At 40.8% G+C, this 141,243-nt stretch overlaps 1 protein-coding gene across 3 annotated transcripts; it reads right to left on the reverse strand.

Moving 5' to 3' along the window:
- Positions 1–7,816: 7,816 nt before the first annotated feature.
- Positions 7,817–102,275, reverse strand: znf385d (zinc finger protein 385D). 3 transcript variants are annotated; one of them, XM_074652858.1, is made up of 9 exons: positions 101,937–102,274; positions 89,362–89,504; positions 55,941–56,048; positions 39,547–39,715; positions 21,703–22,047; positions 18,417–18,601; positions 14,928–15,029; positions 13,905–13,967; positions 7,817–9,984 (listed from the first exon to the last, which is right to left on the reverse strand). In XM_074652858.1, exons 1-9 carry the CDS (start codon positions 102,061–102,063, stop codon positions 9,733–9,735), a joined length of 1,494 nt encoding a protein of 497 aa, XP_074508959.1. In that variant the 5' UTR covers positions 102,064–102,274; the 3' UTR covers positions 7,817–9,732. The 3 variants fall into 3 exon arrangements, with proteins under 3 accessions (XP_074508959.1, XP_074508960.1, XP_074508961.1); XM_074652859.1 differs by lacking the exon at positions 13,905–13,967 and having other exon boundaries at positions 101,937–102,275; XM_074652860.1 differs by lacking the exons at positions 89,362–89,504; positions 101,937–102,274 and adding an exon at positions 79,429–79,645.
- Positions 102,276–141,243: the final 38,968 nt, after the last annotated feature.

Below are 141,243 nucleotides of genomic sequence, written 5' to 3' on the forward strand. Positions count from 1 at the left end.
TACCCGACCCAGACAGACAATTATTTACAAATGATGTTCGTGTGCGGATTGGGTTCGGTCTACTTGACATATGGTGGTTTTTAGTAGGAATGCATCGATCCGACTTTTTCAGTCCCGATATCGATAGTATCTGCTCTGATTGGTTGTTTTCTTTCTGTCTGTGAAATCTTGCAGATGCCATTAGGAGCACTGGAGGACACCGGAGGACACAGAGGCACATCATTTCTTTTCAGATTACCTGTCTCATGCACTCCTGTCAGGATATAGTGACCGTTTTCTTAAAATAACTTTTTTTAATTATATTTGCTCCCAACCCACTGCAGCTTTAACAGTTTTGTTTTTGTGATTTTGAAGTTTCAACAATGATGCAGAGTTTGTAAAACCCCTGGAGCGAGGGTGGACTGTGTCCAAATGCATTTTTTTAATACATGAAAGGGGCGTGTTAAATTGCTCTTTAAAGGAAACTAGGAAAAGAAACACATTATGCTTCTTTCTCTCCATCTCCCCTCCCAAGAACAGATCAATCTCATGGTCAAAAGGCGGCAAAGATAACAAAAATGGGGATTTATTAATATTGTATCTGTAATAAATTAATCTGCAGATGCTCCGGTTCAAATCAGACCAAACCTTTCTGCGGATGTAAAAAATACCCGGATGTCGTACTGATTTGGAAAAAATCTCCAGTATGCATCAGACCAGTCTACCTCGCCTACTGTATCCCACAATGCAAAGTGATAACAGTCATAGCAAACGTTGACGCACAGCTCTGTGACGTCAGCAACGCTTCCGTTTAAGTGTAAGTATAAGATTTGACTTTGCTATACGTAATATACATTTTAAATTAGTTCAGACTTTGATTCTAACAAACTGTTGTATGGTGTCTCATTAGGTTACCATGGTTACACGTCTCCAACCGGCAAAGAAGCTCTCAGGAAGTGACAACGTAAATTACAGCTCAGTGCGTCCAAAAAGATACATACTACTGTTTATTCACACAAAGGTATGTTGAGTGATAGTCCACATAATCGGGTATGTAGGATTTCGGATGAAGCCTATGCATTAGCCGTACGCGTGTGTGTGTGTGTGTGTGTGTGTGTGTGTGTGATTGTGTATACTATGTGCATGCATGTGTGTGTGTGTGTGTGTGTGTGTGTGTGTATGTTTGTGTCCTTTAAGTAAGTCTTCAACGTTTTTTTTTCTAAACCTATTTTGGGCTTCAGTGAGTCACTAGAAAAAATTGCCAAGGTGCTCAGAGGGCAGCCGGTGAGCGAACCTTTCAGTGCCTCCCCTCTCGTTAAATCTTTATCTTTTGTTACTGGAGCCTAAAAGCTCTCTGTAAAAACACACAGGACACTAAAACCAGGGCGCTTTTAATGCAGGTGTGCTGTCAAATTCACAAGCGGGGCCATGTTTCCAAAAGATCGCTGCCCGCAAGCGAGGCTTTTTTTGTAAACGTCCGGATAAAGTAAAAATGTCAAAGCCTTAATGGACTGGAATGTTAATTGAGGCATTTATCACGACGTCGAATCGAAGCTTTTACACGGACATGGAAACGGGCTGCCCGGACCTGCACGGCCCCGCCGGGAGTCCCGAGGGCGTTGTCAGTGCAGCTCATGTCGAGTATCTGTTACAAAACGTCCCGCCTGAGTGCTGCGGCCTTTAGGGGCTCCTCTTCTCCACCGTCTGTAAATGAAAAATGAAAAACAACTCAATGTAACTAATGAAAAGCAATGAACTTCTGTCTTGTTACAGTGACAGAAGCACGAAATGATGAATCTGACTGGAAGTTGGCCAACACAAGCAGGTAGCCTGCATATAAATCACCTCGCTGTACAGTGGAATGAACAAGAGGGGGTTACAGAAATGAGGACCACATGGCACCTCCATGTATAGGAAGATGTAATCGTCTCTTAATTGATTCCAATAACGCTGTATTTAAAGCTACCATTGCTGTAATTTGGTTTAAACAATCGCTCACTTTCTACTGCGTTGTATGTGTAAATATCCCATTGGGAATTTAAAAGGTTATCTGTTGGCCAGAATTTCAAAAACAGATGTCGACACGCTCTTTAATGTTATTGTGGACTCCTCAGTTCAGTACAGGCCTCCAGTAACAGTCATAAATAACTTTGTCAGACTGTGTTAGTACTTTGTTTTTTACAGGTTTTTAACAGTGTTTGTTGTAATACCAAGCAGATAATAACTTGACAATGTGATGCTTTTATTCTGGCACTGTTTTGGATCACAGGAGCTGCAAATGTCACATAATTATGACTCAAGATCCGTGACAAAAGACTCGCTGGAAAAGAATTTCTTCTTTTTATATTTTAGTATCATAACGAGCTGTGCAGCTTCATCAGGCCTGATGATGATGACACACAGGTTTTGCCCATTAAAAACAAATTAAATGAAAAAGATTCTTTTACTCCAGTTTTAGTTTTCCCAGGTTCTTAAAGAGGAAGTATTATGCTTTTGTTTTTTTTCCCTTTTGTACACATGCCGCATCTTTTGCATGCTAAAATCCATTGTTGTCAATGAAAACGCGCAGCAGGCCATCACGTTCCCAAGCACCTACAGTATTTTTCGGGCGCTTATTTTTCGAGTTCAACTTTTCATGTCATCAGATGTTATTTTCAGTCTGCACTTTTGCTGCAGCAGCGGTTGCAAGGAACAGTTAACATTTTTTCAAGTTGATCGAAGAAATATGACGGATTAACAGTCTTTATTTCTGTTAGTCGTCTTACCGCAGCCTCTACAGCTGTGTTGACCTCATCTTTGCTTGTTGCCATTTTTGTAGCATTTTCTTTTTTAGCTGTCATTTTTCTGGCTCTGTCACAGAAAAACAGGAAGTCCCCATTCTTACTCCCACACAAAGCCTCAGTTGTTTTTACTGGGAAAGCAGCCATCAATGAGCACAACAACAGAACTATAATTTGTGGGTTTTCAGCAACATGAGTGGAGTTTACATTCTTACATATGTTGGTTATTTTATTAACTGATGTTATTAACAGTATTTTTAGAGTCAATATGTATTAAATGGACTATTTTTAGGCCAAATAAATGTTCCTGCACTTCTCCTCCAGCATTCAATTCCTGGCAATGTATTTAGACCTTCATGTTAGGAAATACAAATTACAAAATTATGATTTTATGTTTGGGTTACGTTACGCTCGGTACTTTTTGTTTTAAATGCAACACAGTTGCCAGAAAAACTGTTGGCATTGTACGTTTCTGCAAACCACAGATACATGAATGTTGACGTTTCTGTTCCAAAAATACGTTTCATAAATAGGTTTTAATATAAGCCTTGTATTATGCTTGCAGAAACGCACAATGCCACATGGGTAACGTTATGAAATGATTGGTTAGGTTTAGGCAACAAAACAACTTGGTTAAGGTTAGAAAAAAATAATAACTTAACATAGCCTAACAACTAGCATAACAACATAGCATAACAACCATAACAACGTAACTTACAAAAATAACAACCACCCTTAGATGGACTTGCTTATGTAACGTTATGTGACGTAAAGTCAACGGGGCACGAACAGGGGTGAAAGTGTTCATTTAACCCATCCACTACCACTCCAACCTGCACTTAGTGGACTTTCTCGCTCTTTTTATTCATTATTATACAACGTAACTTTCAATTATGGCACTCCATATACTACATCACTAGCTCTGCGCGCCGCTCGTTAATACTACGTCACTTTTAATGTTATTGTGTGGGTCCATACATTATTTTTTAAAAGTATTATTGAACAAACAAACTGAATAAATCAATTATAAAGAATGTCTGCAACCAGGCTACTATTATTTGCTGTACCATTTCGGTAAATGTTTTAGGGGGTAAAACTGTAAATCTACTGTGAACAAAAAAAATAAATAAATGGATACAAATGACCCAAGAAAGCTAATGTTTGTGGCCAAGGTGTTTTTAACTTGCAAAGGTTTATGTTTCTCTGTAAATGTGTTTCGTTGAGATTATTAGTTTTTCATTCTTGTGATTCTTCTGACTAAAACCTTGTTAGGCCTACTAAGAATCTATTAATTGGACCAATAGATATTCCAATAAAACAACACACTTTTCTTCTTTATTATTATTTGTATCTCATTTTAGTTTTGTGGCATTTATGATGTATTTACTATTACATTGCTTGACATTCAATAGAAAATAAATACATGCAAAAAATATTGACTGTATTTGTTAATTATATCAACTGTTGTACCAGCGTGATGATCGTGAATTTGGATAAATAGTATTTTTATATAACATATTTTTTCTGTTTCAAGGTACTCATTCTATTCACTCAGTATTGAGTTTTTTACGAACACTTTACGCCAGTTTTTATTCGTCGTTATTGTCAATATCTTGAAACAGGCTTCAGTTTCAGGTTCACTCGATTCCAGTATCAGTCTGGTCATCATCTGGAGCCAAGAACTAAGATTTTCTCTCTTTTCTGAGTCACACTCAGACCTCATCTACATTCCAGTGCTCGCTTGGTTGGACATCCAGCTGTTCACAGCATTTTCCCCGCTGACGGCGAAGCAGTCAGGCAGTGTTTTTGTGCTGATAGCTCTCCTGAACAGCAGATAGAGAGACGCCGCATCCCACTTACAGATGTTTGCTATCATTGCTCCATTGAGATTAAATGGAGGCGAGATGGGGGCCAAAGACTCTGTATTGGTTTTGGAGAGCGAGCAGGGGCTTCGGTGGAAAGATGCTCCCTCATCTGCCTGGATGGCCATCTTTCATGCGTCAGGGAGTTCAGGGGATAGACGCTACAAATGAGGGATGGATGAATAAGCTTCAGGGTTCATGGAAAAAGTTCACAGACCGAACAACTGAGTTTAATATGTACCGTATGAGTTATGGTGTTGTGGTGAATTGGGGTCTCTCCAAAAATATCAGTGTTAAGGCGCGCAGATCTGCTCTTGTCAGTGATGTTATTTCCTGAATGGAAGAAAGCCATCTGGGGCTTTAAGATGTCAGACATCATGGATGTATTTATGGTGTGTGCATGCGAGCATCAGTGATGTATGAGCTGACATTTGTCTGCCACGTGTACATCTTTCATTAAAACCTCTGCATGTAGTTACGACAACATACTGCATCTTTGTCAAATTAATATGATAGAAACAGGTTAATGGCTGCAGAAAAATGTATCCGTCATGGTTATGTCAATCAGTTGTTGCATGTGCTGTTAACTGTGTTTATTCTGTTTGTGCCCGATGTATGAATGTGGTGCACAATGTTTCAGACTGACTTAAGTCTTGTCCAAATGACTTTTGTTCAACATATTTTACAGAAGCAAATAGCTGACACGGGGGATGTTATTATGTAGTTGTGCTGAAAGCAAATTCCACATAGCCGTATCATTGAAGGATAAGGTTTAGGGTTATTGTTAACAAATCCCATGAGAAGTCCAAAACCAACAATGAAATTCTCTTACTAACAAGTATTCTCTGTGTAGCCAAAGTATGATATATCTTATTCCTCTGTGCCGTATAACTGCATTGTCCAAAAACAAAATTAAAAACAAATACACGGTTGCACTGGGTGACATGTTCCTTCATCACCATGAATAATAAATAGAATATGAATAGAACACACACACTGTAGTTTATTTTCCCTCAAACCTACATACACCGTCCTGCTGCTGTAAATACGCATTATAGCACCAAATGTGTATCAATCCACAGCTGAAAGTAGTTCCCACCAAATGCACTATTTACATCTGTTTGAGTAATGTTTTTAACAACTACAGTGCCCAGCTGTTTAAGAAAATTACTTAAAACAACGTTTAAATGAAAATATGTATATTTGTGACTTTGAATGTAGGGAAGAAGATTTGGGGCCAAAGACAAAGAAGGGAAATGTGATGGACTTCCTCCACAAACACATCCTTCTTCACGACACCAATCTGAATATGTTCAATAAGTTACTCAAAACTCACCTTCTTAGAACCGTTTGATTTAATGTATTGTGCTACCGTGTGTTTTTCAGTTATCTGGAATACTTTATTTAACGTTAACGGTTTTTAACTTGTAAAACGTCTTTGAGTATCTTGAAATATACTCTCTATAAATAAAATGTAGTTTTGAAAGATGTACTAACACATTGATTTTTTTGTCTTTTCATGGGATTTCTTGACCAACCCTGTCTCCTACAAAAATTACGTTGTCATACAACTCAATTACGTTTCGAGGGAAACATATTTTTCCCCGGATTATGGTCGCAGTTTTAAACACGTGGTTAACACTGCAAATTTAAACAAAACACGACAAAAAAGGCTACAAAACTACTTGTTTAGGTTTAGTAAAAAAAACATCATGGTTTTGCCAGCCCGTTCTCATTCCCAGGGCGTCAAATACCGAGGCTTTGTCACTCACGGCCGTCGGCGTATCGAATGGCATGAGACGCACCTGGCGGTCCATTATCTATAATGTAAACCCATCTGCAGCAACAGTAAACGCTCAGGGGAAGTGAGCCGGTAGTGTGGTGACGTAGACTAAAGAGCGAAAAGACACACTACAGGTGGGCAGAAGTGGAGGTGGCTGCGTCCAACAAACACAAGGCTTTCATCCAGAAGACCGCTGTTCGTGTCCCGTGCGTTAAGTTTCACTTTCACGTTACAATCAGCTGTTCGATCGTGTCAAATGTTCACAACGTTTCATTTTCACTGTACAAACGTATCAGTTTGTACAGTGAAAATGAAACGTTGTGAACATTTGACATGATCGACAGTTTGTTTAAGCCCAATCATGTTGTTGTTTCCTAAACCTAACTAAAGTGGTTTTAATGTCAAAAATAAACTGATGCCAAGGGGCGTGACAAAACGGCGGTATGTGACGAGTTGGGATGAGAACATGTTGGTTTGGCTTAAAATGACTACGTTTGTTACGTTATTAAGATACGGACGTAAATTAAAATAAGTCAACGTTGACTTTTGGTTTCACACGGGACACAAACAGCGGCTTCCTGGGTTATAGTCCTGTGTTTGTTTGACCCGTCCATCGTATGCGGGCTATCATTACAAACGTATTTGTGAAACGTCAAAAACGAACGTAATCCCCGACAAAATAAGGTTCCCTCTAAACATAATTCAGATTTCAGTTTCCTTGTATGGGAATGTAATTTTTAGGAGACAGTGCTGTGTTGACAGAAAGAAAAATACAATTATCCTTTGACGTAAAGTGAAGTGAATGTAGTACAGATGCTGTATATAGTCGTATGCCTAAATGTCACGGTGTTCAGCATCAGCCGCTGCTGGAGTATAAATGACTGGTAACAATCTGCTGCATTATTACTCCAATAGGTCATCTGTCATTCAGTAACATAGCGTGTTTTGTTGAATTTACCCGAATGTAATACATTTAACATCACTTGGACGGGGAGACGTCTGCTCTGCTTGCTACTTAAATACAATATGATACTGTGAATAATTTAATAGAATCCAGCAGGAACATTTACATCAGGGTTATAGATTTGCCTCTGTATTACAAGCACACATTGTGATACAAACAAGGAGAGTGCACATCCTTCAGAAACATATTTTGTTAGTAGTGGAAATGGAGTTGTGCGAGGAATTTTAATGATGCATCCTGAATATGAATTTAGTACTGAATGTGAGTCAGTGAAACACAATGTTGTGATAAGTGTTGCTATGAATGCACATCTTCATACAAACACTCTGGGAGAGTGAACATCCTTCAGATACATATTTTATGTACTGTATTTTTGGAATTTCCATATTCTCTTTTTTACCCCAGATTCATTTCAAGTACAGTACTGAACTACACAGGATGACCAGCATTAACAAATTAGGACTCTTTTTATTTGAAATTGTTCACCTTTTACACACTGACAGTTAATATACACAAGCTTTTGTGGTCCCTCTGGCCCGAGACATGGTCAGTGACAATGTGTGCTGGATATCAACTAGGATGGCTTATGGTGGATGGGAAGCTCTCACACACACACACCAGCCCGATCGCACAGCAATTTGTGAAATAGTCACGAAATTTAATGTATTGATTCGTGTACATAGACACAAATTTCTATTTTTTTTCGTGATGGTCAGCATGAAATCAATTCGTATGTAATCCGCGCAACAGTGAACCGGGAAGTATAAAGAGCGGCGAACGCCACGTAGGGATGAGGTTGGGGTTGATGGGTGTGTCAAAAAACACAGGAGCTTTCGTACTTAAGTTACAGTCCTTCTGGAGTTTTTTTTTTTTAAAGTTATTTTTTTTTTGGGGGACATTTTCCATTTTTTTTATTGAGAGGACAGTGGATAGAGTCTTGGAAAGGGGGGAGAGAGAGAGAGTGGATGCGGAAAGGGCCACAGGCCGGATTCGAACCCGGGCCGCCGCGGTCAGGACCAAGCCTTGATACATGGACGCCCGCTCTACCAACTGAGCTAACCCAGGCGCCCCTTCTGGAGTTATTTTAACCCAAACCACGATCTTTTCCTAAACCTAACCAAGTTGTTTCCTGCGTAGACGGAAGTTTATTTTGAAAAGACTCTATGCATGTAATGAGAGAACGCACGAAAATGAGGAATAACTTTTCGTAAGATATCATACAAACTGTTGTATGAGGATACGTTGCGTAAAGACATGTGTTGTCGAACATTTGCTGATGAAACAATTCTGTCTCCCAAAAAATTTGAGCGCTTTTTTTGCTTACAACGGAGCCTCTTTTGCTAAACGTATCTAAGTAGTTTTTGTCACGTAACTTCCGTACTACTGCCGGTGTTAATTAAACCCAAACCGCACTCTTTTCCTAAACCTAACTTAGTAGTATTGTTGCCTAAACCTAACCAAGTCGATCTATTCCTAAACGTAACTAAGTAGTTTTATTTTGAAAAGACTGGAGCGGAAATTGTGTTTCACATGTTGCTGGACATACAAAAAATACATTGTTGAAAGTCGCCAAAGAAAAGGGAAATTCGTGTCTATGTACACAAATCAAATAGATTGAATTTTGTGACTATTTCACGGATTGCTGTGACACACGCACACACATACACATCCAAATACACACACTCAAACACACACGGACTAGCACACATGCAGGAGCACACACTTGCACACATACACACAGATATGCAAGGACGGATACAAAAACACACGTCACGACACGTACTCGAACAATTCTAACACAGTCTAGCCATCTAATGTAGACATCAACAGAGGAGGGGCTTAAAGTGCATACAGGAACAGAGGAGGGCCTTGCTCGCTCTATGATCAGTAACATCCTCTTAAATTATGAGCGACAGTAATCCTCCACTAAAGCAATGATCTTAGTGCCACGCTGTATCTTTACAAAAAGCACATCCCTACCGTATGTTTAGCTCAAACTGTGCCTTGCATCATGAAATAATGACACTGCATAGTTCACGGGGTCAGTCTTATACATTATTGCGGTACAATGTAGGTCCAGGTCCGGGGTCCGGGTATGAGACTGCAGGATGGCACAGAAAGCATGTTTACTGTAGTTTTCAGTGGGATTAGAGAAATAAATCCATCACGAGAAAGCACCCGATGATTCGCTGCTGTCCGGTTTAGCTTTAAATGTGGGATAATCCGTACAAGGAGAGGTGAGAAGATGTCCCCGGATGCATAGAAGGAGCGCAGATGCTGACACGACTCCTCGGCCTGGTCTTGGTGACGCACAGGGTTTGGTCCTTGACAGGAGGCGGTGTAGAAGCGCCCGGGTCAGACAGGTCAATAAGGGGCAAATAGGACTTGTGGATGGGAGGTCCTGACAGGCCCGGGGTCCGGGCGGAGCAGTGCAGCGGGGAGGGTCTGTGTCTGGAAGAGGGCAGGGGTCGGGGCGTGGTTGGTGGTGTGGTTCGTGCGGTGCGCGAATGAGTTGCCGAGGGCGGCGGCGGCGGCTGCTGCCACTGCCGCCAGGTGTGCAGGTATGATGGTGGGAAGAGGCGAACACTGGCGCTCCTTGGCCAGGGACAACTTTATCTGGTAGGGGAAGACAAAAGTCAGTCAGTACAGTAGACAAAATAATGGAAACACCAGGGACCAGATTCTGATACAAAGAACAATTACATTTTTACCTGGGCAAGAAATCCCCTTTTTAAATTTGCAACACTACAGATACCAAAAACAATACTTTCTCAATATCTTACAGTGAGAAATATAAACAGAGCCCTTTTTTTCATTTAACAAAAGAAGCCAAAGTCTGTTCATTTTAAATGTCTTCTAAACACAAGCTGCTATAAAGTAACTTTGCCTAAATAAAAACCAGATCAGGAACTATTTGATAAAAAAACAAGGAAATAAGAATGCAAGTCTGGCAGGACATTCGATGCCAACCTTTAGTGCTTTTTCGATATTTTGGCGGTATACACACATTTTGGTGGGTGACAAAAGTACTAAGGCTCGATACCAAGCCCCAATTTTTAGTACTAAATGATTTGCCATTATATTAACAGAAAGTTAATAAACAACTATCTTGATAATCGAGTAACCACTGGAGTCGTTTATCCAGGGACATCGCAAAACATTTCTGTTTCCAGCATCTCAAATGTCTACCCGATCTCATGGGAAGGTGTATAAATAGCATTACATTACAAGGACATTCTGCGTGTCATGAGGATGCATTTGTGTCATTTGTACGTTGCTTTTTGATTGTCATTTGAACGCCACACAACAAAACTACTGTAACGTCCGCAGTTAGGTTGAGGCAACAAAACCACTCAGTTAGGTTTAGGAAAAACGTCATGGTTGGGCTGAAAATAAGCACGTAAACTAAGTAATGTGACTTACAAAACAAAACAACGATGTGGTTGAAGGTCCTGTGATTGTTGGACACATCCATCTCCTCTCTCGCCCACCATAAATGGTCTTTCTCGCTTTTTATTCTACGTCACTCACTCATATTTACACCGATGAATTTACATTGCTGTCAGTAAGAAAGGTGTTTTTATTGTACGCTAAAATGTCTTGGCATTCATACACCCTTTCGTAAGAACAAGCTGCAAGTGTGAGGATTTTCTGCTTTTATTGTACATTATATATCCTTAGGGGTTGGACTGTTGCTCGGACAAATCATGCAATGTGAAGACGTTGCATTGAGCTCTGGGTGGCCCTTTTTTTACAGCTACATTTTACAGTCTGCTCTTCATAGTGCAGTTTATCTGTTTTGTTGTCGTGATTTTCCAGACTGCTCACTGTTACAATCATGGATCAACAGAGACAACATGGTGGTATCACAAACCATAGACTTATCATAAGAAACATGAATAAACAGAAAACAGAGTGGCTGAGGACACCGCTGCTGTGCTGCAGTCTGCCGGCACAGAGAGAGTTGGGGGATGGGGACCAAACAGGTGCCAGAAATCTAAGCTGCTAATTACTGAAAGTGTTCCAGGTGATCTGTGAGACACCAGAGCTCACGCAGGAAACTGCAATAGACATGTTTCATTCTATATAAGTGTTCAACTGCTTAACCAATGTACCTGCAATTTAGACAAGAGACATCTTTTATGCGTGTTTGCAGTGGTGATTAAATTACTCCAAAGTCCTTTTTCCCATTAAAAATTGCTATAAGCGTGAGTTTTTATTGAGAAAGAATAAGAAAGAAGGAATAAAAGAAACAACAGATGGACAAAAAGAAAAAAGCGCCCAACCTCCAAAAACAACGTAATAGGGTGAAAAGGTCACCAAAGTTATCTGGCTTAATCTTCTGTATCAGTAATGGAAAATCTACGGTCTCACAGCACCGCGATGGCAGCCGTTGTCATGGGTTATCAATCACTGACTCAGGCATCGTAACCCTATGGGAGGCATTCTTTACTCTCCGCTCATCAAAGAAGCTCCTCTCCGTTAACTCAGTCAATGATGGGTTTCAGAAAAAGTCATTTCCCCCACACTGGTAACCCCCGTGCTTTGTCTCGGCAAACAGTGGGTGTGATTAATGCCGTCCTCTGAGAGCTTCTGTAAGACGGAAAGTCAGGCTCTCCTTTATCTTCCCCACATTGAATCCACATGGCTCCTTCATGCATCCGATCAATCCCGCGTCACGCGGCACTCAAAAACAACTTTTAACACGCGCCTGGAGTGCAAGAAGCCCGGGGGGTTCTCCACAAAGGGGACGGCGAGTACCAGAAAGTTAAACAATCACCTCAGGAAAGTATTCGAAAGTTATTTTCAGTTCGCTTCTCTTATTCCGCGGTTTGTAAACTTGCCTGACACTAATTGTGTCTTGATGCAGGAGACCGCACGCCGAGCTACTCCAAATAAGTTAAAACCGACATTTACGATTACTTATAAATAGTATTCAACCCCAGTCTGCTTTCCGCCTCCAGCGGGCTGGCTCAGAGGAGTCTTGATACATGCCATTTTTGTCAATAAAATATCAAGTTTTCGAATTGCATCCTGCTGTTCCCTGCCAGGGCTCTTTAATAAAAGCCAGGTAACAGGTGAGCTGGTTATGAAGGTTGACATTTTATTGAATTAGGAGCAGTCAAGCGGATTGAATGTGCCTTATCAAAGAACAGACACTTTGGAAGAGGTGTGGAGGATTTTTTGCAGACAAAAAAGAAACATAAAACTGCCATAAACCTGCATGCAGTTGGGTCCAACGTTCTCTCCCATAAAAACAGAGCAAGACAGAGTGGTGCTATTGGGGTTGGGCACACAGGAAAAGGCCACTTCAAATATAAGTAAAAAACAATGAGTACAAGGTCTTTTTTTATTTGTAATAAGTTAAAATATGGAAAATATAGAAAAAGTGAAAATGTGTTTGTTAAGATTTCTTGAAATAAAATTGAATAATTAGGCCTTTCAAGATAAAAAGAGATCATGAAATTAGCGGGGAAAACTCATTTTGTGCTATATTTCACTGGTATTATGAAGTCATAATGTCATAATAAGTCTGTAATGCTCAAAAGTAGTAGTTATTTTTCTCACTTAAAGGACCAGTGTGTAACAATTAAGTGGATCTATTGGCAAAAATGAAATATAATATTAATAAGTATGTTTTCTTTAGTGTATAATCACCTGAAGATAAGAATTTTGTTTTCGTTAGCTTAGAATGAGCCGTTTATATCTACATACGGAGCAGGTCCTCTCTGCTATGCTGCTGAGTCCGCCATGTTTCTACAGTAGCCCAGAACGGACAAACCAAACTCAGTTCAATTTTCCTGCTCGGGCCGGGGTCAATAATGTTACTCGTTCCCGTCGCCGCCGCTTTCTCTCTCTTGCTTCACCACTCACTTCCCATGTACACACACACTCAACGCACTGGCTCTGCTCCAGATGACCTACGCTACTCTAACAACAACTGGCTCTATAGAGGGGGCCATTCACGTTTTCGCGTCGGCCACTGTAGCTCTCCAACATGCTTTACATACGAGAGAGGTTGGTTGCAATCTCCTCACCTTACCGGTAACTACCGCCAGATCCTACACACTGGACCTTTAAGAAGATATTCAAGATGCATTGTTTAAAAGCAAGTCCCTGTATCTCACTTATTAGGTTATTGTGTCTTATAATAAGTGTTATGAGATATATTGACTAGTACTTAGAAAAATATACTTGGTAAGATTTTGCTTTTTTGCAGCGACATAGGTTGCGTCTGAAATCCCATACTAACACTCTATTCTACGCTAAAACAGTTTGTGGGATTTTTTAGTAGACTGTGTCCGAAACCTTAGTATGAAAACAATAGTACGCAAATTGCATACTGCGGCATAAATATCCCACAATGCAATGCGGTAGTGACGACAACATTCATAGCAGACGTTGACGGACAGCTCTGTAACGTCAGTAACACTTCAATATGAGTGTAAGTATAAGATTTCACTTTGCTAGCCGTAATATATTTTTTTTAATTCTCACAAATCATCATTTGGTCACATGAGGTTGGCATAGGTTACCGTGTTTACGTGTTTCCAACCGGCAAGGAGGCTCTCAGGAAGTGATGTGGTAATTAAGTGCGTCTGAAAAGATACATACTACTGTTTATTCACACAAAAGAGGTTGCATCTGAAATTACATACTAACATGCTATTTAGTACGCTAAAACAATATTTGAGATTTTTGATTATGTCCGAAACCTTAGTATGAAAACCAATAGTACGCAAATTACATACTATTTCCAGTAATATATTACAGTATGCCGTGGACACTACGGCGATGTTAATATCCCACAATGTAATGCGGTAATAATGACAACATTAATAACAGACAATGGCGGACAGCTCTGTAACGCCAATAACACTTCAATTTAAGTGTAAGTGTAAGATTTCACTTTGCTACATATGATATAGTTTTTAAATTTAAATTTGAAATTTCAAAGTTCTTGATTCTGACAAATAATTGTTTGGTCACATGAGGTTGTCATGGGTTACCATGCTTACGTGTCTCCAACCAGCAAGGAGGCTCTCAGGAAGTGACGTGGTAATTACAGTTTAGTGCGTCCGAAAAGATACATACTACTGTTTATTCACACAAAAGTATGTTGAATGATGTACACATATTGAGTATGTAGTACATAGTATGCATAGTACACATACCATGCATACTATGTAGTGCATAGTATGCATAGTACGCATACCATGCATACTATGTAGTGCATAGTATGCATAGTACACATACCATGCATACTATGTAGTGCATAGTATGCATAGTACGCATACCATGCATACTATGTAGTGCATAGTATGCATAGTACGCATACCATGCATACTATGTAGTGCATAGTAAGCGATTTCGGACGCAGCACTATGAATTTCATGTGACTGCAAACAGAAACAGGAAGTGACTGGAACTGAAGGATGACAATGAACACATTCTCAGATATCATACGATATGTCTATTAGAACCGTGTCTGTGTGATTGTTGCGTCGACACCAGGACATTTGTCGCTGATAAGATGTCTGAGGCGTGCGGTGACTCACCGGCGGCTTGGTCTGGCCTTTCAGCGGTTTGCTGTAGGGGCTGTATTTAGGTTTGGCTGGTTTACCTGCTGCTCGGTCTTTATGACGCCGGCTGCTGATGTGCTGAAAAGGAAACAGAAGACAAGTTTCAAATGAGGCAGACCAGATACTTTTGGTTTGTTTTCTATTGAGTCTGGTTCGGTTTCACAGTGCACAAATTAACGTGGACCAAATTAAAAAAAGATATATGCTGAGGGGCGTGTACGAAGGAACGAAATTATCTTTTTTGTTTCGAGAGCTGCCACTTCTATGCAGGAAATCACGGACTTTGATATATTGCTGTCAACCTTTTTTTCACTTTCACTGATCTATGCACACAAATCCCTTCTCCTCCAGTTGATCTTGAATGACTTGATAAAGGTCACTATTTCTGCAGGCTTTATTTAGCATATTCTGTATGTTCTCTTCGGCCCAGATGTCAAGCAAACATGGGACTTCTGCAGAAGTCCACTTCAGTCCTCTCCTACTCATGTTTACCTGTTGTTTACCTGTGTCCATCTATACAAATGCCCACACAGGCAGCCTGCGTTTTGGTTCGCTTGGAAACCAAAACAACCGGTCAGACACTGTTTGTGTCAGACCGGTTGTTTTGGTATTCACAACCGCCCAAACAAACCGCACCAGACCAAACAAACAGACTAAATGTTGGCTTGTGAAAGCGCCCTTAATGTTTATTCATTTTATCTGATAAACATTATTAATGTTTGGTTTATTAACCCGCCCCTGGCCTCCTGTCATTCTGACAAAGTGGCCCCAGGCAAAGTTGAGTATCCCTGCGCTAGAGGAAAGGCCTTGGGGTCATTAAAATCAAAACAGATCTGTTGGCAATTTTGATATTTCTTGTGTGCAAGTGGCCTGATAGTGGGGCCAAAAACATAGGATCCCTCTTAGATCATGAATATCCACAGCAATATTACATTTCAAGATAGCTTGTCAGACAAATTAGCTGGTCAAGGGGAAGGTTTGACCAGTTTCATGATAAGAAATACTACTGGTTTAGATACTGCAACCTTCTCTGGATATTCCATAGAAAAAATTGTCATAATCTTTTTATTACAGTGTTGCTGTGAGGCTCTATAGATGCCTCAGGCTGGATGCCATTTCAGATAGCTTATCATGCGTTGAGGTGGGAACCTGACCAACAGAGACGGAGGGGGCTGGACTAAAAATATACCTCGTATCTCACGGCGGAGAGTATTACAGCTTTAAAGGTTTCGTTGCGACTGGAGCCACCCATGGTGAAAATGACTGCAGTTATGGCACTGCAAAGTACAGTGCAGAGAGCATGTGTTAAATGACACATTATGCTCTTATGTTAAATACAATATGTTATTAAAGCGATATTAAAGCTTGTGTGATTTTGAAAGACCAGAGACAACCAGTGGATCCGAATAAACAAGAAAAATACAAAATTCCTCAGTAACCTCAAGCCAATAAATAATTCAGCGTCGGTACACGTTGACAACAAAAAGGCAGATTTCTGGCTGTCTAAATTTCACAAGTCCTTGCAGTGGATTTAACAATCACACTTTTCCTCTGATTTCAAGCTGTAACTGGAATTTGTCATGCTGGTTTTCTTTTCACAGAGAACCGCTGCTGTTTTAGAAGTTCTCGGTAAAAGCCCCTGCATGAAAAATTCATACAAAGCCTGTCTATTTTCAGTGAGAAATCTCAAGGTTAGCTCAGACAAAACAGAGTGGTTTTCAAGTATTGTAGATGAAATCCCCCCTCTCGTGACAGAATGATCAGCAGCTACAAGAAAAGAAGATTTGTGGGGTGCCCCAAAGCAACAACCAAGAGACACATTCCAAGGAGGAGTTTTCAAGCCAAACCACAATAAGGGAAATATCACAGAGAGATCAGATTATTGTCAGCTTTCTAACCTGATTTCCTTTAACATCATGTAAACTAGAAACCCCTTTTCCTTATTTGAGGAGAGGGATTAGGAGAAACTTGGGAGAAACCTCATTTCTTGGCCATGTACAATTTATGCTTAACCAGGTTTCTTGCAAGTTTTTGCAAGAGATTTGTGTCAGGGAAAGCTTTGCTGTGACAGCAGCGCAGCAGGAGGAAAGGAAAGATCATTACTAGTAGTGGTGCATTTTTGTATCCAAAATATTTCCACCTTGAATCCAACGAAACTGAAATCTGACACTGAAGTAAATGAGTCTAAATAAGTATAATAATAATAATCACAACGTAGCCACGCCCTTAAGCATCCCCTGCTTTATGGACTATTTGACTCTAAATGGGACCATAATTTACTGAATGAACATCATGCTGTATTGAAGAAGACTTGAAACTAGGGATTGAGACCATAAACTCATGTTTACAATGTTTACTGAGGTAATAAATCAAGAGAGAAGTAGGCTCATTTTCTCATAAACTTCTATACAACCAGAGTTCTTTTTGCAACCAGAGGAGTCGCCCCCTGCTGGCTATTAGAGAGAATGCAAGTTTAAGGCACTCAATTTTCAGACCCGGAGATAGCCCACTGGTTCATACTTGTATTTGGGGTTCCTACTAGAACATGTTTACGTGCTTTAATGTTCAAAAGCACATTATTTTTCTCATACTGTCTGTCTGAATATACCTGTATTCACCCTCTCTCTGAAACGCTCCATTTGAGCGCCTATGTTTTTAAGCCCCCCTCCTGAAAAAGCCCAGTCTGCTCTGATTGGCTTGCGAGAAAAATATGGTACACCTTTGCAAAGGTAGTTATCAAGCTGTGGGTGATATATTCTAATGAGCCTGCATGTGACATAGGCAGGGGAACCAAATCTGAATGTCTTGAATCACTGTTTTTTGATCCTGAAACTGACTGGGTTGTCTTATTTCACAGTTTGTGGTTGGTAGGAACTCCAGATACCCAAATGTATGTGCACAAGTACTTCATTATATGTCCTCTTTAAATTAGTCTGTACTTGCTAAGCCACGCAACAGTTTGAGGGATTTAAATCCGCCCGTAAATTCAGTTTCTCTCTGGAATCTGTCTGTTTCTGTTGTGACTTCAAAAGAATAGTTTGAACTTTTACGAGGGGGTTATGTGCTGCACTATTTCTTGGCCAGACAGTGAATTTAGAGGTGACAGATGAGAGAGTGGTATTAATCTTCTCAAGTAACTCGATGGCAATAAGGTCAATAAGCTAATTTTGCAAAATGACGACTATTTCTTCGAAGGCAAAATGATAAATAGACAGATTTATGTGGGATATTGATGAAATGTAGTTTGTCCATAACGCAGTAATATCCAGTATAATGACCTTGACCTTGTGATTAGTCGTTTGATTATATTCCAGTCCAATCTGTATCTATGTCTTTCCTTCACTGACTCTCTCTTTTGCTTGAATTTATTTTTTAAAGCTTCAGTTAAACATGCTTTGTGTTCGGGAAAGTTGAATATCATTAAAGTATTTCAGAGTTTTCAGAGATTTCCTCTGTACCTCTCACCTGCTTTAGCTGAGTCTCTGAGTTGACATGCACATCACACGTCTCACAGTAAAACGTTTTGTTCTGCAGGCCTGTTGTCGATTTGGTGGCGGTGACAGGCAGTTTGCTTTTGACTCCCGGCCGGGGGAAAGACTTGATGGAGCCCACGCCGGTCCTGGCCTCGAGCATTGTCTTGTGCTTCGTACCTGCAGGTTCAAACAGGAAGTGGCGCGGTCAGTACATTAACTTAATAGATGCTGCCTGAAGGAAAGGTGAGGTCAGAGGTTCACGTCTGTTATCCCTTCTCTGGTTTGGAAAATATAAGAGTCAGTGTGAAAGGGTCGACTTGTAAATTACCCTAAAACGTCCCTGATCAAAGTAGAGAACCCTGTTAAACCCATCCATGCAAAATGTCATGGTTCGCACAAATCTCTCATTTTTCGATGTCGCCGCAGGGCACTGTTAGCACAGAGGTTTAGCTCAGCCTTTAAGTGACTGAGCTTTCATGTGCAAATACCATTTTTATGTCCAGTTCGATTCCCTGCCTCTTAAAACAGCAGCAGCAGCTGCCTGCAGTGACACACATTTTCTTCAGGAAATGCAGTTCTAGGTATGATGATAAAAGGAACAGGGCATTACAACAGCGGCAGCGCTAAAAATAATGACAAGAAAGGTTCTTACTTCACTGCATAAAAAACATTTTCTCTGTTTGTTTTCAGTTTGGATTGAACATATTCTGTTTCATAATTGAAACCTGTTATTACGTAACATAACAACGTAACTACTTTAAATAAATAACAACCGCCCTTCACCTTTCTTACGTAACATTATGTAACAACGTAACGTATCAACTGTAACAATATACTGTAACTACTGTAATAAATAACAACCACCCTTCACCTTTCTTACGTAACGTTATGTACGTAACGTATCAATCGTAACAACGTAACTACTATAAATAAATAACAACCTCCCTTCACCTTTCTTCTGTAACGTTACGTAACAAAGTAACGTATCAACCGTAACAACCTAACTACTGTAAATAAATAACAGCCGCCCTTCACTTTTCTTACGTAACGTTATGTAACAATGTAACGTAACAATCTTAACAACGTAACCACTGTAAATAAATAATAATCACCCTTCACTTTTCTGACGAAACATTATGTAACAACGTTAACGTAAAACAACGCTACATAAAACAGTGTAATGTAAAACAACGTTACGTAAAAAGCACAGTCAATTGGTTACTATACCACATAACTTTCAATAACGGTCGCTTGATATACTACATCACTCTGACCGAATGCAAAAACGTAGATTTAAATATTAAAATATTATTCATTGTGATATCATGATAATTTAAATGAATGAATCTGAAAACATTTCAGGGACCGCTTGGCAGAATGTCACAGACCCCCGGGGGTCCCCGGACCCCACTTTGAGAATCACTACTGTATATTATATGCTAAAGAAGCTGTTCCAGATCTCTGCAAAACATCATCTTTGGCCTGAACCACTGAACCCAAAGGCTTTTCCTGTATTCCTTCCTTCGCTGTTAGAACAGCTAAAAGGACACTGCTGAGACTCTGGAGGAAACCCACTTATCAAGAATGGCTTACGACAATGGCTCAGCTGGCTGGTTATGAAAGGGTCACATGCTCTCCGTTGAACAAGGTTGATGAATATGAATTCGCACGGGACCCTTTCACCGCCTGGCTATCTGTGGCTTTGAGGTCACTTGTGTAATCTAGCGTGGACTGCTGTGCTTAAATGTGGAGAAGATAGTGTTAGTGTTGTAGGCTTACTGTATTGTAATTGTGGCAGTATTTTTTGTTGTTGTGTGTGCTATGTCATTCTATGTTTTGTTGTTGAGCGCACAAAACAAATTCCTAATCAACTGCGGTTGTTTGTGTCTACCATGCCCCTGTTGATGGAATAGTTGATTTGTTCTCTTGTTCAAACCCTCAATAAAATGTTCATTATAAAAGAATTATGTAATGAGGCAAAAGCAGCAGGACATTCCTGTGCATGAAGCGCCGACTGAAGTAATAGATGACTCAGAGTACTGTCATATCTCCACTCTGTGTGTGTGTGTGTGTGTGTATGAATGGGGTATTAGAAATTAGTTTGGAGCGCCTTGGTAGCCGAGTTATTACTGCGCATACCATATAACCACAACGTCCTGGTTTCGGTTCCGGCCTTGGGACCTTTGTTACATGTCATACCTCCCCTCTCTCTCTCCCAACCCCATTTCTATACCGCCCTCTGTCAAATAAAGGCGAATCTTAAAAAAAAAAAAAAAATGTTGTTTTGTAAAGCAAGGCCGTCTCATAATACCTGATCAAAGTTGGATACACGGTTTCTATGGAAACTGATGACAACCCCCCCCCAAAAGGGGGTCTGACAGTTATTGTTGAAGACAGCCAATATAACTCAATAATGATGAAAAGAACATTTCAACATTGGTGCTGTGTAATTGTGTAGAAATCCAGCACATAACCGTCTTGACAAAAAAGCATCAACTGAAAAACAAAACTATTTCAACACTGATGCTAGTGTGTGTTTTTCATGGAAATTGCACGACATGGAAATGAATAATCCACCCACATTGAATGTTATCATGGGTGTTATCAGCGGTTGTAAGCCCCATAGCTATGGGTTAGAGGGGGCCTGCTACACCTATTAGTAGGTTCAGAAGGTCGTTATCTTGCATTGACATGGTTGATCACCGATACGAATACAAGAAGACGACACTGACCTCTAGTGGCCATAATAATTATGACGATAAGGAGGAAGTCAGGTGTCGTATTATGAGCAAGTCCGCATGTGGTGGTGGTCAAAAAGTCTACACTGACTTATTTTACTGTACTTTTGTTACATACTTCACTAACACCAAGTTACGTAGATTACGAAACAAACATACTTATTTTAACCCAAACCGTGATCTTTTCCTAAACCTAACCAAGTAGTTTTGTTTCCTCAGCCAGTTGTTTTGTTTCAATTCACAACGTTAAGTTTCACTTTCACAATGTGGGAGGTGCAGTTTGACCCTTCTGGAGCGTTAGAATGGTAGTGATAACCACTGATAACACCCATTCAATCGGCTAATAACATTCAAAATGGGTGCATAATCATGCTAAAGTCATGATATTTGATGAGAAAACCACTTTTGTCTTTTTACAATCAGAATTTGGTTTATTGCAAAGTAGGTTTCACGTACGAGGAATTTGCAAATACCTCATAGTTATTACAATGCTCAAGTGATGTTTACTTTTGCAGCAAATGTCTCTCGCACGTCTCTTACCGCTATTATGAGCCTCCAGCTGCGACGCCGAATTCACCGCCACTTTGCACAGCGAGCAGTACAGAAGACGTCGCGCTTTCTCCTCCTCTGTTTCCCCGTCTGTCTCCGCCTCGGGCTCGGCCTCGGGCTCCAGGTCTGGTTCTGAGGGAGAGTCGAGAGTTGAGTCCCCTCCAGCAGCTGAGGTAGTCTCTGGGGCGGCGGCTGCCGTGGTGCTCGGGACTATCGGCGAGGCCACAGTTGCCGGCATTGGCGTTGTGAGGGTCGTCAAGGATGCCAAGGATGCCAAGGTTAGCGCCGGTCTGAGCACAGGGGACAGCGGCAGAGGCACTGCTCCAGGAACGCCATCTGCAAAGAGGAAATAGATTATTTGTTTTGAATCATATGGCTGCATTTATCATTTAGGGCCTAAGATGTTTTATTCATGTAATGTTCAACCAACAGGTGGCTGAAAATGTTTTTTCAGACTTGAGATGTGGACATGGAAGAGAAAGCGTACTATCAACACAGATATGCAAGACTATTACCATAGTTGAATCTGAATACAGTTGGGTCCAGATAAAGACAGACATTCTGTTGACGTGCACATGTTGGTGTGTTTAAGACACTGCAAAAAACATGTTCAAAGAGTTTGAGAAGAAGACCAGAACATAAGGAGGGGGCGATACAAACAAAACACTAAAGCAAATGAAGAAAACATCTTCCAATTTGACAACACCTGTGCTGCATTTAGGAAATACACGACAGAGTGAGAAAACATGACCAAATATAGACATGCTGCACAGAAGACGACGGAAATGAGTTACAAAACCTCAACAGTTTCCAGGGAACAGAATGTAAGCGCTAACAGTCTCAAACACCAGAAAATTACATCCGTCCGGCTCTCAGAGTAAAAAGCCCCCACAACAAAAGGTATTGGCTTTTTCCAGCACTAATAGACTTAATAAATACCTGCTGCTGCCCTTTTCATGGTAAAACACATGGTGACGATATGTAGGGTCGGAAATGTGGAATTTGATCTGGTGAACTGATTATAACCCGTGGCTGCAAACTCTTCACAATGTGGGATTTTTAAAGATTTAGACTGACAAAATTCAATATTTTTGAGTAATTTATTTATCTAAATAGCAAATTTTCTGTTTGCAGCTCACACAATTTTTGGTAATTTTTCAGGTTTAGAATCTCCTACTAGGACATTTTAATCTTTAGGAAATATTTACACTGTCAATTGATTAAAATATTCAATCGCGATTAATCACAAATTAATCACACCTTTTTTATCTGTTCAAAATGTACCTTAAAGGGAGATTTGTCAAGTATTTATCACTCTTATCAACATTGCTTTATGCAAATGTATGAATACATTTATTAATGGAAATCAATTAACAACCCAAAACTATGACACATATTGTCCAGAAACCCTCACAGGTACTGCATTCATCATAAAGAAATATGCTCAAATCATAACATGGCAAACTGCAGCCCAACAGGCAACAACAGCTGTCAGTGTGTCAGTGTGCTGACTTGACTATGACTTGCCCCAAACTGCATGTGATTATCATAAAGTGGGCATGTCTGTAAAGGGGAGACTCGTGGGTACCCATAGAACCCATTTTCATTCACATATCTGGAGGTCAGAGATCATGGGACCCCTTTGAAAATGCCCACATCAGTTTTTCCTCGCCAAAATTGAATTCGTAATTGTGGAGCGTTATTTAGTCTCCCTCTAGTACGACCTGGTTGGTACCAATGGATTCCTTAGGTTTTTCTAGTATCATATGATGCCAATATCTTCACTTTAGCTTTAAAACATAAAAATGGTAAACTGTATTAATACGTTAAAGAAATTAGTGGCGTTAAAGCGAATTTGTGTTAACGCATTAGTGATAGCGTTATCTTTGACAGCCCTAATCATAATTGCAACTTTTTGCAATATCACCCTGCCCTAAACATACCATACCATACCAAAACATATACAATTCTGAAGACTGAAGTTGGAGATAAACAAACTGTATGTCTTTCTAAAATCACAAAATTACCTATTTTTATTTCTAGATAGGCAGGAATATTGAGTCGAGACTAACACAAGCAAAACAAACTGGAAACCAACTCGATTTTCAGAGACAAGTAGCCCTGATTTCTATTTATGCTGGTAAAGTATATAAGTGCTGAGTTATTCAGGAGATAATGGATTATATGTCATAGTATGTATGTACATATCCAACAAATGCAATCTATATTATTGAGAAAGACTGCTCAGCAGAATAATCCGACCTCTGATCCACTGTCGGTGCGTGAGATCACATTAACATGTTACACAAATAGCTGCTGTGTTCTGAAAGAAATGTCTGATATTTTTTTAGGGCACGAAGACAGCAGCGGATCGATATATTTGACTCATAACACAACACCACATGTCAGTGTACGGAATACAGAGGACTTGCTGCCACATGTACGGAAATTTAATTTTGCCTCGGGAGCACCACCTGATCGATGCCAACGCCTCTGAGTTCTCCGCACTCCGGCGTCACGAAGTGAAGATCAGCCAGCCAGGAGAGAAGATCAATAGTGAATTATGTCATGCTATTTTTGTGAGCCATTATATATGGTTCTTATTTATCCCAGCAGAGGTGTTGGAGTTCGGCGCCGCATAAACTGATCCATGTTACATCGTCAACGGGTTCACTTCTGGCAAAGGTTAGAAAAAATAAATGAGAGGTTGTGAGCAGCAGGTATGTTTCTGTTGTGAAAGACGTACATCCTTTATGTAGGAAGACTCAGAAAGAGCTTCTGGTGAATGTTTATTCAAGCCGAGGTATTGAATGGCATTAAAGGATTGCAGCTTATTGCACCGACACTCTTGGCAAAAGCTCCAGCTAAATGCTTTAAATGTATGTAAATGTATGCGTTGTGGGGTTTTTGTCTTTTCATCCATTAATCTTTGAAATGGGTTTATTCGTGTTGTAATGCTCTCCTCTTACAGCTGAATGACTCCAACTGTGAAATTTGCTGCACTTTCATGAAATCTTTAAAGTAATGAACAGGAGCAGGCGGTAAGTAATCTGCGCTGAAATGAAGGGGAGAGCTACAAGAGGGTTTGCTCTGACAATATGTAACAACATCATAAAACATGTGATAACAAATGCCTTGTTTTTTTGTAGGGTTGCTGAGCAACAAAGTATAGAGGCTAAATGATGATGATGATGGTATCTGAGTGGCTTCCCTAAAGCAGTGTGACAATGTATTGGTCAGGCTCCGCTCTCATTTTACTGGGGTGTTGGCTATATTTACGCAGCAGGCCTACCTGCTCTGAATCAGCAACAAAAATACACAGAGAGGCATCCAGGAAGTATCCTAACCAGATGGCAGAACCATCTCATCTGACCCCTTTGAATGCGAGGGAGCAGCAGTTCTACTCTGAGCTCCTTCTGGATGTCTGAGCTCTTCTACTTATTTATAACAGGGCTTTCACAACAAAAGTGCAAGAGCAAGGACATTATTTCCAATGGGTTCTCTCTCCAGCAGCTATATATATATACTCTGATATACTCCACAGAATGTGTCCAGTGGGATTTAGGCATTGTCAGGAGGAGAAAGTTGGCTTAGCGACAATTTTATTGAAGAGACTGAAGTTCTGTAACTCTACTCTCTGATCTTACTGGGACTTCAGCAAAAAATCTAGTGACGGCAGAAAATATTAGAGTAGAAGGGGATGCCAAGTTATCAAAGTGCTGCTATGATGCTCTTCATTCCGTGCCCTACCTCACGCAAACTATTTGTTCTTTTGCATTCGGTCTGAAGGCATCGTTAAGACGAGCCCAACTACCCTTTGAAGAAAACTCATTTTGGTCGCTTGTATCCGTGATCAGTGGGCAATCTCCAGGTCTGAGAAGTGCCTTAAACTTGCATTCGTTCTAAAAGCCAGCAGGGGGCGACTCCTCTGGTTGCAAAAAGAAGTCTGATTATATAGAAGTCTATGAGAAAATGAGCTTACTTCTCACTTGATTTATTACCTCAGTAAACATCGTATACATGAGTTTATGGTTTCAATCGCTAGTTTCAAGTCTTCTTCAATACAGCATGATGTTCATTTAGTAAATTATGGTCCTATTTAGAGTAAAATGGACCATAAAGAAGGGGATCCTTTAGGGCGGGGCTAGCTTGTGATTGACAGGTTGCTACCACGGCGTTGTCCGGTCTGGGAGTTGTCCGTGTTTTACAACTTTAACCCTTTCACAGTGTGTTTTCAGTTCATGAAAGTTAATTGTAACATTTTGATTGCCTAAAAATGTTGTATTCAGCGTTCAGTTGTACTTAACTCCACCCTCTCATGTCACTACTGGATGCAAAAACAACAACATGTCAATGGCCAAATACTAAGATTGCAAAGGCCAAAATGCAGAACTCGAGGCTTCAAAACAGCAGTCCAAAAACAAATAGGTGATATCACGGTGGCTGCGTCCACTTCTTATTTACATTCTATGTCCGTTTCTGTCATTACCCAAAGCTCATGACCATATCTGAAGGAGGAAACATCAACAGTAAATCAAGAGCTTTGCAACAAACTCAGCTCCCTCTTCACCACAACACTACAGTGTCCACATTACTGCTGCAGACACAGCACCAATCCAACTGTCGATCGCCATTTCACCCTCGCTCGTGAATAAGGTACTTGAACTTCTTCACTCGATACTCATAACATACTTTATATTTTTAATGATAAACTGGATTACACAGTGTGGTCATTGAGGCTGCATTCAGCAGCTTTTCTTTTCACTCCGTCAGTGTTGCTGCAGCAGTTCTTTCATGCTATTCAGACTGCCCCTGACAGGATCTGCCCATCAAGTGACCTTAAGCAAGGACGTCTATAGATTACTGTGGGCCAGCAGAGGATTGAGCGTTGGTGATGCAATGTGCTGCAGCTATGACTAATTGACCTCTACCTGTATGTCTGAGTGTGTTTTCAGTCGACGCTGCCTGTGGACTGATCCAAAGAAGAACATCTGGCATGAAAAGGCCATTATTCCAGGCTGTTACACTCAATATGGAACATTTATTTAAAGTCTGTGGACTCTGAAAAGGGGACCAGTGACTTCAATTATAAGTTGTGCCTCGTAATTTATGTTCTGTTTAATTTAAGTTGAGGCTGAATATGTTACAGGCAAGAGCCAGAAAGGTTCTTCCATCCACATAATATATAAACGTCCATGCTTAGATTCAACAAGATCAATCTGAATGCAAAAAATCAGCACTCTTACATTTGAACTTCAGCTAAAGCAATACACCTTTTCGGGTATGTTGACAACCATCAGTTTTGATCAAACCCTAATGGTTTAAAAGCCATCAGCGACCCGAGTGTAACTTTACATTACCATGTCCCATCAAGCCCGAGCCATTACCACAAGAACAATAATTAATCTGTGAACTATTTATGATGTGGCTGACCTTGTCACTCCTGATGAATAATGTTTATGCCACGAGCAGAGCGGCAGCGACCTCTTTGCCCCCCGTAATTAGCAACCGCCTACTCCCAGTCGGCTCCGGTGTGCCAGGCATCAAAACAACCTGAAATCACGGCGATTAACTCACTCGATCTCACCAGCAAGCAAAAAGCTGCCATCACACCTGCTTCTCTGGGCAGCTTTTCAATGGCACGGTCACCGGGCTGAGTGTGGGCCCAGAAAAGTGCAAGTGAAGGTTTGGTGTTCATGTGAGCCGGCAGGCTTTTCCCTGTGAGTGACTCATCGCTGAACTGCTTTTGGCAGATATTTTCACCAAGCTAAAAGTAATGCGTCATCAGAATCATTTTAACTCTCTGAGACCTACAATAGACCCGTGTTTGTCTTTTTTAGGGGGGTGCAGGGGGAGATAGCAGGTCAGCAGTAGATGTCACATAGAAGTGGTATACATCATCTGAAAGCTGGGGACCTGAAGATTAATTTGAGATGCAGCTTAGCACTGTGTGTCAAGTTTTTCTAGTCATTAATCAGAAATAAACATTAATTAATTAATTAATTAATTAAAAAAATTGTAAAATTGTATAAGGGTTTAGAACATTATGATAGAAGTATATGATGGTCATTCCCATGCTCTATTATGTCTCTTAAATTGTTGCAGCAATTTTGGGGTTGATACCATTTGTTACACAGATTTGGTGCTAAATTTAACCATTTTTTACCGTTTGAGAATTGATAAAAAATAATCAATAATCCCTCCAAAATACCACATTAAGATACCAAGTCCTTGAGGAACACCATAGAAAAAGCCATGCTGGGATTTGGTATTAAAAACGTTTGACATTCGGAGATTTCTGCAAGAATTGCATTTTTCGGTGATTGGATGATGAGCGCTTCTGCTCTGGAAACTGCTCAGAAACCCCCTTATTGTCAATCTACCTAGGAAAGCCATCCATCCTCTGAATGCTCTAGGTCTCTGGTTTGTGGCTGTAAAGTTTCATGAGGCTGTGATAATCCTAGCGGTCACCACAGGTCATTTTATACAGTGAGGTCAAGTTTGAAAAGAAATGGTCTCCATACTACATCATCACACATGAATACAGTTGGGTTCATTGGATCCACAAGAGTCTCAGCTTTACAGTGATACACAATTTATGTTATTCCAAGACTGTTTAGGGACCCCAGTATGCAGAAATATTCAAACATAAAATAACAGATTTATACTGCATTCAAAAAACTGTTTTTTTGCCCCAAACTGCATGTGATTATCATAAAGTGGGCATGTCTGTAAAGGAGAGACTCGTAGGTACCCATAGAACCCATCTTCATTCACATATCTTGAGGTCAGAGGTCAAGGGACCCCTTTGAAAATGGCCATTATTTAGCCTTCTTCCCGACAGGCTAGTATGACTTGGTTGTTACCAATGGATTCCTTTCTAGTTTCATACATCTGCAGCTTCACTCTAGCTCTAAAACTGAACCTACAGCCTCTGAAAGACAGTAAAGTTGGTCGGGGAGAACCATTTAGGTTCTCTTCTCATTATAATTTTTTGGATCCACGTTGTCTTTGCTGTGGCGTTTTTTTCTGCTGAACGTCACAGATTGCTTTTGTTTCTTTATGTAGATGGCCCTCATTTCATTTATCAACAGCTGGGAAATATAATCTGCATCTTTTTCAGCGAATATTTCTCTGGCAGACTCTACAGTGACTCAGTGTTTTGAACAGCAAACACCAGTTGGGCAGAGTAAATTGTTTGGGTGCCGTTATCAAGAAATACTCCGACATTTTGGCAATCTGCTTGTGTTCTCTGATACGTGGAGCGTGACGATCAATATCAATTCAATTTTTATGAATTCAGAAGGAAGATGCATGGCTCCATGATTTGTTTAGCGCAATGTAGCACAAACACTGGAAGGAGGGGGAAATAGCCTCCAAAGGTTCTCACTTCTAATATTGAGCGTGAACATTCATTCTTCAACCTAGAAACAATATCTGACACCTTATCGTAATCTCAATGGCCACCTGCTGGCTTGTTACTGAGCTTTTTAAAAGCATCTCACAGTCCTCATCGGGGGAAGGAATCTGCTCAGTTTGTTTAGTGTGAGTTTGCTAAAACCAGTCAACAATACACCAAACAATCACGTAGGTGTTGATCTAAAAATATGCAAAGCCAGCACCAATGAGGTCATGACAATGTCACAAGAAAATAGCCATCGTTGCTGTGTCTAAAGCTTTGCCAAATCCATGTTTACACATCATTTAAAATAAACAAAATTTTGGGGAATACAACTATTCAGTTTCTTGCTGAAACTAAGTAGGGCAGATTGATACCATTCTCATGCCCGTGTGTGTATGATGCTGGAACCCTGAGGAGATCAGCTTAGTTTAGCTCGTAAAACCACAATACAGTGGTGCAAGGATAACGTATTTTGTAGGCCAACCCGGAAGTTAGAATCGCACAGGTTCCCTCGACAAATCAGCCAATGGGATTTGGGGATTTTTGGATTTATCAAACACAGCTTTAGAGTTGTGTCGCCAAATTCATACCAGGCAGTGGCGAAATGCGGCTCGCCACAATAGTTAAATCTCTTTGTGGCCAGGAGGTGTGTTCATGCGTTTCAGGCGGCAAGAAATTCTGTGTAACATAGGTCAACATGTCAATTTTACTGATTGGCTGCGGGTCCTCTCTGGCAGAACTTTGCCGCTAAAAGTTAAACTTTTCCCAATTTTTGTTTGGCCGCTCTTTGCCGCAGTATCAAGCGGCCGCAACTCGCTGACCTCGTGAGCGGCCACCACAGCTTTTCATAGTCATTGCATGGCAGCTGGCCACTGGCCGCACTTCGCCTCTGCTCTGGTGTGAATTTGGCATTAGAAGACATTTTTGACACAGCAAAGACGGACATTTTCTTGTTAAACATGTCAAGAACCTACCACTGTCATGAATGTAATGAGAAAAGCTTCTTGTCTAAAAGCGCCTTCATGTGCAAGCATATTGTCCAACATGGCAGAGTATTCCTTTGATTCTAGTGACAGAAGTCAAAGCTGTTTAATCTACGATAGAGTGAAGAAAATTAGTATTAATCAACAAGAACGAGAAAGGCTGTCTTCATCTGCCTTAATTAGTATATACATTGTCTTGTGGTTGGTGAGGCCTCCCATGTTAAGCCATGCATGTCTTTGCCCTTGTGTTGGGGGTGAACCCATCTACCATGGTGTCATTAAAGAGCCATTTTCTGTTGGAGGGGCAGGTGATTAAAGTGTACTTTGGCTGCCCTAGGACGCCGTGCACTCTGGGAAGCCTCCAGTAATCCATATCCCCAGCCGGTGTGACCTAACTGGCTCTGCGAGGCCCAGTTAAGAACTCAATCCCCTCTCATTAATGGAGGTAATGACTGTGATCAATCTAAAGTTGGTATGGGCGAGTGGGGCCCGACAGCAAAGTAGGAGGAGAATGAAAGAGATAGAGAGGCCAGGTAAAAGAAAGGAGAGGATGAGAGACAAGAACAAAAGAGGATAGATTTGGAAGACAGAGAAAAGTGGAGCTACAAAACGAGAAAAGTTAAATGAAAGTGAAACTGGAAAAGTAAGCAAACTTTTACAAAGTGGAAAATCCAAGTGTGTGAAATAAGGAAGAAGAAAAAAGAGGGAGGCAGGTAAGGGACGTGAGAAGGTGAGAGGAAAGAGATAACATTGAGAGAGAGTAATCGAGTATGGGACACAATTAAAGAGAGAGAAATTGAGAGGGTGGGAGTGTTGGAGGTAACAAAGATAGAGAGAATCAAGAGAAAGGCAGACCAGGACAGGTGCTGCGACCCTTCGAGACAGGACACCGCCACTTTTCTTTCCTCTATTTGTCCGTCAGCCTCTCCCGACGCTCCCCCGAGATTTGCTTTGGCGATAGACGAGAAACGTCGCTCTGAAACCCTTCCACTCTACTTAGGCTTTCAGGCAATCACAGGACTCCCCAGAGATCTGATTACCTTTCTCAATGAAGCTGGATTAAGCTCTTTAATTAAAATGATTGGGCCTTATTATATGCTGTCACAACTTAAAGGACAGAAATCCCTCATGGCTCTTGAGTTCTGTCAAATTTCATTTGACGTCTATGATTTTTTTCCCCCTCCTCTTGTCAGTTTTCAAAGAGAGTAAATGAGAAAAGAGTCACGGTTGAATATTCCTAGAATAAAAGATTGATAAGGTGAAAAATTTGCATTCACAAATAAGCGCGCATCGACGCTTGCAATCGTTTTATTTTTGTTGAAGGGAAAAAAAAGGGGACATTATCTCAGATATTTAACAGCGGCGGGAGTCACTGAATTGAATTCACTCTGATTTATCTCTTTCCAATTTCATCTGAAAGCAAATGATCCGTACCTAATTTGTGTTGGGAAGTTTTCTGCGGTTACACATCGCCTTCCAGAATCCTCACAAATGAGAACATTTGCAGCGCGGCGCAGGTATGGAGCCAATCTAATCACACACTCATCAGGTTTGCTGCTGTCTCTGACGTCTGTCTGTAAGCACTTTTTCCAACCCAGCGCGCATCTACGGAGACTTAGACACAAAGGCAGTCTTTTTTGGGAGGGGGGGTGGAGGAGGGGGAGGTGTGGGGAGGGCGCCGGCAGCCGACGGGGACGTGAGGAAGAAGGCTGTGGAAGGAAAAAGCCTGAGCTAGCCTCCTGCCTCCCTGCAGCTTGCTCCATTGTACAGCTGCTGTCAGTGCTGGCATGGCTCCCCTGACAATCTGCTCTTTAATAGCTAATATCAGGGTACATTTCCTCAGGCACTGGACTGGAACTGAGAGATGGCGGGCCGTGCTGTGGGCATACCTCTCTCTCCCTTTCTCGCTCTATCTCTACTCTCTCTGGCGCTGGTGTGAGGACACACAAACACACACACACAAAGTTGACAGGCGACCGCTGAGTCACCCGGCTAATCTATACTATCTCGCTGTGTCCAACTGTCCATCCATCTCAGCACAGACACAAGTTCAACGATGGAAGTAAAGGAAGCGGACGCTCGGTGCGTTTTATGAAATCTACCCCGTGATTACACGCTTTCACGCGGACTCATTATTCCTCGCCGATGCACTTATGTTCTTCGCACATCAACTTAAACCGCCCTGAGCAGACGGACTAAATGAATGGTTTCATTCCACAATGAATTTCTTCCATTATGTTGTGTGAGAACTTGTCTGTGTGTGTGATTACACTTAATATCTGAGTCGGTTTTCAAACCTCACGAGACGACTTTGAATGAATTAGTTCAGTTGACTCACATTTTTAAGTTGAACCAGCTTTAAAGCTGCAGTGGGTAGAAATGGAGCAAATGATTAAAAATAAGTTATTCTTATAGAACTGTCGCTATATCCTGACAGTTGTGCATGAGACAGGTAATCTGAAAAACAATCATGTGTCTCTGTGTCCTCTGGTGCTCCTAATGGCATCTGCAAGACTTCACAGACCGGAAGAAAACAACCAATCAGTGCTGATCTGGAGCCTTGCCGTCTCTGAGCAGCTGTCAATCACTTGTGAACTCCGACCAAACGGTCAAACTAGACAGAGCTGACCAACTGGTCAGGTGGTCAGCTGGCCCACTCTGTTGTGATTGGTCAACCGAACCAAACTCTTTGGACTTTGCTCCAGCTCCGCTCAAACTAGCTCTGTTTGAGGGCGTGCCAAACGAGCCAATAAGCAAATGAGTTACTTGGTGACATCACTACGTTACACAAAAAAAGACGGGACTTCAATCAAGGTGTTTCAGACAGTTCAGGAGCAGTGTTTCTGTGAGGGAGAGTAACTCCCTTTGGCGTGGACTTTGTAACTTTGCAGACCTTTTACATGCACAGAAATAACACACTAAAGGAAAGGGAAAAAGCACAAAAGCATAATAGGTCCCCTTTAAATGTTTTACAGTGTATTCCTAAAAAAATAACAGCTGCCACAATGAAAAACACTCACAATTAATCATGTAATTAGACCTCTTGTTACATAATAGCTCTTGAATGATACAATCAGGTGTATTTTTGTAACAAAAAATAAGCAATAAACTTACATTGTTCCCGGCATGGATATGTTGTGCTTTGGAATAAAATTATTACAGACCAAATATGTTTTTTGCTGGTAATTTGAGAGCAAAACAAACCCATTGAAAGCCCACTCTGCAAGAGCAAATCGAGCTCCCTGTTGTTTTTGCCTACTCTCACTACGGCCATTACTCTTCCCTGAACTCTGCTTTTCATTAGAGCCAGTTTGGTGCCACTGATATTCCGTCAAATACTTCAGCCTTACAGATAATGCAGCAGTTACCCGCCTCGACAATTAATTCTTCTGACATCTGAGCACATTAATATTCATTACTATGCCACTTGTGACAAACCGCCGCCTCCGTGCACTGTAGATACGATAGTGAGATGGTGCAGAAATGTGCTGGTGTTTTTTTTTTTTTTTAAGGCCACTGAAATGATTAATAGCTATTTGCCTGTTTGGTTATGAAGGCGTGTTGTTTAATGTCTCTTGAGTTCTCTACCAATGTGTTTACAATGTTGTATGTTTTTTAAGTGTATGTTTCATGTCAGGGCTGTGTAGAGTCCATTATAGATGGACATCTCAGTGCAGGAGACGAGGTCTATGTCTTAATCCAGCTTTACTGTTTAGCGCTCATAGAGGGATTATGTATGAAGAAGGCTACAAATGTAAATGTTCACCCCATGTGGATGCAAGCACCAAAAATGAACAAATTAAACAACATTTTCCCTTCAAGTAGCTTTAAAAATCATATTATTCCTCACTTTCTCACATATATTATTCTCTATCAGCATCTTCCAGCAAGGCTTTATGATGTTTATAATCAAATAGTTAAACCAAAGTCTCTAAGATCTCAAAGATCCTCTAGAATTAAAATTTAAAACGCCCGGCAGCAGCGGCTCCTCCTCCAGCCGGCTCAGCCTCGCTGCTCCGCCGGTCCCCGCTGGGAGCCGACACCGACACCACGCTGCTGGTGGACGAGGCCGTATTGGTTGGCATGCTGGAGGGAAGGGAGATATGGGTGAAACAGAACCAGGACACTGCGGGCACAGGCGCAGTTTGTGTTGGATCGGGGGGCTCACTGAACCAACTAGAAAGGCTTTTATATTTCTTTGTAAACACGTAGAACTAATAATTTATTGTATGCTGAATGATATCGACTGTGATGTGTCTTCATATTGACAGAATAAGACACCAACTACATAAGAAGATAGATTTGTGGTATTTTTATTTACTTATAACATCAGACAGTCTCTGTCCACACACTGTTAAATATGCACTTCTGTTACGCCATGTACACAAACCAGGTATCTATCAGCTGTTCGGTCAAGATCAGACTGGAAACGTAACCACTTAAAAGATGGGTGAGTAGTAGGCTACTTGCTCCCTTTCGACGTTTGTGTTTTTTAAACAGAAAACAGGTTTTATACTGCGATATTTACTGGAAATGACACAATACAGCCAACAGTAGCCTATGTAAACTTTCAGGCTCCTGGTTATCTCCCTCCAGCCAGCTGTCACCTTATTTAGGTGAATGTAGTTAAACGAGAAGGTATCAGATAACTCCACATTTCAATTTCACCAATCAGCCGTTCCTCATCCGTTGGAATAAGGAATAAATAGAAACAGGGCGTCTGACAAAAGTTCAGCTCAAACACGCAAGCTGCAGTGTAATCAAACTGATTTTATCACTGACTCTTGCTCGTGTCACATTCTGTTTGGAGGTTTGTAATATGTAAGCTACACACATCGCAATATACATTAGACCTCTCTGCATTGTACACATTACAACCCCCCGACCTTAAAGTTCAAACTGTGCCTATGACTAAGGGGCAGACTGTCAGACCCTGCTACAATAAAATGAGGGAGTGTGGTGCGCGGAAACACTACCGCTTTTGTCCACAGGGACCGCCAAAATCAACACAATGATAGTTCTTTGTAGAAGCTTTAAAAAAAATCAACGCTGTTGGTTTGTTGTTTAGTTTGTACACAGATGCAAAAAAAATATATATACTATACTACTTTCTGGCTGCTCTTTTGTGCACTCTTTAAAAAATAACAAACTTGCTTTCACATACCTTTTTTTTCCTTTATAATCAACGCTATCTTTCTCTATATGCTCACCAGGGAAAATAAATACAGATGTTGCTTTTGTCTGAATAAACAGACAACACACATACCTGGCTCTGCCCTGTTTGTCTTGGTTGACTGACAGAGACAAGTGGGATTATAAAATAAACCATATGCATGGAGTTGTGAAATAAAAACAGACAGGCCGACAATAAACTGAAAAGAAGCAACATGAAATAACATTTCATAATAATGACCGTAATTTTAAACATTTATTTGATTATTTCTCAATTTGATAGTTATATATTTAGGAGTCTAGTTATCTCTCAGAACACTTGAATTACAATATGCTGAAAGGTTATTATGGATTTTTTGCCCAATGATGCCAAAAATATCCTGCCTACCCTCGCATTAACTCCCAGTAGATATATTAATTATTCAATGGGCAATTCAGATGTTGGCTAAAAGCTGACATTTAAAAATAAATTGTAAGGAAAACAAAAATAAATGTTGTCAGTCAGTGTAAGTTGTGTATGAACGTTTTGCAGATATGTTCATCACATTTCTTTATTAGACTGATAAAAAACATATTCCTGGGCAGCATTATAGGCCTCTTTCTTTATAAACAGTTTTTGGTGCACATCGATTAGTACTGTATGCTTCTTTCATTGAAGCTTCTTTCATTGAAAATCTGTTAATTGTTGAGTCTTGGATCCTCAAGGTTCCTGCAGCACATGAACGCCCCACAGTTCACGTCCTTTATGTGCTTTTAAAAAGACGAGTGAAGACGAGTAAACAGCAAAAATACAGTTTTAACAAAAACTGCACAAAATGTGATGCTGTTGAGAGGACACAGGTTATACTTTTAGAAAAAGCATCTAAGATTTTACAACACTGTTGAGCCCTTGAGACCTTAAAAATGGCAGCCAAAGCTCTCTTACGGTAAATGTCGACAAACTGCAACGTGGATTAGCTCAACGGTTGCTTAAGTGCAAATTGCCCCACTTAACGGTGTGACGTTTGTGTAGCAGCTTAGTAACTCTGTGGGATGCGAGACAGAATACTGCCAGGTGTAAAGCTCTTAAAATTACATAAACGTTAGCGTGTGACCTATGTGAGGTTAAATATGTAGAATTAAGTACTTGGTAATACTGTTTTTCTCACCTATTTTGGAACTCAACGGAGGAACGTCATTAACATTTGTAGCATTTATGAGCCAAAACCACCTGAACACCCCCTCCGAGACGTGATATGAATACCTGGCTGGGCACCTCAACCGTTTAATGGTTCAGTTTTCACCTCAAGCAACCTTTAAGCTTCAAGCATGAATAGGTCAGACTTGACAAATAGGTCATGGTACACAATGAGCTCAAGAAATGTGCTCCTGATTTAAATACTTGTGGAACATTGGAAGGAGGCATGGGCAGAGGTAAAATTAATCCCAGAGCATGACGGCTCAATGTGTTTCCAATTCCTTTAAAAAACGTCTATTGTTACAGTTAAAGGGAAGACTTTTATTGGGCCAAATTCATGACATAATAACAGTCATCTTAAAGAATATTACAGAGAGAGAGAGAGAGAGAGAGAGAGAGCTGGGCTGCCTAGGCGTTATCCTCCACAGAATCAATATGAAACACAGCATGTAAAATAATTTCAGATAATTTGCATCTGGTTCCCGTCAGGTGTTGGAAGTTGCATCTAGTGTTTGTTTACTTTCCCAACATGTTTTAAAGCAGGAGTTCCACCGAGAATAGGAATGTTTATTGGCAGACACCTGGGCGAGATAACCGGATTTAAACAGCCACCTGGCTGCGACGTGATGAATATTAAGGTACACACAGTCAGCACAAAACAATGCGCACCAGCAAAAATGTAATTAAAAATGGGATAATAGGCAAACATAAAGTACAAATCCAATATAGGAGGCATGAGTTCTGGAGCACATGGTTATATAAGTTGCAAAGTTTTTTGCAAAATGCCAGCAAATTGGAGAATTCAGTGTGCTTCAAACAAACTAGTTCGTACAACAACTACATCTAAAAGCGTACCTGTTCTGAATGGCCAAACTCAAAGCCTGCCGTCAGAGTCCCCCTGGCTGACACCCTGATCTCTCTCCAACAAATTTGTGTTGAGCTTTTGTGTGTCTCTGCATTGTCAAAGGTGATAATGGCACTCCCTTTCAGACAGTCTCTCCTCAGAGGCATTCAGGGTGTTGCACTTTTCGAACAAAAAAGTGACAAAAGTAGTTGTGCGATGAATGAAAAAGAGAGTTTGAGAGAGATTTCAATTTAAAAAATCCAGTAACACTTGTCCTAAAAATAACACTGTGAGACCAACACGTTTCAGCTTGTTTTCATCACGGTTATCCAACACGTTCTCATCCCAACGCTTTGTCAGATCCCTCGTCATCACTTTTCGGTTGCAGTGAACACAAGCTTAACGCTGTGAATTAAACAAAAACACTTGCTTGGTTTTGGCCGGTGGTTCTTGAGGGAGTTCCCAGAAACATGGGGAATAGTTTATTTTCACTATACACTCTACGGTTATCTTCTCCATTGTAGTTGACAACTACAGAATTCTGGTCTTAATCATATCTAACAACCAAAATCTTTTCAGATGGAGGTCCCTGAAGTAAAATCTTCTCAAATGGGGGACCGTGACCTAATCAATTTAGGGGGTCCTTGACATGACAAAACAACATGGTTGGACCTTACTTCGTCACGGATTACATTTGTTTTTGACGTTTCACAAATACGTTTGTAATGATAGTCCGCATACGAAGGACGGGTCAAACAAACACAGGACTTTCACCCAGGAGACTGTGTGTGTCCCGTGTGAAACCAAAAGTCAACATTGACTTATTTTAATTTACGTCCATAGCTTAATAACGTAAGAAACGTAGTCATTTTAAGCCAAACCAACATGTTCTCAACCCCTTGGCGTCACTTTATTTTTGTCATTAAAACCACTATAGTTAGGTTAGAACTACTTGGTTGGCCTTAAAACTACTACATTTGTACAGTGAAAATGACACTGAATGTTGTGAACATGGGACACGAACAAACAGCTGTTTGTAACGTGAACGTGACATGGACAGCCGCCTCCTGGATGAAAGCCTTGTGTTTGTTGGACCCATCCACTTCCCCTCCTACAAACCCTGTGTGTGTCTTTGTCGCTCCAGCAGCACTTTCTTGAAGCGTTTAATATTGACACAAATGGGTTTACTATGTAGCTAATTGAAAGCCCAGTGCGTTTCATACCGCCACTAAAGGGTGCCTTGTGCGTTGTTATCACACGCAAATGGGCGTGACAAAGCATCGGTAATGTACTCCCTGGGAAAGAGAATGGGCTGGGTTATAATCATGCATTGTATGATGACCTTGATGAAGGCCACAAGCTAATATTGGCCGCACACAAAAGTTATTCTTTATATTATAAGTGTTGCTGGAGTTTTTACCATGAAAGTTAAACCCTCCTTAATTTTGTTGTCAGAGAGCAGCCCTGTCTCTGACAACATTACTCTCCCATACAACTAAACTGCATTCTCAATTAGGCTTGGTTTTGAGGGAAACATATTTTCTTTTCAGATTACGGCTGCAGTTTTAAAGTTGCGGTTAATGTTGTAAATTTAAATTGTTGCGTTATTAAGCTACGGACGTAAATTAAAATAAGTGAATATTGACTTTTGGTTTCACACGGGACACGAACAGCGGTCTCCTGGGTGAAAAGTCCAACACGTCTTCCGAGATAATGTATTCGAGAGACGTCAAAAACAAATTTAATCTGCAAAAAAAAAAGTTTCCCTCGAAACATAATTCACAATGCAGTTTCACTGCAATGGAACATATTTTTTAGGAGAGATGGCTGCAGAGAGGGGGATTAAGAAATGAATGATGGAGTTGATGATGTTTTTTCCATACAGTGCTGTTGTCTGTCTGAACTCGGCTTCAGATGATCAGACAGGCATTTAGTTTGAAGCATACTGAGGCCCTTCCTCATTTTTCTGATGTCTGACTGCCCGGTGTGTCCTGCAGAGATCTCTGAACTCTAAAAATTCAATATATGAGCTCAGAGTGAGTAGCTAGCCATCGGCAGAGCAGCCAGCACAGGGCTGATATAATCAACAGTGAGTCATTCCAACTCCTAAAGTGATTGCATGTTGTGTGCAGCAAATGGAAAATGCCAAAAAGGTGTTTTTGTTTTTTTTGGGTCCATCATTCGTTCTCAACAGAAGGGCAGCAGCTACAAAAAGAAACCGTGTAGGGGAATGTGCAGCAAGCAGGAAAACACAAACCTTTCCTGTCAGTGCCGTTGGGGACCTGCGAGGTGTTGATGCCCTTGGCGGTCTCCTGGTTGGCGGTTTCCTTGGTGACCACTGAGCCTTTGAGCTTACTCTTCGGAGCGTCCAGGGCTTTTAGCTTCTTGGCATGTTTGGTCCCCTTGTAGTGGGCCAAGGCCTGGCTCTGTGAGGAGAACAAATAACAGGCTCCATTTAACGCTGGGGAAGCAGCTGAACACAGAGCCAGGATGAAATGGAAGATGAAAACTAGAGGAACACAGTCAGAGTCAATGAAGCAGGCTAAACATGATTAGCAGAGGACAGTTGACATGTCATGCAGTCCTGCAAAAATGGTTAACATTTGAAGAAAAATCTTACAAAATGATTAATACACCTAGGTAATTGGTTTTCTAAGTAATTAAGGTGTTATTCTTTTTTGGATGTACTGGGGGAATAACTTCAAGAGCGTTTATTTTTATTTTACCCAAAAGGCTCTATATTAGTAAATGCAATTAGTTGTTCTACAGCAGTGAGTTGCTTTAGAATGCCTTGATGTCATTTTTTTAACATATTGTTTTTGCAAAATGTGTCAGCCATTTCAAACTATAAAGGGGTGGTAATAAAATGACGATTCAGTGTGAATATGAATTTCTTTAATAATAACAAATATCTGGACGTCAGTAATTTCTGTATTTGCTTTAAAGTCTGAACACGTAGCAAATATTCACCTTCCCAAAACATTCAGCAGGCACACAGAAGTGGGACATATGCAAAGACTTTGAGCTGTCCTTGTTTACCTCTGCACACGTTCCTGCATACTTTGCCTGTGGCAGGAAGGAAGGTATCAGGAGAGATGCAATTGCCTCTTGGAATATATAAGTGCCGCCAACCACGCATCCCCTGAAGACATTTGTAAGCATCTTTATTTATGGGCCACAGTGGGGATATTCACTAAAGACTGCCGGGACAAAGAGACCATTCCAGGTAGTCCCTCTTTGCATTACCATATAAGCAAAACGTTGTTCCTGTTTCCTTTTGTTCCTCCTCAGCAAGTAGTGTCAACTGTTTTAGCCGGTGGTGGAAGAAGTAGTCAGATTTTTTAGCTGCAACTCAGTCGCTAGAATAAAATGTTGGCATTTTACGTCTCTGCAAACCTCAGGATACATTGAATCTTGACGTTTCTGGACCAAATATATGTTTCATGTCAACATCTCGATACTAGGGATGTACCCAAATCCAAATATGTTATTCGGGAAAGCACAAATAATGCGATTGAAACAGATATTCCTTCTACACAAAGTTGCTCGTTATTATTTGTTGTTGTGATACGTCAAATACAAACATGATCTTGGAGAAAAAGACTTTTCTTTGAAACATAATTGACAAAGCAGTTTTGTTATATGGGAACATCATTTTTAAGAGACCAGGCTGTTACTTAAGTAAAAATAGAAATGTTATAGTCTAAAAATACTCCATTACAAGTAAAAGCCCTGAATTCAAAATGTTACTAAAGGAAAAGTACAGAAGTATTATCGGCTAAATGTATTTAAAGTATCAAAACTAAAAGTACTCATGGTGCATAAAGGCTAATTTTACAGTGTAATACTATTATTGTGAAGAGCCCTCAGGTGTCATTTAGTTTGATTCACCTGTCTGTGTGATCGTTAGAGCAACCGGGAACACCTGAGGCTGTTTGCATGATCAGAAACGTACAAGTGTGTGTGACAGGTTAATAGAACGAGACAAGTAAAGAGATCTCATTATATTAGAGGGGAATAAAGTTGCCATAGTTCAATCATTTTATTGGCAGAGGTTGTGAAATAGCTTAAGTATTTTCCCCTCGTCCTGGAAAACCATTTTTGGGATGAGGCGTCACTTTTTCAAACTGAGTGAACATCTTGTTCTGGCATGAAATGATTCATTTTGACCCACATTCATCACTGTCCAGGTACCCAAGACATATCTTATTTTTTTTTGTCATGAGACTCAGGTGTTGTGGATGGGTGTTTAATGCGACTACGCCAATAATTCATCTTTCATTAGAGCAATGAAGTGGAAGAATTGCCTGAATTCCAAGTCTGACACACGCATGATTAAAACTGGGAGGGAAATCATTTGTTTTCCTTGGAGGGGCTCTATGACGAAGGGGGGGGAAAGACATGAAACAAATCATAGTCAGAGGGTTGTAGGATTTAGAGAGGCTGTCTGGAAACCAAAAGGTCACAGTTTAAACCCCCATGTATCAATCAACAGACATGAGCCCATGAGCAAGATGACCGGTTTTGGCAATACAAAGTAAACCTGAAGTGAACCTGTGAGTGACGGCTAAAATGTGGATTTAGCTCTGCTCCTATTAAAGGCCCTGAAAACATATTTGCTAAATCAACCAACCCAGTCACCAGAAAAAAATGTTGGCATTGTATGTTTCTGTGAACCACGGGATTAGTTGAATGTTGACATTTCAGAACCAAAAAGACGTTTCATAAATACGTGTCATATCAGCCTCGTGTCACACTTGCAGGACCGCACAATGACACATGGTTAATGTTGTGAAACGATTGGTTAGGTTTAGGCAACAAAACTACTTGGTTAAGGTTATAAAACAGATCATAGTTTGTGTTAAAATAATCACATAAAAACTTAACCATATAACATAAATAACATAAAATAAACAACAGCCAGCCTCAGCAGAGGCGTAACATTATGTAACAAGTGTAAAGTCAACGTTTACTTTTGGTTTCACACGAGACGCAAACAGCGTTTGACCCATCCACCAGCCTGACCACCTGCCCTTACAGTAATACTCATTAATATACTACGTAACTTTTCAGTCGCTTGTTGTACTATATCATTTGTTCTGACCGAATGCAAAAAAACGTCCGCATTCAACGTATCCGTGGTTTGTGTACGTACAACAGCAACATTTTTTCCTGGCAACTGGGCTGCCTGAACACAAAATGTTCTGCCAAAGATAGAACAGTTTTGATCATTTTAGATGAGAGATTTCTGCATTTGTGTTTTTCCGTGTGCTTCTGTGTGCCCAGTTTTTTTTAGCAACATTTGAGCTCTGGAGTGTTTAATTGATGATAAATTGGCTATAGAACCTTAACTTTATTGTTTCTTATTTAGTCCTAAATATTGAGGTGTATTATGGTTGCCGACACGGAAACGCGAATGGCTCTCTCTAGAGCCAGTGTTTAGTTTGTCCGTTCTGGGCTACTGTAGAAACCAACCCGATCTCATGGGAAGGCGTATAAAAAGAACGACATTACAAGGACATTCCGCGTGTCATGTGAATGCATGCCCGCATTTTAGCCTTTTCACGTCTCATTTGTACGCCATGCAACAAAACTACGGTAATAGCTGCACTTAGAACCACTCACTTAGGTTTAGGAAAAATATCATGGTTGGGCTTAAAATAAGTACGTAAAATAAGTAAAATATGTATAGAAACAACGTAACAGAAGTACAGAAAACACTTCACAAATATCACAAAAAAATGACATAATTTTTGGACATGAACACTGGTCTCGAACAACAGTCTCCTGGTTGAAAGTCCTGTGTTTGTTGGACCCATCCACCTCCCCACATCACTATGTCACTGTATCACTGCGTTTACATTGCAGTCAATACAGACTACATGGCGTAGAAATGACATGTCAAAAGCAAGCACGTTATTATTGCATGCAAAATTACTTGCAATTAATGTGTCATTCATACGCCATTTAGTGCGACCAGGCTGGTAGAAACATGGTGGTGCAACATGGTGGGCTCCGTGAAGAGGACCCGCTCTGATGTAGATATAAACGGCTCATTCTGTTAACAAAATTATGATTAAACACTAAAGAAAACATACTTATTAATATTATATTCCATTTGTGCTAATAGATCCCCCTAATTGCTACACACTGGTCCTTTAAATATGATATATAGTCTGTGGTTTGATGCAATCATCCAAGGATCTGAGTAAGAGTGTTGAGGACGTGGCAGAAAACAAGATCAACTTGAAATGTTCCGTTCAAATGAATCAAAGCTTTGTTCAGAAATCTGGAAATGCTGAGGATAAAACCTCCCTGAAAAATCACAAGTTTAACAATTTAATTGCAACATCAAACTGGTCATTGTTTTGCTGTAAAAAAAGAGGGGAAACTGTAGGTATCAAGACAACGGGGGTTTCCGTAACATGTTGTTCTGGTTTCATGATTCAATTATCTCGATGTGATTTAAACAAGATCATGACCAATTTCTTCCATAAACAACAGACGGTTTCTGGTGGTCAGAGTTATTCAGAACAGTCCAACCGTGCTCCACACGGAGGAAAGTTTACAAATGTACACAGCCGTGTGTGTTTTCAGTTGCTCAGATTCATTGAATCCTGCTCTCATAAGGCATCCAACAAATGCTCATCAATTTAATGTTCTAATAGAAGTATCTCCAAAGCCCAAAATTTATGTAATTGACGGTAAACCAGCATAAATAATTTTTATTTGTGGAATAGTTTACTCAGTTTTTTTTTCATCTGTGGATTTTATCCGTTTTTTTATTTATGGAGTTGGAGTCGTCTCCCACTTTTATTTTTTGTACTGAGTTTATGCGCCATTTTTAGTCAGTCATAAATCTTTATGACCTAGATTCATATGCCAAGGCGTGTAGCCAGTAGTATTATAAGGATGGAGGGACGGTGTCTTTAAGGGCAACAGAGAATGTAAATTAAAGCCTATAGTGTTGCAGATTTTTTGGGGGGGTTTTATCTTGGGGGTTGTTACCAAAGAATCAACAAACCCACCCACCCAGCCACATTCCTGTGGATAAGTTGAGACCCCAGTAAACGATACCAATTCACAACAAACATCTGGAGGTCATTGTTTTAACTCATAATAGCCGGTGTGGGAGCCTCAGGGTCTGTGGCGGAGAGAGATCAGGTATCATGGGAGTAGGCCTTTCTCTTAGCAGACAGTTTGACTTGTCATAGTAGGAAAAGCACAGGTGTTACTAATAACACTAAGGATGGATCCGTTGTATTCACGTGCTCCAGTGAGAGTAACAGTGAGCCAGCATGCACAACACCAAGGCCAATTGAAGGAGGCTGGGATACAGACGGACACGGGTCTTGGGTATAGGGTATAACACGTGCGCATGTGTTGTACCCCAAAGATGTGACGCCTTGATGAAGCATGACTCAGCCTCTTTCAATTGGCCTTTCACAATACCAGGAACTAGGGCTGAACGATTTTGAAAAATATCTAATTTATTTTTGACTAGTATTGCAATTGCGATATGATTTGCATTATTTGAGAGAATGAAAATTATTATGATGTAATTTTTGCAGGGATCTGTACCAAACAAATATGTTATTTAAAGTGTTATAAGATATGATGTGCAGTCTAGACATCTTTTCTATGGACAACAGAACCTGCCAAAATAAAAAAAATAAATGAATAAATAAATAAATGTCATTAAAATAGCAAAAATAATATAACAAATAAATGTAGCTATTAATTAATTGATCAAATGTGACATAAATTGATATTTATATATTAATTGGCTTCTTTAATTGTTTATCTTTGTATTAATTACCATAATTATTTACTCTTCTGTTTAATTTTCCCTTTTAATATTTATATATTTATTTTTTTATTATTGTTTAAATTAATTTATTTGATTTTGCAGTTATTATTTATATATGTTTGCATTTTTTTTAATTTATTTATCTTTAAATGTATGTATTTATTCATCCATTCTCTGCAGCATGACAATATTTATTTAAAATAGTACTTTGACACATTTCGCCAGTGTCAAAATATTGCGCATTCTGTGATTTGAAAATTGCAGTGGACCACATTGCAATTTCATCAAATTAATAAACGATTCATTGTGCAGCCCTGCAGGAACCTGAAATCAAAGCAGCTAAATTGATTCAGCCATCATTCATTTCATTATTTTACACCTGTGGTCTTCCTACTGTGCAAGTTAAAATGTCTTCTGTGAAAAGGCCTGTCTGATTCGTTGTGTGAGTCTGTGAGTCAAACGTGGTGTGTCTGATGTCTGAACCAAACAGAAATAAACACATTCTTAAAATATATATTCCTCTGGCACAAGGCTGCCACCAGCACCTGCTTGTTGCTGAGTATATTTATATTTCCTCTCAATAACGTTACATCCTGATCAAGACCGTCATCAGTGTGTACTAATGCAGGGATACAATCAAGGAGGCCAGGTGAGTTAACAGGTGAATGCAATCACTAATCACCTTCATCCAGCATGGAACGAGCCCATGTATGCCATTCAATCAATCTAAAAATAATACTTTACAAGTAAAAGCCCCGTGTTTGAAATCCTACTTAAGTAAAAGTACAGAGGTATTATCAGCAAAATGTACTTAAAGTAAGAAAAGAATGAAAAATGGCCACTGTGAGTGATATTTTGGATCTTATCAAGAATAACCGGAAGCTGAATAACATAGTTAATATTGCTCTCCATCCAATAGAACACAAAATATAACATTACATCAAATACATTAATTTGTACGTTAGTACCCATTTTCCAATTTATAGTTTTGCATATCTGTCCAAACTAAATTTGAATGTTCACAGTGAAAGAACAAATGGAATATTGTCTCTCTCATACGTGAAGTCTATATTTAGCTTAAATCTTTCCAGCACTTCTTGAGTGATATATTATTATGTACTACAATTATTAGTGTTAGTTCTGATGCACTTTACTGTTGTAGCTGCTCGAGGTGGAGCTAGTTTTAATTACTTTATATTAGCGCTGGGCAATATATTGATATAATAACAATATCATGATATGAGACCAGATATCGTCTTTGATTTTGGATATTGTAATATGGCATAAGTGTTGTCATTTCCTGGTTTTACAGGCTGCATTGCAGTAAAGTGATGTAATTTTCTGAACTCACCTGACTGTTCTAGCTCTTCTATTATTTGCAATTTTACCCACTTAGTCATTAAATCCACATTACTGATCATTATTTATCAAAAATCTTATTGTGTCAACCTTACAATATCATCGCAATATTGATATTGAGGTATTTGATCAAAAACATTGTGATATGAGTTTCTCCATATCGCCCAGCCCTACGTTATATACAGTTTCGTGCAGTGGTTCCCAAGCTTTATGCACCTCACGTTTTTGTTGAACACAAGTTGAAAAAAATTAAACTCAGAGCGGAAAGGCGCCCAACTTTATTAGCGTTTTTTACTCATTGCAGTGACTTTTGCTGGATACCTGGAGCTACATGACTTTGACCATAGTTACCATGATCTGAACAGAGAACAACAGGCCTGGAGGCAAATTAGTGCGTTACTTGAGATTTTGAGTAAATTGTTTTCATTCCTTTAATCTGTACTACTAACTATTTGGTAGCGTACAGTTCATGATTTGTGTTAAGCCAACTCATTCGGTGGAACTAGCAACAATAATATTAAAAAAAGATTTGGCAAACTGCAAATCGCGCTCTGACTGATCAGGGCCTACTGGGAAAGTAGAAAAGAAAAAAAAGTTCTGCTACACAAATTTATATCCATTTTTTTGGACTACTAATTATCAGTTTCTTTTCCACAAAAACAACAACAGATGGAGATTTTTCATTGTAAAAAATGTTTACTATGCAATTCATATACGCAATCTACAAACGCAGGTACAAAAAAATAGAAACCGTTAAAAAATGTACAACGCGGCAACGCCCAGTAAAGATGCAATTAACACTAACATGATGATGTGTCCTTCAGTCGACACCTGTGAACCTTTTAAACAATGCCTTTCTTCCAACTCCTAATCTGACAGATCAGGACTAGTGAGAAAATCATGCCCAGAATCATCAAGATGCCGAATGCAAGCGCAGTCCCGATGAGTGAGTCTGACATCCTGTCCAACCACGTCATGATGTGCGGCATACACGGCGTCGCGTATATATCCCGTCCATCTAAATCCGTGCAATTTCTGGAGGTGTCTGTGCAGTTACAAGAGTCGGGCACCACCGTCGAGTTGCCCCAATCGAGATGTCCAACAAAGAAACCACAACAGAAACCGGTCCTCTCCACGTTGTGAAACGTCTCCTGAACTTCCTTCGGCTGTTCGCTCAGCGGAAGCAGCTGCTTCAAGTGTTTCCTCACCAGCTCCTGGGCAGCTGCAGTTCTTGATACGGCTCCCAGCACTCCCACGGCCAACAGCATGAGGAACATTACGAGCAGGCCCTTGAAGAACAGGGCCAGCAGGCAGCGGTTCTCTCGGATCGCTCCGCAGAAACCCAGGAAGCCAAAAACCAAAGTCATGGCACCGATAAATATGAGGAGGTGTATGGCTGGGAGAAGTTCATCAGTGATCTGGTAGTGTCCTTTGTTGCTCCTGACATGTGTGGAGTAAGTGAGAATAATGGCTCCACCCGCAAAAAACAAAAAGTTGAAGGTGAAGAGAAGGTATTTGATGACCTTGCTGACCGTCATTGTTCAACTCCAACATCAAGCCAGAAGCCAAAGGAGAATATCTCTGCCACTTCTGCTGCTTAAATATGGGTGGGAACTTTTAGCTCTGTGTCGGGGGGCGTGTTCAGCGGGTGAGGATCACCTTGATGAAAGCAGAGCACAATGAAAACTGACTTGAGGGGTTTAAAACAAGTTGTTCTCCCAATTGTTTCAAGTTACCCAATCACAGCACAGGATGCTGTCTCACAGCCCCCCAATGCAACAGTTGTTACTCAAACAATGGGATGGCATGGAGGGAAACAAAAGACTGGGAACCAAATTCATTGGAATACAACACATTACGCCTCTTTTTGACCAAATAATCCAAATTTAGTCCCATAACATATTACAAAACGTGTCTTTAGATGACTTTGGTTTGGGGTCCCACAGACCCTACAGCTGTGTGTGTATAAGTAATACTAATATTAATAGTTATTTTCCTTCAAAACTTCTTTTCTTTTCTTGTGGCCTTATTAAAATAAGTATTGAAGTTGTAATATATACAGAAATGACCATGTTTCATTGTTATTACACAACATTTGGATAATATTAAATGTTTAAATTAATATGTTATACGAGCTATGCATGGATAAGTTTGCCAAAAAGTCATTCTACCAAGTATTGTTTGTTTTGGGATCAATTAGACCCCAGAGAGGTCTAACTATCTGGTAGACATTTATTAACAAACTGCCATAAAACTCCAATAACATAAATCCAAAGTTTTATAGAGCAGATAAAAATCCATTGTATTTCACCACGTTTAACAGCTGAAACAGAAGTAACGCATCATTTTCTCCAGCAGACTTCTAAAACATGTCATCAGTTCAAAATCATATTTGTGACCAATTCTGTAAAATATGTTTTTTGAGTTGTTAAAGAGAACTCCAGGATCCCAAACAGAACAGAACCGTTTTTGAGAGGCAATTTCCACTCACAAGGAAACAAGACAGTCATTGTGTTCTGTGTGTTTATTTCTGCTTTCACTACAAAGAAACAATGTGATCTCCAGTGTTATCTGTTTTGTGATTCATTTATTGTGCGCATTTATTTAAAAGACATTTAATCTCTTTCTCTATCCCTTATTGTAGATTTGTTGCTGTTATTCTGTTGCTTTTAAATGATCCTTCTGCTGATGTCTTGTTTTCATTTCATTCCAGTGAGGACCTTTCCTGGACCTTTTTCTCTTTCCTGGTTAGATAAAAGATTTAAATTAAGTTTGGTCTCATCTCATTCGCACACTCAATTTCTTTTTTATCTCACTTTCTTCAGACTTCTGGGGAAGTCAAACTACACATTACTTTGTTTCCAACGTCAATAAACATTACGAGAAATGCTGGTTTAAACTGCTTCAGAGCTGCTTATCTGATGGTTGAATAGCTTTGGGAACATCCTCCCCCCACACCTTACCAATGTCAGATTAGGGGGAGTGGGGTCGTGTCTATTCATTTTATTAACTTTACGAAACCAACAATCCAACATTCACACCCAAATCATGCCATGATCGGAGCCAGGGTTTGAACTTCTCCCTTCAGCTCTTGTCTTTCTTTCTTGAAACAATATTTATGTCACTTTTTGTGTTCAACACTGAATGCATTGTGCATTTTTCCATGTCTGTGACATATTCTACAAATATTTAGACATTGGAACTGTAGTAAAAAAATAAGCGAGACCTCAAATCTCTAGAAGAGAGCTGAGCCACAGCCGGCACACACTGCTGACGTTCCCTTTGTGGCCCGGGCCTTTGGGATTTTTTAGCCATGTTTCTAGTGCATGGTACGGCTCTGCTCAACTCAACTCACTTTTTGGTACAAGGTCCTTTTCTCTATTTGTTTTCCACTGCAGATACATCTTCAACGGTACACTCCCTGAATAATTTCGTCAGCACCCAAACAGAGGAACGTCTACTCTTCGTCAGTTGTATGGCGTAGTTTTGGTAGGTGTACTTTTGACATTTTTAAAAAATCTGGGTCGAGGGAATAAAAAAAAAGGTGTGGCCGTTATTGACGGTAGCTTGGCAATTTACAAATGCCGTATTTATACAGGATGTCCCGTGTCGCGCAAGTAACGTCTCTCTATGACCAATCAGTGGTGTGCATTATTTTCTAGTATCATCTCAGCTCGCTTGGAACCTCGACTGAGGTGGTACCAAAAAAAGTACCAGGTATCATCCACAACTTTGCAAATAGAGACGTGAAAATAACCGTTCTGTGTAACGAACTGAACTGGTCTGCTTGGTAGAAGCGCGGCTTTTTTGGGGGCCTGGAAATATGAAAGAGTTGAACTCTGGTTCTCTCTGTTCTAAAAGGCTTCCTGTCCTCCCGGAATAATCCCTACAGTGGAAAATAACTAAAATGAGAGGTGATGTGTACATTTCTTCACGTCTATATCAAGGAAGTTTACAGAAAGAAATCCTCTTTAGATTATCAGCTTGTAAAAACTGCAGGTGGTCTGCAAAGTAAACAAGTTTGATGTACAAAAACATGAGTCAAGGTAAAGAGATAAAGGAAGTGCTGTGAATGCATCAAATGTAAACGGGTAATAAAGTATTTTCGCTTAAGGGAGTAAATCAGACTCTCTGGTGACTTACTCGCTGTCAACAAATTACAGACTTGAGTCCAGTTTATGACCTTGACTCACAAGCATGACTGCAAAGCAAAGCAGAAACATCTTCAAATCTTTTAAAACAGAGAAGCTCTTTTCTCTTTATGATCTCTTATGATAACGGGTTCACAAACAGACTTTCTGCTCTCCAACGGAGCAGCTTGGATCCGTATTTAGCAGAAAACCACAGGCTTTCCTGCTCTGCATCATCTCTCACTCCACCTCATGATAACTGTCACTGCTGTAACTGTGGTTTAAATACAAAGAAAAACCTCCCTCAGGGTATTTGAGACCTCCCAGCTCACCGCACATTGATTGACAGGTAAGCACAGAGTCTGTCTCTCTAATGAAGCCTTAAAATGAACAGCTGATAGACAGCGAATATATACCGAGATAGATTTCCCCATGTACAACATAATAACCTCATCCGGAGTAATCACCGACACATTCAGCGGGAGAAATAGATTGATTACTCTTTTAATGAAAGAGCGATGACATTGCTATTTAGGGATGCTACTGATTTAACAACATGCAGCAGCGGCAGTGATTTTCCTTTCAAATGTTTTGATTACTTTCGAAATGGTATGGAAATTAGGTGCGAGGGAAATCGAAACCCATCTGCTGGTCCATCGGTTAGATTTAGCAAGCTTGTATTAATGCAATGCATTTCATTATTGTACTGTAGAGTGCACATATGAGCTAATGACTGCAGAAATACTGTGTGGTGAACTCAGAGCTTGTAATACGATCTCCTTCCTGTAATCTGTTTTGCTCATATGCATTATATTGAAACCAAAGACAAAGACAAGGGACTTAGTCATAATCGAGCTGTCCTGAGCTTGGGTTAGGATCAGTGCTATGCAATGCTAAGAAGATGCTTTCACAGTAATGCCACAGACACACCAACCCGACAAATACTAGCGACGACGAAGGCCATCAGTTGCATCGCCTCACGTCGCCTTTGTCTTGACCAAAAAGTTGCACTCGAACACACCACAAAGACTACACCAACGGGCCAAACTACCACGTACGTTCTGCGCCTGCATGAGATGAAATAACTCCAAACAAGCAGGTCGCGGTAGTCTGTATTTGTCACTCAAAAAGAGAAACCGGAAGACCGAGGAAGTCGTTGTTATGATACGTACATGACACAAAGCTGCGTTTTCACAATTATTTTCACACCCTTGTCATTCACCACTTAGCTTCCTTCCAGATGGCCATGTCGTTGTGAAAATATCCGAGTATTGGAATGATCAGATGAGATGAAGATGAAAAATGAGAAGATTCAACATGCTGACTAGAAAACTAGAACCGAAGGTGCGGGACACACCGAAAAAACTAGACCGACAGACGATCACCGATGGCCCCAAACAGTCTGACGGCCGTCCGTCGGCTTGGTGTGTCAGGGGTTAACAGCTCCCCTTTCAGACATGAAACTGTTCCAACAGCTCAGGACAAAACATTTACTTGACTCAATCACTTCTGTCGTTTTATCATCGTAAAGCTAACGGTGCATTATTTCAATATGAATGGGTTTCTACAGGAATCTCACTGATGGGTTCCATCGACATCATAAAATGTTTTGTTATGTAAATGGTGCAATTTGTCGTTTAACACATCAGTACGATCACAGTTGGGTTTAACCACTAGAAGCTACCGGGAACGTTTTGGCCCTGTTCAGTCCTGGGTGATCGGATCACAAGTGGACAACTCTAAGTACTAGGGATGTGCATTCCAAGCAAAACTACTATTTGTTAGTCACTGGGGACTAGTCGCCGCAGGACGCATGTTGATGCCAGGTCTGAAAGGGGCCTTTGAGATACTCAGGAATTGATTGCGGGAACCTTAACACCAGTTTTGGGTCCAGGCCAATAGGTTTCAAGGGAAAAGTATTTTCTCCCGGATTACGGTCGCAGTTTAAACAGTGTTAAAAAAACATAATGGTTTGGCTTAAAATGACTATGTAAATTAAAATAAGTCAACATTGACTTTTGATTTCACACGGGACACAGACAGCGGCCCCCTGTTTGAGAGCCCTGCGTTTGTTTGACCTATCCTCCACCCTGACTACTTCATTAGAAATTAGGGCAGTCAATCAATGAAAATTATTAATCACGATTAATCGCATGATGTCCATAGTTAATCGCGATTAATCGCAAATGATTCACACATTTTTGTATCTGTTCAAAATGTATCTCAAAGGGAGATTTGTCAAATATTTAATACTATCATCAACATGGGAGTGGCCAAATATGCTGCTTTATGCAAATGTATGTATATTTGTATTATTGAAAATCAATTAACAACACAAAACAATGACAGATATTGTCCAGAAACCCTCACAGGTACTGCATTTAGCATTAAAAAAAATGCTCAAATCATAACATGGCAAACTGCAGCCCAACAGACAACAACAGCTGTCAGTGTGTCAGTGTGCTGACTTGACTATGACTCGCCCCAAACTGCATGTGATTATCATAAAGTGGGCATGTCTGTAAAGGGGAGACTCGTGGGTACCCATAGAACCCATTTTCATTCACATATCTTGAGGTCAGAGGTCAAGAGACCCCTTTGAAAAGGGCCATGCAAGTTTTTCCTCGCCACAATTTAGCCTAATTCTGGAGCGATATTTAGACTCCTTTACGACAAGCTACTATGACATGGTTTCAATTGATCAAATAGTGTCCGGGCCTGATGGCGGCCTGTCGCATTTTTAAGAGATTAATTGCCTTAATGCGTTAAAGAAATTAGTGGCAAAGATTTGTGTTTACAAATTATTATCTCGTTAATCTTGACAGCCGTAGTAAGTACATATCTTGGTCCCATTTTCACATATTGTGGTTGACACTAAAACAACAGTTATGTAGCCACCTTACGGAACAGTGTTTAAATAAAGAGAGGCGGTGAGTGAGAGGCCAAACATGAGAAAATTAATCTGTTAGAAGACGAAAGCAGAAAAATAACCAGAATACAGAAAAAAACAATTCACATACTTTGCTGAAAAAATCCAAATCAATCAATTCTCTTCTTCCAACTCTACAGCTTTGGTCTTAAACAAAACCATCTTCTAATTTTCCTGGCTCTTGGGGTGGAAACTTCAACCAAAATCACACCAAAGGACCATTTAGCCCATGATTTATTTAGATGCTGTCTCATATCACTGAATGTCTTGTATAAGATGTATTTTCAGAAATGGATGAGCCTCCTCTGGACCTCCACATTATTTCTCCGTGATGGATCCGGCTTTATAAAGCTAATCAAACCCTCACACTTTTCCATCACCGGCTGTACTGTGACACAAACTCAGAGACGTTATGATTTTTGTTTTCTCACATCTCTTGGTCCATCTGACAAATCAAAGCCTCACAGTAATGACAAAATAGCAGCTAACAATGTGTGATTTTCTATCAACCTTCTGTCTGATTCACTCTCAACACCAACACTTACAGAAGACTGAATACATGGACTGTGTTACTGGAGTCAAATCATTCAGTGACTCACTTATTTTTCTGTCCCCTTTCAGCTGCTGAACAAATCTGTTGTCTCTTGTCATCAACCTCTTATTCCTTCCTCATACATTGTGCTTTCATTATGGCAGTATGAACTGTGTTCATTTGAGTTCTCTGCAACGTTTATTTTATTGTTTTATCGCCCACTCACTATTTTTACTATGCATGTTGATGATAGTTGGTCTGTAACAAAAGTGTTGGAATTGCTGGTTTGGCATCATGCTCAAGTCATTCACTACTTGTTAACATGTTTGCTGCTGCCGACACATCAGTGTCAATACTATGATTCATCTGACCTCATTTAGAATGGTATAGGTCAGACTAAAAGGTTATTCAAATGCTGTTCAACGCTATTCACATTCAAATTCTCCATTGACTAAAGCTTCAGACACAACTGAAGACGAGCTGAAACCCACAAAAGACTGGACAAACGACACAAAGGTTGTTTCCACCAGCTTACGACTGACTGAATACACCAGACAACACACTGAACGACTGGAGCTCTGGTGGCAGACGACCACGCAAATCCCACGGATTAGCACTAAACACAAAATGAAGCTGAGGCTGATTGGAATTTGTCATTAGTTTTACAGCTATTTAGTCATAGACCAACATAACATTTTTGACCTGATGATGGAGCTGTAGATGAAAAGACAGAGGATCACCAGTTATTACAATTCATCCTGTGGTGGAATAAATTGTATCTGTAAAACTTGGATAAAAAGTCATTTGAATTTATCCTCTAGGGACCTTGAATATCATGTGGTGGCACTAGAGGGAAAAGTCAGAGAACCACCAAAGTTTGAATGATTCATCCTCTGGGGGGCACAAATTTATCTACCAAATTTCATGGCAATCCATCAGAAAGTTTTTGAGGTATTTTCGTTTGGACCAAAGTGTCTGTATGGACAAACAGACAAAAAGCCACAGTGCTGGCATGGCTGAAAAGATATGAAAGTATTCTTTATTACTCTATTAATACAAAATGTGCCCTGCCCTATCAGAATGATAACTATGTCACCAGAGCAGGTGAGGTTAAAAACAATAATTTGTTGATGTTTGTAATGGGACTGGGTGGTATTTCCTGTTTATTTCCTGTGTGTATGTCTGGCCGTTTACATGTGTTTAAACACATGTAAACGTTGGTTAGGTTTAGTAAAAACACCCTTAAAATAAGTATGTTTGTTACGTCATTTAAGTTCCGGACGTAAATTAAAATAAGTCAACGTCCAGGAGCCCCGGGGAAGAGCGACGGTCTTTGAAGCAAATTTTTGTTGTGGTCAAATGGCGGAATTACAACATCACATGTTCGTCAAGTGATGCCATTGGGCCCAAGAAGGTTTTTTCCATAGACTTACATTGGGAAAGAGACGTCTGTAACTCAGTGGATCATTTTTTTTTTAGGTAAATCAACTTCCCAGTATGAACAATTGAATAGCCCTTATTCATATCATTAGGTCCTAAAAGTTGTAAAATGCACTAATAGCTGTATCCAGAGTTATTTTCTTTCCTCCGTTCCTCTGTGAATGAGCCCCAGACCGAGGCTGGAGCGAGGGCTGGGAGGCAGAATTAAAGGAAACGCTATTGCGCCTGCTCTATGGGTCCAATGGATGCAGAAGATCAGTGGAAGATCTGAGTATTTCCAGTATTTTCTGTATCCAGTTGTCTTTATACATCCATGGAGAATATACATTTCCCTCTAAACGTAATTGACAATGCAGTTACGTTGTATGGGAATGTAACTTTTAGGAGACCAGGTTGCTCTGGCAGGAGCGCTTTTGAACTTTCCCTCCTCTTCAGAGGAAAACTTGCTCACCTGTGAGTTGAACCTCAGCTGGCAAACGCTGCAGGAGACGTGCCTCCTCTTGGCGGTGGGAGGGAGGCCGAGGGTGTGATGGAGGACGGCTTTCTGCACGGGGTCCATCTGGAGGACGGAGGGGGAGACAGACAGAGGCTAATTAAAACAGTTGCTAAAACTGACCTGTAAATCACCTTCACTCCTCCATCACTCACTGGGCTGTGAAGAGAAAACAGGCTGCCGGGAGCCTTTTAGAGAACGGGACGTTCATCTTTCGCTTCAACAGGTGCTTTCTGGCTCAGACATTAACACTCGAGGCACACGCTATATCAGTGTTTGACTGCAGGGACCGCACTGTAATGGCTGTAGGCAAAATCCCCCAAGTGAGCACTTTGAGGACACCACTGGCATTATTGCATCTCTTTATTATCATCAACAATTCCCCAGAAGAGACTAAAACCAACAATGAATTTCACCTACTAACAAGTATTATCTGTGTAGCTACAGCCCACTTACAGTATTTGACTGCTGTCCAAAAATATGAAAAACACATGAGAGTTCTTGCATTTAGTTAAATATTCCTTCATTTTTATTAGATGAGTTTATCGCTTCCAGCTCATTAAACTAGCAAAGCAGTGTAAAAACAGAACCACACAAAAAAGGCTGACGTCTTTGGCAGAAGCTTTTGTCCAAAGCGACGTACAAATGAGGTACAATTCATGCCACAGTAGATCCAAGAAGAAGCTGTCGTCAAGAATAAGTGCCTGAATACTCCACATTGTTCCCCTTTCCTCCTGACACAAGTGCCACAAGGTTTGCAAGGTTTGCCAATCTGAGAAACAGCTAGGCCTCGGGAAGGATCAAGAGAGAAAGAGTGGCGGCAAAGTCGCCACAGACGCCAGACACTACAACTCCGCTATACTGCGAAATACAGAGAGCTTTCCCTGGCGGCAGCGAGCTTAATCAACATTGTTTGAACTCGTTTGGCAAGGGCTTGAAGCAAACAAATGTTCATTTTCATGTAAAAGTCTTGCTGTGTGCTGCTGCTATCGGTGTGTCAGTTTGAGTTTGACCGAGAGCAGCACTGAGCCACAGCAGACAGGATGAAGGATGCCCTTTGCTGCATTCATTAAAATCCGGCAACGCTGCAACTTCCCGCAGGGTTGTGTGGAGGTGTGCAGAGTTAGTAGTGTGTTTATTTGTACTTTAGAACAAAACCGCTGGGAAACAATCAGAAAATAATGTTTTATTTCTCTGATTCGCTGCTTTGTTTTCACTAACGTCGCTCCCTCTCTTCATTCACTCTATAGCTCGCTCCACCATCGCTACTCTCTCTCTCACTCACTTGCTCGTTGAGCCAAAGAGAAGTCGCCAAATTTGAAGGCTGTGTGTTTACAAACAGCAACAGACAAATGTAACATATTATACCTTTCATTTTAAGAAACTTGCCCACAAATGAGAAGCGAGCAATTTACTACGGTGCAGTTAGGAGAGTTTGTTGAATCCGTACGACTGAAGCACATTGATTGTTTGAGAAAAGATATTAAAAATGGCATAATTATTGTCAATTTACCTGGATCGATTCACAAATTACATGCACACAAAAACAAAAATGCCTCTGCTGCAACAAGCAAATACATTTTCACATACAAATTTTTTTACAATGCTTTTATGGAGATTTCAATCATAATGCCGAAAGAAACACATCACTATACAAACATACAAAACGTTCTCCTCCATACACAATCACTTATTCACACAAACGTTTCAAATCAAACAAATAGGAAAATGTGAAAAATGTAGTAAATAAAATAAGTATTAGATCATAATATATATCAAATAATGAAAGGCAGAATATTTTCTCCCATATGTTATCTATATATGCATTTTCTTTTCGGTCGGTAATACATGTTTCATTTTCCAAGAAGGACATAAATGAGTTCCAGATATAAACAAACTCTTTTCGCTTTCTTTCAACGATATACGTCATCCTCTCCAGCCGAAGGCATGCCAACAACTTCCCTTTCCATACTCAAAGTGATGGTGCTTCTACATACATTTTCATCCTGCTAGGAGTGGGCATCTTACTGCATTGCTGCACGCAGCTTGTCTGGTTGGTATGTGCCTTCCTCTGTGTGGTGAAGGCGCTTTGAGGAGTGAACAAACACATCTGCCTCGCTGAGAAAGGGTCTCAATAGGCACCACTTGGCTGCAGAAGGAGGAAGGGTGCCGGCAGTGTGTGGGAGGATTAATCCACCTTGACAATTGTGCTGCAGAAGGTAGGCACAATGATGTTATGCTGTTGCCTTCTGTGGACGCTGTTTGGCTGAACTGTGCCTGTTTTCATTATTTGAGCTTTAAAAGGTATTTGTATGCAAAGGTGGAAAATGTTTCTTGAGATATTCACCTCTGGAACAAAGATGGAAAACTACTGGTACTTACTGAGCAGCAGTAATCACCTGTGACAGTTTCATACACATCAGTGTCTTTTCATAATCTCTATTGATACATCAGTCTTGTTGACTGAAATGATAACATTAGCTGTGTTTCCATTCAATTGTCAAGCGAATTTTAAGCAAACTTTTGAAATGTCGCAAAGAAAAGGAAAAGTGAATTAGGCCCTTTTTCATCAACTGGTTTGGAGCGAATAAACTCGGCTACAGCGTAGTTTGGTCAGAAGCTGGCGCTCCGGGCTACGCAAGGCTGTAATCCGCCAGTAAACAGAGCAGAAGAAGTAGAGGTTGTGAACCGGAAATGATTTATCAAGTATTTCATAATCTTATCAACATGGGAGTGGACACATATTCTGCTTCATGCAAATGTATGTACTGTATATACAGTATGTATTATTGGAAATCAATTAACAACACAAATATTGTTCAGAAACCCTCACAGGTACTGCATTTAGCATAAAATGCTCAACATCATAACATGGCAAACTGCAGCCCAGCAGGCAACAACAGCTGTCAGTGTGCTGACTTGACTATGACTTGCCCCAAACTGCATGTGATTATCATAAAGTGTGCATGTCTGTAAAGGGGAGACTCGTGGGTACCCATAGAACCCATTTACATCACATATCTTGAGGTCAGAGGTCAAGGGACCCCTTTGAAAATGGCCATGCCAGTTTTTCCTCGCCAAAATTTTGCACAAGTTTGGAGCATTATTTTGCCTACAACCTAATATCACCAGTTTTGTTTGCATGAAATAATCACTGAGTTATACGTTTATTATATACACCTGTATAGTCTAATGCAATGCAGTGGCACAACAACAAATCCCATTGTTATTAAGCTTATAATGTTTAGTTTTTGTTGTTTCAGAGAGACGTTGATTCAACTCTTTGGTCATTCTTGAGCTTGTAGTTAGTGTTAGTGGTGGCATTGCTATTTTAATTGTCAACCACATTGGCAGTAAAACCAGCTAAACAATTCTTAAAGGACGGAGGCAGGAAGTGGATTAATCCAGTGCAGGCGACAGCAATGGCTGGAACGCTACAGCAGCTTGGAAACACATACAATCTGGCAAAGACTGGCTGAAAACGGGTCTGTGTATTTACACTGTCACAGACTGAATGAGGAGCAGCTGGGTAGGCAGGTGACGGGGTCAGGTGATCTCTAGAGGAGGTAAACTCACCGAGGGCGACTAGAGGGCATGTGACGCAAAACATGGAATGGAAAATTCCAGACAAAAACACAGCTGGAGAAGGAGAAGAAAGAGGCTGACGAGAGGGAAGAGGGAGGCAGTGCAGACTCTACAGACAAACTTCCAACATCCCTCCAGGCCGGTCCAAGAACTTGGACACAGGATGACCTGGCTCAGAGAGACTGGATGGTGGAGGACTGGGCCCATAGGAGAGAAAGAGACTGAGGCAGAGAGCAGGGGGAAACAGATATGGGCCTGATGGAGACAAACTGGACCTGAAGCTCAGAAAAGGCTGAACAGATACAGACTCTTACGGAGAAACAGAAGCAGGTTCTGGTAAAGAAAAGCATTTTGCGTCACGTTACAATCAGCTGTTCGTTTGTCTCACATGTTCACAACCTTCAGTGTCATTTTCTCTGTATAAACGTAGTAAGTAGTACTAAGTAAGAAGTAGTTTAAGCCCAACCATATATTTCTTTCCTAAAACTAACTATAGTGGTTTTGATGCCGAAAATAAAGTGACGCCAAGGGGGTGTGAAAAAAGCTGCGGTATGTGACGATTTGAGATGAGAACGTGTTGTAAATTTTGGACGTGTCAGTTTCCGCTTACATGCAGTGTCCTTTCAAAATAAACTTCCAACGGAGGTTTACTTCATTTATAGGTTTACTTTCGCAACAAAACCACTGAAAGTAAGTACGTTTGTTACATATCTGTCGTTGGTTAAGTACGCAAGTTACGTAACAAAACTACGGTAAAATAAGTTAATGTTGAATTGGTTTCACACGTGACACAAAGTCCTATGTTTGTTTGACCCCTCCCCAACGCCCATGCGGACATCCTTGCTATACTACATCAATTGCTCTGAATGTCTAATAATGGCGCAAATGGGTTTACATTGGAGTTAGTTGAAAGCTTGGTGCGTCTCATACAGGCGCTAAAGGTGAGGCAATACAAGACGCTGAGGGGCACTGACCAAGCGTCGGTATTTGACGCGTTGGGACTGAGAGGAAGGGGGTGCAGAATCAGAAAAGAGGGACAGATGCAGGCTTGAACTAAATATTTGCACACACACAGGCTGAGAAGCAGCTATAGGCTCACCCAGAGGAAAGATCTTGCTTAGAATAGTCTTTCACTGAGAAGAAGAAAGAGGCACTGAATGAAAAGTAAAAGTAAAGTGGTTCTAAACGAGGAGACACATTCAGGTTCAGACAGAAACAGTCTGTCAGAGACCAAGTGAGATGCAGAAACTGATTCAGGCTCAGGCAGAAGAGACACGTTCAGGCTTAAAACAGACTGAGACTCAAATACAGGGGTGAAAAGCCAGCCGTCACAGAGAGGGACATGGTGTAATGATTGTTTAAATATGGGGATACCAACACATTCTGAGGAAGTCTCTCAAGGACGGCACTCATAGTGTTGCAATTCAGTCTTCCAGAAAAACTTCCAGCATTGGGTGATATAGAGTATCCCTTCACTGCTATCCAAACAATGAATTAATTTTTATACAGAAGCTACTCTGCAGCTACATTTTCGTTTTCCCAGTGAGTAGTTACATATCAGCTACTTCATGGACCTGCAAACCTTGTGGCACTTGTGTCAGGTGGGAAGTGGAAAGTGGAACAAGTGGAGTGTTGAGGCACTTATTGTTGAAAGCTTCTCCTTGATCTACTGTGGCTTGAATTGTAGCTCATTTGTACGTTGTTTTGGACAAAAGCATCTGCCAAATGAATAGATGTTAATGTCATCAGGAGGAAGTTAGTCTTGTGCATGTGGTTCTGTTTTTACACTGCTTTGATTAAGTTTAATGAGCTGTAAGCAAAAAGAGCTTGAAAGGAAAAGAAAGTTCAAATGCTGCGTACAGCTGGACAATTGCTGCGTGAAGTTGGTCGGTTTCGGAAAGTTACAGAAATGTTCGGATGCAGCCAATTCTGACGTCGGAAGGTGTGGGGGGAGGGGGTTTCCAAAGCTGTTCAACCATCTAACAGGCTGTTGTGATAAAGTATACCAGTGCCTTTAGACACAGAAACAAGTTCTGGCTCAGAAAGGGGGACAGCAGGGACATATTGTGGATTTATTGCAGGGTTGTAATGGGCTGCTGGAGTTATGAGCTCCCAATATGGTTCAGACTTTGACTTTGGATTTAATGTCAAAAAAATGTAATAAAATAGTTGCTCATTACTGATGATTTGAGTGCGCAGTGAAGTCAAAATCTGTAAGTAGGCGATCTATACTGTACACTAAATACTGTATATTTTGTTATTTTTAATCACTTGTATCTTTTTCTTCCACGTCTCAAATAAAGTGAGCTGTAACTGAAATATTTTTTTAATAGTTCCACTTTCACAGTTTGGATCCAGTCAATAATTTTAGCAAAAAATGAATGCACTTGGTTTTATACATGTAATCAAATTCATGCTACAACAATAAAATGTTCCTCTCACAGCAAAACAATTACAGCAATTGAGTTGTCAGCGAAGTGAGGGAGTCTCACATGAATCACTCTCAGCGCTTATGTTCACAGACAATACTCAGTGTCGCAAAGTAGTCCTTGGTGGGTGTTTCCAGACGCCGATGATCCACTGTGGCACTCAACATAAAAGGTTTTCTGAGGAATGGCATTGTGCTTCAGCACTGCAGCAAATTTATATTTCTGATAAGAAATATCTCCACAGAGTGTGTTGACTCCGAATATGTGTAACCCAAAACAAAGTGCTGGGATTATATATGTGGTTTTCAAATCAAACCATAGTGTATAAAAGAAGCGGATGTAGTCACCGTGATGTCACCCATTGGTTTGTGGACTACTTTTAAAGCGTTGAGTTTGGCATTTTGACCGTCGCCATCTTTTGAGCCAGAATAGACCATATTTGGACGAGAGGGTGGAGCTAAAGAGGAACGTGGCCGCGCGGGGCGCTAAATTACAAATCCTGCTATGGCGAAGGCATGACCCGCCCTACTCTTCCTCTAATTGGTTAGTACTCATTGCCTTCGTTGGTTTGATTGGTTAGGCTTAAGCATGAGGAGAGAGATTGGTTAGAGTTAGGGTAAGCCGATCAGAGGCAGAGAAGGGCAGCTCGTGGCGTTGCCACAGTAGGGAAAAAAATATTGCAAGTGGGGCCAGGTACCGTTAGCATAGCAAACGCTTAGTTACCAGCTAATGCTAGCACTGGGCTAGCTGTATCTGTAATTCAATTGGGATACTCATTTTGGCGAGCGAAAAATACTTAGCCTACCAGAAAAAAATGGACAGCCAACTCCTTAGAGTGTATTTTAAGACAACCGAACGCTGAAAAAGACAGTTTTCTATCCTGATTGACCGGTCACTGTGGTAGCAACCTGTCAATCACAAGGTAGCCACACCCTAAAGCATACATCATACTGTATTGAAGAAGAGTTGAAACTAGCGATTGTGACCATAAACTCATGTTTACGATGTTTACTGAGGTAATAAATCAAGTGAGAAGTAGGCTCATTTTCTCATAGACTTCTGTACAATCAGACTTCTTTTTGCAACCAGAGGAGTCGCCCCCTGCTGGCTGTTAGAGAGAATGCAAGTTTAAGGCTCTTCAGCATTGGCTTCACTTTTCAGACCCGGATGTTGCCCCTTGGATCAAACTCACAAACTGACAGAGCCATGACAGATCCTACATACTCATGCTTTTGGCTCATCAGCAAAATACATACATGTCATATTAGAGATTTAACACATGACTCTGCAGTTCATCTCAGGTCTACAGAGCTTTTTGGCATCTTTTAGCTCATTGTTTTTGTCTTACTGCCCGTAACTTTACTGTTTCGATTTTACTTGACTGTCACCGCTCTCGTCAACAGAATTTCCAGCGCAGGCGGCCTGTTATGTCTTCATTGAAAAAGTTGTTGACAAAGACTGTACGTTAATAAACACTTAAAATATTCTTATATCTGCTTGTAAATGCTTAATGGTTGGGCTAAAGCAAAGTGTTACCCAAAAGCTTAGATAAACCCACTGTACACTACCTGCTCATCACCAAACTGCAAACAGAAACAGTGAGCGACTAGCTGGTGAACATAGTCGAGCATTTAGCAGTTAAAGTGCCAGATATTTCCCTCAGGAGCTGGTGGAGACCAAAACAGAGCTACACATAGAATATTGGGCTTGACATTCATCAAGTCACTAAACACAAATCTAAATGAATGTTGCACAATGTCTGCTGGATGGCTAATGTTTACCAACACATTCATCATCTCAGCTTTATAAGGTGATAATATGTAGAGTTTACAGCATGTTCCGCCTGGAAGTGGCCAATAAAACCTCAGCTTCAAGGCAGAAACAAGTCCTTAGTTTTGCTCAGAATGTACATTCAGATATAACGGAAAATGAAATTCAGAGACAGCACAAATGCATTCCAGGTCTACTGAAAGACGCAGGTGGAGCAAACTGTGGCAAGGTCAATGTCGTCTTATGTTAAAAATGGTTACACTGAAGTGAAAATGTGCCGTTATTCTGAATAGTATGGCTCAGGAATGTCCAGAGACAATAAAAGCTTTTACAGCTTTAGCAGTACTCAAAAGGTAGAATGATCTAACACACCTACTTAACAGTTGGAAAAAAAAAAATGGGATACATTATCGGCTTTTAATGGAGAATACATTTACTGAAAATGTCTCGGGAAAAGTGAAACGTTTAAAATATACAGCAGAGCATTTTAAAGTAGCTCATGTCATGACGGAACGGAGGTGACGGGCTTCTATTAGACACCGGAGTTCATATCAACGACATCTCTTCTTTTGTTCCATTGATTGCTATGCTACGCACATGAAACACGGTGCACTAAATGCGTAGGCAAAGTCAACGAGGTAGAAGCAAATCACGCCCACTTCCTCAATTGAAATGCATGTGATGATATGCAGTGAAATGTGCCACTTTTCACCCCTGCAAACACTAAAAGGTCTGCATTACGTTAGCAGAGCGGGGGACTCTCTCCAGGCTCTGCCTTTGCCCTGACACACTTTGTTGCTAAATTAGAGAGAAAGAAAAGTGTTACGCAACAGTCTACCTTTGTACTGTAAATCTCACCCAAGCTTTTTGGGAAGGGAGAAGAGGATGACACATGGAGTTGGCGAGGCTCACTGGCAAAAACACTAGAGCAGAGAACCAGACGCACTGCAGCCTGCTGGGAAACTGGGGCCTGAGCTCTGGAAAGCTAACGCCAGTTAAAAACATCTGGGTTACCCGAGAGAATGGATGACCTCTTACTAGAAACACGCGCTGGGCTAGAAACATGTTATTTCTCCTTCACTCTGGTGCAGATGCTGTGAAATGAATCTGTGGCGATGAGACCGCAAGACATGGCACAGTCCTGCAAAATGATCAGGGGAGATTTAAGTGCGTGGCAATATCATTAATCACCGGGCTAAAAGTGGATTGAAAGTACTCTGTTTGAATTTATTCCACTGTGCTATTCTTGGCGGCTAATTTATCCACAATTCAGCGCCGAAATTCCACCACCTCCCGTGCATCTTTTCCGTGCATCTTTTTTAAGAAATCCCCGTCATGTAGCATTTTCTTTCCCTCCCTGCGCTGAAACATGATGTGTTCAGACCTCGTCTGCCGAGAGCAGCTGCAGAGCCAGGGACATGTTATTCCCCAAGCCCCTGCTCCCCATCAGCCACCCACTGAGCCACACACTCCACATGGGCCACGCCTGCCAGGGACGGAAATGTCGCCGGAGCAAATGTACCGCGACGCACATATAATGCACGCGCAAACACACAGTACAAACACCCACGCATGGCAAAGCGTATCACACACACGCCCGCTTTTAAGCCTGCGGCGGCGCACGGTGCACGGCGAATTCGGTGTCATCTTTCAAATCACTTCCTTAAGCTGTAATATGCAATTTTTCCTCAGTTGGGTGAGTTCCAGCCGCACTAACACATGTCAATCATCCTGATGAGCTGTCTGCCTTGAAACAGCCTCTCGCCTGAGGCTGAGAGGTAACCGTAAAGCCGCCGCAGACGATCACAGAGCAGATGGCCGACAGAGCCAATCTGCAATTAAAGAAAAAGAAATGATTGCGGTGTCTTCGAACAGGTCTTGTTCTAACATAAACATCCTTAACATTGTAGAAAGAGAAATTCCAGGTAAACATGTAGGGTTTAGGATCTTACAAGCAGAGTCAACGTGTGGTTTAGTTTATTTATTATATTTTGTAAAAAAGCTGCATAATGCATATTTATATTGCTTTTTTTTGTAATACTTGTTGCTGTCTTAATGTGTTCTTCTTACAGTAGGTCTGGTTAAAAAAATGATAATTATAATAATTAAATAAATAATTATTCCTAATTTTTGTTTGTCTCACTTCATCTCACACATTTTTAAATCTACAATTTCCTTTCTCTAACCTCCTTTTATGTTTTCTCTTTCTTTGATTTGATGACGTCATTTTAATGTTCATCAACTCTGCAATCTCTTGGCTACTTTGATTACATTTAGGGCTGTCAAAGTAAACGCTACGATAATAAAATAACACGATAATAATGCGTTTACGCAAATTCGTATTTATGTCACTAATTTCTTTAACGTGTTAACGCAACTTGCAATTTTTAGGTTCTTACAGGCACAATTTTAGAGCCAGAGTGAGGATACTGGCATCATGAAACTACAAAAACCTAAGGAATACATTGGTATCAACCATGTCATACTAGCTTGTTGCAAAGGAAATTAAATAACGCTCCAAACTTACGCTACATTTTGGTGAGGAAAAACTGTCATGGCCATTTTCAAGGGGGTTCCTTGACCTTTGACGTCTAGATATGTGAATGAAAATGGGTTCTCTGGGTACCCATGAGTCTCCCCTTTACAGACATGCCCACTTTATGATAATCACATGCAGTTTGGGGCAAGTCATAGTCAAGTCAGCACACTGACACACTGACAGCTGTTGTTGCCTGTTGGGCTGCAGTTTGCCATGTTATGATTGGAGCATATTTATTTATGCTAAATGCAGTACCTGTGAGGGTTTCTGGACAATATCTGTCATTGTTTTGTGTTGTTAATTGATTTCCAATAATAAATATATACACACATTTGCATAAAACAAGCATATTTGACCACTCCCATGTTGATAAGAGTATTAAATACTTGATAAATCTCCCTTTATGGTACATTTAGAATGATAAAAAAATGTGCCATTCATATGCGATTAATCGTGATTAAATATTTGAATCGATTGACAGCCATAATAACATTATTATTACTAAGTTTTTTCTTTTTGACTGTTATGCTCATTGCTAAACTGACATTGTTTTCTCTTTTCATGCATCAAACAAAAAAATATGCAAATATATTTCATTTTTTAATTTGACCATAATGTCAAATCTAAAAACAGATTTCAAAGCTTGCAGATAAATAAAATGTTACATTTTAATCATCAATTTGATCTGTTGGGCATCTGAGAAAATGTATTTCAGATTCAGATACCGTAACAATATGAGTAAATCAATTTTTTCTTTCACCCAAATCTCTGTCTGCGGGTGTCTCCTTTCATCCGTCTGTCTGTCTTTGATTCACACTGATGTGTCTCTGTCAGAGAAGACGGCAGCGGCGTGTCGACAGCGAGAGAGAATAAGCAGGTCATTTGCCGGATACTATCTGACAGCTCACAGAAGGCCTGTCCGTCTCAAAGTTCAGCACAGCAGCCGCCGCCGCCGCTCCCCCACTCAGCGCTGCCAGATAATGTGACAGGACAAGACAGTGATGAGCTGAGATGGCGGTCGAGACGGGCTGACTTTTACAACTGACGACTGATAAAAGGGACGAAAACACACACTGAGTGCTATCTGTTTTGGTTGCGCAAAGCTTCGTATGCCAACCGCCTCTGATATCGGTTTGTGGGTGACAGAAGGAGTTAGTGTCACACAAACAAGCTGGCATTAAAATACACAACAAAGGATCAAATAATCAATTACGTGACATTTTGGTTTAATTCGGCTGTCTTTCTGGGGAGATTACAATCACTTTGAAGGAGCAGTAACTGCCCTACATGAACGTGTCTTCATTATCCTGCATCATGTATGAGGTTTGTTTGTAAAAGCATGATATTTGCTCTTTACACAAAGTCCCAATCCACAGTCCAAATATAAATAAAAGCTTTTCTTTACTACCAAAAAAACGACACATGACACAACCTGCTTTTCACGAGGCAATAATGATCTCCAAGTTATTAATTATTGATGTTATTATGGTTTGTTTACACCAGTAAAGCAGTAAAACCGGCGTGTATTTGGTTAATCATCGAGGAACACACAAAATGGTGGTTTCCATCAACAGTAGCATATAACTCAAACTTCTTCATTATGCATGTGAATGTATATACATAATTGATGTGGTCAAACAAATTACAGATTAGAAGATCTTGGGGGTGTAAATGCTTGCTGGGAAAGGACGGTCTCGGTCCGCATCCGAGGCGATTCTGGTAGCAGGAAGCAAATGGACCAACCACAGGATTTTTCTAATGCTGTATTAGATTTGTGATTTTAGCCTGATTTCAAAAACTAAAACTCCCACACTGCTGATCGTGAACTGTTCAAGAAGCAATCTTCGATCTGTATAACCCATGTCTATATTTCAGCCCGGTCTCACCGAATGGTGTATGAATGACATGCGATGAGTCTAAAATGCGTGATCATGACACGCAGAATGTCCTTTAAAATATTGTGCTATTTATACGCCTTCCCATTTGATCGGGTTGATATATTTACAGTATGTAAACCATTTGGTAACCATGGTAATGGTGCAGGAATTTTCCTAATCATCCAGTCAAAAGCATGTTAAAACTGTGGTCTGCTGTGCTTTTATCCTTCTCTGTGTGGTGTGTCCTCCCACCCAGTTCATTAAAAGGGACTGACATAGCGATCAGTGGATTTGCAGTGCCGATAATACTAATAATACTCAATAGGGTTATTTCTATGTGAAAGTCCCGTGTCCACTACGCCGACTTTGATTAAAATGTACTTCTGCTGAACCTGGGAATTTGTGTGTCCACCATGAAAACGATCCTAATTGACTTTCCGTTGGCATTGTTTCAGCGTTCCCGGCATGTCATTTTAACACATTACGTACCACCACCACGTTAATGCGCTGTTAACAATTCGTGGTCATTTCACGTATTTCTGTGAGATCATAACCACGGCTTTGGATGTGCTTCAAGTAATCGAAAGAGGAGAGCTGATGTAGCGTTAATCTTTTTTTTTTTCTTCACATTATAAAAAATATTTATAATAAGCACTTAATCCAAACAAAACCCAACTAAACGTACGTATACATTTAAAACAAATAGGGAATTTATTTGAAGCACTGGCAGTTTTGGAGGCCTTCTAATGATGTCTTGCAAAGACGTATGTCATGGTGTGTAGAGGCGCTGGATAGCACATACCTGTCCAACAGACGCCTGTGTTTTGATCTATTATATACAATGTAGGCTATATTTGAAATATGTGTATGACTGAGGCATGTAGTGTTTATACTGGCTGTTCTCTTCACATGCTCCGGAGGTACCGAGGAATCCATTGTGTAACTGCAACATATACATTCTTATCCATTAAAATACATATAGAGAGAGAGAATGAGTCAATGGTCAATGAGGGCTCCACTGGTGAGGTCTAAATGCTCTATTCACGGCCACCAGCCTCGCTTACTATTAACTAAAGTGGGATGAATGACCTGTCAAATGTAATCCTCCCCCCTATGTATCTCCCAATTACCTCCGCTGCCTGGCCCAGTCCGTTAGTTCATCATCCGTCGATGTCGTAGATTGTTGCCACGCGGGAAGGACTTCAGGAATTAGCAAGTCAAATCCGAGAGGGGAATTTCATTGGCTTATAATGAGCGGGAACAGGCTTACAGGTGTTCGTACGAAAACACAGAACTTTATGACACAGGAGGAAAGTGAGCGGAGTGGGACCGACAAAATATTAAGCCAATTCATTTATCAGGTAGAATATGCAGCGGTGACTCCGGTTGTGAGGTTTCAAACGTAAAAACGCAGCGTTAAAGCACTAAAGCCATGAAATATTTGCAGGTACTAGACTGTGGAGCCCCAAAACTGAGGAAATAAGATTAGACTTAGAGCTGCAATGATTAATCAATTAGTTGTAAACTAATAAATTAATCGGCAACTATTCAGTTTGAGTAATCTTTCAAGAAAAAAATAAGTCAAAATTCTCTGATTCCAGCTTCGTAAATGTGAATATTTTCTGCTTGCTTTATTCCTCTATGACAGTAAACTGAATATCTTTGAGTTGTGGACAAAACAAGACATTTGAGGACATCATCTTGGACTTTGGGAAACACTTATTAACATTTTATGATATTTTATAGACCAAACAACTAATCGATTAATCGTGAAAATAATCGACAGATTAATCAATGGAAATAATTATTAGTTGCAGCCCTAATTATATATTAGTTTGCCTTTTTTTTATACCTCAGTGTAAATTTGTCTTTGGCTTCTCCCAAGTATAGCAAAGGTATGTGTTCAATGCTTGTATGGCATAGGGAGCAAAATGTAGGCTTATCAGACAAGTCAAAAATATAACTGACAACACAGATACATAATATTGATTGTTAAATAATTAAAATGGAGTGTACAAAGTAACTTTACACTTTTCCTCTCACCTCCAAACACTGCTCTGGCAACACGTTCTCATTGCAACACGTCACATACCGCCGCTTTTTCACGCCCCTTGGCCTCACGTTATTTTCGTCATCAAAACCCCTACAGTTACCATTGGCGTCACTTTAGGATTAGGCAACAAAACCACTATAGTTAGGTTTAGGAAAAAACTACATGGTTGGGCTTAAAACTACTACGTTTGTAAAGTGAACAGTGGTCTCCTGGATGAAAGTCTTGTGTTTGACGCCCTGGGAAAGAGAACGGGCTGGCTGTGAACATGCGTGGACACGCCCATCTCATTATATATGCATTAGAAACACTGGAAACGTGGGGAGGAAAAGGATATGTTGCATGGATAAACTATATGAATGATTAAATCTGTGCCAAGGCCAGAAAATTGGAAAATGAAGGAGTTTAAGTTTTTATCTTATCAAATGATTGGTGGTAAAATAAAACCAAACTATAAAAAGCTTATTTTTTTTTACTAACTGACCAAACTTTCACTACATTTCGTCAGTTTTGGGGCTCCATATATGAGTAGGGGTAGGTGGGCTAAAGTGCCACCCATTTGAAAGACGGATAAATTGATCAAATGTAATGAGATAAAGAACTAGCTCAGAGCATAGACGCTATATTTATTCGGAAATCGTATGCTAAAGTGTGCAGTATAATGGGTGTAATGACTCTAACAGACACACATACACATAAGGAAGGAAAGACTGATAGGAAGGCAAAGAGAGACATTTCACTGTTGAGCGCTTCACTGAATAGGAAAATTCACACCGTCTGTGCTCTGAATGAAATTCATAAAATCTGCTTTCTGTCTTCAAACCCTCGGTTTTAACTGAGTTACTAAAGATCTATTTCCCTCCAACTTTGGGGAAAAGTCTGTTTCCACTTGATAACTTGAGAAAGCTCTCTTGTGCGGAACAAGTCAAACAGGTAAGTGTGTTTAACTTTTTTGCTAAAATGTAGAGCTTCAGCTCATTATTTAAGTCCAATTATTTAACCCAGAATAATGAGGAGCCAGGGACAATAGTAAAACAGATCATATGAACACATCTCATTATTTTTTTAAGAAGCCAGGTTGCTAAGGGATGGCAATTAAGGAATAGAATTGCCAAATGAAGGTGAAGAGACAAATAAATGAAAAGAAAGGTGCTGCACAGGCCAAACGGATGTGTTTTATAGTGAGGAAGGTCGAACAGTGCACTCTATTTGCTTTCTTTCGTTCTTTGTTTTTATATCTCTATGAATATGTTCTCCACCTTCTTCCCGCTCGAGACACCACTTTTTGTTTGTCTCCTCCTTTCGATTTCTTTCTCCATTTTTCTGTAACCCTGACCCCGTTTGTCTGCGCTCCCTTCCTCTACTCTCCTCCTCTCTCACAGACACAGTGTTTTTCACCAGGTATGAATGTTCCCTCCGGATTTTACCATTGCTCTTCGCCGCTGACCCCTCTCACACCACCGGGCCCTATCAGGATGAAATATTGAACTGGGAGAGCTCCCTCAAGGCATTTGGCAGCCTCACAGTCTGTCCCCCGTCCAGCTGAGATGAAAGATAACAATGTAAGAACGCAACTCCCACAAGCACCAGGTCCTCCCTTAAAGCATCACACTCCATCCAGCACCAGCATAGTGTTCCAGCTGGCTGCAAAGTTTCCACGTAGACTCTTTAAAGTAAATATATTAGTAATATTATATTTTGATCTAATTAAAGGTCTATTAGGCTTCTCTTTGTGGCCAATCAGTCTTGGATGTCCAGTGAATCAAAGCTTTTCCATCCAGCGTCAGATAAAATACTCCATACAAACATACTTTTTGGGGTACAATGTTAGAAGTTCAAGGAGGTTCTTCTTTGACCAAAAGTACATTTTTGTTTGTTTTTGTTTTGTATTATTTTGTCGCACAGTGACCTTCATGAACAACAATTTTGTAGCCAAACCGGCCGTATTTTATGCTAAATACAGCCTGCACGGAATCAGAGCTCATTGGACTAAAGGTCTTTAATTCACACGTCAATATATATGTTTTAGAACTGCTGTTTTTGTCATGAATACTTTCGCACAGAACGCAAATATTACACGGTAAAAATGCGATATAATTATTTTTAAAAATGAGGTCTATTCTCTGAGATTTCGCACCACAAATAAAGGCATCAACCAATCAAGTTGAACGGAACAGGTTGAGTTATGCCTATATTTATAAAATAACACCCCTCTTGATAGTCCGAAACAAGAAGGCAAACTTTATTACTCCTTTCATTCTTGACGGAGGCAGCGCAGAGCAGATCCACTCTTACCTTTCACAATAAAAGCCCTAGATATGTAATATTCGCAGGCAGATATTTAGCATTTTTGTGCCGTTTATTCGTCACGCCCCCTGTGGGTAAAGTCCTTAAGACCAAAGCACCACGAAAAGTTTGCAAGTCAGTCTCCAAATCCGAAATACATAAAAATGCTTGACTTCATAGAAGATGGGCTTTTGATTAAATTTTTTCACTGCGACCGCTAGCTTCTGACTACCGACAGCCTGTTTTAAACAAATACAACGGTGTCATCTGTAAATGTGTGGATTTAGTAGTGATGACATTGAAGGAAAAAAACTCAAACTAGAAAAGCTGCTTATGTTAAGTATACATCATCGAGACTGTACAGAAGGAGCGCCACCTGTAGAAACCCAAACCTGGGGCCGCCCACATTTTTAGATTGACAGGTGATCTCTCGGACATAAAACAGTCACAGCGTAGCGTTAAAGTTGGCAGTAAAACAAAGAACATTGAAAAAACATCTTCACAGGGACAAAAAATCGTCATTATGAAAGTGGAAAATTTGTTTTTTCATAAGGTGCATGTGCTATAAGAAATAATGTATTCGGCTTTTAGCATATACCGTAATAAGCTCTGAAATAGTGCAATGTCAGGACATTAAAAGTCTTTTTGCATATAAATCACCATCCGTGCAGTGAAACTCAAGCGGATGGAGTTCGATCGTGTTTTTGCTAAATTCCCTCACAGGCTAATTTCTAATCCATCATTCTATCAAAGTGCTTCAGCTACACCCACAGGATGGAGGAGAGTGTCTCACTCATGACAGGGTTCAATAAAAACTAAGATTAAACGATTTATCTTCTCATAATATTCCACCATGAATGTCAAACAAGGCTGATGGTAATGAGAGAGGAGCCCGAGGAGTGTGGCCATCTATTGGATTTCCAAAATCAATGCCCTTGGATAGAAAAATGCATGAGCCACCTGCAAACACTGGATCTTAACAATGCAACGTTCACGCCAAATTCCCACTAACTTTCCTCACAGGCCCTGCGGGGCATCAAGTTTCTAATCCTGCCTTCATTGATGTTGGTGTTCTTCAGCTTCACTTAATGCAGGAAAAGTTTGCTGAGCAAGCTTGCTCTTTATCAACACTCCCTGCTTCTCATTTATTCAGTTATACATATTTACGCACATTATCTGCTATAGTAAAGCTCGTACTGTTAAATACCGAGGACTTGCACTTACTGGCTGCATTTTAGGGTCTTTCTTTATGGTTTTGTGCGTTCCTCAAACTGCAACACAATGACAGTTATTGCATTTTTTCCGCATGAATTTTCCCAGGCAATGCAAGGAATTCAAACTGCTGACATTCAGCCCAGTTTCTTCATCTCCGAGGTGGCTGCCACCTTCTTATGGGGGCTTTGCGGCAGAAATGATTTACGGTTGACCCTCTTTTGAGTTCTCTGGGCACACAGGGGACACATTTATGTAAGCTCGTGAAGAGAAAAACACTGCTCAAGAGAAAAATACATATGAGAAAGCTTTAGAGAGGGGAAGTATTACTGAAGACAAACAGGGTGTGCCTGAAGACCTCATACGAGTGTGTCAGCCCCAGGCTGCCTCATCAAAACGATGATTTAGTCCTGGGAGTCTGTCACTCTCGTAAATCCCCTTGTCTCCTTGCAAAAAAAGACACCGTTGAATTCTCTCTCTGGGACTGGTGTGCTTTTCATTGTGGGAACAACGGTGTTGCAGGTGCAAACTGCTCCCACTCGCGCTCCAGCTGGTTCTGTTTTGACAGTGAAACACGGTACAGCGTGAAGCCAACCGAACGCACGCACAGTGGAGGAGATTATTGAGAAACGGATGTCAGAGATGTTGGGAAACTCACACACAGCTGTCTTTAAGGGTAATAGTATCCGGTTTTTCATATTTTTGCAATGTGCAGATTGTTATACTGTAGTTTCATTGATATAAACAATTCTTGGAGGCAGACCTCCGGTTGAGTGAATCCTCAACGGACAAACACAAACCACAAAATGTTCTGGCTAAGTAGCATCAGGCTCCAGACCTCCAGTGAGATGGGCTGTTAACGTGAGAGAGAAGAAGATAATACTATGAAGCCACTGCTCTTCTTGTAAACATATGGAATTGAATCTGGCTGCATAAATCTAATAAACGCCCAAATTCAACACAGCCATACTTTCCCATAGTCATCTATGACAGCAGCTCCCAACCTATGTACTTGTGATCAAGCAATTACATGCACAAACTATTATTTTTTTTGCCCTTATTCCGAAAAAGACAATATTCCTACTAAGCTGTTTACATGGCTAATGAAAATGAATATTCCCTTTAATGCAGTCGCGCATATTACGATTAACACATAACCAAGCCCGTTATCCTTCCCAGAGTGTCAAATATGAATGCTTTGTCACGGCGGTCTGCATTTGATACGACCGCACAAGGCACCCTTGAGCGTCGGTATGAGACGCACCGAGCTTTCCATTAACTACAATGTAAATCGCTCGGTAGGTGTGCCGGGAGTGTGGTGACATAGCTTTAAGAGTGAAAAGACAAACCGGACAGGTGGAAGGGGAGGTGGATGGGTCCAACAAACACAAGGCTTTCATCCGCTTCAGCCGCTGTTTGTGTCCCGTGCTTCACGTTACAATCAGGTGTTCGTTCATGCCACAACGTTCAGTGTCATTTTGTAAATGTAGTAGTTTTAAGTTCAACCATGTTGTTTTTTCCGAAACTTAACTATCGTGGTTTTATTGCCTGAACCTAAGAAAGTGGTTTTGTTTACTTCACAACATTAAGCACATGTTTACTGCAACCGAAATGAGTGACGCCGAGGGGTCTGACAAAACATATCAGCGTAATAGTCTCTGATTGTTTCATTTGAAAACTTTTCAGAGGCCTGAAGACGTAAAAATATCCAGTATTTCATGCATGAAAAAACAAAGGTTGGAGAAAGTGGGAAAGAATAAACAATTTGTGGCAGAAATATGTTTTCCTTTCTTATTTCCAATCTTGTCAATCAATTGGTGAGCCTCTGATGGTTTTTTTGTGTGACTTAAAGGGCCAAATGGATGTGAACAATCCCAAACTTTCTGCAAAGAAAGTATATTATTTTGTATTATATATTTAATGTTTTGTTACTTATTGGGTTGATTTTGTATTCTGGTCTGTTTCAGTATGATTTTTTTGGTGTTGTTTGTGTTTTTCTTTTTCTTTTAGTGTCATGTTTTTGAACACTTGTGGAGCTCTTTTGAAGAGTTCTCCTTTCCTTTCTTCCTTTCTGGCTCTTGTGCTTGTAAGTGTTTGGTATGACACTTTGTGCCAAGCTTGTTTGGGTTTGTTTCCTTTAATGCAAAACATAGCGCATTTGTAACAAAAAACACATTTCAGACATTTCATCTGATAATAATGAGTAATCCACTGTGGACTAGACTAGACTGCGTAATCTAATTTGGTGTACTGTAATCTAATATAACTTCTATTTTAATTGCATCCTCACAACGGGGGGTGGGGGACCCCAAACTGTGACCATCCCCGGCTCAACCAAGCTTTGTCATCATGATAATGTGTTCAACATTTCTGGTTGAGAACGCAACAACTGGAAAAGCAGCATTTTTAACTATCTGTAAAACTTGTTTGCCAGCAGATCCGTTTTAAATGAACTAGAGGTGCCAGTTTTGGATTAACATCAAACTTTGTACATGTTGTCCAGGAAAGAAAAATGCTGTTTTATAACTGTTACATACCTTCTTGAATTCTCAAATTGAGTAGTATTCCCTGTTTTAAGATGACCAGATGGGCATTTAAAGCTGATATATTTTTGTTATCGCCTCAAAGAACCCCGAGCACATGGCAACGCCATCAAATAAGCAGAAACAGATTGCTTCTGTCTTCCATTCCTCTCCTACATCCAAGCCTCTGATGTGCAGAGAGTGAAACACAGGAACATCACTGTCTTTCGATTCAAACCCCCGTGTTCATCAGTTATCACACTGCGGTTGACATTTCACAGTATTCAAACACCCGGAGGAGCTTTGAGAGTCGCCAGCCTGACGGCGGCGTACAGTACCAGTAGGTCACTCCGACAAGGAGGAGACACTGGACTACAGCACCGGCTCGTCTTCGCCTGGGAAGTTGGCACTAAGCACCTCCGTAAAAAATCATCTTGAGCTCCCCACTATTATCTCTGCATTCCACCGGAGAGAGAGCGGTGAGCTGGCAGCTATCCAGAGAGAGTGAAATATTATCGTGGGAGAACACATCAAGACGAGCTGCGCCAACATAAAGCTTCCACTCAGTTCAGGGGGTTAAAAAGCCCCAGAGCACGAGCTAATGATAAGGACTGCTGCGCCGCACATTAGACAGATATGCACTCCACTCCACTCCAGCAGGTGTGACTCGCCGGAGGGAAGGCGGCTGGCACCGTGGAGGTCCCGCTCGCTCTCTAGCTTTGATCATTCCCCGCCGTTCTGCGGACTCGCACACTTCCCCCAGGAATACAATTTATAGAGTCCATTAGATGTTTATGGGACATGTGTAAATCAAATGAGAGTCTGCAAAACAGCGCTGACTCACCCTTTGTTCTTTTCATTTTATCTTCATACAGAGCATGATCTGAGTGATCATTTGTCATTTGAAAGTCAACAATAAAGAAAACAAAGAGGATGAAGCTGAAGAGAGAGAGGAGCTGCTCGTTCTGGAAGTACTTTTACCATCGTAAATCCCTTTTTGAAGATTTTCTTTTAATGTTATCCAACAAAATAGAATAGGAGTCTCCTTGGAGATGTAAGAATACGTAGGTTTAGATTAGATTAGATCATACATTATTGTCAGAAATGAGTCTAACTTTAGTGTAACACTAATTTCAATGTCTCTGAGATGACGTGATTGCCACCAGTTATAATTAATTCAACCCTAGGTGTTATGGCTAACGTGGTAGCAACAGCCTATTTACACATCCAGCAGCAAAATGGTAACATTTGGCCTCATGCAGCACTATCCTCTTAAATTTCTCTTATATTTATATTTCATATCTTAATTTTCTGTTGAGAGAAAAAATAAGAGAAGTCAACTCCAGATTCACCAAACGTTCTTACCCGTTGTGCTGATTGATGAATCCCACCTGATCACAAATTGCCTCTTGTGGCCCATTGAATGCAATTAACATAGGTAACGCCCCCTAACACCAAATAAGGGCAGGTATTAGCATAGGTGTCGCCCCCTAAACACTATAAGGGAAGGTATTAGTTTAGGTAACGTCCCCTAACAATAAGGGAAAGTATTATTGTAGGTAACGCCCCCTAAACATTATATAAGGGCAGGTATTAGCATAGGTAACGCCCTCACCCATAAGGGAAAGTATTAACGCCCCTTAATTACTATATAAGGGCAGCTTTTGCATAGATAACGCCCCCCTAAACAATAAGAGAAAGTATTAGCATAGGTAACGCCCCCTAACACCATACAAGGGCAGGTATTAGCATAGGTGACGCCCTCACACAATAAGGGAAAGTATTGGCATACTTAAACGCCCCCTAAACACTATAAGGGCAGGTATAAGTTTAAGTAAAGCCCCCTAAATACTAAATAAGGGCAGGTATTAACATAAGTAACACCCCCTAAACATAAGGGCAGGTATTAGGATAGATAACGCCCCCTAAACACTATAAGGGTTGGTATTAGTTTGGGCAATGCCCCCTAAACAATAAGGGAAAGTATAAGCATACTTAACGCCCCCTAAACACTATAAGGACAGGTATTATTTTAGGTAACACCCCCTAAATACTAAATAAGGGCAGGTATTAACATAAGTTACACCCCCTAAACATAAGGGCAGGTATTATGATAGGTAACGCTCCCTAAACACTATATAAGGGCAGGTATTGTGCCCAAGAACTGTAGAGATGCCACCACAAAAAGGCTGTGAGAAGAAGAAGAACATAGCAGTGAAGTTGAGGTAATGTGAACAACATAAACGTCATTTTTGTGTTACAGGAAAATCAAAAAGCATCTAAGAGCAGTATGTAATTAATATAATCCGTTCTACTTAGAGCGTCACAGTTATTCCAGTGAACCAGCATGCACCATACCAAGGCCATAATTAATGTAATTAATTACACCCGTGTTTACCCTGCTATGATATGTCAAAATGGCTGCTGTGAAAAGGGCCAATAGGCTAAAGATGAGCCTCAGCTTCTGTTGCTATGGAGAGCTGCGGACACGAATCAGATGTCATGCTGACATTTTTTTATTTATGTTTTGTTTTTCTGCCATTAAACTCCCCAACAGGAAATGTTTGACCCGTTAGACAACAGGAGGGTTAATCCATCTCACCTACAAAGCACAACTGTTTCTATTAAACAGCCATCAATGAGCGCAGCACCAGACCTACAGTATATAGATTAGAAACAAATACGATATGTGATTCTTGGGAGCGCTCCAACTGTCACCTAACAAAAACAAATGGGATTTCTTACTTCCACAACACTGAACGCACAAAAGAATCCCTCTCACTTCACCGTGCTTTGTCAAAGAGCACATTTCCATTACAGCCATTGATGCTAACATTGACTTAGCGAGGGTGGGTACACATTGAAATGGACTGTGATGCTGTCGCGGGTGCAGACGGAGGCCTGTGTGTCACCGCTGCTGCAGGACTACAAAGCAATCTCCCAGCGTGCAGATCTGTGCGCAGAATCGATAAATCACAATCCTGATTACTCTGCGGGGGGAAATGGAGTTTGTATTGTTTCTCCAAGACAAATGTAGGCTCCCGGCAAGATAGATCTTATTTTCAGGGCCAAAGAAAGACAACCCAAACACACACACACACCTCCTCCACTCTGTTAAACCGAAAACTACTTTTACCCCCTTTCACTTTTCTCTTTCATTACACTCCAGAACTCACCCGTTCCTGTTGAGCTCTCCCTCCTTTCTCCCCGTTTTCTTCTCTGGTTTGCTCCATTTCTTTCAAGGTGGCAATTTCAATAACTCTTCCACGATTGAATCAATTGAATGTTGCAGAGCAATCCCAAAAGTTCTTCAAAGCTCACTCTCCGTTTCTTTTAGTCTGAACCGGCCTCTTCGCTGCCAAGTAACTATGTGCCTTCCTCAAGTTTCAACAGCAACACATCCTGACACATGCAGTGTGTTTGGGTTAACAGGTGTGTCAATCAGTTAAAGGACTAATGGTGCCTTCAAATGAAACTCGTGAACTCGAGTTTACAACATGGGAAGTCGTGTACGTGATGTGCTTGGCGTTCAAGTGGTTAAGTCGTGAGAACACCACTGCTACGCAACGGTGATATTAACGTTACTGTCAGCGTCTAGAAGCCACAGAGGCTAACAATTTAAGCTAGCAAGTGGGTAACATAATGTAGTAAATGCAAAAGGTAATGACAGAGGAGAAAGATGAAGCCTAAAATTACAATATTACATATTATGCACCGAAAAATAAATTTCCATCGCCATTTCTGACAACATCAACAAACACGTCACAACACGTGAACTCGGAGCTTTCAGAAACGTAACACTTCTGAGGTTGTGAATACCACAAGAAGGGGGCGTTCATATGGGCTCATCTCGTAAACACGGTAAAACACGACCCCATTTGAAGGCACCATATATCGCTCCTTTAGTATTTGTGAACATTTTTTAATTCTTTCACCCAACAGCGATGAGAGGGATGTAATAAAATGTGACACGTTGTTTTTCGCCTTCATTTTAGCCTCTCTGAATCCAAATTCTGGCCCCAAGGGTGAAACAAACCAAACACTGAATCTCTTCCTTGTTGATATGAAAACAGATGAGGAATGTTATGTTTCACTAATTCTGTTTGCACCAGAAATGTTTTAATTAATTTCCTAGATGTTTCACTGAGAGGTGCTGCTGAGAATTAGAATAAGGCCCCTGACTCTGATGGGACTAACTAGGTTGGAGATATAGATTTAATTCTCCACAATGGAATTTGATATGGCAATTTTGATTTACATCACAATATAGTAAATTGTACAGAAATAGATTAAATAAGAAGATGGGGATATCTGCTTGTTCCAGAGCCTTCGAGACAACTAATTTGTGCTTACAAATAAAAAAGAATTTCTAATTTAATTCATGCACATAAAATTATCAATCTGTGCACACAATAAGAGTTAGAGAATAAGAGTACAATCAATTATTTATGTGCATGATTTATTATTGTGTGCAAAAATGGTGTTGTTTTTTTAAACCCACTTCACTTACACATGCACGGCGAAAACAGGATTTTAGAAATGTTTGCAAATTATTAAAAAGAAAGAAAAAAAACAACTAAATATCACATTGACATACGTATTCAGACCCTTTCCTGTGACACTTGAAATTGAGCTCAGGTGCCTCTTGATCACCTTGATTGGAGTCCACCTGTAGTAAATGCAACTGATTGGACATGATTGTGAAAGGCACACACACTCCAGGTCTCACAGCTGACAATTCACATCAGAGCAGAAACCAAGTCATGAACTGGCTGCAGAGCTCATAGACAGGATTGTGTCGAGACACATACTGTATCTGGGGAAGGCTATCAAAAAATCAGATGCATTGAAGGTTCCCAAGAGCACTGTGGCCTCTATAATTTAAAAAATGGAAGAGGTTTGGAACAACCAGGACTCCAATCTGTCCCGTGTGAAATCAAAAGTCAATCTTCACTTGTATTATTTACGTCCGTAGCTTAATTAACATAACAGTCATATAAGCCAAACCATGATTTCTTTTTTTTTTTACTAAACCTAACAAAGTTGTTTGTTGTTTAGTTTAATTTACAACATTAACAATGTGTTTAAACCTGTCCGTAATCAGGGAGAAAATACGTTGAATTGAGAATGCAGTTTAGCTGTGTGGGAACAGGACAGAGTTGGAAAAAGAAGACTTGAGGCTGTAAGCGCTGCTTCAGCTAAGTACTGAGTTAAGGGTCTGAATACTTACATGTATCTCAATGTGATATTTCACTTTTCTTTTGCAAAAATAACTTAAATCCTGATTTTGCTTTGTCATTACGAGGTATTGAGTGAAGATTTATGAGGGGGGGAAATGAGGCTGCAACGTAACAAAGTGAAGGGGTCTGAATACGTTTTTAATGCACTGTAGATGCATAGATACTTGATTCCTGTTTAAATCAAAAAGCATGAGACTATATTAAAACAACACCCATATCAAAATATGACATATTGGAATAACACCTCGATAAAAACTGTCTGACCAAATCAGTCAGCACCCTTGTGGTGTTGGGGGTGAAGAAACAGAAGTAGCACATAAACTGCTCCACACCTGCTCATAAAAACACCACTAAAACAACCTGCCCCTATCTGCTTCTCTACTGGCCCAGTCAGTTTGTGAAGTAGTCACAAAATTTAATGTATTGATTCATGTACATAGACAAGAATTTTAAATTTTTTTCGTGATGGTCTTTCGCCCAGGAGACTGGTGTTTGTGTCCCGTGTGAAACCAGATGTCAACGTTGATTTATTTGTAACGTGTGTTATTTTAACCTAAATCGCGATGTTTTCATAAAACCAACTTAAGTAGTTTTGTTGCTTAATGCCGGGTACACACTACACAAAAATCAAGCCGATTCCCCCCTCCCGGCAATCGTCAGCAAAGACCAGATTTTTCAATGGTTATAAAGATTATTTTACCGGATGTTATTGTGGTGTGAGGTATGTTAAGAGTGTTTTTTTTACATCCCCCAATCTTCTTGGAAATCCATCCTGGCTGCACCGATTTCAAATCGTAGCTATTAAAGATGTTCAATATTTACGATCTGATAACCTGTTATGTGTGGGGAACCCCCGAGGACAGCCGATGACGCAGTCACGTGGGAAAGAACGACAGCCAATTGTGAACCAAGCTGACTGAAGAAGGAGGGACAACCACTGCTAATGCATGAGTTAATGTAAAATACAAAGCATAACATAGTAGTAAGATGGAGCTCAGAAATGGAGGACCAACTTGTTGATTTGTGGCAACAAGGCCGAGTGTTTATTTAACGTGTCTCCATGACTTCATCCATTATTTGTGAAATTTCACAAGTAGTGCAAAAACTAACTTCGCAAATTTTTCCTGCATGTAGTCCGCCTTGTTTGTTTACACTAAAGACACGTTTGATCGCGAGAGATTTTGGAAGATTTCCATTTTTTTTAGTTGAGACTTTCCTAGATTTTCTCCTAAACCTAAGTAGTTTTATTTTGAAAAAGACTGCAGTGGAAATTGACACGTGTCACTTGTTGCTGCACATTCGTAGGAAAACGCACGGAAAAAAAGGGAAATTCGTGTCGATGTACACGAATCAAATAGATTACATTTGTGACTATTTCATGAACTGCTGTGAGACTGTGTTGTCTCTACTCTACTCTAAGCTACATCATGTTTGTCTGAAAGCTCTGTTCGAACTTGAGCCCCCTGAAAGACCTTTTTTACCCCTTTACCCCTGTGTGTCTCTGAGCACATGTAGTTACATGCATGAAGTCTTTTTTATGTCTTGAAGCCACATTTTTCTGTTTCATTTCCTTGAATTAGGAGGCCCACCGGGGACAAAAGAGAGAGGGAGGAAATGCAGTGGGATAACAAATATCCTTTTCTTTCCCTCCGGCTAAACACTTGATTGTGTCAGTCACTCAGCCCAGAACAAGATTGCTCAACAAGACACTTTGGTATTAGTCCCATTTCATGCAGGTGTGGACACGCACACACTTTCACTATCCTCTATTTTCTTTTGTACCACATTTGAAAAATACATCCAATAATGTGGGTGCTTCTAGGATGAAGCGTTAATGGGAGAACTGTCATCATCTATGGGATTATTTGGTGTGTTTTTTTAAAATAAGGAAGTGTAAATGTTTATTGAGCCCCAGAGGCGCATAAGCAAATCTGACCTCATCTCAGGCGGATATGAAGAGAGCGCTGTCAGGGGGAGTTCAGATGGAAACTAGTTTCAGCTTCATCTGCAAATCACAAAAATCTGCTGCACTCAATCGAACAGCTGTTTGGTTTTTGTGCACGATTAGAATCAGAGATCCACATCTTCTAATAAACTGCTTGACTGAAGCCATATTGCCCACATGTGCAGGCGGAAATCAACTTTTTAGTTAAAGTTATTTGTGTACTTCACTTAAGAACATATTTTATCAATTCCATTTGTACAGCTTTGTACTTAAAGTCTGCTACATTTCAGAAGGAAATCTAACCCTAACCCCCTTTTTACTCCATATTTAACATGAGATAAATCCATAAAATATCTTTATTTTTCTGTTTCCTTCAATACTTTTCATGCCTCCAGGCCTGTGACAGCCGTGGCTGGAGGCATTATGTTTTCAGGTTGTCTGTCCATACGTCCCTCCGTCCGGTCCATTTTCGTGAATATCTCAGAAACGTCTGCAGGAAATTTCTTCAATTCCAATTTGGCACAAATGTCCACTTGACACCAAGGATGAACTGATTAGATTTTGGTGGTCAAAGGTCAAGGTCACTGTGACCTCACAAAACAAAGTTTTGGCCATGGCTCAAGAATTCATCTGATAATTATTACGTTTTTGTAATTGTACACAAATGTCTAAAAGGATAAAATGATGAAGTGATCTGTTCTTCCAACACAGTCTCACGGCAGTTCGTGTAAATAGACACAAATTTCCCCTTTTATTTTCGTGACGCTCAGCATGATTTTCAACAACGTATTTTTTGTGTGTTATCCTACGAATGACCAGCAACACGTGACGAACATGTCAATTTCCACTACAGTCTTTTCAAAATAAAACTACTTTGTTAGGTTTAGAAAAAGATAGACTTGGTTAGGCTTAGGCAACAAAAATAATTAGTTGAGAGAAGATCACGGTTCGTTTTAAAATAACTCCGGAAGTACGGAAGTTACGTGACAAATTAATCAACCTTGACTCCTGGTTTCACACGGGACACAAACACCAGTCTCCTCGGTGAATGTCCTGTGTTTTTTGACCCTCACATAAACTCTACCCTAAGCAGCGTTCGCATATGAACATTACATACGAGCTGATTTCGTGCTAACAATCACGGAAAAAAATTTAAATTTGTGTCTGTACACGAATCAATACATACATTTTCGTGACTATTTCACGAACTGCTGTGCAACTGGGCTGGTCCTTTTTCCTTTCCTTTCCTATTTCCTTCAACATGTCCTTCATTTTTCCCTTATCGCCTTCTTCTCTTATGTCTGTCTTCTTATTTTTCTATTCGTCCTCTTTCTTACCTTCTTCAGATAATCTGAAAGAAAAACAAAATCCCTGGAGATTCAAGGATTTCCCTCTCCTCATGGAGAATACTTTAACTTCAGATGATTTAACTAACTAATAATTTGAATACAGGACTTTGACTCTCTGGCACTGATTTGACATTTCAGCTCTTCCAGTTTATAAGATTTGTGAAACATCTTTTCCCAGCCAGGAAGCCGAGGACTGCGTGACACATAAAGAAACCCGATCAGACCTCCAAGCTGGCAAACAGGCTTCTTTGTTGCACCCTTGAAACCAAACTTACACTGGTGTTGAAAGCGCCGAAAAAGGGGGCAGCACAACAGAATGTAGAACAGTAACTTGTGTGTGAACTCCTTTTTATAAAGCTTCTCCTGCTTTTACAACTGTGCTGGTGATTATAGGAACTCAGGAGCTCGGAGGAAAGTCTGAGAGAATGAGCGACAAAAAGGGAAACAGAGAGAGAAAGGCGAAGGGTTGAAAGAGCAGGAATGGTGTGTGTGTGTGTGTCTGTGCTTCAGAGAGCGAGAGGTGATTACTTTGTGTTAATCTAGTATCAGCTTTCCACCACTTGGAGGCTTCCCAGTGTATTACTCATTATCTGCAGACAAGTCTGTTAAATACAGATTAGACAGGGCGAGAAAAGGGACGCAGTATTCTTGAACTTTCTCATGAATCAATCTTCCCATGGGTTATCTCCGCAATGTCCTAACTTTTCTGTTTTGTTCCTTCATATGTTCTTTTCTCACTCTTATCCATCTGTGCTCCATATTTCAACCTCTCATTCCAGCAGATTTTAGATTGAGCTATCTTTGTAATCCAAAAGAAAAAAAAACCTTTTAGACTTTTATCTGTCAGGGTTTTTTCTTTTTCTAGGAGTCATCGTATTTTTTGATGACCTCGCTGATTCGAGCCACGCGAGGCCACATACTTCCTCATAATTACTTTCTACTTTTAAAAGGAGAATCAATAGATCCATACGAGTGTACACATGAGTCCTGGTACAGTAAGTGCACATCGGAGTGCTCCATTTAAATGGTAGCGCCTCACCGACTGCAAATCCAATAAGGTCTGTGTAGCCCCATGCATTTCAGAAAGCTGTTTAAACCCCTGTTTAAAAAACAAAACACAATGAACTGGAATTATTTCAAAATGTTTCCACATCAAAATCATAACAGATAAATAGCATAACTACGATATAATAACATGAACAGCAAACCTCACCGCATGACACAGGGAGGGATCATTATTGTGTTCATGGCTGCAACTAATGACTATTTTCATTATTGATTAAGCAATCACCAGGCTAGTAAAATGTCAAAGAGCACTGGAAAAATGGGTGATCCCAAATACTCGTCTTCAAATGGCTTGTTTTTTCCAAAACCTTAAGATCATTAGTTTAAAACCACATGATACAAAGAAACGTAGGAAATCTTCACATTCCAGTTGCTAGCACGAGGAAACGTTTGGCTTTTTTGCTTGAAAAACAACAATGAATCTCGCCCGTTCTCAAACACAGAGCGGGAGGGAGGGGAGGTGGATGGGTCCAATAAACACAGGGCTTTCATCCAGGAAACCACTGTTTGTGTCCCGTTTATCAAGTTTCACGTTCACGTCTAAACTAGCTGTTCGTTCGTGTCCCGTGTTCACGTTTCAAGTTTCATTTTCACTTAACAAACATAGTAGTTTTAAGCCCTCAGGTATGTGGCGAGTTGGTATGAGAAAATAATAATCAATTAATTTCCGGCATTTCAGCTCTAATTGTATTGCAAGAGCAGATATTGTAAAAATTTTCCGCGTTCATTTTATTTATACTTTGAGCATGAACATTTTGAGAATTGACAGATACGTTAATTAACAACATTTCCTCATTATGTAATTAAGTAATTATCTGTATATAAATGTAATTTGGTTGATGCCAGAGATCATCCTTGAACAGAGACAGAGGGCTACGATCCCCCCCAGAAATATAACCACCTGTTATCACCACATTTTTATAAAAGCTAGCAGGTGGACCTTGAGGTAGAGGCGGACGATACAACATTTGCTTTTGATCCGATACCAAGTAGTACCAGCGCCAGCATCACGGTATTTATAACTCTATAAGAGAGTTGTTGCCAGGATGTCCATCACTGACAACAAAGAAGACACAAGAAGATTGGTGTTTCTTTCCAACAACAGACCCGAGCAGAAACACACATAGCTGAGGTCGATTCAATGTAAATCCCCGATCCCCGGCTCCTCCAGGCCGCATGTCGAAGTGTCCTTGGACGAGACACTGAGCACCAAATTGCTCCCGATGTCTGTGGCATCGGTGTGTGAATAATTAGATTAGATCCTGATGAGCAGGTGGCACCTTGTATGCAGCCTCTGCCATCAGTGTGTAAATGTGTGTGAATGCTATATAGCACTTTGAAAGAATAGAAAGACACTATATAAATCATAAAAGTCCATTTACCATAATAACATTCAAGGATGTTTACGTCAAATAACTATGTAAGTTACTAACTGTGAAGACAATAGGAATGTCACTGAAACAAAAGCTGACTTTAAACTCAAGTAAATATTCATGTTGGAAACCGTATAGTTCATATATGTTGAATTGTCTGCTTTGCTGTAGACAAAGTCCACATTTTGCACGTTCAGCTGACCTGCTGTTTAAGTGTTAGTGTTCTGTCTCCATTTTCCCAGTTTCCAACATTTACTGCACGACATATTGCAATCTCAGGAGGAGGAGGAGACACCCATCAACACTATCATATTCCAGACTGACATTAGTGCAACGTGGAGCATGTTTTGCAAACTTTCATTGCTCTCAGAATTTCTCACATACGATGCACTGAAAGGCATTCGTACCGTAGCTGTTGCTGTGAGAAATTGAGGTTTTCAAAGAGACGTTCAAAACACCGGCACTTACTGCACATTTCAAATAAATGTCTATAATGTTTTGGACAAGTAGAGTGCCAACTAGCAACAATTTCTACGGTAAAATATGTTTCTGTGTCGGAGTTAAAAATCAAAACAGATGTGAATGTTAACAAGGAGGTGAGTTGGACTCGGCAGCCAAATTCCTCAAAGAGAAATAACCTGCTCTCGGTTAATGAGTTTTGATCTCAGAGCCTAAAGACAGAGCTGTCAATAAATCTCCAAGATAGAGTAAGAAATATGCAAACTGTCTGGAGAGTAAGTGCCCTATCAGAATAATCACACAGTTTCCATGAATGCCTCTCTGCTTTTTTTGCAGGACTAAAAGAGAAATGATGATATGGTTTCAATAATAGAAATACACCGAAACGGTCAGAGACTTCTACACAATGAATAAGTGTTTGCATAACAAAACGTACATTTCTCCCACAGAAACTCCTCCTAAGTGGAGTGTCAAAACCATTAAACATCAAGTTTTCAAAGTCTTGCATTAAAGCTTTTCAAAGCGCCATTTCAATGAGATGTATAATATAAGAGAGAGAGAGAGCATTTTATAAAGAAAAAGACAGCTGCATGGACTTGACCAAAATGAGGTTGAGAGAGGTCAGATCTCACTGGCTCAAAGCTGCTAACAGTCTTAAATAAAGATGTCTCCAAATATGAATATTTTAGAGATATGTAAAGGTCATATATATGTGGAATCCTCATATCTCCTATAGACCCTTTTACAGCTGACGTCATGTTTACGTCACAGTATTAGCTGGAGGCAAAACAAAAGAAAGACTGGAGGCAAACCGAAGCACCTCAGAGTAGTAAGCTACTCAAGTTACACATCTAAAACGTCATCTTACTGTGTTGTTGGGTGCCAGAATCAATATCACTTTCATTTGGGATGACAAACTGTGATTCAAAGCTCTAGCAAGCTACAATAGAGTGCTCCAGGGATGACATATTTTGTAGGTTTAGCATCGCCCTGGGTTCCCTCGACAAAAAGCCAACGGGATTTTTCCACTGGGTTTTGGATTATTGCAGAAAATAAGCTCTGTGGAAAACACACATTTATGAAACTCACGTTTTGTTCAGCAAGATAATCTTTACAAATGAACACCACTTTTATGATTTTTAACGTGTAAGTTCATTTGCCAGAAGTAAACAGCTAAGCTATGGACGAACTACACCATGCTCGCATGAGCGCAAGTAAACACAACGAGGCTGTAAAGGCGGACGAGTCGGCGTGATGACATGTAGTAGTTTCATTTAGCCACTTGTTTGTAACCGCCTTTTTTTAGGATACATTAAGGCTTCAAAATTCATGAGGGGTATTTATTGATGTATTTTATGTCGTAGAACAAAACCTTTAAAATTTCTTAAGCTTGTGTTAACCACAGATCTTATTTCAGGCATCTAACTAAAAACATATTCAGAAAACATTGACTTGAGTGACTGAGAGTGAGTGACTGAACATATGCAGATAAACTCGTATTTTCTTTAGAGAAATTATTCTGCCTCCACTTAACGCTTCCCACAAAAAACATCATCATGTTTCCTAACAGAAAAGGGGGTTTACAGTCAAAACATCCTCAGCGAGGGTCAAAGAGCGTCTGAAAGCCTGTGAGCAGATCACGGAAACACAAGAGATTAAAGACGGTCATGAGACTCACCGTGTTGAATCCCGGGAAGAGGCTCACCGCTGAGGCCGTATCCAATGGAAACGGGAGAAACTGCTTCATGCCCAGCGAGGTCTGGACGGCAGGCAGGGTGGGACGGACCAGGGTGGGCATGAGGCCATTTTGACATGTGTTACCTGCAGGAGGGAGAGCAAAGGCAACATGTTGAACTGCAGACGGGAACGGGGACAGAAGCCTCGGCCAAAATCAGTCAGTTTATATCCAAGTGAACCGTCGGTGTGTTTGTTTAGTCTGTGTGACAATGTTTCTTTCCACTGTGTAACATCGTATCTGTGTTAGTCATCTATTTAAGTATTTAACACCTGTGCCAACAAGGCCGCCAAAGCAGTCATCCATTACATTAGTTCCAGTGCTTATAAAGCGGGAGTTGATTTAAAGAGTAAAAACAATGTTTCCAATTTTCTACAGTGGGTTGTAACTCATCTAATAGCACGGAAATCCCCAAAATCTCCAGTTTGGATGGTTTTAATGCTTCAACCCAGGAAAAAAAACTTGAACCTTGTATCTCTCAGGGGATTTCAATCATTTAAAAGTAACATTTTTCATTATTTTATCACAAACTCATCATATCTTAATTTTCAAACTCAATTTTGGGGATTTCCAGGCTTTTAACACCCAATTTATAATGTTTGTGAAAAAAAAAACTCAACTAAAGGTCTACTTATAAGCTTTTTCTTAGCTTTCAAAAGCTCCAAAGAGCTGGTTGAAAGCTCCAGAATAAGTAGTTAATGGACCTTGAGTTGAGACCAGTTTGTCACAAATACTGGTCCCAAGGTCAAGAATAAATTGCTCAAATAAATAAGTAAGAATTTAATTCTTTCATTACCATTTTTTTTTTCATTTGATTAAAAATAATTTTTCATTACATCCATTTTCCTGTTTTATTACAAACTTAAGTCTCTATCTCCAATTTTGGGGATTTCCATGCTTTCCCACTGACGGTCAAATTCACAAAGAATGGATTGCATCACTTGCAACCGCTATCTATCCCGTCTCAAGGTCAGATTCACAAAACATATTGCGCTAATGACATTACACGCCCATAACGTTTTGCAGCTGAGTGCAATTTTCCCCTTTTCTTGGGTCTGATGCAATTATCCATGTTGCAAAGTATAAATGTTGCTTTTGCGCCAAGAACAGAACAACGGCCAAGAGAAAAACAAAAATGAAATTTCAGACCGCGAGCTTCAGGTCCTGACCGCCGAGGTGCAGAAACCTTCCACAAAACTTCAGGCAGGGAATTTAAAGAGAGAGAAACGGTATAAACTTGCTTCAGTTACCACCAGCTCTCTGAAAACTATAATAATTTCACTGTAACTGCGTGTGGCTATTAGCACCAATCTTTGTAAATTTGACTGTTTTTGTGTTTTTGCGTGTAATGAAATGTGTTGTATAAATAGAATTGCCATTGCAGTGAGGCTCATTTGCATAGAAAGGGGCCAATTTTGTGCGAAATGTATCCATATCATTACCTACAGTATATACATGCAAATAGGAGATGCTATTTGCAGTTATGGGTGCATTTCATCCTTTGTGGGTGGTATATTTTTGTCTCATTTGTGCAGGTTTAGTGATGCAAAAGCTGCACAACCCTTTTGTGAATTCGCCCCTGAATGTCCAATGTTTGTGACAAAGTATCAACTCAAGGTCCAATTGTAAGCTCTCTCAGAGCTTTTCAAGCTCATCTCAGCTGAAGAAGGCCGTGAGATATTGATCCTGAGGTCAGGAATGAACTTCAACGCTCTCAGTGTTCAAGGCAAAATACCTTGAATCTCACACCTTTCAGAGATTTTCATTATGGCATTACACAATTACTTCATTATTGAATTACATGCTCATCAAATTTGCTGTAATATACAGTGATAATGGCAGGGTCCATTCTTCACAATGAGTATTTTTACGCTTGATGTTTAAGTACAAACTAATGCATGTTTATTTACCCTATTTACTAATACATTTTGATTACTGGACTTTTACTTGCAATGGAGTACTTGTACATTCTGAGGTTTCTACTTGTACTTGACAAGTATTTCAACACTTCAACCACCACAGTTATTAAGAGAATAATCTCCATTAGCTCAAAGTTCGTGTCTGTGATAAATTGGCTGCAGGCTCATGAATTCTTTGAATTTGGTTACTCCTTGTAATCACAAACAGACATAAATTAGAGACTGTCTTCCAGCAGTGACGCCAAATCATGACACCGTTGCTTGGACCACACCCATCTTCAAACTCGCCCTTCATCTCGATCACAACAACACACAATTAAAGTTTTGTGACTGCATCTCGCACGGCCCCGAATCAGATGTTCTCATTCTGAAATTGTCCCCACGAATAGCCGATGACTGCAACAGACGCAGTGTGTCTTATGAGTCAATGGCAAGAGAGGCCTGGCCCTCACATCTCTAGGAAAAACAAAAGTAAATACTTCAATTTTATTGTCATGTGAGAGCGCCACGCCAGCAGACCGCTTTATAAACCACCAATTGGAAACAGCACAGGGCTGATTTCATCACTACGGGATAAAAAAAAAAAAAGAGGCAGAGAAAACCGTCACAGCCCTCCAATACACTCAGAATTAAAGAAGCCATTTCACAAAGCTGTAATGAGAACCAGAGGATCGCTGCACATTTAACAACAGTGGAACTCTGGGCCAGCATGGCGCTAAAGCTCTGCCAGATACAGTATCAAACCGCCAGCATGAGACAAATAAAAACAAGGGTTGCCACGTGTGGATCCCCAGGCAGTGGTAAGGGGTAAATGAAAAGCAAAAGTCATAAAGACTAGAGGAGAAAAAGGGAAAAAACACACTGTCCCCCCTTCTTTCATTCTGTCTTCTCCCTCCAGTCGCCGGAGCGCTGCCATCTGTTGGAAAAAGATCACATGCCGTCTCTCATGTGGAGGCACGTCTTGGTCCCAACTTTAGCAAAGCATGTCCTTCTGTAGAGATCATCCAACCGTGCCATCTCCCGACATGCCGGCCTGACGTCAGCCCGCAGGCACGCCTCACCCGGCCAAATCCACCACTGACAGTCAAAACAGGCCGTTCGAACACAGCAGCAGGCCTGATGTGTGGGATTAGTCCGCAGCGAGATGAAGAGTGACAAAATGAAACGTGAATTTGTTTGATACGGTCGTGTTTGGTTTGCTGAGTGATAGGAGATGAAATCGGATGTGTCACCACGGCTAAAGTCTGAGTTTATACTCTATAACATCACACAGAAGTGATTAGCTTCACAGTAAAGTCTTAAATTTGTCTATTGACACAGTCACTGATGGAAGAAGTATTCAGATCCTTTACGTGAGTAAAAACAGCAATACAATAATCTAAAAAACACTGCATTACAATTACAAGTCCTACATTCAAAATCTGACTTATGTAAGTACATATACATGCAGAATGTATGCTCTATTATATCATACTATTGTGTTACTATTACTTTTTAATGTTGCAGTGGGGCAAAGAAGAGCTACTTTTAACTACGTTTCATATCAGTTTAAACTATAACAATGTCTCAAATGTTATACGCTGATCATATGTTTTTAACAGACAAGAGGCAGCCAGGCTAGAAACAGATGCTGTCTATTTCCATTTTACGTGTGTAACTACAGTGATTGTGTCACTCAAAACTGTGGCTGAACGCTTCATGTAAAGACACAGATGGGACACTGAAGCTGCTTTACACTAACATTTGCTAATTAGCACTAAACACGAAGAATCGTAAAGCTGAAGCTGATGGGATTGTCATCAGTTTTGCAGGTAACTGGTCATAAACCAAAGTGCTGGACAAATTCAAATCTGATGATGGTGATAGATGGAAAGTAAGTGTTGTTATAATTCATCCTGAGGGGGGCATCATGTCTGAACCAAATTTCATGACAATCTATCCATCTAGTTGTTGAGATATTTCAGTCTGGACCAAAGAAATGGGCCGAACAGCAGATATTGTCATCCCAACAAACAGGGTTGAAAAAGTTTTTTAAAAAGGTAGAATTTTTGGTCGAAGGAGAATCAGCTTTAATGGCTAAATAAGTGTAAACACATAAAAGGAATTTGACTCCAGTATTTTGTTGCTCTCAATGTAAATGCTCAGAAATAGACATACAGATAAAAGCAATGACAACAAAGCTGAACAAGGTTAACATAACATTTGACTATTAATATGTAACTAGTATGTACAGATATAAATAAATACATCTATCTATCTATCTATCTATCTATCTAATATACAGTATATGTGTATGTAATAATAATGTATATATCCCAACATAGCCCATGAAATAAGGAATACTCCCACAACATTATTCATATTCAACATAAATTATTATTCTCAGACAGATATCGCTGTTTGTTGTGTGTAGAGGTGCGTGTCAGTACAGTAATGCAGCAGCGGCGCTGTCTAAGGCACTGAAATGGAGATGGAGACAGACAGATAGAAGAATATGTCAGCCTGCCGCGCCTCGCAGCTTCGAAAACCTTTGAATACCTTTGAATATTTCTCATCGAAACGCTTCGAAGCCCAAAAAATGGTATTCGGGACAGCATTAGCTGAAACAAAGCCCCCAGGATAAACGCCGGGCTTTGAAACACATTTTTGTAGTGACCAAACAGCGGTACTACAACCTCCGTGTCCTTCACGTGATGCCATTGGGCCCAAAAATACTTTTTCCCATACACTTACATTGGGAAAGAGACGCCTGTAAATCAGCGGATAATTTTTTTTAGGTAAATCAACTTCCCAGTATGAACAATTGAATAGGCCTTATTTAAATCATTAGGTCCCAAAAGTTGTAAAAGTCACTAATAGCTGAATCCAGAGTTATTTTCTTTCCTCCGTTCATGTGAATGAGCCCCAGACCGAGGCTGGAGCAAGGGCTGGGAGGCGGAGTTAAAGGAAACGCTACTGCGCCTGCTCCATGGGCCCAATGGATGTGGAAGATTGCCGGACGATTCGGGTACTTTATCACTCGGCAGTCAAGCCATTTTGGCTTCATGCGCCACTGAGACACTCTCATAGGAATGAATGGGAGCCCACCGGGACAACGCTGTATCCAGTTCTCTTTATACGTCCGCGTAGATAACGTTAGCAGCCAGCATGCAGCACTTTCCTGCACGGAGCTAAGAGCTAACGTTAATGGGAGGTGCCATTGATTTACATCATGATGCATTAAGGCTCTTTTCTAAAAATGAGTATTGTGCGAAGGTAAATTCTAAAGTTATCATGATGTGTTCAAATGTAATCTTGTAAAATGGAGTTTTTGGCGAGAGACTTGAATAAATCCATTTGTTTGAAGGAAATGTTTTCACAGCACTATAAAATAGATGATAGAGAGAGAAATATGACCTGTTGAACTTCCCAACAAAGAGCAGTATGCAAACAGTAATAAAGGAGTGTCTGTTGAAGTACATGGGAATTATTGTTTTGTTTTTTACCGTGGTATTGAATTGGTAGAGAATTGTGGAATTTCACTGGTATTGGTGACATCCCTAACTACAGCTGTCAAATAAGTATAGGGAAGTCAAAAGTACCAAAATGTGGTGAAGTAGAAGTAGAACGAACTTACTATCCCTCATTGAACGCAATTGGTTTAACCTCTTCTAACCTCACATACCCTCGTAAACCTCGGCCCATTTGAGGTATAATAAGGTAAATAGCATTTCTTTTGTCTCCTGTTGTGAAAGCTAACGGGACCATCGCAATCCATCAAACATGCCCAAACATAAAGGCACATTCCAGCCTGCAGCAGCGGATAGTGTTTCAACTCTCCTAACCCTGATCATCTGTCACCACCAGCAAAGACATAAAATATAAGGCAGAGCAGGAAAATGAGCCCTGGCTGCTGATCTAAACTTGAACCCCGACCTTTGAGCGCCACGCTGACTTCAAGATGCTCCAGCACTGAGCCTGTTACAGCAGGCTCTGGCAGAGAGGCACAGCTGGCAACCATATTTATCACTTTGTTTGTTAGAAGTGTCAATATTTGACTTGAGTTTGGCTAAAAAATGTTAATATTTGAGTTCTAAATTTTGACTCCGGTGGCAGAGTGCAGGGCCCAGGTGGGCTGAGTCTCTCCAGCAGACGCTGTCATCTACTTAGCATGGAGAGTCGCTCGGGAGAGCCGCGGCACGCTGAAAGGTCATCAGGTTGGCAGTCATTAAAATAAGTAGAAGACTATCTGAGCAGCATGGGAGTTACGCTGAATAAAACAGTGGTAACAAGAAGAATTCACTCTTTTGTCTTCAGCCTGGTCTTATACTGTGGTTTTCTGTCAGGAGCGTTTATTAAGATGATCAAAACAAGTCAAAGCCAAACAAATAGAGTACAAAACAAATGAAAAGCCAAGGTTATATGTCAGTCATGCCCCCCCGTCTGTGCAATCTCCCTCCTCCGGCACTGATGTGTTTACATAGTGAATGAAGTGGAGACTTCTCATGCAGCCACTGACAGAAAGTATGTGAGGGTTAAATGGGAGAATTTGAGGTTGTAAAATGTTTGTCTATGTAAAATTTTTCCACAAACAAACTGAAACCAACACACACCAGATACAAATCAAATAGAAATGATGAAATGAGATGTGATCATGGCCATGCAGGTAAATCAGGCCCTTCTTTTCTGTGTGTTTTATACAGTTTTTCTACGCTGGAACACTCGATTTGCTGCAAAATAATTGAATTATGTGTGAATTAAATTCAGAATATACAACATATAAGCACATTACTGAAATAATTAAAGTCTTTAAATAAGATTTTGCCCACAACTTTATTGTTGTGGTTCACTTGCGTCATTTCCAGATACTTACTTACTCCTCTTCATCCCCTTTGGGACATAAGGCTTCAATGAGCTCTCTCCATTGCATTCGGTCCTTGGCAGCATGTTGGGCCTCTCCCCATGACACGTTCATCTTGTCCAGCTCCTGTGTCACAGTTCTGCGCCAGGGGGGATTTGGGTCTCGGGGGTTTTCTTTTGCCTGGTGGTGTCCATCTTCCGGTCCTGCTCCATTCTCAGCACACGGCCTAGCCATCTCAGACGTCTGTGTGTGATTTCCTTGGTGATTGTACAGTTGGTGGTTGGATATTTTGTTTGGCCAAAAAGATCTGGCATATTTGCCTGAGGCATCCATTGTGAAAATCTTCCACCCTCCTCATATCAGTTTTGATCACTCGCCAACTCTCTGAGCCATATCGCAGAACAGACTTGACATTGCTGTTGTACAAGAGCATCTTTGTTTTGAGGCTGTATTGCTTGGACCTCCAGATGGAACGGAGTTGGGAGAAAGCCCCCTGAGCCTTTCCCAGCCTTGGTTTGATGTGTCTTTATGCACTGCACTGTCTTTACTGATGAGGCTGCCCAGGGAGCTAAACTCTTCCACAAACTCAAGATGTGCCCCATTTACAAGAGTTTTGGAGATGTTAACGATGAGTCCAACCTGTCCAGATGCAACAGGCAGCTGTTTTCAACAAAAACGCTCTAAAAACCAACTCTGTGCAACCTGCAGCGGCACCAGCAGCGGTGGCCGTCCCTATAATCTTTGGAACAGTTTACCATTTCATATTAAAACATTTAAGTCACTGCTGAAGATTCACCTCTTCTCGCTGGCGTTTGATTAAGTTTATCTTCTGTTGTGCTGCAACTGTTTTACTGCTATTATGTGCACATTATGTTTATTGTTTTTACTCTGTTCTTATTGCTGCTTGCTTTGTATTCATTTAAGGGCTGTCAATCGATTAAAATATTTAATCGCGATTAATCGCATGATTGTCTAACGTTAATCGCAAATTCATCGAATTTTGTCAAAATGTACCTTAAAAGGAGATTTGTCAAGTATTTAATACTCTTGTCAACATGGGAGTGGGCAAATATGCTTGTTTTATGCAAATGTGTGTATATATTTATTATTGGAAATCAATTAACAACACAAAAAACACACAAATATTGTCCAGAAACCCTCACAGGTACTGCATTTAGCATAAAACATATGCTCAAATCATAACACTGCAAACTGCAGCCCAACAGGCAACAACAGCTGTCAGTGTGTCAGTGTGCTGACTTGACTATGACTTGCCCCAAACTGCATGTGATTATCATAAAGTGGCCATGTCTGTAAAGGGGAGACTCGTGGGTACCCATAGAACCCATTTACATTCACTGATCTGGAGGTCAGAGGTCAAGGGACCCATTTGAAAATGACCATGACAGTTTTTCCTCAGCAACATTCAGCACAAATTTGGAGCTTATTTAACCTCCTTCATGACAAGCTAGTATGACACAGCTGGTACCAATGGATTCTTTAGATTATAAAGTTTCATATGATACCAGTATCTTCAATCTTCTAGCTTTAAAACTGAGCCCGCTACAACCTAAAAAACGCAAATTGCGTTAATGTGTTGAAGAAATCAGTGGCGTTAAAACAGATTTGCATCAATGCTTTATCGCGTTAACGTTGACAGCCCTAGTTCATTTGTATTATGTACATGTTCAGCACTTTGGTCAACTGTGGTTGTTTTTTAAATGTGCAATACAAATAAAGTTTGATTAAAGAGCCAGATATTTACAGGGCAATAAATCACAGCTATAGAAGGAATGTAAATTGCATTGCATTCGTCATGGCTCCAAATTAATCTCTGCTGGATGTGTAAACAGTTTGCAAACACGTTATCCATATCAATTTTTATATTAAATGTGTGTTTTCCAGTTTCTTTCAAAGTGGCCCAACAAAACTCATTAATGCAGCTTTGAAGCCCCTTATCGTGTCTGTTGAATTTATGCTTTAGGGGTGCATATTCTTAAACACAATTTCAATTGAATTGCCACAAACCAGTTGAAACACTCTGAACCTGGGGCTTTCAGAGATGCTTTTTTGCTTCGCCCAGAAGTGTAATGATGTAGAACTGAGATGAGATCTGACCGCTGGAAATATTTGAAACAGATCAGAATTGATGAAAGTTTTTTACCCACTGGCCTTTGTTTATCCATTCTCTTTGAGGCTGTGTTTAATGATGCAGCAGCCCTATACAGTACGAGACATTAAGAGCAGCTCATTGGACGAGACGTGCATGCATGGCGACTGTATCATGACGTGTTTGCCGTCCTCTGCATTGCCCTTCCTGAAAGATTCCCTTATCTGGGCTGAAGCGTTTTTTACTCCTGCGGCAGTACGTCGAGAGAGGCAGAGAGTTAAAATGATGTCTGGAGGACGCCGACTGGCATTAATAATTAATCATCTTGTGCTGCTCTCCTCCGCCGTCCGCCTCCTGTTAGTGTCCTGAACCTGGCTGCTCCTCCGATAACATCTGTCCAGAGAGTCCGCACCGCCAGAGAGCCTCAAAATAAAAAAAAAAAAGCTCGCTCTCACACAACCTTCTCTTTCCCCTAAGCAAACACAAATCCAATTATTAGATAAATCTGAATTTCACTGGAAGTCATTTGTATGCTGATGACGTTCCAGATGTGATTAACACCTTTGTGTTTTCATGAAGTGTGCTGATTGTATTCTGTGGCCCTTAACATGCTCTGAGATCAGTGCTTCCCCTCAAGTGAGGAGGATAAAATCATTTCACCCCTATTAAATAGAACAAAGTGAGCACAAAGGGTAGATTTAAAGCATTCTTATTTTTATTTTTTTTAACTTTCACTGATTTTCCAATTAACCTTTACAGGATAAAGATCTGCATTCTTCCACAAATTTCACCAGCGTGTGATGCATTTGGCTCCGAGGTACATAACACCCGCTGCCTCCATCCCCTTCAGATTAGCATACTGTAGCTTTTGCTGCTGTCATGAGTGTAGCTCCCTAATAAACACAGCTGTCTCTGGGTCGGATCCAAAAATCACTGCCCGTGTGCTCTGTAATCTGAGGTTAACCAAAAAGATGTTTACGTGCTGTTAAACGCCGACCGCAAAGCCAGACTCACCGGGTAGATTTCCTCCGGGCCCTTCGACTCAACAACACTAATAGCTGGTATGATTGCGGCGCACACTTTAAGACCTATTAGCCTGCTGGGTTACACTTCTTTTACTGCCTGCTTTTGACGTATGTGGACAGTTTTTAAGGCAAGACAAGCGTTTCCTATTTGACCTGTCAATTCTTTTCCATTTTGGTGTCTTGTTTCAAAGAGGTCAAGAGTCTCACCACATGTCACCTAATCACTGTAACAGAAAACAGTTAAACAGCAGCGATGCCGAGCTGCTGAACAAGCTGTGTCATTAATCTTTTAAGAGATACCATCAATTTTCTCCGTGCACTCAGGATTCATAAATGTTAAAACGGTACACATCCTGTACACAAACAGTGACCTCTACTCGTCTTGTTGTTTTGTTTTACACTGGAGATGCAACTCAGTCTCACGGCAGTTTGTGAAATAGTCACGAAATTGAATCTATTAGATTCGTGTGCATAGACACAAATTTACTTTTTTTCTCGTGACGCTCAACACGACTTTCAACAACGTATTTTTAGTGTGTTTTCTAACGAATGTCCGGCGACACGTGACACACGTGTCAATTTCCACTCCAGTCTTTTCAAAATAAAACTACTCAGTTAGGTTTAGGAATAGATCAACTTGGTTAGGCTTAGGCAACAAAACTACTTAGTGAGGTTTTGGAAATCATAGAGGTTAGAGTTGAAATAACACTGGAAGTGGCGTAATTTAAGTACGGAAGTTACTTGACAAAAACGACTTTGTTAGGTTTAGGAAAAGATGGTGCTTTTGGGTTAAAATAACTCCGGAAGTGCCGTAACTTAAGTACGGAAGTTATTTAGCAAATAAATGAACTCTGACTTGACAACAGATCGACTTGGTTAGGCTTAGGCAACAAAACTACTTAGTTAGGTTTGGGAAAACATTGAGGTTTGAGTTGAAATAACACTGGAAGTGGCGTAATTCAAGTACGGAAGTTACTTGACAAAAACGACTTGTTTAGGCTTAGGCAACGAAACTACTTGGTAAGGTGTAGGAATAGATCGACTTGGTTAGGCTTAGGCAACAAAACTACTTAGTTAGGTTTAGGAAAACATGGAGGTTAGAGTTGAAATAACACCAAAATGCTGTAACTCAAGTACAGACGTACGTGACAGAAACTACTTAGTTAGCTTTAAGGAAAAGATGGCGGTTTGGGTTAAAATAACTCCGGAAGTGCTGTAACTCAAGTACGGAAGTTACGTGACAAATAAATCAACTCTGACTAGTGGTTTAACACAGGACACGAATAGCGGTCTCTTGGGTCCTGTGTTTTTTGACCCACCCATAAACCCCGACCTCCTCCGTATGTGGTGTTCGCCGCTCTCTATACTTCCCCGTTCATAATTACGTGGATTATATATGAACTGATTCCGTGCTGACCATCACAAATCCGTGTCTATGTACACAAATCAATATATTCAATTTCGTGACTATTTCACAAACTGCTGTGCGACTGGGCTGGGAGATAACATGGTACTTTGTCAAGACAAAACAAGCATCGCCAACCACAGGAACCTGCCTGAGCTGTTCTCCGGTTGAAGCCTCTCCACTTTCACTTCTCATGATTTTGGGTTAAAAGGGGCCAAATTCTAAACCCATCCATCCAACCAGACCTGCATCACCTCTTTGCTTTCCAGAAGCTGCACACCGGACCGAAACTGGTGCTGGATCTCAAAGAGCTGTCTCTGCACCTGACAGCTTATTCATTTATACGCTCCCCAGCACTCCCCCACACCCCCTCCTCTGTGTATGGCATAACAAGAGAAAATCCTTCTCGCTCTTACAAGCCACGGTCTGTAACTTCAGATCGCTTTAATCCCCGGGATTTAAAAAAAGAGTCTTTCATTTAACAAATCAGCCCCTCAGAACTCCAGATCCCTGTGTAATTATTCCTCCTATGTGACTGTAAGCCAGCCGTGAGAAGAGCACTTGACGAGGAGCCACTCACGCATTAAGTCTTCCTAAGCCTCCTCCATAAAACTAATGGAAGGGGCCTTCCTTGGATCTCTCTCAAAAAATCCGACAGAATATCAAGTGGCACTCGACGGTGGGCATCTCCCGTCTTATTTGAACAGTCAGCTGGTCAAACAGCCACGATGAAATCCAAAGCTTGTATTCTCAGCGGCCCAACCACCTGGGATTCAGTCCAATAAACCAGAACATGAGCATGAGGAAAAGGAGGTTACCTTGTGAGCAGGTTCATTCAACAGTTTTAGGAGCCCTCAGTGGGCAACTTCACACTTTCTCTTTCTTTTTTATGTTCTGCTGTAACAGCAACCAGCTCTCCTATCCATCTTTTTTAGTTTCCAGAACAAGTAACAGGCTGGAACCCATTTACATTTAGGAGAAGGGGAATGTGTGCACTTACACTCTGCATTTGACTGTGATAAAGCACATGCAGTGAACACACACTCATAAAAAAAAACAGTTCTCCTATAGGTGTGTAACTTCACACTCTTAATGGAAACCAGTTTGTGCTTTTCCAGAACAGTTAAGAACACACACACACACTTAGATGAAGGAATCTGCACACACACACACACGAGGATGAAATGATGCATGTAAACAGGTCTGAATGCAAACTCACCAAAAAACATGCTGCTCTCCATATAGGTCCTCAGTAGGTCCTCAGGCTCGGGGGTCTGCTGTATTTCCTCTCTGGTGCCCTGCCAGTGTGTGTGTGTCCATGGACAGCAGCCTGGGCATGTTCTCATACACTCCTCAGGGGTGCGTGTGTCTGTGCATGTGTGTGTTCAATCCAACTGCAGCGTCAATGGCCAGTCTGCATGCTGCACTCTGCACGCTGCTGCTGTCTGTGGACCTCTGTATCTGCCTCTCTCTCTCTCTCTCTCTCTCTCTCTCTCTCTCCTCGTACTGGTCCTCCCCTGCCTGTCTCGTCCCCTCCCCTCCTCTTTAGCTCCCCCTCCTCTTCTATCTTCCTCCTCCTCTCTGGCCCCTCCACACACTGGATCCCTTCCCTTCTTTCTTTTCCTCTCTCCGAGGTGTCTATCTACATTTTTCCAGCAACAGCCTCTTCTCTCTCTCTCTCTCTCTCTCTCTCTCTCTCTCTCTCTCTCTAGGTGTCTCATCTTTGTTTTATGTGTCAACTATGCTTCTCTCTCTCACTCTCCCTCCTTGCTTTCCTCCCGCTGTCTCTCCTTCATTTGATCTTATTCCCCTTTCCCAGCTTCCATCTCTGGCTCGCTCCTTTTTCCTTTTTCTTTATTCTGACTCTTCCCCTCGCTCTCCGCTGGTTCTTTCTCTTCCTTATCTCTCTCTCTCTCTGTGTGTTTCCACCTCGGTACGCTAAATATCTTTACGGTGTGTTTTTCCCTCTCGCTGCCTTTCCTCACTTACTCTTTTTCGTCTCAGATTGTTTTCTCGCTTTCTCTCAGCACGTTTACATGCAAAAAAATACAGGTTGCTGGGAGAAATCGGGTTATGTTGGAAGGGAATTCATCATCCGACTCTGCAGCTCCCCTCAGATCCACGGGGCGTTTTAGCTTCTTTCAGCCCGTTGTTTTGGTTTTTACAGCCCAAAGGGCCTGTCCTACGAAGCGAGTTCAACACACCCAGGGTATCTTCTCATTATCTGGCTTAACTAATCATAACAAAAGAGATCACGCTACGAAGGTGGTTATCAACTCAGTAAATCAACCCAGGGTTTCTCAATCTGGCTATATGGAAAAGTCTACTGTCAGCAGGGCGGCACGTTTTACAAACCAAGAGCAGGCTTTAATATTACACAAGTACGAAGAATTTAAACACACAATCCAGACTAAAAGTAACACAGTTGAAGCTGCCAAATGCAGGAAGGACAGCTGGCAAAAGAAAAAAATTGCCGACGTGTGAATGCGTAAATTAACAGACTTATTAATTTATTAACACTCAAAAGTCAGATACAGTCGTCTAGATGGGGCAGTGATATTATATTAAATTTCAGAATATAATGGATGAATAGATCACACGTCATTATGCCCTTTGGTAATGAGACAGCATGTAGGAGTATTTCAGCCTTCTTTCAGCTGCGTCCTCGACTCCGGCGGTGTGAAACGGACTTGAGAGCAAGTAAAAAAAAAAAAAATATTAAAACATAATTCAAAGTGGTCACCCACAGCATCCAGCCAGCTGTCCTTCCTGAATTTATCAGTTTAAATTGTGTTGTTTTTAGTCTGGATTATGACTTTAACTTCTTCGTATTTGTGTAATATTATCATACAATCCGCGCACCGAGCTCTGATTGGTCAGTAGGTGGTGCTTTCATACCAGTTGATCTCTTATCTGGAACATAATGTGCTCCGGAGCAGGTTAGGTGTTCAGCATAAGTTACCATGGCGATCTACCCCGGTAAGAAGTGAACCACCGTCATAGGACGGAAAACCCTGAAGGGTTAAACCCTGAAATGACCTCGCTAACCCTAAATCCTGCTTCGTAGTACAGGCCCCAAGACTTTCCTGTTTTGATTAACTCTCACTGCTCTCATCAGCCTCATTTAAACCCAACTGCATACTAACTGCAGCACTACATGGCAGACAAAGAAATGTAGCAACTAGCTGGTGAACATAGTGAAGCATTTAGCAGCTAAATTAAAGTTTACACTACAAGACTTGCGGTCTTGTAATCAGGAGTCTTTAAGTCGTTGTGGTTTTCACACTACATGACTGACCGGGAGACCACCCACTACAATATCTTTCACCAGTAGAAAACCTAAATGAGGTCTACAAACTACGTTTTGTTGAGAAATCACACGTGAGAAGTGATACAGTTAACAATATGATAACATGCGAGAGACAGTCCACGGAACTCTCCTTGTAGTCGTGTTCAGAAAATAGTCTGTTTCCACATGTCTTCACTATTTATAGCCTGTTTCCTCTAGGTGCAACAACAGCTATGGTCCATGTTGCAAATGCAACACTTAAAGTTCCTACTGTTACAGGCGACCCCTCCACCAGCTTTCCCCTCATCCCGATTCTTGAGCTCTCATTGGCTGTAGCTCCCTGACAGACTCCACGACAGGTCTAAATATTTTGTAAATGGTAAATGGTAAATGGACTTCGACTTATATAGCGCTTTTCTAGTCTTCTAACCACTCAAAGCGCTTTACACTATTTGACATGCTAGGCGTTTGCGATGCATCGGCTTGCGTCTTTGAACAGTTCCCACATAGCGCTCGAGTGCCAAGGCAACGACGCTTTGCCCGTGATCTGGGGCTTTTGCCGCGGGGGAGCTCCAAAAACTAAAGTTGTGTAGTGTGAGATAGGCATAAAGACCCAGATATTTGCCAAGGGAGTTGGTGGAGACCAAAACAGAGTTAAAAGGAGACTTACATTTTCCCTGAAACAACTTCAGATGAATCGTAATGTTGCGCCGTATCCAAGTGGCCAAAACATTTATTAATGCAGGATTATTACGCGGCTTTGTTGAATACTCAATTCTGATTGGTCCATCACGGTGGTCTGTTATTTCTTTATAGCAGACCGTTGCTATGTATAACAGACCGTTGCTATGGGCGCAGTTCTGATGTCGGAGTCTGGCAGACTGTTTTTGTGTCAAGTTATTGATTTCTTAAGTAAGTAGCCGTGTAATAAACAGGTCAATGTACAGTTAGTAGGTCATTGTTGTGAAATAAACCCCTTTAGGGCGATGCAAGCCGATGCTTCGCGTCAGGGTGCCACATCGCACCGTCTGGGTTTATTTCACAACAATGACCGGCTCGCTGTACATTATCTCTTAATTAAGATGGAGAAAAACGTCAAGCCGGTGTAAAGGAAAAAGAAACATTAGACAGGCCGAAGTATCTTCCATTAAATCTAATATGGTTCAGGATTTCTAGAGTACTGCTCAGCAGCGGAGCGCTCAGTGCTGCCGCAGGTGGCTGAATTGTTTTAATCACTAGCTGTAATACATCTTCTGCACTGAGCGTGCTGCTGCTTAGACGCACTCCCATTAGAAACTGAGGAAAAACTCCGGCGCCATCTTTGATTTGACGTGATTTGCATTGACGTTGATGGAAGAGAGCTTTTTCTTTCTGTTTTTTGTCACTGTGGTATTTTTGTTTGCAGTTTGTATTTTCTCTATTCCCAACTTTATTTTAGAACTCATTTATTTTAAGAGTTTTGATGCTACAAGATGTTGTTTCGTGATGTTTCATTTATTTATATCTTTTTGCATTTGAATCTTTGGACTGACGGCGCAGTGAGAGGGCAGACTCTGTAGTGAGAGAGCACACTGCTTTTCTTGTTAAACGTGATTTATTTATACTTACGGAGGCTACTGCGGGTTTAAATTTTAGTCAGACTCTGAATTAAATTATTCTGAAACACTTTTGCATCACTACATGTAACAATCTTTCCTTTCATCCCGCCGCTCTGCTGTCACACTTTCCCAGTCTGAAGTCTTAGAAATACAGCGGGGTAATCAGGTTTCTCTAATCGCCTACCCCAATTATGGAAACCAGGTTTCTTGTTTACATGACGTTAAAGTAATCCGATTACTGCAGAAAGCTGACAGTAACACAGTTACTAAAGTGCATGTAAGTGCACTGATTGATTAAATTTTTTTGTCCTTCCCGCCCTCCTCTTTTACACCTCCCTTTCACCCTTTGATGACACTCGCTCTTTTGTTTTCTCTCTGATGCTCACTCTCATTCCCAGACTTCTTTTTGTTGCATTTCGCTCCCTTCTGTCTTGTTTTGCTCTCACTTAGTCACTCTCTCTCTCTTTCTTTTCATGATTTGTTTTTTTTCTCCCCGCTCTCTGGCTGGTTGTAATCAGACTCAACAGGAGCTGATATCAGGCTGCTGCTGCTGCTCTGCTTCTGCAACCACGAGACACACTGCTGCTGCTGCTGCTCCCCTCTATCTCTGGTCTTCACACTCACACACACACACACACACACACATACAGGATTTTTAGAAACCTAACACAGGCATGAAACATGCCCAAACTGTGCACAAGATACCGATGCACGCATGAAGACAAGCTCAGCAAGAGATATATTTACAGGCTGCTCTAAAGCACACAGAGAGACGCACACAGAAACAGATAAACAACTGTACTCTTTGCATACTAAATTATATGCACAAAACACATGTACACTGAATAAACACACGACCAAAAGATGCTCAAAACAGACCCCAAAACACAGATGCAAATAAACTTATGCACTCTTACACAAACATATAAACATCCATACATACAGTATACAGACTGCTAAACATTAACAGCTGCAGGGCACACCCAAATGTACACAGATACATTCACACATGCAATGCAAGGGAAATTTGAATTACATGAAAATGGAATGTTTTCGAAAATTACATATAATTTATAAATAAATGATCCAGTAATTTCATGATAATTGGGTGATAATTAGCAAGTAACCTATTTGAATTTTCCTTGGAATTACTGCCAAATTACCCCGATATTTACCTCAAAATTGATCAAAAATTACTTTATTATAAGCACTATTTAATAATTATATTCCGCTATTTCCCAATAGCTGTTAATTTATTTAATACATTTTCAGGAAAAGAATACAAAGTTAATTGATATGCTTTATTTCCATGTCTGCTGATAAATAGATGATAATCAGCAAATAACTTATTTCAAATTTCTTAAAAAACTTTGTGACAACTTTTAAGGTAACTATTGGGGTAATTTGGCAGTAATTCCAAGGAAATTTCAGATAGGTTACTTGCTTATTATCACCTAATTACCATGAAATTTGCGGACCTGTAAAAGGAAGTGTTACCAATGATCCTTATGCAGCAAGTTACATTTCAGGCTGCAGTCTTTGTTCGATAGAAAAGTCACACTTTGTGAACCTGCAAACCTCCTTCAGTGTGATATTTTTTCCTTGCAGCAGCACACAAAGGAGTCTTTTAGATGATGAGTAGTGTCTTGTCAAATAACAGTTTGGCCTTGTGGATTATATTGTGACTCAAATGCGATCCTCAATGCAAAATGATGATTACATAACAGCCTCAAAGTGAGAGCTGACGTGTCATCACTGCTTCCCACCTGATGTGATGTTGACTGTATGTGATTGTAAAGAATCGATTTGTCTGCGGAGGCGTCCGTCTTATTAATTTTTCTTTCGGTCTTTGTGGTGAAGTGGAGAGATGCTCCAGTGAGAGACAGAGAGAGAGGCAGCAGTGATGGAAACATGACACCCGGGTGGACACGCTAATTTTCAACCCTTTTCTGGCGCGATGCTGTGAGACGCGTGTTCAAGTGAATATATAATAAATAAAATCAACAGAGATTTGGACAATTATTATAATTTATTAACGTACAAAACAAATAATAATATTCTCTCCTCAAAGCCACCAGACTGCAGTCAGACAACATAACACAACATAATCTGACCTCGCTGATCATCAAAACTGTCTTGGTTGGTCTTTCTACTGCTGCACGTGCCCTGTTTGCTACTGTCGACAGGCTAACAAACCCTCCTGTGTCAGTAGCCTCTGAACTTTTATCCTCCAGGGCCTGCAATGAATTTGCTTCCTTTTTTACAGAAAAAATTCACAAAATCAGACAAGCAGTCACTTCCTCCATAGCAGGTACAGGATGTTTGTTTCCCCTGCGTCCACTTAAACCTGGCGCAAATACCATGACACAGTTTTATCCAATAAATCAGACATACCTGGAGGAAATCATACAACATCTAAAATCCTCCTCATGCTGCCTTGACATTCTGCCAACAGGCCTTTTCAAAAAAGTATCAGATTGTATGGTCTCAGAGCTTTTACAGGTTGTTAATGCATCTCTTGTTTCAGGAGTCTTCCCACAGGCCCTGAAAACTGCTGTCATCAAACCACTCCTCAAAAAGAACAATCTGGACTCATCAGTAGTAAATAATTACAGACCGATATCAAATCTTCCATTCTTGTCTAAAATAATTGAAAAAACAGTTTTTCAAAAATTAAATAGCTTTCTGGCACTAAACAACTCTTTTGATGTCTTCCAGTCAGGTTTTCGACGAAACCACAGCACTGAGACTGCTCTTGTTAAGGTCTTCAATGACATCCGATTGAACACAGACAGTGGTAGAACTACGGTTTTAGTTTTACTGGATCTCAGTGCTGCATTCGACACGATTGACCATAATATATTACTAGACCGACTGGAAAACTGGGTGGGTATTTCTGGCATAGCACTCAGCTGGTTTAAATCCTACCTAAAAGACAGGGACTTCTTTGTGTCTATAGGTAATTGCAAATCTGAGCTGAACAAAATCACATGCGGAGTTCCCCAAGGCTCCATCTTGGGGCCTCTTTTGTTTAACATCTACATGCTCCCACTGGGTCAGATTTTTGAGAACAACAAAATAAATTACCATAACTATGCAGACGAAACACAAATTTACATAACTCTATCACCAGGAGACTACAGTCCAATACAAGCACTGAGTGAGTGCATTGAACAAGTCAATAATTGGATGTGCCAGAATTTTCTTCAGCTGAACAAAGACAAAACTGAGGTCGTAGTTTTTGGAGCCAAAAAAGAAAGATTAAAGGTTAGTGCTCACCTACAATCTGTGATGTTAAAAAGCTCAGACCAAGCCAGAAACCTTGGTGTAGTCATGGACTCAGACCTGAGCTTTAACAGCCATATTAAGACAATTACAAAGACAGCCTTCTATCACCTGAAGAATATAAGAAGAATTAGAGGACTGATGTCTCAGCAGGATTTGGAAAAACTAGTCCATGCATTTATCTGCAGCCGACTTGACTACTGTAACGGCGTCTTTACCGGTCTTCCTAAAAAATCGATCAGACAGCTGCAGCTGATTCAGAACACTGCTGCTAGAGTCCTCACTAAGACCAAGAAAGTGGATCACATCAGTCCAGTTCTGAAGTCTCTACACAGGCTCCCTGTCTCTCAGAGAATTGATTTCAAAATACTGCTGCTGGTTTACAAAGCACTAAATGGTTTAGGGCCAAAATACATTTCTGATCTTCTGCTGTGTTATGAACCATCCAGACCTCTCAGGTCATCTGGATCAGGTCTGCTTAGTGTCCCCAGAGTCAGAACTAAACATGCAGAAGCAGCATTCAGTTTTTATGCACCAAATATCTGGAACAAGCTCCCAGAACCCTGCAGGACCGCTCCAACTCTCACTTCTTTTAAAACAAAGCGTAAAACTTTCCTGTTTGCGGGTGCCTTTTATTCTGACACTGCACTATAACTTTTACTCTTTTGAGTTTTATGCAATTTTAGCTTCTATCCTAGCTTTTATTTTTAGCTTGTTTTTATTTTCTAATCTTTAATGTTTTAATGTTTTTATGTTTTTATAACTGTTTTAATTATTTCTTAATGTTCTTTTGCATTTTGTCGCAATGTTCTTGAATGTTTCTGTAAAGCACTTTGAATTGCCCTGTTGTTGAAATGTGCTATACAAATAAAGCTGCCTTGCCTTGCCTTGCCTGCCTTCAACTCTGGTTTGAGAGTTTGAAAGAGAGACTGAATAAGTAACAGATATAAAAAAAAAAAAGAAGTAACCACCATAACATTTTCACACTTTACTAACTCTGCTTCCTGTGCCAGTTGGCTTGTCCATGACGTTGAACGTGACGCACCAGAAAAAAAACCCTGAAAAGCCAGCGCAACGGCACGGCATACTTGCAATGGGAAAGGAGTCTACCACCTGTTTTAGCATGTTTTCCCATGTATAAAAAACCCTGCATATACGCACTAATTTTGGCGGAAAAAGGGTATCACTTTGTCAGGCTTGCTTAAGTTAAGTGGTTATTTATATAGCATCAAATCATAACATAAGTTATCATTTTTTCATTATCATGTTTCACATAGAGCAGGTCTAGACCGTACTCTAATTCACAGAAACCCAACATTCCCCCATCAGTGACAGTGGCAAGAAAAAGTTTCCCTTTAACAGCTAGAAACTTTGAGCAGAACCTAGGTTCTGCGTGGGCGGCCATCTGCCTCCACCCAACCGGCCGTGGTCTGGTCTGGTCTGGTCGATCTGATCCCATTCCAATCACAATGCGTGTATTTACACCTGGCATTAACATGCGTATTACTAGTTATCAAGATACAGATCGGTGTGTTTAGCATCCTCATCCTCATCCTCTGATTGGCGGCAACCTCTGGTGCTGAGAAATGAAGCGCCAAAAAACTGCAGTTCCTCAAATGGCCACTTGAGGCTGGCTCCAAACGGGAGTCAATCCCCAGAGACCCTCATGTTAAACTTTATAATAGAAATAAACATGTTTACAGCCTGGAACAAAAAAATGGTTTTGGTCTCTATAGCTAATATCATCTTACATGTATAACTGTACGGAGGATGAATTTTTATATAACTCACCTGTTTAAATTATATTAATGCTTAAAGTTAGACATAATTGAGGGCGCGGTCGCTTTGAGTGACAGGTGGGTGCCGTACCAGGTCACTAGCTGCTGGCAATCTGCTGGCTATCTGCTCTGCTGCGTCACCCTGGACCGCCTCAGCTCCACCAACGATCCACCTCTTTGTCCATTTTTGATTAGCCGTGAGTTAGGCTGTGTCATCACTGCCAAAATGGCAACGGCCGGATCCACCCACTTTGAGCTTCACAACGGCTCCTCAGAAACCTACTGGTGACGTCACAGAGACTACATCCATATTTTATACCGTCTATACCATGCATTGTTTATTTTAATCCAAGTCTGGATCGTTTAAGTTCTTCCCAGAGTCGATCGGTAGATGCCAGGTTGTTATTTCAAGGTTAAATTCACATCAATGTCATCTTATCAGGAGCAAGGAGCAGAGGCAGGTCCTACAACGTCATTATATATATTTTTTTTAATTTAAATCAGCTTCCACTATCCTTTATTGCATCTCACCCTAATTGACATGCAAAACAATTTTTTATTGAGATTTGCTGACAAAATGACTGATGGATGTGTATTTTTGTACACGTGTTGAAACATGAATTGCAAGAAGCACATCTGTGCACATATTTGCACCTGGTTCAAACCATCCCGAGGGTCTCAGCAGGATTGTCCCTATGTGTATCTGTGTGTGTGTGTGTGTGTGTGTGTGTGTGTGTGTGTGTGTTATCTGCACGTGTTTAACCTCTGCTTCGGTTTTGGCTCGATCTCACACTCACACACACACACACATATACGCACATACACCCTCTGTCTGATTGGCCCACTGTTACGCTGCCGCTGAAGGTCAGACAGAATTGACCGCTCCTGAGCTCCGGCCGCCGGTATCGACTGAGATGCTTTCTTGATCAAAGCGATGTCTGCCTTCGCACACACACACACACACACACACACACACACACACACACACACACACACACACACACACACACACACACACACTGAGATATCAAGCCAGACAGTTGGTGACATCATCAGCTGTCTCCTCAAGAGTGAAATTAATAAATAAATAAATAGCCCACAGAATGAAATATAATAAATGTTCTCAAGTGCTGTGTGAGATTCCTCTCTGCTATCATCCCCTTCAGGCTCCTCCGCTGCGGCCATTTTGCACGGCACAGATGTTTTCAATTAATCCTGAATTCCCATTCTCCCTGTCCGCCCCACCACCGCCATCTCCTCCCTCCCGACTCCCCCACAGAGTCCAGCTCCAGTAAATAAGTTTATTCTATATCTGAAATGGCAGCTCTCCCTTTTCTCCTCTCCTTCCTCTTTGTCCTCCCTCCCCCCCACTTCCATCTTCCATTCCTTTATCCCCGTTCCCCCATCCTGCCGTCCTTTGCCGTGCACCAGCGGTGGCGAATATGTTTTTTAACCTTGACTCGCAGGTGTCCGAGGCAGAATGGGGCATTATTTGTCACCATAAATAGCGTTTAAGCAGCGGCGGCAGCCCTGCAGGAAAAGCCCCAGTGCGCCGCATGCGAGTGCAGCCCGGGATACTTCATTAATCTTGCTGTCACTTCCATGACACTTTTCATTAGTTATAGGGCTATCTGATCAACAGGCAGACTCCCGACTTTTTAAAAGCCGTCCACCAGCAGCCGGAGAGAGGAGAGAGGAGAGACGGAGGAGAGGAGCTGGAGGATTGTAAGGAGAAATGAGACTCCAGGAGAATCAGAGGAGGACTTGTGATTGTCTCGGCCTGAACAAATCAAAGTCTTGTGGGAGGTGGACCCACGTGGCGCCACAGAGAAGCCAGCTGACCCTTTAACTGAAACATCATGTGATACACAAAATCTAATAAATGTGTTTATCTGTTTGTTTGGAACATTCAGTCTAAATCTCTCTATTTAATAGCTCCCCAATTAGATTCTTTTAAAAAACAAGCAAAAACAATCCGTCAGTGGGTTGAAATAATTACATCTACTTTAAATGGAAATGAACGTAATTAAATAAGTCTGCAGAGTTTGGGGCCGGTTTCCACCAAAGCATTTTTCTCCTGAGGCCAGCGTATTTTTTTAATGCTTTGCAATGGGAGCGCCGCGTGTTTACGCTACGGTATAAACGCCAGCAGCGTGACGAGACGCCGAGTGTCTGTTCTGCGCCGAACGCTAAATGTTTGTCTTTTTTTTCAGGTTGCTGAAAGTTGTAAAATGCCACGCTCGTCACTGTCACTTTTTCTTCCTCGCCGTCCAATCACAGTGGAGGAGGGGCGGGACTAATAGCCTACCAGAAAGACTTGATCAAATGTGTTTTATTATGAGGTATGTTGTGGTCTTATTGAGTATGTTATGCTATTGTTTTCATTGTTTTGTACTGTGGATTATATATTGCACGAGACTGAACAAATTTCCCCGTGTGGGATAATAAACTTGATCTGAATCTGAACTGAATGATTGTACTCGCCGAAATGTTTCCTCATCTACAAAATCTCACGGGAAAAACAATTTAGTGGACATGGCCCCTAAGTGGCAATCCATAAGACTTCAGTCCTGGTTGATTTCGAATTTCTATTTGAGTGAAAACAATGGAAATGTGCTCAGAGTTTAGCAGTCTGGAGTCTTTTTTTGTGATTCATGAGCATAGAAATAAAACAGAAAAATTATATTTCTATGTACATGAGCTTGTGTGCATAGTTCCATTTTTTTTGTTGCGTGTACAACAACATTTAGAACATTTCTGCACACTGGAGTCCCTAAACAGTCTTTGAATTACATAAATTGGGTATGACTGTAAAGCTGAGACTTTTATGGATCCAATGAGCCCAATTGTATTCATGCGTGTTGATGTTGGTCTCCATAGTAGCCATTTCATTGTAGTGAGAACTTTTCTTTTCAAACTTGACCTCACTGTATAAAGGTATCTGTGGTGACCTCTAGGATAATCACAGCCTCATGAAACTTTACAACCACAAACTAGAGACCTAGAGCATTCAGAGGATGGATGGCTTTCCTTGGTAGATTGACAATAAAGGTATTCAAAAACAGAAGTGCTTGCTATTCAATGGCTGAAAAATCCAATTCTTGCCAAAATCTCCAAATGTGTCAGAAGATTTTGATACCAAATCCCAGCATGGCTTTTTCTATGGTGTTCCTCAAGGTCCCTCTAAAAAAAAGAGGGCGGAATGGTAAGGGGTTAAAGTTATAATCCTTCAGATTTTCATAAAATCAAACCTCATTCTTCTTGGCACTTTTCAGCAATAGTCATTCAGTGTATTTACACTCTGTGATTACTTTTCCATGTAGTAGTTTTCATTGTTAGTGGCAGAGTCCGCCGCTCCTGGCCTGAATTCAAAATTGTCCTTCACACGATTCACAGAAAACAACACATGCTCAGTGTCACTGTCTGTAATTCTCTCTCGTCGATGTCAGCCTCACTGTCGCTGCTGCTGCTGAAGGAGTGTTCGCCGTAGTACTTGCTGTTACCACGGTAACCGCAGGTGTGGTCAAATCAAGCAGGACTGAAATCACACCTTTATGCTTGTGTAATTACCTGCCTTATTTGGTTTCATTTCGATGCTTAGAAGGTAAAAAATGTGAATGAGAGAAGGAAGTGAAACATTTTTGTTGCAGTGTATTCGTGTTCAGTTTCTTATTCTTATGCAGCAAGATGAATATTTATGTCAGCTTGTCCACGCTGACAAGTCGGTGTAATGCAAGATGTTGTAATACTCTGCAACATCTATTACCGCCACACCTCTCCAGAGCACCCGACTGAAATGTCATGACAACAGGGGGAAATAAGAAATAAAACAAAAAAATTAATAAGCTGAAGCGTTTCATTTTTATTTGAATGGGATCGAGGAGCGATTATGAGTCATTCACGGAGAGAAATATCATAAAGTAGAAACTCAACACCAGATGAGAAGGCTCTGGCCCACGTCGCCTCGACCGCAAGCTTTTTCTAAGCAGACCGAGCATTACGCTGATGACTGATGATTGTGTGATGGAGGCTTTATGAACTGCACTGCTACTTCAAACTGCGCCATGGCGAATGCGGCTTGTGTGTAACCCACCTACATGTGCGCCGACGGCACTGCGGCTTGCCTCCCCTCCCACTAAGCCTTCTGGGATTGAATCTGGTTTCCCACCATTTCCTCTCCATGTGTTTTACATCACTGGGTGAATAGCGAACAGACGGGAGACAACCGCTCATACCTGTAGGCTAGAACACAGTATTTGGAAGAGCTTTTATTCTGAAATTCGACACAGACCGACTGAAAACAAGTGGCAGTATCTTGAAACAAAGCTGGCATGCGAGGAAAGCTCTTAACTGCTTCCAGTAACAGCGATGAGTCATCCAAAGACCTCTGTGTGGAGAATAGTTTTATTTCGTAAGCGATGTCATCAATGTTATTGAGATATTGACTGAAGGTTTTCTTCTCTGCGAGTTTCAGGCCACGTTAGATGGCAGCATTTAAGAAGTAATATGCCACGTAACACCACTGCAGTTACGCTCCCAGTCGCTGTTAAGATTGAAAATGGAACAGAAATGGGGTTTCAGGTAATCAGCCTGAAAATGCTGCGGCTGCATACTCTGCCACGCTCGACCGCTCACCAAACTGTTGATCCGTCTCTCATCCTGTTTTATTTTTTTTAATATATATATATTTTTGCCTCAGAGTTTCTCAGCAGAGAAGATCAAAGTGTCCTCGCAGCACTTTTTTCAACATCCACAACCCCCCCGTTTTTTACCCAATGAGGTAATTGGAAACAGATAGTGTGCGGCACCCTGGATGGTACTGTGATCGTTAGCAGAGCTGGAACAAGAAACCAAAAGAACAATGAAAGCAGTTTAAAAGAGTTCCACTGCTGAGTAGTTTGTCTTTGATACTTGATCTGAACATCCTGAACATCCCCGTCAGAGGAGAAAAGTAATACGTATGTTTACTCTTAGTATTCTACAACTGGTACTTTACCTTTTTGGGGATTTTCTTCTTTTCTTCCATCACATTTCAGAAGAAAATGTTTTTCTTCACTACATTTTATCAGACAGCGGTAGACAGTTTTCAGATTAAAGCTGCAGTGGGTTTTATAAAACAGTTATTTTTATAAAACAGTCACTATATCTTGACAGTAGTACATGAAACAGGTCATTTGAAAAAAAACATGTGCCTCTGTGTCCTCCGGTGCTCCTAATGGCATCTGCAAGATTTCACAGACGGAAGGAAAACAACCAATCAGAGCCGAGCTGGAGTCTGCCGCCTCTGAGCAGCTGTCAATCACTTGCGAACTCTGATCAAACGGCCGAACTAGGCAGAGCTGATCAAATATGAATCAATATTCTGTTACTGTAATGCCTATTTCTCACCTCAAATGTTTTCAGAAACATCAAGTAGTGTACTGTTTAGCTGTAAAAAGAGAAAGGCTAGATTGTTTAAAGCCTGAAAACAGAGCCATGAGGAGGTGCAGAAATCTCTCAGAACACTTGAATTACAATATGCTGAAAGGTTATTATGGAATTTTTGCCCAATGATGGCAAAAATATTCTGCCTGTTGACGCTTTAAGACTTTGATGTCAACATGAGATAAATATCACTGTTGTTTGATAAAAAAAATATTTTATCTCTGAAATGTGGACTTTTCGGTAACACGGGGAAAACATACTTCTTTCATCTTGATGACATTTAAGATTGTATTCTCCATTCACTTAATCTTGCCTTGTTGCCCTCTTCCTTCCTTTCTTCCTTTAGTTCTCATTCCCAGGGTGTCAAATACCGAGGCTTCGTCACAGCCCTCCTCATGTGATACCGCCGCACAAGGCACCTTTTAGCACCAGTATGAGGCACATCAGGCTTTCCTGTTACATCCCGGTTCTGTGTCTAAGTTATGTTTTCTTTGTTTCCAGTATTTCAGTTGTTATTTCCTATTTTATTTTGGTATACTCACCCTTGTCTTTCGTTTCAGCTACTTCACCTCCTGCCCTTGTGTTGCTGCCTTCAAATGAAACTCGTGAGCTCGTGTTTACAACATGGCAGGTCGTGTACACGATATGTTTGGCGTTCAAGTGCTTAAGTTGGAGAACGCAACGGCAATATTAACGTCACTGTCATAATGCAGGAAATGCAAAGGCATAATGACAGAGGAAAAAGATGAGGCTGTTTTTTTCCTCAGACATATTATGAAATTACATATATTATAAAAAAATATGCGTCTAAAATTACAATATATTAACTTATGTACCGAAAAATTTACTTCCATGGCCCCGGCATTTCTGACGTCAACAAACACGTCACAACTCGTAAACTCTGAGCTTTCAGAAACGTATTACTTACAAGGTCGTGAATACCACATTAGGGGGACGTTCATATAGAACTCTTCTCGTAAACACGGTAAACACGACCCCAATTGAAGGCACCATGTGTTTCCCGCCTGTGTAATTACCTGCCCCGCCCTGATGAGTTTCACCTGTCACCAATCATCCTTCCTCCCTTGTGTATTTTCTGTTTCAGAAAGCGTTCCAGAGATATTATCCCAGTTGATTCCTCGTGTTAACCACCTCACAGCTGTGTTTTTTTACTACGTCTCAGCCAAGTGTTTTGTGATACCATCGCCTGACTTTCCCGGACAGTTTCCTGTATTCTGCTGTGTTTTTTTGCCAAGTAAAGACTACTGCTTGTATTGCTTGCCCAAGTTGGCGCTAGAGGCTGTGCATGGCTGTAATCCGCCAGTAAACAGAGTAGAAGAAGTAGAGAACTGGAACGAAACAAGTGGCCTTGGCCATCTAACCATCCATAAGAGAAAAATGGAGAGACGTCTTCTGGAATTTGTTTCAGTTGGGCAATTGTTCTTTCACGTCAGCTAATATCGGTCATGTTTCATGTTGTCCTGAGACAAAATCAAGCAGTCGCACGTTATTGGAATATCCAAAAAGACGCCCACAGCGGAAACAGCTGATCAGTCATGTGAGTTAAATGTGCATTACGTCAGAATTTGTTTGGCAAAGGCGTTTCCATAACACATTTAACTCTGTTTCGACAAAGGCAAAAACCATCTCAAGTAAACAAGGTTTCCATACAGTTTTTCTAATGCGATAGTTCAAAATACGTGAATGGAAACACAGCTAATATCAGCCTTTTATCAGCCCGTCATGTCATCGACAGGTTCCACCCTGTAACTCTGGAATGAAATATCTCTTTCTGCACACATTTCATTTGTTCGTTTAATTGTTCAATTATACCGGGTAGAATGACGCGGCGTCCGCGGTGCTGAAACGGAGCTTGAATGGAGTGAAATAGTTGAGAAGACACTCTGAACACATAACCGGAGAAGGAGGAACTGACACATTCTTCCCTCCGTTTCAGCTGGATGCGTTTATCAGACTGTGGGAGACTTCAATTATACTGAATGTGTTGTAAGTGAATCCTTAATTTAAAGGCCTAATCTGTTCCAGAGACTCCTTAGCATACAATATATGGGTCGCCCTGCCTCGACAAGCTGCTAATCTTTAAAGAAATTCGATTAGTCTGACTTTCAAAGAAGAGCTGTTGAGTTTCAGTGATGATTTCTGACCCAAAACACTGAATATTTCAAGTGTTTTAATATGAAAGTGGTGAAATTCAAAAGCGGTAGGCTTCAGAAACATTTGTCAGTAACATTTATTTTATTGAATTACAATAGTGCGAAGAGCCCGCTAACCTTGATCTGAAAACATCATACTGGCCAAGCAGAAAACATCAGGGAAGTCATGCTCTAGCAATAAAACCAATTCCAGATTTACTCTGCAGCTTGGCTGTTGTGATTCCCTCCACCTCAGTTTCCCTCTCTCTTTTCAATCTCGCTCTCCCCTCTTTCTTTCCACTTTATCTGTCTTTACAGCTTGTAAAGCCGAACCGGCAGAAAGAGACGAGCCGAGGTATTGATCTCAGGGGGAGGGAGAATTGCTGCAGTCTAACGAACACAAATTGGTGTCAAAAGCTCATCACTCGACTAAAAGACAAGTTTGCCACAGATAAATGTTTACCGCCGCTCAAAGAGAAAAAAGACGAGATTAACCAAAGTGCTTAGACAAAAGAGGCATCAAAGTTTAAAGATTATTAAAAGGGAAAAGCTTTCTGAGCTCAATGGAGCTGAGATCTAAATGTCAGCTCTGGTGTTTTTATCTCGGTTAATCTTAGAGCATTTGACTCCTTCCCAATGTGCTTAGGCATAATACGGACATGCAGGCCTATAATGAAGAGCCGGCTCAAGTGCAGGCCTCCGGCTATGAAGTCACTCTGTGTCGAGAAAGGAAAGTCAAAACAAGAGTTCTGCAGTTTCTGTGAAAACATGGTGATGTCTGCTGGATGCTGGAATGATGTGATCTAAGACAACAGGCGTCCAAAATGAATTTAGTTCGTCTGCACTTCGACCGCCAGCGGCTGTCACTCCCCAAACCTACAGCGGGGATTATTCTCTCTCTCCACTCCCCCTTTTGACACGAGAGCAACTTCTTACTCTGCCAAACGCTACACACAAGGTTCCCAGTTTTAACAGTGTCTAATTGGATACTGATGTGTTCCCGACGACCCCCTCCTAATCCTCCTCCATGCGGTCCTCCTTAAAAGCCATCGCCCGGCACTAAATCAGTTAAAGCGGCAACGTGTGCAAGAGATGGCGACTATCTAAACATCTGTTTTTACAAGGCCCAGAAAGAGTAAACTGTTGTTGTTGCAGCACGGCCTGCCCTCCGTAACCCTTGGTGATGCAAACAGAATACGATAACAAACATCGACACATACCGTTACATTAATTGAGACAAAGCGCAGGCGTAAATACTTATCGAATTGGCTGAGATATCTGCTGTCGCTGTATATGATGAAATATTACTGGCCGGCCGCGTGGCCAATCATCTGACTCTTGTTATCTTGAAAGTCGAGGAGGAATTAGCGGTGGAATGTGATTAGCTACGCACCGGAGACGGCTTTACGAGCGCTCGACAAACTGCGTCGTGGTGACATTGTCGAGTCAAGGCCGATGACTAAAACGTCAAAGTATTGTCCACGAGGCTGCACTTTATCCTACTTGATCTCCTGACCGGGACTCTTTCTGCTGTTGTTGTTGGCCGTCTCAGAGCTTAATTAAACCTGCCAGGAACGGGCCGATTCTCTGGGAATAAATCAGAGAGAGTAACACACAGGCCCGTGGCCCTAAAGCCGATCTGGTGCGGTCGTATCGATTGCAGCCCGAGCGGCTCAACCGAGCCTCCAGGATGTCGGGTCAATGCGGATCTGATTTGCATCACCGTCTCAGAAAACTCTGTTGGAAGTTTCCCCCTGAAATCTCCAGATGCACGCTTGGTGCTGCTGCTGAGTGTGTGTTGAGGTCATTATGGAGGCTAGAGGAAATGACAGCTGAGACAAACCAAGACTTGACTTTGCTGCACTTACTGTTTGACTGTGTTTCCATCCGGATCAAAACGTTGTGCCGAAGCAGCAGCTAGAAATCTTGAAATTCAGCTCGTTTGTTTGGTTGCCTGGTTGGTTGTGTTGTCAGGAGGCGTCTCGTTAGAAGACAGTTTATACTCTTTTTATGTTTTCTTGTTGTTCATAACGACCAATAAATCAAGGTTTAGGGAACACAACCACTTAGGTAGGGTTAGGAAACTGTCGACGACTGACATGACAAAATACCGGTCTCCTGGTTGTCTTTAAAAAGACATTTTGAAAGACGTTAACTTCACTGACTCACGGGGCTGACAATAGGCACACAGCACACCACACACTAACAGATTCCATTCATCAACAACAAGATTCCCAACTATAAAAAAAAACGGAAAGCTCCCAACATCTCTCGTGATCAAAATGTGACTTTAATGTAAACAAACATGGCGGACAACGAGCAGGAAGAATTAGCGATGTTAGTTTTTGCACTACGTTGTACTGAAAATTCACGAACGATGGATGAAGTCATGGAGACGCGTTAAATAAACACTTGCGTTGTTGCCACAAATCAACAAGTTGATCCTCCATTTCTGAGGTCCATCTTAGTACTACTTTATGCTTCACATTTAGCATTAGCTCATGCATTAGCCACGACCACCACGATGGCTGTGGTTGTCCTTCCTTCTAGAGTCAATTTGGTTCTCAATTGACTATCGTTCTTGACTGCGCCATCGGCTGTCCTCGGGGTTCCCCACACACAACAGGATATCTGATCGTAAATATTGAACATGATTAATATTAAGATTTCAGATCTGTGCGGCCAGGATGGACTTCCAAGCCAATCAGGGGATGTAAAAAATACTCTTAAAATACCTCACACCAAAGCAATATCTGGAAAGATAATCTTTAGAACCATCCAAAAATTGGGGCCCAGAATCATCTTGTTTCTCGTGTAGTGTGTACACGGCATTACCAAATTGTGGTATTTGATAAGTCGGGAGTAAGAACGGGGTTGACTAAACGCAACATAATCTTTTACACCCCTCTAAACTTAATTATTATGTCAATATTTCATTCTAATTAATGTTTTTTTTTTTTCATTATCTTTATCTTTTTAATTCATCTATTTCAATGTTCTTTTCCAGTTGTTTAAACGTAAGAATAATCACTTTCACATACTGGAGAGACATAGCTGTTCATTATTAGCAGGAGAAGTATTAGAAACTAATTATAAGCAGCATTAGAAACACGATGAGAACATTGTCTACCCTATTAATAATAAGTGAGTAAAGGTCTTAGGTTGCCTATAAATTAAAGTTAGTCACAGGATTATTTTCTCGGAGTAAGTGTTCCATTTTTCAATGTGGAAATCTTCATCGCAGAACAAAACCCAGTGGATATTTTTCCCCTCACGAGTGGTGCCGATCCCAGGCTTTAAAAGATCAATTTTCCTATCAAATCTGTCTTCATTAGTTTTTTCAAGAACCAAGAATTTCCCCGACATCAGGAATGCAGCGGCCCGAGTGAGCATTCACTGCCTATACAAGCATGTCATACATCCACTCGCCGTGCTTAAAATGCATTTGTGATCCGATCCAAAATGTTCTTGGCTGGTCAACAAAGGCTGCCTTTGTAAACCATCTGAGAAAATGTTTGCTGTATTTTCCAGCATCACTGGATTAGCGAGCTGAGAGGAGAGAAGAGGAGCTGCAGGAAATGAATGCAGCAGGTCGGCACTACGGCTGACGACTCGACGAGACCTCTCTGCTTAATGAGTCATTCACTTCACGACACAAAAGGACACGTGTAACAGATCTAATCAGTGCATTGTACTGAATGGACCCAGGTCTCATTGTCGAGTGTGTTTATTTTATTTACAACCAGCAGGAATCTGTATTACCTCTTGTTCATTCTTTTCTGCTGAATCCAGGACGTGTCAGTCCAACGCGTTCTCATCCCAACTCGTCACATACTGACACTTTGTCAGACCCTTCGGCATCACTTTTCGGTCACAGTAAACACGTGTTTAATGTTGTGAATTAAACAAAAACACTTGTTTAGGATTAGGCAATAAAACCACTTAGGTTTACCCTTACCAAAAAGAAGTTGATTCAAGTGTGCTATTAGTATACTTCTTTTATAGAGAGTATACTGTCAGTTTACTTTTTATGTACTTATCAGAGATATCCTTATCAAAAGTGTACATATGTATACAGAAAAGTCTAAGAATACTTGGCTTCTACTGACAAGTATACAGAAAAGTCTAAGTATACTTGGATTATACTAACAAGTTAGTAGTTAGTTAACAAAGGGAATATTTTACATCCCTTAATTATTGTTTTTACAGAACAACAAATAAAGAACAAAGTATTTTGTGTAGGATTATGAAAAGACTGTCCCCCTGATACCTGCCGGTCTGTTTTGTAGTTGTCGGTGCCGAACATTTGCTGTGGTTACATTGTTTTCATATTATCACCGGTAAAGCAGGCAGAATGCATTTCCTCCCCCTCTGTTCACGCTTCACTGGGAACTCCACTCATATATTCTTTTATATTTTCTTCCATAGGGCTTCAATCATAAATTTAACACAATGTATAACTCCATAAAAGACATAACCTCGAGGTTATTTACAGGGAGCTACCGACTACTCTCATCTGGGCCCATAACGCACGGAAAGAATGTGCACCTTGTCACAGGATGACACCCAAAGCCCAATAAATCCCGCCGCTGCCACTGCACCGCAAGACAAATGGAAACCTCCTCCACCCGAACTACCTGCACCCCCACCGTCCAGCAGCAGTCACTGTCAAGGTTACCCAGAGCGATGCACGTTGTGAGGGATCAGCACTCTTCATTTCCCGTCCTGAACCCCGTACAGCTGGAGTGGAAGATGTCCCGTCTGAAGAAGTGGGGGATCAACGCGTGATGTCTGAGTGACAGCTGAGCAAACCGACTCTCTGAAGGAATCACAGACGAAGGAAAAGCATTTATTTATTCACGTTCCAGTTTAATTAATATTATGCCAGAGGTTCAAAACAAAGAAATTGTTTTTTCATGTCTTCCCCTGACTGCAGTCAAAGCCATGCTAATGCCATGATGTGACCAAACTTCTCTAGTCATTTAATCTCTGTTCTTTCTGTAGTTTAATTTTATTGGGAACTAAATATTTAAAATCAGGTGGGGGTGACAATAAATCAGCCTTCTTTCTTTCATTCATTTGTTTTTCATTCCCTCGTCATGCACAATATCGCAGACACAGATTGGAGTTTTCGTTATACAAACACAGCTGCATTGGGAGCAGAAATAATCATATTGGTTGGTTAAACCTCAACAGGCAGAGTCAACAAACTGATTTTTGTTCAGAGCCCAAGAAAAGCTAAATCGTCAACTGATGGAAACAGGAACACTGATTAGAATTTAAATGAAAATATAAACGGTAAACACCAAGTCTGGGCAACATGGCGATATGAGATGATAGACGTTTACTAGATCGCTTTATGTCTGCACATGTGTATGTCGGTGCCAGCGTATAGTCGCCTAACAATTACATTGTCAATCGCATACATGTTTTGCTCTCGAATAATGTTCGTTTTTGACGTTTCACAAATACGTTTCTAATCATAGAAGTCCATGTAGGGAGGAGGATGGGGTGGATTTCTAGGGTCAAATGAACACAGGACTTTCATCTGGGAGACCGCTGTTCCAACATGTTCTCATCCCAAGTCGTCACATCCCGCTGCTTTGTCACACCCCTTGGTGTCACTTTAGGATTAGGCAACAAAATCGCTATAGTTAGGTTTAGGAAAAAACCTGGTTGGGCTTAAAATGACTACGTTTGTACAGTGAAAATGACACTAAACGTTGTGAATATGAGACATGAACGAACAGCTGATTGTAACATGACGCACGGGACACAAACAGCAGTCTCCTGGATGAAAGCCTTGAGTTTGTTGAAAACTGCGACCGTCACCCAGGAGAGAATGCAGTTTAGTTGTATGGGAGCGTAATTTTGTAGGAGACAGATTGGTTGGTGCATACAGTAAAGGTGTACAGTACCTTGTGGCCACATGGTTGCAGGAAGTATAATTTAGGATTTTACAGAATTGTGGACATCACAGTTTTCCACCACTCTGTGTTCCCATTTCAAAGTTTTCTTTAAATGATGTCCTAAATGTAACTCAACATAGAAAAACAGGACTCATAAAACCAGTAAGTTGTGTAAGTTTATGGCATGATGACCACCACTTTTAATTATTTAAACTATTTTGGCACAGCAGATGGATCTAAATACTGCAATACCCCTGAGCCTCAGCAGCTGTTGCCACAGAGAAGAAGCCAGTCAGAGATGTCAGTGAAATCAAAATTCTTCATTGTTGAATTTGTGAACAGAACACATGGCCATAGTTGCCAAATTAATAAAAAAATGGACACAAAATCTTAAACTGTAGATTGTACTGTCAGTGTTCTCAACACTGTAATCTTTAGCGTCCACCAGCCGTGACATGTTGCAGTTACCAAAATGCATCTTGGGAATCGTAGTTAACTCATTTGTATCTTTGCCTTCTTATGAAAGAACCAGATATTTTTCTAAAACAGTTTTTAATCTTGCTCTGGTGATTCAACTGGAAGATTTCCATATCCATCCAAGTCATATACAGTAAGTGCTTCAACTGTGAGTCACGTAGCATATGGGAAAAATGAAAAAAATTGGACTTTTACCGGCAGAGCCAGCAGCGCCTGGAAAAGATCATCCCGCTTCCCAACTCTATGAGCAGGTCTACTTTATGGGAATATTGGATATACACTAGTTTTACATCAATGTCAGGAAATACCTTTTTTTAGCCAAAAGTAGACACAAACTGCTCATTTTATCTATCAAATGACATTGATTGAATTTCCAGAACTATCATGATACAACACAATAAAATGATATACACCATGACAGAGGACTAGTAAAGCAACCCAGTCACCAGAACATTTTTTGGCATTGTACATTTCTGCAAAACATGGATACGTTGAATGTCGTGGTTTTTGCATTTGGTCAGAACAAGTGACGTAGTTTACCGAGCGACCGTTAGTGAAAGTTATGTGGTATAATAACTAGTATAACAAGCGAGAAAGTTCACTAAGGGCAGGCAGGAGGGGTGGTGGATCGGTCAAACATACAAAGGTCTTACACCTAGAAGACCACTGTTGTGTAAAACCAAAAGTAAAAGTTGACTTTACGCTTGTTACGTAATGTAAAAAGTTGCTAAGGACGTTTCTTATTTATTTACGCTAGTTATTACGGTTATGTTACGTTATTATTTTAACCTTACAGTGGCAGTAGGCAGTATATATATTTGGCATCATTGGGCAAAAAATCCATAATAACCTTTCAGCATATTGTAATTCAACTGTTCTGAAAGAAAACTAGACTTCTGCACCTCCTCATGGCTCTGTTTTCAGGCTTTAGAAAATCTAGCCTGTGACAGGAGACTTTGACCAATCACAGGTCATTTCATTGAGAGAGCGTTCCTACTGGCTGTGCTCCGGTCATGTGACCGGTACTTGGCGTTCCTTCATCAGATTTCACAATCTTGGCGTCGTCACAAACTTTCTCATTTTACAGCTAAACCGTGCACTACAAGATCATTCTGAAAACATTTGAGGAGAGAAATAGGGATTAACGTAACATAATATTGATTCATATTTGATCAGCACTGCCTAGTTTGACCGTTTGGTCGGAGTTCAAGAGTGATTGACAGCCGGCTCTCATAGACAGCAGATGGACAGCAGACCTCAGCTCAGTTCTTACTGCTCGTTTTTCTCCGGTATGTGAAATCTTGCAGATGCCGTTAGGAGCACCGGAGGACACAGAGGCACGTGATTTTTTCATATTATATATATTATATATCATATTTGCTCCAATCTCGCCTACTTCAGCTTTAACTTTGTATTCTTTTCCTGGAAATGTATTAAATAAAGCACCAGCTATTGGGAAATAGCAGAATATAATTATTAAATAATGTTTATAATAAAGTAATTTTTTATAAATTTGGTGCATCACAAGAGGCACATCCAAGGTAATAACTTGTGCTGGTGTTAATTTGCTGCTCCTCCTGGGAGAAAGGAATCCTTGCCACCATGTACCAGAGTTACAGACTCAAACAATTTGCTGTGCGTTTCTTGCCGTTTGATCCTGAAAGTGGACTCGCAGGTATGTTTTTCATCTTCTTTCCTTGTAGCCTGTAGCACTACACCCACACGAATGCAACCGCTTGTGTTGTTTTGCTGCAACGCTTTCATCCCTCTAACATGTCAAAACATGTTTATGTATTTGTTAATACATATTCGTGAGGGTGGCTGTACCATTCATGGTAGAACATGTATACAGCTATTTTATTATAATAGTTTTAATTAGAAACATTAAAGCAAAGTGGAAGGAACACAAGAAAGAAAGCCAAAGGACGGTGCAGCCATGTGAGTACACGCAAATGTTTCATTGCTTGTTGCGTATGTTGTTTAATGTAGGGCTTAACATAATAACAAAAAAGAACAAGATGGCTTAAGTAAGATATTAGCAAAAATTGGTGCCATATGGATGTTGTTAAGCGAACAAAATCGACCTTGTGTGTTCAAGCAGAGATTTTAGGCTCTGAATAGTATGATTGGAGGCTGAAGAGGCTGGAAGATTGGAATAATAACATAATTATGATGGGATATTTCATTATTGTTAACCAAGAGGAGCATTATACCGAGCTCTCACCACCATCAGCTTCAGTGAATGAAAGTTGTTCTCCGCTGGCTCCGTCAACACCACAACCTGCCAAGAACCGACTCAGCACAATTCAGGCAAACCACTCCAAACTCAACAGGCAAATTACCAGTGAAACAACAGCATAATGAAGGCGAGAACAAATTAGCAGCAAGTTCATTAAAATATCTCAATAAAGCCTGAAGTTTGTGGTTAGCACTGGTCTAGAAAAGTGCACTGAGTCGAGTTTTAACCGCCCCAAAGTGAATGTAAACCGTCCCGAAATCAAAATGTCGTTTCTCTACTTTATTATCATCTGTAGTTGTTAATGTAAGATTAGATTTATTTTTATAAAGACATATTTTATACAGTGTACATTTTGTATTCTGCTCTTTAATTTAGAGCATGGAACTATATGGTTTGGCGCACCTTGCGTGCCTGTGGGAGGAGTGATGGTTTAGATTGGCGGAGGGATATGAAGTGATGGGCCACCTTGTGTTTTGTCCTAGGCTGGGTTGTGTGATTAAAAGGTGGATCCTGTTGACCAGACCAAGCTCTCCCCGTGCTCTTATTCTACCCACAGCCCTACAGGAGTTTAATTAAGTTATAAGTAAGGTTATAGTTAAGGTAGTGAAAAGCCTGCCTTACATTAACGTTAGTGGCATCATAAAAAAACACCATTAAAATGTTGAGGAAATAAATTATTTGCCAGCCCTATATAGAAAAAAAGTCACTAAAATATACAGGATTAACAGGACTGACTTTAAAGGAACTGTGTGTAACATTTCGGGGGATCTATTAGCAGAAATGGAATATAATATTCATAACTATGTTTACTTTAGTGTATGATATGTCATGCTCACAGCCATAAGCCTCCAGTTTCCTAGTGTGTCTGTTACCTTTTTCCCTGTTTTTCAGTTCCACTGTTTGTCTTGTGTGGGTGTGTGTGTGTGTGTGTGTGTGTGTGTGCTCTCCTCCCACCAGCAGATTCCCGCGCTAGATGACGCAGTCAATCCACCTGACACCAATCACGCAGCTGGCAGCAATCAGATGATCAGCACACTACTTAGACCCGGACATCTCAGACACTCGTCGCCAGTTCGTTGATTCACCCCAAGTGGTAGACTCCTATGGCCTCTCTTGTTCCAAGTCTTGTTACTAGTTCTGCTCGTGTTTTTGATTCTGTCACTAACGTGTGTTTTTGCCTGCCTGCCTGTTGCCATATCTGCCTGCCTGCCTGCCTGCCTGCCTGCCTGCGTGGATTTAACCCCCAGCCCCATTTTTTGCCTTGATCAATTCCGCTGCACATTTTGGCAATAAAGCCTTTTGTTAATTTTTCCATCTGCTTCCTGTGTTTGCATCTGGGTCCGCTTCAACTGGTCATTACATGATACTAAGAATCATTGTGTTTTCGTTAGCTTAGAATGAGCCCTTCATATTTACATAGGGAGCGGGTCCTCTTCACGGAGTCCGACATGTTGCACCGCCATGTTTCTACAGTATCCCAGAACGGACAAACCAAACACTGGCTCTGGAGATGGACTTCCACATTTTTTTATGTTACCTGAAGGCCACAGTAGTTCTCTGACACACTTCTGCAACCACACCACTAGATGATGTAAAATCCTATACACACTGTTCCTTTAAAGGAATTTCAGCAGGTAAAAAGGACTGAGTGGGCTATAATCTGTCAGATATAATCCTCATGAATGAAATCAAACCAATCTGATGTAGAAAAAAACTTTCAGTCACAAGGTAGGAGCTGCAATCACTTTTTGGCAGGTGAAAACTGTATTTTATGGGTTGTAATGGTCCTTTAAGATAATACAGACTATCTGCGTTAACTGCATTTTTTTTTATATGTAGTTTATGTAGAGCAGTTAGTAATCAATAACAGCTACATACAGATTTTGTTATCAAAGTACAAGTATGTCAGTAGTGTCCTTCAGTACAGAACAGGAGTAAATGTATCTGTGACAACCCCCCTGACCTGGCACACGAGGGAGTTCGAGGTAAATCCATCTACGTTCCAACCCTCACCTGTGGTCATGAGCTTTGGGTCGTGATCGAAAGAATGAGATCGCAGATACAAGCAGCCGAAATGAGTTTCATTCGTAGGGTGTCTGGGCTCAGCCTTAGGGATAGGGTGAGGAGCTCATACATCCGGAGGAAGCTCGGAGTAGAGCAGCTGCTTCTTCACGTCGAAAGGGGCCAGCTGAGGAGGTTGGGGCATCTGATCAGGATGCCTCCTGATGGATGCCTCCCTTTAGAGGTTTTCCGGGCATAGCCAACTGGTAAGAGGCCCCGTGGTAGACCCAGAACACGCTGGAGAGATTATATATCTCGTCTAGCCTGGGAACGCCTCGGAGTCCCCCAGGAAGAGCTGGAAAACGTTGCTGGGGAGAGGGACGTCTGGTATTCCCTGCTAAGCCTGCTGCTCCCTTGACCCGGCCCCACATAAGCGGAAGAAAATGGATGGAGTAACATATTAAAACATGCTATAGCTTTGTTTGTTTCATTTGCAATTCAATTTCAACCATTTTTAGGAGATAGCAAATGGCAAGTAAAAAAACAAAAATCTATTTTTTTCCATTTTAGAATGACACCAGTAATAGCTGCAGCTGTACTGGAAATACTGTCCTCGTCTTTCATTTGCAAATGAATCCACAGGAGTAAGAAAAATACTCTCTCAAACAACTCAATAGACTCAGAAATACAAAGCACATCTCGTCCAGCCGCTGATTCACGCTGTGCTTTAGGGTATTTTAGAGAAGATTCTTCCATGAATCTTTTTATGATGTATGCATTCATGTGCTGCTGTGTCCCTGCGAACATCGTTATGGTGATTTGCAGGTGAAAAAGCTTTCACATTTCAACCAAACGATTTTCCCAGCTTCAGCCTCTTTTCACCTACAAAACATCAAAACAGTTTTCACTTGGTTTCAGCTGCAGGAAACAAGATAGAGATTACAATTAAATTAAATAGGACAAAACATGATGTAGACTCTATACAGCCTGGGAACAAAGACACTAAAGATAGTATAGTTGAAGACAAAGACTTTTTTGTTGTGAATCTCGGAGAAGCTGCAGCGTCTGACTTATCAAGTCTGTGGAGTATCATTAGTACAAAACACTGGGCTGAAAAGAGGAGCCCTGCTGCTTCACGCTCATCATCAGAACAAGCGAGGAGAGAAAGAACAAGAGAGGTAAAAAACTCACTGGGACAAAACACCAAGTTGAGTTTACAGAGAGCCTCGACGAGGCTGCCGCCAACGTCGAGGTTAGACAAAAAGAAGAGGTGACACTTGCACCAAGATCCTTTTTCCAGACGGCCCCCCTTTTTTCTTTTTCTTTTTTTTGCTTTGATGAGATCTGCACTTGCCGGCAGGGCAACAGCGAGACACCATCTTATTTCACTCAAAGTGATGAACACAGCATTTTCCTGAAGCCTTATCTGCAGCAACACGGTAACACGCAGCGCGCCGCTCCACTTCGATATCTGCGAACGTATAAGCAGAGAAATGTGACAGCGCTTGTAGAGCCGACTGCGTCTCAGCCGTTATCACACAAACAGGAGCTAATGTGCTTAAACACTGCCGCTGCTTTCCTGTTGAATCCTTCCTCCTCGATCAGACGAATGTGTCATCGGAGACCTAATAGATGAGTTAAACTCTCTTATGAATCACGTAACGTGCACACATGTGCTCCATTTTTACATGCAGGAGGCCTGGTAGGTTACCCCTCACCTGACAAATAGGAGCTGACAACAGAGAGGCTTGTTCATTTATCAGCGGAGGGAAAATGAAAAAAAAAAACACCCTTTTGCATACAGATTGCAAAGCCTTATGGGAAAGTCACTCACCAAAGAGGCACATCTGTGATAATCTAAATCAAAACTTAGTGGTGCTGTCAACAAGTTTGATTTATTTTTTGCATCACAGCAAGCAGATGTAGGACTAAGCAGACTTTAAATTCTTTATATCTTTAAAAGTCAATCTGACAAACCGCCGTCAGGCATGGACTGAGAGCTGGTCTGTTTCACATCAGCGCTATTTTCGGTAAAATGCCACAATCCACTGTGGGAGCTGTATCACATTTTCCTGATAGGTGCAACGTAATCTCAGAGAACATCTCTCCGAGTTTGTTTCGAGCGTTAATTTATCCGGGGAACGTCGGCTGAGCACAGCGTCGCCCCTCTTCACTCATTCAACCCACTTCCACTGCTTCCCAGCACGGCCACAGTCTGCTTTCTAGATGAAGCTCTTATGAGGACGCTGCTTGTAGAGGGAGCGGGAAGCATTATTAATTTATTTTCCTCTAACCACATTTTCCCAGTCGGTCCGGGAACTGGTGACTCTCCAATCACAAACCTGATCTCTAACCTCTGCAGATGGCTGTTCGCTCTCATACCTGCACTGAACTGCATTTAGCATAAAATAGTTCATAAAGCTCACCATGCATTTGTGAAAAAATCACTCCCCCTATGCGCTATTCTTTCCTGCAGTGCTTGAAGTGGAAAAAATAAATAGTGCCAGAACTCTCGTATTTGCATGTTGGCGTGTGTATCGGCTGTTATCGGCGATCTCTGGCGACTTATACATTCATTTTTTTCTTTAAGCATGTTATACTGTGTCAGTCATAATCAGCTGTGGTTTAATGCTATATTATTAAACTTTGGCTATGCATCTTCTATAGTGGGCCTGTTATACTCCAATAATATTCCACCTGGAATATTATAGGGTTAAGGTGGTGTGTTGAGTGTTAATAGTTAAAGTGCATTACTGTATTATTTATAGCCTATAGTCGGGTATCATTCAGGTTTTAGTAGCAGTGTCCCAGTCAGGATGCTCCTACATATTATGCAACAGGATAAAGAGACACATTCTGCATTTTGACAGTGAATTAAAGGTACTAATATTGGGTTTAGAGATCCTCCCCCAAGAAAATGTGACGGTTTTTGACTTAAAACTATGCAATTTAACATAATTTTGGACCATTATTATTACTAGTTAAATGATTATCTCATTATTTACACATATCACAGCCTTCGTCTGAACATTTAATTCCTCTGGAAACTTTTAAATAATATTTCATTATTATATCTGTTCACTAAATATTTTACGAAAAGGACGTGAACATTGTGTTGATAAATTACAGCACCCTCATTCTCACCCTCTCTCCCCCGTGCCGTGTGTCGGCTCGTCCAGATGTTCTCCACATTGTTTTTATGTTCATACGGGTTATGAGGCACGGCGCAAATACGCTGGCCCTGTGCCGTTATGAAACGCCATTATGAATCTCCCAGAGAACCTGATAAGGAGACAGCAGAGAAGAGTAACAGCAGCTTGTGTGTCGGTAGGAGTAAAATGAAGAAGTGCCGGTACTGTGTACCGGTGAGTACCGGCTCACTTCGAGCATTGCATTCCTGTGGTGCAAAGCTGAGGTTATATAACGATTCACTTTTTTTTGTGATAACGTTTTATAAGTTGCAGTAAAATTTGCAAACGCTGGGAAGCACTTGCCTCCATTTGCTGATACAATATATTTAGCAGTTAGAAATTAAACATTAAATTGATTAATTCTTAATTATTAATATCAGATGATGATGCTTTAATTATGAATGAGACCTGCTGTGTTAATGTAGGATGTTGTTTGACATCGCCGGCGCTGCGGAGATAAAGTTTTGATTAACCGGAAGGAGCTTTCTTTGTGCAGCTTCAGAGCCCTGTATGGAGTACAGTGTGCTGTTGTTCTGGCCCAGATTTTAAGGAGGACAAAAGGGGTCAACAACAGGCTCATTTCACCGCGGTTGCTTCAGAGATTGGCTCGTGGTGTAGACACGCTGTATTGCCCGCTGAGGTGGATATTGAAAAGACACTACAAAAAAGTAGACAGCCCAATCCATTACAAGGCCTCTAGAATTACATCTTTCTGAGATACAGCGGAGCCATGTGAGACCCAATCCTCTGCGTTCCTGGAGATGGAAACAATTTGGCCCATGTTGGCTAATTCTCTGAGACTATGTACTCACCGACAGCGAAAATGGTGTAAGACGGGCCAAACTATGGGAATCTGCGACTGAAATTTATTGGACATAACTCCAGAGCGATGTGCTCCCCCGAAACGGCGCAGACTTGAAAACATCTGGCGGCATAACCTCAACCACGGATGATGAGTAGGCTTTAACCTCAAGCTTTTTTCTTAATCCGACATAACGCTGCAATTTTTGTGTCAGCGGATTGAGCAACTATAAAGAAAGAGCTGCACGCCTTTTGTTCTGCGTTTCACTTACACAGAGAAAAATGTTGGGAACAGATGGCTCCCCCTTGAGAACGACTGAAGGGTGTGATTAAAATTAAAAGAAAAATGAATTATGTGAGGGGTTCCTTTTGATTGAATTGTGCCCTAGCGACTATTACCAAGGGACAGAAGTGTAAGAACAATAAGTGTTGTGAAATGAAAAGCTTTGTTGTCCATAGACGTGGATATGTGTTTTTTTAATCTATGATGCTGTGGGATGTCGGGTCTGGTATCCTCCTCGGCGCTTTACAGACGCCAAAGAGAGCACATCGTCGCAGCAGCTGTCTTGTTTTGATGACATCAGCGTGAAGAAGTCCTGTGGTCCGGAGCCGTGACGTCATCCATCCACGAATCATGCTCAGGATAACCACCAATCTGTACCTCTGCAGGAAAATGCAATGCTTATGTTATCTGCAAGAACAGAAAAAGCGTTGAGCAATAAAGCTGCCATTCAAATCATTGGTCAATGTAAGGAGACGTTATACTGTGCTGCATGTCTAAAATCTAATGCAATTTCCTCATTTCTTTCCTCTTCAAGATTTGATTATATGCATACACTTCAAAGCTCCACAGGGACACCTTATAAAAACCCATTAACCCAACGGTGACATTCTGTCAAATTGAAAAACTACATACTTTATTGTGGTTTCTGCATAAACTCATTTTGGCAATTTGATACAGGTAAAATGCTCCGAGGTAAACCATCTTAGTTTAGTACGTTAGCATACTAACATATGCTGACTAACACTTAAACAGAAAGTAGAGCTGAGGCTGATGGGAATGGCATTAGCTTTGCAGGTATTTGGTCATAAACCAGAGTATTGGATAGAATGAAATTCGGACCTGATGATGACAAAAGGTTGAGATAAAAGTTATTACAGTTCATCCTCTGGGGACAATAAATGCTTCTTTCAAATGTCATAGCAATCCATCCAATAGTTGTTGAGGTATTTCAATAAAAAGGCAAAATATCAACCTCATGGTGGCACTGGAGGAAATGTCAGGGGATCACCAACATTATTAGGATACATCATCTGGGGACCATGAATGTCTGTACAAGTAGATGTTGAGATGTTGCTGTTCCCGATGATGCTGCTAGATGAAAAGTTAAAGGACCAGTGTTTAACATTTAGGGGGATCTATTGGCAGAAATGGAATATTATATTAATCAGTATGTTTTCTTTAGAGTATAATCACCTGAAAATATGAATCGTGTTTTTGTTACCTTAGAATGAGCCGTTTATGTCTACATACGGAGCGGGTCCTCTTCACGGAGCCAGCACACAGGAGATGTTGCAATCTGTAATCTCACTGCTAGATGCTGCCAGATGTTACACAATGTGCCTTTTAAGGGATGAACAAAGTTGTTGCTATTCATCCTGTGGGAGAACAAATATCGGGGCATTTCATCCAATAGTTGTGGAGACATTTCACTCAAACCACAAATGTCAACCTCATGCTTTTACCAGAAGAAAAGTCATGGGATTGCCATATCCAGGATGATGCATCATCTGAGAACCATGAATGTCAGAGTATTGTACCGATCCATCTCGTAGATGTAGAGGTATTTCCCTGGATTACTAAAATCTTTGGTCTGTTGGTGGTGCTAAATAAAAAGTCTGACAGTCACCAAAGTCAGTAGGATTCATCCTCTGGAGAACATGCATATATGCATCAAATTTCATGACAATCTATCCAATGGTTGTTGAGATATTTCTGTTTTCTTGGACCAAAGTGGTGGACTGACATCCTTAGAGCCTTTATATAAAAGACAATCTCCATTTCCTTTCCCTTTTCATTTGTTTTTTATTTACATGCTAACATCTAATTTTTTGTCCAAATGAAATCACTTTAAATGGCTCACTGAGCTCGTTACAGGACATTTATGGCCAAGCGCAGTCTCTAAAGCCACACATTAATTCACTCAGCAAACCTCAGTCATCCTTCGCCCCAGCCACCGTTTGTTGGTGTTGTTTTACAGCTTTTAATTGGTCACTGCTGTTTTCTGGTTTCCTAAATGGTTTTTGGTAACATAACCGCAGGTGCCCCCAATTGTCACGGAGTGTTTAATGCTCAAACAACAAGAAGCAGCAGCAGGTATTTGCAGATTCGGAGCATAACAAATGAACATGATGCCCTAAAAATATATTCCTCATGCACAACAAAAAGGTTTTCCTACCAGGGGAGGATTATGTGGCAGAGACAAGGAGTCGAGTGGAGGTTTCCCATTCCTAAAAAAATATCTTCTGCTGGTAGTTTTCAGCATTTGGGTTGTTCCATATTTGGTTACACATTTATTTTAAAAGTGGCTTCTAAAACAAATGTATTGAGTTTTTGTGGGCAAACAATTTCATACTTAGACAATAAGCACACACAGAGCAATATGAGCATCCCATTGGACTCTTGTTTCTTTCCACCTGTTGAACGTTAGCCCATCGTTCACTGGTGTTGACATAGCTGTGGTTCGGTCCACCAACTTCAGAGAAAAATATCCGGTTTGGGGTTTCCACCACTCATGTCATGTCATGCTGGGAAAACTAACTGTGGTTTTACATAAAATCAGTGGTTTTAAAATGAATGGAGGGAACAAAGAGCTTGAAGCTAAAAGATGCAAAAAAGCTGCACACTGTTGATTCAAGCACAGCGAGCCATTTGATTTTCAGTGTTATCATCAAAAGTTTCACAAAATGATTACCTTGCACGGAAACCGGGTCTCACTCCCAACTCGTCAAATACCGCCGATTGGGCAGCGCAAATCGGCATTGGAAATCGACCCACGGAGGAACACTTTAGAGATAGTGTTTGACGAACCGGGCTTACAACTAACTCCAATGTAAAACCCACCCCGTGGCATTATTCGACAGTCGGAGCAAGTGACGTAGTATTAACAGAGTAAGAGTCTGCTAAGGGCAAGCGGGAGTGGTGGTGGATGGATCAAACAAACACAAGACTTTCAACCAGTAGACCGCTGTTTGTGTCCCGTGTGAAACTAAAAGTAACGTTGACTTATTTTGTCATTTCAGTCGTTGGTCCCGTGACTCGTTGGTATCGTTAGTCACGTGAGTCACAGAGGTTTATTTTGAAAGGACACTATGCATAATGAGCGTATATTGCCACGCAGTCCCTCGTCAGTCCTAGAGTAATGCCAGAGGGCTACCCTTCTTGGTCTCCGACACCGAGGGAGACCAAGCGGCGGTATTTGACGAGTTGGGAGTGAGAATGTGTTGTGCACAGCAGCTGGATTCTCGCAATGTCACTAGATAGTGTCGAATCGCGGGATCACATATCATACGAAAATCCATCTTGTCATTCTTTAAGTAATGTGTTTGTGTCTGGCAAGCCAGAGCACAGACCAATCAACATCCTGTGAGGAGCTACTGGCAGCTACAAGCGTGGCTTAGGTGAGTGTGAGGCGACACGAAGAGCTTCATTCTAAGCATCAGTGGCGGCCCGTGAAGAGTTTAGCATAACTGCAATAGCATCTGTTATATCAGAACTGGAAAGTATTTCTACATTGAAAGAAGAGCAAAGAACGGCACTGAAGGGTTTTCTCGATGAAAAACCTGTTTTTCTTGTCCTGACTGGCTTCAGCAAGAGTTTGATTGACAGATGATTCATCCAATCACCTGCACAGGTATGTTTTGAATGTGCCTGCCCTTTTCCAAACAGTTTCCAATGACGACTTCTCAGATTGTTATGTGTAACATCCATCCACAGCCATTTGGAGGGGTTAGGTTAACAAAATGGAGCTCGTCTTACCAAATTGTTTCAGTAGCTTCAGTAGCCATCGGGTAAAAATAGCTGTTAGATAATAAACACAATAAAACCGCAGGTCAAATTCATGTAATTATTCCATCATGTCAAGTTCAAGAAGGAATGCAATGTTTGTATAATCCCATCTGTGTTGAGACTTTGTATTAATTCCACATTAATTTGATTATAATGCGTTGCAGATTTGTATACAACAAAGCCTGCACATGCTCATTGTTTAATATAGTGATATTAGCGTCTTCAGTCACTTCTGTATTTCCCCTACAAAACCTCGAGACATCTGAGAAGGAAAAAAAGTGATAGATTAATGCAATTTCCTGTCAACCTCGTGAAAGCAGCATGACTCCAGTTTAGCATTCCTCCTAAAATTGGGAGATTCCAACCACTTAACCCAGTCAGACACATGAAGCCACTCAGCAAGACAAATACTCTGTTTGATCCCAATAATTCAATCATCTTATACTCTCCTTCCAAAGTATGTCGAAGTGGCACGAGCAGGTAGAAACGGAGCTGGGATTAAATCCTGCGTGTTTCCGCTTCAAAAGACACCGTGACTATAGTCGGCGAAACGGGATGAAAGATTTCCATCGCTTGTCACAACGCTGGCGTATTTCTTTGATTTACCTCAGATGTTCATTTTTTTTTGTTTTGGAACAGTCTGCACATGAAGAGCTTTGTTCCAGATTTGACATATCTGAGATATCAGTGTAATAAAAGGTAACATAAAAACCCCATTAACGGTCTCTTCAAAGGATAGGATGACACTTTTACCATTTTTTTTGTTTATATTTCAGATTAAACCCCTTTAAAAGACAAATAATAAAAGACATCACCATCTGTGCTTGGGGTTAAAAGTGTGTAAATGGTGGTCCGGACATCATGCTGTGTCTGGAGTCGGGAAGCTTCCCAAAGCCAGCGGAGATCACATGTTCAGAATTGAACTCTGTGGTGAGCGGAGGGGGGTTATGGGAGACACTGTTTCCTGTTTCTAACCAGCACTCCATTCACGAAAAGCCCCGAGCTTGTCAAAGTGACAGCTCCATTGACAGCCCACTAGTGACACATTGAACCGGGGCGAATAATAACAGACTCAAACTGAAAAATAGGCTGCCCCAGTTGTCCTTTTGTCAGCGATGCCATTAAAATTCAGAGGAAAATAGCTGGGTGAGAGACTTGTGAGCAATTACTCCTTTGGATGCTGTAACTGCAAGATAAATGCTAACCTGATCCAAATCGCTGCAGTTCAACAGTTCCATTCATTTATTGTCATTTTTTAAATGAAAAATTTATGTTTCTTCATGTCAGGGTGCAGATGATGAATAAAACCAATATAAAAGTGTCTAAAATCCCTCTCTATAAATCTTTCTGTTCATTTATCTTTCTAGTGTAGCCTACGTTATATATTTTCCTCCCTCTCTCACTGGTCGTGTCGTCTCACTACTTGAATTCCAGCAGACTCGGGCTGCAGGTTATTTGTCATCCCTCATTTCTTCTTTGATCCCACTGCTTTCCGAGGCTCAGGCGATTCACCCTTTTTGTAATTAATAACAGGCTTCTTTCTGGGGAATTCTACTCATTTGTTTTCTTTTTTTCCCCCCAGAACCGTCCAGCTGTGTCTGTGCGAGTCCCACAATAATCGTTTTTTGGCTATTGTTGGTGCACACTAGCAAGAAAATACACTTATTTCAGTTTGAGCGAGAAACAAGGGGGATGGAGTGGCTGTTGCATATGCGTGCCAACGGGCAGAGGAGGATTGTTCTGTTGCTTTACTGGCCCACCTTGGACCTCAGCTGATGTCATTTCCTATTAAAATAATTGGGCTTGATAGGAAACAGGAGGGCTTTCATATTCGCTTCATCCAAAAATATGAAACTAATTATTATTTGGGATCAGGTAGTTGCTTGTTGGAAAAGGCTAAAGCATATTGCTTTCTTCAGGGATAAATTATCCGCTGTTGTTCACTTATCTCCTCTGCTTATTAATCAGAAACTATGTTTTAATCAGGAAAGGAGAAATTAATCAGAAAAGAAATAGAGCTCAAAGAACACCGGGAGCAAGAAAACATTAGCAGCAAAAAAATGCTGTGTTTTGCCTGGGAAGCGTGCCAGAGTGTGTAAACTAGGACTTTAGTTCTCTGCACAGCATGTGGTGTTTAGTGTCCAAGCCTCTTTCCAGCTTCTGCTTCACACGAGAGAGAGAGAGAGAGAGAGAAAGGAGGCAGGGAAATTAAATTGTAGCATACTTGAGTTAATCACTTAAGGCTATCAGCTGATGAAGACAAGGTCACAGTAAATGATTTATGTACCAATTTTCAGGCGACCTGGACTGTCAAGACGATCATAACGTGTGAATGGGTTAAACACTGGAGACCTCAAATTGGAATAGGTCTGGACTGAAAATGTCACACATTTGTATCTGAATCTGGAGGCTCCTGTTTGTCCCAGTAGTCACACATTTAATGAATATAAATAGTAATAACCACAGATTTTATCAGGTCACTATTTGTCTTTAGTCTGGGGTCGTTTTTGAGGACGTAACTTGCCCAGGAGCTGTACGTCAGGAAAGCCAATAAGTGAGTAAGGATTAGGGTTGGCAACTTTATCACTACCAAATTAGGGACAAATGGTGCCGTGCCACGTTGCACGGAATGACTGCCGGATGATCCGGATACTTTATCACTCGGCAGTCGAGCCATTTTAGCTCTTAGTACATCCATGGCTGAGCCCCTGAAATGGGCCCTCCGCAAATCTGCTTTACTCATATCAACGCATGTGCATGCTCTCTTTCTTCTACTTAACACATACATGTAAACTGAGAGGGAATTAATCAGTAGTGGGGGCTGTGTAGGATGCACTCCAACTTTAGCTAATAGTTTATATCAGTAAATTTCTCAGGCCACGTTTTTCTTTTTTATTAAATAGAATATTTTCTATAGAATCTTAAGATAAGTAAACATTTAATTTAAAAATAAAATGTAGAAAATAATAAAATAATAACACTGCGCTCTGGCTCTGCTGCCTGGTAATTACTCCAGTCCTCACAATATTATAAAATTAGTTTTGGCTCTACAATGTAAACATAAGCCTCTAGGCTATGGCTGCATAGCACCTGTAAATTATAGATAACAATGATATTATTAATTTTATCAGCTATATCAGGTCCATTCAAGCTGGCTCCCCCAGATTTCCTTTTATGCATTTTCAAATATAAATCACTATTTATACTATAGCTTGACCTAGCGGCTGGGCTCCAGAAAGCTTTCTCCTTCTAGCCCCCTTTATGGGCGGGCCTGCAAGGCGGTGTGATATTCCATCCATCCATTATCTGTCACCGTTTATCCTCGGTGTGGTGTGGTGTTTCTTATTATAAGAAATCACAATTTGGACCTTTACAAAAAAAACATTTCAAAAGAGATTAAGAGGGACACAATGACTCACCAAATCTACTTTTTCAGGGATATTTTTTGCTGCTCTTGACTGATTCGAGCCGTCCTTTGTCCTTTTGCACAGCAAGAGAGAAGTCCTTACATGACATGATGTAGACCTTTAAAACAAGAAACAGCTGGTCGCGGGCGTGCTTGCAGGTGTTATGAGCTATATGAGCTGGGTGATCAGCTTTCACAATGCGATTGCTGGCACTGCTCAGTAAACAGAGTGGTGTTTTCCAAAGTTGACATTGGCATTATCTGCTGCATATGCTGTGATGTGTCTAATATAGCCATGCTTTCTCAGACAGTTAATCAGAGCTTGACGTATTCCATTTGTAGTTTCATCACGGTCTTCATGAAAGTCAAGTAACTTGCACTACAAATATCCCAAACCCCAATCTTTGGCCCTAAAACATTCATTGTAATCATCTCACCTTTCGCTCTTCCCATCAGCATCTTCTTCACAACATTTGAGTCATGAAACAAAGCACCGTTCAGACAGTTGACAGCTGATTAATCTTATCATGCACATACAAGGGAGGCTTCACGTGTCGTGATTTTGTAATTTTCCAAAGTTGATGGAAATGATATTTCTTGCACCAGTTAGTGTGGCCTTTTTGTGCATTTCTGTGGGTGCTGAGTTAGGTCATTCTCACCTTTGTGGGCAATTGACAATTCCAGATGGCATAAAGTACAGACTGCTGACGCCACTGCTGACGCCACTGCTGACGGGCTTAACCCACGTCTATTTTGCTTTCCATTGTTTGTTGTAGCTGCACAGTCTTTTCTTGTTTGCAGGTTTATCCGTATTTGCAGGTTGATCCATATTGTGCCAAACCGTCCGAAAAACATCAGACGTTATGAAACTTTTTTTGGGGCAAGAATTGTTACATTTACGCTATA

Source organism: Sebastes fasciatus, chromosome 12 (assembly GCF_043250625.1).
Source record: "Sebastes fasciatus isolate fSebFas1 chromosome 12, fSebFas1.pri, whole genome shotgun sequence".
Classification (NCBI taxonomy): Eukaryota; Metazoa; Chordata; class Actinopteri; order Perciformes; family Sebastidae; genus Sebastes; species Sebastes fasciatus.

What these genes read in the sequence shown, in the direction of transcription:
- znf385d (XM_074652858.1), bottom strand. Translation starts at nt 102,063, where the DNA reads ATGAGAACATGCCCAGGCTGCTGTCCATGGACACACACACACTGGCAG. An exon ending in AGCTGAGGTTCAACTCACAG is followed by an intron (nt 39,716 to 55,940) that starts GTGAGCAAGTTT and finishes TTCTCCTCACAG; the next exon opens with AGCCAGGCCTTGGCCCACTA. An exon ending in GCTGGAGGCTCATAATAGCG is followed by an intron (nt 18,602 to 21,702) that starts GTAAGAGACGTG and finishes TTGAACCTGCAG; the next exon opens with GTACGAAGCACAAGACAATG.